This window comes from Phoca vitulina, unplaced genomic scaffold (genome assembly GCF_004348235.1).
Source record: "Phoca vitulina isolate PV1807 unplaced genomic scaffold, GSC_HSeal_1.0 scaffold22, whole genome shotgun sequence".
Taxonomy (NCBI): Eukaryota; Metazoa; Chordata; class Mammalia; order Carnivora; family Phocidae; genus Phoca; species Phoca vitulina.
Window position 1 is genome coordinate 22,231,371 of NW_022589725.1, and position 144,179 is coordinate 22,375,549.

The 144,179-nt window shown below is 41.0% G+C and overlaps 2 protein-coding genes and 1 pseudogene across 3 annotated transcripts in view; 2 read left to right on the plus strand and 1 right to left on the minus strand.

Annotated features, from left to right (window-relative positions):
• The first annotated feature begins 18,030 nt into the window (after positions 1-18,030).
• SNAP25 (synaptosome associated protein 25) lies at positions 18,031-100,647 on the plus strand. Of its 2 annotated transcripts, none has more exons than XM_032419818.1 (8): positions 18,031-18,189; positions 71,607-71,745; positions 73,725-73,766; positions 79,987-80,035; positions 86,848-86,965; positions 90,886-91,011; positions 93,806-93,950; positions 99,357-100,647. In XM_032419818.1, exons 2-8 carry the CDS (start codon positions 71,674-71,676, stop codon positions 99,423-99,425), a joined length of 621 nt encoding a protein of 206 aa, XP_032275709.1. In that variant the 5' UTR covers positions 18,031-18,189; positions 71,607-71,673; the 3' UTR covers positions 99,426-100,647. The 2 variants fall into 2 exon arrangements, with proteins under 2 accessions (XP_032275709.1, XP_032275708.1); XM_032419817.1 differs by lacking the exon at positions 86,848-86,965 and adding an exon at positions 87,140-87,257 and having other exon boundaries at positions 18,035-18,189.
• Positions 100,648-107,904: 7,257 nt separating this feature from the next.
• Positions 107,905-109,008, minus strand: LOC116641479 (annotated as a pseudogene).
• Positions 109,009-112,158: 3,150 nt separating this feature from the next.
• SLX4IP (SLX4 interacting protein) overlaps positions 112,159-144,179 on the plus strand; it is a 286,122-nt gene continuing 254,101 nt past the window's right edge. Inside the window, exon 1 of the mRNA XM_032419180.1 lies at positions 112,159-112,218. The gene's annotated coding sequence lies outside the window, so the exon portion shown is untranslated. The remainder of the gene's footprint in view (positions 112,219-144,179) is intronic.

Sequence of the window (144,179 nt, forward strand, 5' to 3'; positions counted from 1 at the left end):
GACTACACTTTACCACCCCCTAAAGCAAGAGAGGCCAGATGACTTGGTTTGCATGGTTAAATATGAGCAGGAGTGATGTATGTCTCTTCCAGTGTTAGCATTTAAGTTCCTCTGCTTGACTGATTCCTCCTTTCTCCCCAGGTTTATTTACAATCATAGAAGCCCACATTGGAGTTTCCATCAGTGGAAATCCATTAGTGATTATGATGAAGAAAGGCCCTGCTAATTTGTATTGGACAAGTAGCGAGTAAAAGAATAAACGTTTATTATGTTAAGCCATTATGAACTGCAGTATAGTCTAGCCTGTTGTGACCAATACATCACCTAAATCCAGGTCATATGGCTCAAAATGGAAACGATGAGTTCTGAGCCTTTTGTTTCTGTGAATAAAAATAGAAAAGCTATATGTGTGCAGATCAAGAGTTAGAGGCAAGGGATCAAATTTGACAAAGTCAATCCTAGCCCTCATTTCTTATAGGCATTAAACATAGGAAGAAAAAATAACTTGTTTGTGCGAGTGTAAATGGTATATAGACATTTATTGAAGCTTTGCTGTGAGGTGGGGCCTCTTTTCCTATCTGGTTGAAGAAAAAAGTGCTATATAGGCTGTGTATTTCTAAAATGCTTTTCCTGCAAAAGCTTTAAAATTTTCATTCCCCTCTTTCTAGATATGCTGCTAAGATCATTTTTTTCCCTTTAAGAAAAAATAAACCATTGAGATTAACATCCAGCTTGCTGAGTCACTTGTCTTCCACTTGAATTTTAACTCCAGAAATCTGAAGGCAGCAAGGAGAAAGAGAGAGAGAGAGACAGAAGACAGAGACAGAGACAGACAGAGATGAAGACACAGAGACAGAGAGATTTAGGGAGAGAAGAAGAAAGATTGATTCTAGAAAGAAAGAAGAAAAATCTATTAAGTCAAATGGGAAAAGCAAAAATGAAATTTGAAAGATTTAGCTATGACATCAGTTTTCTTACTCTGTAGTAGGAGCCCTTTATACAATATTTTAATAAAAACTGTGATGTGATTAAGGTTTGAATCAGGTTTTCACAATGGAAAGAGCAAGGTCATTAGAATGGGAAAGACTTAAGGGTTTTAAACCCAGCACCTCCACTACTAGCTGTCTGACTGACAAAATTCAGCTCACTTTTCTGAGTCATGATTTCCTCCTCTGTAAGAAGGGAATAATAAAACTTAGCACATAAGTTGGTAAGAAAGATAGAATGCTATAAAATAAAATAAAGGATTTTGGAAAGTGCCTGATGCCAAGCAGAGATCACTGTTTCTTTCTCTCTTCTGTCTCTCACATTATCTCTTCTTTATTCTACAAGGACTTTTCTTTCTCCATAAGGCTTTCTGAAGACCAGCTTTAGAAAGGCAAACTGTAGTTTTAATTCTGCCACTTACTGGAGTACTGTGTTAAGTTTTTCACACTCCTTATTTAATAGTCACATAATTCTATGTGAGTTTATTCCCATTTTACAAAGGAAGAGACTTAGAGTTAAAAATTTGCCCAACTTCACATAGATAGCTTTTTAGTAATCTAATGCCACAGTAATGCAGTCTTGCAAACCTCAGTGGCCCATAAACAGCCATTTGGTATGGCTTGTCAACCTGTGGGTCAACTGGGCAGTTCTGCTCATTTGCATTGGCCTCAGCAGGGCCCACTCATGCAATTGCTGTCATCTGGGGTTTAGCAAATCTCTCTAGTTTAGGGCTAAAGAATCATAAGTGAGCAGCAGAAAGTGGAGTAATCTCTGGCTTCTTTATTGAATGAAATGCTGACCATGAGCCAGCAAACTAACCTTCCCTGAACCCTAAACCAGGGATCTCCTCTGGTTCAACGCCTTAAATCTGTATAGGCCTGCAGTAGGGAAATGAGGAAGCCCATGATTCTGACAGAAAGGCTGCCTCCCTCCCCATGTTATCCTTGAGAGAGATGACTGACAGCAGGACAGAGCCTACTAAGAAGTTTTGAGTCCCTACCATTTCAAGGGAAGAGCAATCAAGCTAGAAAAGCTAGAAAAGATTGAAGTTGATACCTCAACACAGTGCCACACCAAAATGTGGTCCATGAACCGGCAGCATCAATATCACTTGGGAGTTTGTTAGAAATGTGAATTCTTGAACTCCACCCTGGACCTCCTGAATCAAAATCTAAGAAGCACTCCTTTTTAAAAAATATTTTATTTATTTATTTATTTTAGAGAGAGAGAGAGAGTGCATGTGAGTGGGGAGAGGAGCAGAGAGGCAGAGGGAGATAGAATCTCAAGCAAACTCTGCACTGAGCATGGAGCCTGACTCGGGGCTCGATCCCACAGCCCTGAGATCATCACCTGAGCCAAAACCAAGAGTCCCACACTTAACCAAGTAAGCCACCCAGGTGCCCCTGAGAAGCACTTCTTTAGCAAGAATAAAAATAGAGTCATACCACTGGAATAGCACCATAGATGGATTTGTGCTAGTAGGTGAGTTAACCCTTCAAATCCCAGCACCTTGCTGAGCCTCTGACCTCCTAGTCAAGCTCTTAACACCTTCAGTTGCTCAACTGGCCCTACTCTCTAGAATGAATGTCTATTATTTTTGCTTATTCCACATGCATTTCCCTTCCTGCTGACCTCATTCTGAGACAACTCTCTTCCCCAACTCCCAGTCCGTGTATTTTGGATGGGATTTATCATGGTTCTGGGAAGGGACATTTGACCCAGGCAACCTGATTAGAGCACAATCCTCTTCCAGCCACAGTGACTGGTTCTGGAGGAAGCACATAACCTGGGACTGGCCAATGAAAATAATAGTCAGGGATATTTGTTGGAACTATTGGGAAAGTGGCATGCTCTTTTCTGCTGTTCACCACAGCAGGTGAAGTCTATCTGAGAATGAAGTCAACACATAGATGATAAGAGATAAATTTGATGACATTATTTGAGCACCTGAATCCAGCTTAGTTTAAAGCCAGACCTGACCCCAGACTTTTTAATTGTGTGTCAATATGTTCCCCTTTTTGCCTAAGTTACTGTAATTTGGATTTCTATAACTTGCAAGCAACATAATCCTCATATACAAAGCCACCCTATGTTCCAAGCTTGTTGACCCCAAACAAGTCCTCAGCTCTCAGCTTCCACTCTCTCTTCTGTTCCTCATCAGCTGTGACATGGTCATTTTCCAACTTCCAAATTCCAAAATGTTTGTAATTGTACTTGTTGCCATGGTCACAAGCCTAATGGAGTTTCCTGAGATAATACTGGTCATGTCCCTAGAGATTTGGGCAGACATAATTTTTTTCCAAGTGTAACATAGACCTGAAGTGCTGGGTTCTATCTAGAACTTCACTATTCAAAGTATGGACCAACAGCATCAGTATCACTTAGGAGCTTGTTAGAAATGCAGGATTTCAGGCACCACCATAGACCTGCCAAATATAATTTGTATCTTAACAAATCCCTAGGGTGCCTGGGTGGCTCAGTAAGTTAAGCATCTGCCTTAGGCTAAGGTCATGATCCGAGGGTCCTGGGATCGAGTCCCGCATCAGGCTCCCTGCTCAGTGGGGAGTCTGCTTCTCCCTCTGCCCCTACCCCCCACTTGTACGCTCTCTCTCTTTTTCTCTCAAAATAAATAAATAAAATCTTTAAAAAAAATCCCTAGTAATTCATGTACATAAATGGTAAAAGTTGCTGCCTGGAAGTTAGAAGACTGGTCCTATAGTTCTTCCTCTGTCTCATTTTTTTCACCTGTGAAATGAACAGACCAGACTATTTCAGAGATTTACTGTAGACTGGACTTTCTAAGATACTCATGTTTTATAGTCCTTGGTTCAAATAAAGTGTGGCAGCCTAGCATACAGATTAATAGAAAAGGCAGGGGGCAGACAAATAAAAGAAAGCCTCTATCAGTCAGAAAGCAGTTGGTTGGACTCTGTGTGTAGAATGATATCCACCTCCAACTGGAAACAATTTTTATTTTAAAAATGAGAAAACAAGCCCAGAGATGTTAACAGGTTTTTAAAAAACCACACAGTGCAGGTATAGCAGAGCAGACATGAGAAGATACAGTAGAGATGAGAAGGTACAAAAGAACAGTGGGTAGTGTTTGGACACTGTTGCTCTGGAGCTGGGCTGCCCAGGCACTTATTACTGGGTGTCATTTGGAAGATCCTTAACTGTTGTGCGTCTCAGTTTGCTCATTTGTTCAATGGGCATTATAATAGTACATACTTCATGATGCTGTAGGGAATTAAATTTGTAAAGTGTTTAAATTATGTCAGCAACATATAACATTTTATATATGTCTGTTAAATAAAAAAAAATAAATTCTGATCCCTGTCTGGAGTGATTTCCATGGTACACTGAAACTCTCCTATACCAGAAATGTCCCTTCTTTCCCCACAAGATTTCTTTAACCACCAGGCAATATGTCTGAAATCCCACCTTAGTTCTTTTTAAAATTACTTGGATTTTTTTTATCATGGTGAACATGAATTAACTTAATGTGAATTTAATATTAATTAGTTACCTGACAATCCATTCTTAGTAGAAGCTACCAAGGCAGCAGGTTAATTCCACTGTCATGTTGAAAGGAGAAGGAGATTTTATTAAAGGATTGAGTGGATAGAATGAAACAAAAAGAAATAAACAAGGTAACTCCTATTCATTAGTTTATCTATGACTTGCCCACAGCAATAGTTTGAAATACTGGATACATTTGGAAAGCTTTAAAAACATTATGAATGCCGAGGGCTCACTTCAACCCAATGAAATCAGAATTTCTAGAAATGGTACCCAAGCATGTGTGTTTTTTAAAAGCTTCCTCTAGTGGGCTGAATGATGTCTCCTAATGATATCAGGTTTTAATTTCTGGAACCTGTAAATATGATTTCATTTAGAAAAAGGGTCTTGCAGGGGCGCCTGGGTGGCTCAGTCGTTAAGCATCTGCCTTCGGCTCAGGTCGTGATCCCAGGGTCCTGGGATCGAGCCCCGCATCGGGCTCCCTGCTCGGCGGGAAGCCTGCTTCTCCCTCTCCCACTCCCCCTGCTTGTGTTCCCCTCTCTCGCTGTGTCTCTCTCTGTCAAATAAATAAATAAAATCTTTATAAAAAAAAAAAAAAAAGGGTCTTGCAGATGTGATTAAGTTAAAGGCCTTGAGATGATATTATCCTAGATTATCTGGGGTGAGGCTTAAATGAAATCAGGGTTCATGTATCCTTATAAAAGGGAGGCAGAGAAAGATTTGGACATATGTGCACAGAAGAGAGGTGATGTGTACTTCAGAAGAATGTGTATTCTGCTGTTGTTGGGTTGAATGACAGGTGGGATAGAAATCTGTCAGGGTCTAGTGCGTTTTAGTGTTGTTCAAGTCTTTGAACCTTATTGATCTTCTATTAAGGTCTCCCGTCTATATTAAAAGTGGGGTGTTGAAGTCTCCAACTATTGTTGTTGAATTATCTATTTCTCCCCTCAATCTATTTGTGGTTCTGCTGTAATGTATATATTGTTACGTCTTCTTGACCAGTTGACACTTTTATTATTATAAAATGTTCTTCTTTGTCTCTAGTAACAACTTTTGTCTGAAAATCTATTTTATCTGTTATTAGTATGGTCCAGTTCTCTTATATTTGTTTGCATTGCTTATCTTTTTCTGTCTTTTTTATTTTCAACCTATTTGTATCTTTGACTATAAACTGGGTCTCTTGTAGGCAGCATATAAGTGGATATTTGACCAATTTGACCAATCCCTGCCTTCTGATTGGAGGGTTTTATCCATTTACATTTAATACAACTGATAAGGTAGGATTTATGTCTGCCCTTTTGTTATTTGTTTTCTATATGTCTTATGTCTTTTTCCTCTACTCCTCCAACTGCCTTCTTTTGTGTTAGATATTTTCTAGTGTACCATTTTAACTTCATTGTCATTTCTTTTCTTATACTATATTTTTCTAGTTATTTTCTTAGTGGTTGCCCTGTGGTTAAGTATTTCGTGTAAGGCAGTTATGCTAGCAACAAATTTTCTCAGTTGTTGTTGTTGTTATTGTTGTTGTTATCCAGGAATGTCTTAATTTCTTTTTGAGAGATAGTTTTGCTAATATCGAATTCTTGGTTGAAAGACTTTTTCTTTCATCACTTTGAATATATCATATCATTGCTTCTATGGTTTGTGATGAAAAATCAGCTGTTAATCTTATTCAGGATCCCTTGTATGTGATGAAGCACTTCTGTCTTACTGTTTTCAAGATTTTTTCTTTGTGCCTTTTGATAGTTTGGTCATGCTGTATGTAGGTGGGGATATCCTTGAGTTTTCCTACTTGGAGTTCATTAAGTTGCTTAAATATTTGATTAATGTATCCAAAATTTGGGAAGCTTTGACCATGATTCCTTCAAATAGTTTTTCTACCCCTTTCTCTCCTCACTTTCTTGTACTCCCTTTATGAATATTTGGTATGCTTGATGGTGTCCCACTTGTCTCTGAGGTTCTGTTAATTCTTTTTAAGATTTTTTTTTTGTTGTTTATCCATTTGAAAGAGAGAGAGAGACCACAAGTGGGGGTGTGGGGAGGGGCAGGGATAAACAGACTCCCCACTGAGCAGGGAGCCTGATGTGGGGCTCCATCCCAGGACCCTGGGATCATGACCTGAGCCGAAGGCAGACACTTAACTAACTGAGCCACCCAGGCACCCCTCTGTTAATTTTTTAAAGTCTTTTTTCTTTTTGTTTCTCAGACTGAATAATTTTAATTGACCTACCTTTAAATTTGCTAGTTCTTTCTTCAGCCAGCTCAAATCTACTCTTGTTCTTCTCTAGTGAATTTTTCATTTCAGTTATTGTATTTTTAAGCTCTGGAACTATTTGGTTCTTTTTAAAAATAATATCTATCTCTTTCTTGATATTCTATATTTGATTGAGTCATTTTTCTAATACTTTCCTTTAGTTCCTTAGATATAAGTTCTTTTAGTTCTTGACATATTGGTAATCACTAATTTAAATTTTTTGTCCAGTTAGTCCAATTTCTAGGTGTCCACATGGGAAGTTTCTATTGATAGTTTTTCTTCTGCTTATGGGCTATATTTCTTTGCATGTTTCAATATTTAGTTCAAATACATTTTAAAATACATTTAAAATAGTATAATGTGGAAACTCTGGAAATCAGATTCTGCCACCACCACTACCCCCAGCATTTATTACAGCCACTGTTTGTTTGTTAGTTTGGTGCTTTTTCTAAACTACTTGTGTAAAGTGTGTATTCTTTGTTGTGTGTGGTCTGAAGTCTTTGCTCAGCTAACTTAGTGATCAGATAATGAATGGACAGATTTCCTTAAATGCCTGGAACCAAAACTTCTCACAATCTTTGCAGAGAAGATCTGTCTCTGTGCTAGGGTAGTGTTTCAACACTCCAGCAGGCAGTTTGCAACACTGCCTTAGTCTTTACTTCGTACTTTTACAGAATCTCAAGGTCATTTAGAGAATAGGGCCTTCTCAGATCCTTTCTGGGCATGTGCATAGCCCTATTCATCTGTATGAATTTCTAGATTCCCAGGAATATATTGAAGTTTTTCAAAGCCCCTATGTACATCTCATTTCTTAGGATTTCCTTTTAAGTTTTTTTGTCAGCACCTTGTTTGCCCCAACTATCATTACTGCCTCAGGCAGCTGCTATGTTAAACATTTGCTGCTGATTGTTTTTGACAAGTGCCATGGGGAAAACACTGTTCACACTGAGTTCTGAGTCATATCAAAGACAAGCACTGAGAGTGGTAAATTCCAGGGAACTTTCACACAGGTAAAATAGTGACAATTCTCTTTGGATGGGGCTTCTGGGAAGCTCCAAACCAATTATACCTCCCTCCATTGTCTTCTAGGCTTCTAGGTTTTCAAGGTTACCACAGAACTGAGGAGAGGGAAGTGGGAATAGAGAAAGTTAAATGGTACAAAATTTGCTGTTCTTACCTAGATCTAGCCATTTTTCTCAAATAAATGTTCTCAAGTTGTTGCAAACCTTTTGTTAATTTCCAGAGTTCTAAAAAAAATTTTGTTTTGACAATTTTTGCCAGTGAGTTCATTGCTTTTATGGAGAAACAGATTATGGAGGTCCTTACTCCACCATCACAAAAGTGGCTCTCCCATAAACATAATTATATTATTGAGATGTTGACTCCAACAGGCCTCTTGCCCAGATGTTAACTCTCACATCTCACTTTTCAATTTTAATCCAGACTCTCTCTCTAGCATAACCCAGAAAAGCAAAAGGGTTAAAAATACATTTCAGTATTCTTTTTTGTTCTCCACTACAAAAGTGGATACCATTGTAACAGACTGAGCAAACAAGTTTTTAGAATTGCTAAGGTGTTATAAGATAGTCATTGTAGATAGAACATTGCAGCTCACCCAAACCAAGTGCCTCCTTAAAAGCATTGTGAAAGGGGCACCTGGGTGGCTCAGTTGGTTAAGCATCTTCCTTCAGCTCAGGTAATGATCCAGTTATCAGGCCCCACATCTGTCTGGTTTCCTGTTCAGTGGGGAGCCTGCTTCTCCCTCTCCTGCTGCCCCTGCCCCCACTTGTGCTCTCTCTCTCTCATTCAAATAAATAAAATCTTTAAAAAAAGCATCTTGAAATAATTTTATAATTTTGCTATCTATTCTTTTTAAGAAGAGTGATATAGTCACATTTAAAAAACAAAAAATTAAAAAATAAATAAAATCACACATCTTAGTTTTTATTCTTCCCCAAAGTAACCATCTTTAAATATTTCACTTTTAAGTTCTTCTTGGTGTTTATAACTTTAATTTTAAATTATATACTTCTATTTCTTGATTTATGAACTTTGAATAATATGTATTAACTCTCTTTTATTAAAGATTAGATCTAAAGATTAGATCTAATTGGCTTTCTCTCTTATTCAAACACCCAAACCTTGTTTCTTTTATTAAATTTTGGTTTTGTTAATTAATTTTATAATTTTATACATAACTTTATATATAATCATGTAATATGATTAAAGTTTATTTCTTCTATCAACTTTATACTAATTCTCTTAACTCCTTACCACAGAAAATGAGTAAATTGGGGCTTATATATTAAATGACACCTCTTTACCTTGTCCCCTCCTCAGCTCCCTCCTTTAACTACCACATTCTGACAGTTCTACCACCACTTTTATAGGTTAGGGCTCATAACATTTATATTCTGTTAGGAAAACATAATGAAGTCTTTTGTGCTTGTTTTACAGCTTGATTATAAACTTTAAAAATCAATAAATAGCATTTATAACATCATAACTATATGAATACTATTCACTGCAGAACCAAGTAGTGAGTCTTTAAATATTCCTTTGACACCAAATCTTCACACAAAGAAAATAATCAACAAAAGAGATAGATGGAAGCTCCTTCCTTAAGCTCCATCAAAAATTGCTCAAAATTATGTCATATTTGGACCAAAAATGTATGGGATAGCTTGTTTTTCCTGGCATTTATAAGGCACTTTCATTTTTATTGCTATTCAAAGAGATCGATGTCAGACTAATACACCTTTTAAATCACACTATTTGTTAAATGATCTAATTTTTACTGATTTATTTCTATACTTGCTTCCTAGCTTTGATCCTAGGAAACAAATCCTACATTAATTCTAACATTTACTAAATCCCTAGGCTTCCTGCGTTTTGTGGATTTTTTTGTGGATTGTTGTTTTCTGGGGTACAATTCTCAGAAAATGTTTTTATTTGTAGACAGAGTGCATAGGAAATAAACTTTCTGAATCTGTGTATGTCTGGAAATGTCTTTATTTTGCCCTTAATTCTTTATCAACATTTTGGCTTTATACAGATTTATAGATTGCAACTTATTTTTTTTCTAACACTTCAAGATTTATTCCATTGACCCCCTACTCTCTACATTTGCTGATGAGAAGTTGGATGTTGATGTGATTCATGTTTCTTTGTAAGCAACCATCTTTTTCTCCTCTATAGAAGTTCTTAAAATCTTCTCCAAGTAAAGTGGGAAATTATGCAAAAGAAGAAGCATACTCATTGTGTGGGATTAATTTATAACAGTGCTAACTTATTCATATTAATAACTGAGTGATTATTTAATAAAAAGTCATGGTATTGAGAGGATGGGGAGAAGGAAAAGGGGCAATGTAAGAGAGCTTGATTATCATTGGTCATAACAATAAGTCAAATGATAGTTTATTTTATGAATCAAGAATTAGCAATGTCTGCATACTATTTAGAAACAAAAAATACTTTACCCAAAGGAAAAGCTAATGTCACTGAAAATTGTTACATATATGTATACATATATAATACATATATATATAATATATACATATATATGACATATATAATGTCAAGGAGAGAAAAGCGCTATGAAGAAAAATAATTCAAGGTAAGAGAAATAATGATACTGAATTGGAGGTTAACAAGGTTAGCTAGTTTGGATTGTCAGAGAAGACTCCTTTGAAAAAGCAGCATTTGAGGAAGTTAGATATGAGAAAATCTAAGGAAGAGTGTTTCAGGTAAAAGTAATAGTAAATACAAAGGTCCTGAGGTCGAAGTGTGTTTGATTGTACAATGAACAAGGTTAGTGTGATTATAATAGAGTAAGTAGAGAGAGAGTGTTGGGAAATGAATTTGGAGAGGTGGCCAGGAGCCTGATCTTGTAGGTTAGGACTCCTAAATGTGATAGGAGCCATTAAACAATTTTCAGAAAGATTTATTTTTTAAAAATGCCATCGTGGTAGCTATGTGAAGAAATCAGGACTAGAGAGCAAATCAGGAGGCTACTGTAATAGCCCAAGTGAAAAATGATGGTGGCTTCAACTGTGGAAGTTGAGAAGTGGTTGGATTTAGAAAACGTATTGAAAATAGAGCAACATTTGCTCACAGGTGAGATGTGCATGAGAAACAGATCAGTGAAATAAGACAAGAGGAAGCAGGTGAATGTAGCTGCCATTTACAAATATAGGAAAACAATAGGGGGAGGGACCCATTTTGGAGTTAAAAACCACAAATTCCACTTGGTACCTGCTAGGTTTATATCCATATTTGCTTTATATTTAAGTGCAGGTATCGAGTAGTAAGTTGGATAGACAAACTGGAGTTTAAGAGATAAATCAGGGCTGAATATGTAAATACGAGAGCATTAACACATAGATGCTATTTGAGGTTCTAGAACTGGATAAAATCACCAAGAAATGAGTGCATAGAGAGGAGAGAAGGTGCATGACTGAGCCCAGAGTTGGGGAGATGAAGAAAAGCCAAAAAAGGAGAATGAAAGGAAGATGCTTTCTGAGTGCTAATTTAGCAAACAGGACACCTGCTGAGATTGTTAATTAAGAATGTAAGAGATGAAGGGACGCCTGGGTGGCTCAGTCCTTAAGTGTCTGCCTTCGGCTCACTTCATGATCCCAGGGTCCTGGGATGCTGCCCCACATCGGGCTCCCTGCTCAGCGGGAAGCCTGCTTCTCCCTCTCCAACCCCCCCTGCTTGTGTTCCCTCTCTCACTGTGTCTCTCTCTGTCAAATAAATGAATAAAATCTTTAAAAAAAAAAAAAGAATGTAAGAGATGAAGAAGAGTAGAGGAAATCAACAGATGCATATACACGTTCAGTGTGAAGATGCCTTGATCCTACAGATGAGAGTATTCAGTAAGAAGCTAGGAATATGACTCTGAAGCTCATGAGAGAAGTTGAGATTGATAAAATAAAATTAACAGTTATACATACATAAACAATGGTTAAAATCAGGGTTATGAATCACATTCTTTTAAGACAAGATGTCAAGGAAGGAATAGGACATTGGGTTCTCCTGATGTACCAAGGAAAGTACAGGAGTCTGGAAAGAATCAATCAGAATTCTCACATGTTAATTTAGAAATAAAATAATAATTGCTTTTATATATATCTCAGAGAATTGTAAGACTAAAATGAGATCATGTGTGTGATAGTGCTTTATAATTTGTACCCAGCTATACAAATGTGAGCTGCTAAATTTTCTACTCTTTGGTTTAGAGTACAGAAGTTTTCATGGTGGAGATTCAGGACACAGTCCATGACAAATGGAGCTCCCAGGGAGCTCAGGGAAATGTACAGCTTAACCTGCTGGGCATCACAATTTTGGTGCTTTGACTCATCTGCTATGGAAAATAAGGACAAGGGAGAGAACCAGAGGTGAAGCCACTTCATAAACAATTTCAGAAATGGATGAATGGTAAAGAGTGTCAGGTGAAGCCAGAGGTTAGCAAACATGGGAAGTCAATTGGATATGACCAGGAGATCATTGATGCTACCTGCTGAGATATTAGAATGAAGAAAATGCTCTGGTGCCTGCTAGGTGGTAGAATTTCACTGCCTTTCGTGCCAAGACTGACAGAATAGTTCCAGATATCCTTTGTCCATTCCCAGACAAATCCTGAAGTAGTCACCTCAACCCATCTCAACCTGATTTTCACTGCGAGAGTTCTTGGCTCCCGGAATAAGTTCCTATTTAAGATCTCTTATCATTCCCTCAAAACCAGTGATCAAACTTACTGTTTGATCTGACCTCCCTGGCTGACTCTTTCAAGTATATTTTGAGTACATCATCTTGACCCAATTCTTATTTATGCTCCTTATTTGGTATTGATCTCTGAATTTCTTCCTTGATTGTACTTGGCACTCTTTTCCTTTGACTATGTTGTTTCTGTTTACTCCAAGTAATCATCTTACCAGCCTAGATCCCTTTCTTGGAATTCACCGCAACCAAGCCTTGTGGTCAGTGATCCATAGACTCATCCCATCAGCAAATGGAACCCTGAGGCTGCTAATGAAAAATGTCATACACAAGCCACAATATGTTGAGGCAGAGAGGTTAGCTGTAAAGGGAGCACGTGATAGTTAATTTTATGGGTCAGTATGACTGGGCCACAAGGTGTCCAGATATTTGGTCAAATGTTATTCTGGATGTTTCTGTGAGAGTATCTTTGGATGAGATTAACATTTAAATCAGTAGACTGACTAAAGCAGATTACCCTCCCTAATGTGGTGGGCCTCATCCAATCAGCTAAAGGCCTAAATTAAATAAAAAGTCTGAATCTCCCCTGAGTAACAGAGTTCCTTCTGCCTGAATGCCTTTAAACTGGGACACGGGCTTTTTCTTGCCTTCAGAGTCAAACTGAAACAACAGCTCTTCCTGGGTCTCAAGCTTGCTGGCCTTTGGACTGGTACTACACCATTGGCTCTATAGGATCTCCAGCCTGTGACTCACCCTGCAAATCTTGAGGCTTATCAGCCTCCATAATCATATGAGCTTATAATAAGTCTTTTTGCACATATATACAGAGAGGAGCAGGGGAGAGAGAATATGTGTGTATGTATGCATGTGTGTATACATTCTATTGGTTCTGTTTCTCTTTCTCTGAAGAACCCTGACTAATACAGAGGGGATGAATCTGACGGGGCTGCAGGAGTTTGTACTAAAGCATGATGATTATGAACTTGGGCCATGAGATTCAAATTCCAGTACCATTCATTAACTGTGCCCTTAGTCAGGTTATTCAACCTCTCTAATCCTCGATTCTTTCCTCTGTTTTACCTAAACCCAAGTATGTTCCAGTGCCAAGCATGTGGAAGGTTTTAGATGTTGAGTAAATGAATGAATGAATACAGATGAAGAAACCAAGGCCCAGAGGACTTAAATTATACATGTCTAGTTAGTAGCTAATGAAAAAAAAATAACCTTCCACATTAAAGCAGCAGAGGTATGTGTCATTAGGTAGAGAAAGTTAAAAGTCTCATCAAATTGATCAATTTATTTTATTTAACCAATGCTTCATAGTGTCAGACATGATGATTCTAAGTGCTTCACAATTTCCTTGTGAGTTGGTTATAATTATTGTCCCCATTTTACCTATGAGATAACTGAGGTACACAGAGCTGATGGAACAAGAAGATTCTTAAAAGATTCACTGAAGGAATACTGTGATCCCTTTCAAATAGCCTTTTTAATATTTCATTATTTTGACTACTATGTTCTCCTTCCTTCTGTCCGTAACTGACACAAGGTTTTTCCTTCCTACTTGACCACAGGCATGTGTTGGCATTGGAGAGGGTTCTAGGATGCATTCATGTACAAAAGAGAGCCTATAATTTTGATGCATTAAGGAACAGGAGTCTGGAAGCACCTAGCCTCTGGCTAATGAGCACTCTCCTCCTTTCCTACAATGCTGTTCTTAGTAAAAACCAAAATATGATTTAAAACTCTGGATGTACAGTCTTATTTCTTCTCTACATGGCAAGCCAGAAAGAGAAACCAATATTCCTGTTCTTTTTGTACCTCTCACAAGATCTGTCCCTACCTAAGTGGCTTCAAGGAACAAGGAAAATCTGGGGAGTTTAGATTGGGAGCATTTAAGCTTTTACTAGGTACTATTCATTCACTATGTGTAAATGGGGTGGGGACTGGGGTAAGGGCAGGAAGAACATACAAAGAAAAAGCAGTAAACAAGCCATGTGGAAGGCAAACCAAGGAATCAGAACAGTGGATCTGTCAAATTGTATATTCCTGTGCCCAAGCCTTGTGCCCTTGTGGCGTTTTGAAATATTGTCACAGGGTGCCAGGCATGTCCCAAAGGTGGACCTTGGAGAGGGGGGTTTCTGAGCTGAGCAAGTAGCTAACTTACTTGCAAATTGACTTTGGAAAGATCATATGATAGGAAGTTTTATAAAAACTTTTATTATTGGGACACTTGGGTGGCACAGTTGGTTAAGCACCTGACTCTTGATTTCGGCTCAGGTCATGATCTCAGGGTGGTGAGATGGAGCTCCCGTGTGGGGCTCCTCATGTTGCTCAGAGTCTGCTTGGGTTTCTTTCTCCCTCTCCCTCTGCCCCTCCCCACCTCAAGTAAATAAAAATAAATCTTTAAAAAGAAACTTTTATTATTATACTTTTTGAAGTTGTCATTTTTTAGTCAATCATGCATCTTGCACCTTACCTGGCAAATATAAGCTAACTACCTGGATCTGGAGCTATTACAAACTAGAATACTTTGGGGCATGGTGTACCAGAAAAAGCTTTCAGAGACTGAATTAGCACGGTATAAATATCCATCCAGCAGAGCAGGTAATTTTCTCATTACTCATCAAATGAGTTCCTAAGCATTAGTTACTCTACATGTTGGTTCTTTGTGGAAAAAACTCACAGGCAGCTGAATCATTTCAAAGCAAATTTTCCATCTCCTTCCTTCTCTGTGTGGTGTAAGCCTTTATAGACCCTGAATAACTTGAATCTGCTGGTTCCCTACTGGCAAAGATGACTATGGATATATTTTATTTTAATCAAGCAATGAGTAAATCCTAGGGGGAAAAATCTCATTATCATATTAAAAATAAATTTAGGGCTATCTGGTCATCCTTAATAGACTTAATATTTATCCAGTGTTTATGCTTCCCAAATTAGACTCTGTTACCTTTCCCAGAGCAAGATGAAGAAACTCCTAACCAGTATCATTTTCAGCATAAGCACAAGAGAGTGGAAAATGCTGCCACCACCACTAGATAATCCTGTGGGCCTGTGGTATTTTCTGTGAAGCTTTGAATCAGTCTGACTCTCTCCTCATATGTGTAATATTTAAAGATGTCAATGTGGGGCATCAGCAGTTGAAAATTCAGAATACCAAGCCAGTCCTCCCCTGTGACTCTCACATAACATGTGCCTGGAGGATGAGCCTACATCGATGCCAAACTTCCTCTATTTATTTATTTATCTGGAAAATCCCCCGCTTCTTCCATTCTTTCACAAAACTTTCTGCATGAATGACTTTCAGTCTGAGGGCCATATATATATTTCGTTTTTCTCCACTGCAGGCTTTTCTCCAAGAAACCCTTCCACATGCTAAATAAGTGTCACATTTGGGAGAAAAAATAATCCTGACTCTAAAGGATTTTGTAGTGACTTTGCATTTGTCACTACTTCTCCCAGCCCATGCCGGCTTGCTTTATAATGAAAGTCAGAACCATAACTCGGAGTTTTATTGGCAATTAAGGATCTGAGGACCATGCAGATCTTCTTCTTCTTTATTGTATAAGAACCTTAAATGTTTTATGAATATTTAAGTAAACAGATTTCAGCAACATGCCTTGTTTTAGGAATCCTGCTTTAATAAAAATCCAAACACTATTTGTTAATTATTATTAAAAACATTAACATTTCAAAATACCCTTTGGGTCAGAGAATCTTTAAGAAAAAATGACTTCTGGGACGCCTGAGTGGCTCAGCCAGTTAAGCGTCTGCCTTCGGCTCAGGTCATGATCCCAGGGTCCTGGGATCGAGTCCCGCATGGGGCTCCTTGCTCAGCGGGGAGCCTGCTTCTCCCTCTGCCTGCAGCTCTCCCTGCTTGTGCTCTCTCTCTGACAAATATATAAAATTAAAAAAAAAAGAAACAATGACTTCTACTTATTTCAATTAAAAGCATCCTTTATTCAATTCTTACAGCTCTGCTAGCTCTAAACGCCCCCTTTACAACTCTGCTTTCCTCCTTTTTTTTCCTGGGATTCTCTCTCCAATAGCTTGCAGTTAAAAACTTGAGCTTGGCTCTCAGGCCAGAGCGCGGGGTGGGTGTGTGGGTGTGTGGATGTGGTGGCAGGGTTGGGGATTGTGCGTTGTTTTTCCGGATCCGAGACAAGGATTTTCCATCGCCTGAAAGAGGCCATCAAGTTTTAACATTGCAAGGCACGACTTCTAATCGCATCCTTCCCGGAAAAGTACAAACAGTTCCTCAGCCGAGGTCCCCCACCTCCCACGCGCTCTCCAGCTCGCCCTCCCCGCGGAGAGCCCCGCGAGAGCCTCCCCAACACCTGTGAATCATCTGAGAGGCTGCCACCGCGGAACCATTTGCATACCCCACCACCCGCCCTCCCTCAGTGCCTAATGCACAACAAAGGAGGACAATTAGGATTGTTTCTTTATGATTATTATTTTTAGTCTCTCATATGACCAGCACAAGTAGCCTTTCTCGACCACGCTGTTCTGAGCATCACCCCCAGCCCCACGCCCCCGGCCCAAAGCTAGCCTCGACTGGTACCTAGGTTTGCGCACTGAATGAACCACCAGAATTTTGTAGCGTCCCAGAGATCCTTAACTCCTCAGCCCTCCACACTCCCCTTGGAAGTATGGACGGTTCTATAACGTGTGTACGCGCTTCCGTGAACTATTCTTAAGAAACTCAACATAAAACCCCAGGCTCCGGTTGCATATTCAACCGAAAACAGCGTCATCTATTTTGCCCTCAGCAAACAACTCTCAACTCCAAGCCTTGAACTCCAGGAAACCCACGCTGGTCGGGGTAACTACCCTTCCCTCCCCCTTCGCCCAATTCATTTTATATCTCTCAGAGATAATTGCTCTGACGTACTTTAAAATAACGTGTATGAGTCTGTCTCCCCAACTGACCACATTAATGCAAAATCCAAGCGCTCGATGCTGCTTTGATAAAATGAAGAAATCACTCATAAAAATAGCAGCCCACGTAGCCTGGCCATATATGGAGCTGGTGAGGGTTGACAGGGATGCCCCTTCTGAGCCGCTCCTTCAGAAAAAACAAATTGCAGCTGAAATCTCCTCGACTCCCTCCCCCACTTCTACTCCTCTGCCTTCCCCTCCCCTTCTATGACTCAACCAAAGACAACTCAGCGGGGGGGAGGGGGATTATATATAATCGCATATATGTCGCATATATAACACAATATATACACACACAGATATATAGATATATATATATATACACATACACACACAAAGAATATCAGAAAACCAGTTGCGAGATAAATGTATTTGCCTGACACCGGGTGTTAAAATGGAGTCATAAGAATCGTCCCGTTCAGGTGTTTATAAAAGACTGAAATACAAAGGTTTGCAGTAAGGCGCACAGGGAGCTGAGTCAAGCGCTCCGCACAACTCGGCTCCTCCCCTCCCACCGCCAGCCTCCATCCTCCCTCCGCCCTCCCCTCAACACACTTCCTCCCCGCCCCTCCTAGAGACGGCTATTAAAAGCTGCTGACGTCAAAAGGGACGGCCATCTTTGATGAGGGCAGAGCTCACGTTGCATTGAAGACGAAACCTCGGGGAGGTCAGGCGCTGTCTCTCCTTCGCTCCCTATTTGGCGGCTCCTCCACACTTGCAACCTGCAAGGGGCCAGGCGAGCACCACCCTCCGAAGAAACCAAGGTAAGGAGTCTCCATCTCGGGTCGTGGTTCTGGTTTTGGATGGCTGCATACCCAGAGGGGACCACAGCCAGGGAGACCAAGTGAGCTTGGACAAATACAAGTATTTGTGCACCTAGGGTGCGGTATTCCGTGTGTGCGCCTTGGGATAGCTCCGGTCTGGAGCTTTATAAAGTATTTTCGAGGTGAGCTGCTTGGGGAAGGGAGGAATGGGGACACTGCAGATGGAGCGATGGGGAGGAAGCTCAAGGATACGTACCGAATAATAACTTACTCTTTTCGAAACAGTAGTGGGACTCTCTCTCTCTTCCATTTTGCGATGCAGTTTTCAGAGATGTTTAGGCTGCTGGGTTTTTGTTTTTGTTTTTGTTTTTTTTTCTGTAGACCAAAACAAACAAACCCTGTCGTTCTGACCCTGTTATTTTGACTATTGTCTTTAAGGCTCTATTATCCAGGGAAGAATTAGGGAGAAGGCAGGTTGTGGGCCCTGGGGAGGCGAAAGCAGAAGGGGGAGTTCCCGCCCCGGGCAAGCCGAGCTGCAGCAGCGACAGCAGCTTCCATGCCCCGCGGACTTGATTTATGCCGCCTGCTCCACGTCAACTGCAGGCTGGCGGGAGGCGGGCGGGTCGTGCTGTGTGGGAGGGCTCTGCGGAGGGCTGGCGGGGGTGGGCTCGCCTCGGGGACTGCGGCGGCCCGCAGTCAGCACCCTGGACAGCAATACCGAAGGACCTCACGGGCGCCTGCGACCTTTCAGCACCGCGGACAGCGGTCCGGCAGCGATGCCTGGCCAGACCTGGGTATTCAGGGCTGGAGGCCAAACTGCCTGTCTGAGACCCCGGTCTCACAGAGACTCATTAATAGAGAAGGAATAGTAGGTTAAGAATTTTAAAAAAGAAAAAAATAAATCCTGCCCACAGGACTCCTTTGCAGGCAATTACCTCTCCCATCCTCAGCTCCTGCATAGCTTCAAAAAAATAAGTCTACTTGTGGAAATTTTCATGTTACCCTCTTCCCCTTTTTTTAGGTAGAAAATAAACACTTTTTTTTTTAATTAAAAAATCTGCATTCATCCTCCAGTCGGATATCAAGGGTTTTGTTTTTAACACAGAGTATATTTGTCTGCAGACCTTTGGTGAGCATGAATAAGGTATATATGAAGATACCAACATGATCTGTTTACAGGAGTAATATATTTCCGTATATATTTCTATCTGACAAAAAAAAAAAAAATATGGGGGTAGTTGAACTAAGCAGAATCAACTTTAAGAATGAATCCCTCTTCCTCTTCCTTCTCCCCCATCCTTGTAATTAGGCATGAACATAAACACACACTCACAAAAATACATCTCTGAGAAATATTACAGGTCCTACAGGGTATAGATTTAATCTCTTTGGCTATGGTTTCAGAGTGAGTGGAAGTGTTTCCTATGGATATTGGTTATCTCAGGCTGATAGTTTCTGATTTGGACATCATTAAGACTGGTTTTCCTCAGGAAAATTACCTTCAGGGTAATGCAGGTGTTAGATTGAAACCGGACTCTGACCTAAAGATCTACTGCAATTTCTATTACGGCACTGCGGGATTTTGCTGAGACAGTGATAAGTACTTTAACCATTTTCTACTCTGAGGCTTGGAGCCTCTGAGTGAACAAAAATTACCACAGGGTTATTTTCTCCTGTTTGATATAACTAAAATTGGCATAAAATGACCAGGAGCAAAACTGTACTATTTGAATAGTTGTTAAATAAGAGTAACAGCATCGTATGTGGGAATCTATGCAATGCATTAAAAGAAACACTGTCATGATCCCTTGAAAAGCCTCACAATAAGATCTTGGATTGTTTATGTAAATCATAATTCCAATCATTTCTATACTAGAGCTGTTAAAATGCCTGGTCCATATAAAGGAGGTACTTTCATTCCCAGCTATTTATTTCCTAATGTTTTTCAATTTCATGAATAACCATGTGTTTCCATTTGAGTGTATATTGACCTGTTACCGTATATGGATGTAAAATTAATATTCAGGGGTACGTAGCTGCATGGAAAAATTTTATAAGTCTGCAATCCGCAAACGAAATAAACAACTGTGTTTTAGTGATGGGAGGAGGGGAGAAAAGATGGGTAGGAGTCATTAAAAATGCTTTGACTTCATGCTGCATGTCCAGACAGCTCTGCCTAGTTGCGTCAAATGAAAAAGCCTAACGCTGCCGGAATTACGTGCTTGGACATTAGTAATTACTGCTGGGTTTGTTTGCTAGTGGAAGACCGGGGTGGGGGGGGGGGGAGGAGAACGGGGGGTGGAGGTAGAAGACCGCAGTGAAACTGGCAAAGGGCAAAGATCTGGAAAGAAGTGACGATGTGCACAATTATGGAGCTAATTCTAGAACAGCTTACTGAGAAATTAAAGAAAAACATAATTGAAGCATGAATTTAACATATTATTGATAAGCTTCAGGAAAAAAAAAAGAAGAGATTTTCTCTTTTAAATTTTAAACATCCAGGGCAATACAGCAAGAAGAGGCCGGAGCAGATGGACGTCAGGATGTGCCAGGAAACATTCATGCAGACCCTCTGATGGTACCTGCTTGTTTGTTCATTGGCATTTTCTGCATTATCACCTTGGCATTCAGAATACGAAACAGTTTATAATCTTCTTAACCTCTCCATGGTAAAATCTCCCAAGAATTTACAATTTTATTCCTACTTTGTGAAACATGCACAACCACACATGTGCAAACACAATAAACTGTCCCTTAATTAGCTAGTCTAAAGACATTCCTAAACTCTAAGTGTTAACCCCAGAGTGATGTTTATCAACCAGAAGACTGATATTTCTGCCAGTGGCACCTCTTCCCATAGCAGACAGCCTTCAGCAGAACATGTAAGTTTTGATGATTAGTAGAAATGTGAGATAACTTGAGAAAGAGATTGAGAGGGGAGACATGAAGGATAAAAATAGATAAATCTGCTTTTTATATGATGTACTATGAATAAACTATTTTTCTCACATTATGGAAATGCTTTTCAATTCTATAAAGGTAAGAAAATTGGTGTTGTCAGCCTCAGCGTAGATACATTTCTGCAGTGTCATCCCTCGTCAGCAAGGACCAACATGATAGGAAGATACTGACCAATCAGTGAGCACCAGATACATAAATGAACCCCATGGAGGACATAAAGTCTTATGCTTATATGGTCTTTGACCTCAGTAAGTTTAGCATATAGTAATCTTAGTAAAAACAATAAACAACAAAAATTAATAAATAATACCAGAATGAAATACAATAAAACAGTGGAAGAAGAATCATGAAGGAAATATATAATAATTTGCCCAGTGAATGTGACCAGAAATAAGGAAGGTAAATTCTAAGGAGGACAATATTGCATTGGACTAGAATGATCTGAGCAAGGAGGCAGTACATCAGCTGGTTTTTGGAGGTTGGAGAAGTGGGGGAGATCTGCTGAGTAAAAGTTACAGCATAGGCAGAACTATAAGTAAGGCAAGCCCAAGTTATGGACAGCAAATATCCATCCATTTGGGTAGTGAGAGGCTTATGTTGGGGAATATACCGGAACAGAGACTTGAAGCCTTCTATGGAAGGCCTTGAATACTAAGTTGATGGTTTAGTGCTTTATTTTCTACAGTTGATTTCAGAGAAGAAGCTGATATAATAAAGTAACCAGGTCCTTTTTAACATCTGAGAACTGCTATTCCCAGAATGGATTACATTTGTTTTCCTCCAGAAATGGAGGGGAGTAAATTGGTATAAAGGATGATTAATTAGAAGAAAAAAAAAACAAAACCAGTCCTCATTTAGGCATCCTTTAAGATCCCTTCTCAGGATACACATGGACTTATTAGTCCTGCCCAGAAGTTAATTAAAAGTTTCAAATTTTCATTATTGACTAGAACAAATTATTCAAGATGAGCACTTACCAGAAAGATTGCAAAGCAGGTCAAGAGCCAGGAATGAGAGGTACCCAAAAGGTACACTTGCATGATAAACATGTAGAACACTCTCTTGCACCTTGGAGTATTCTGCATTGTCACATACACTGGCTAGCTGGATGAAAATAGAGGCCAGTTTTTCTGTGCCTGTTTAGGCAGCATGACACATAACAACCAGCCCCAAGTAGCTAAAACTGGAAGAAAAAAAAAAAAAACTATAGTAAAATTTTGGAAAACTGAGGTGAGGTGGACATAACATCATATTGCTTTCCCTACCAGCCTCGCTGACTCTGCTGAGCCCCCTCACTTCAGGACTAGCTCAAGGTCTGAACTATACCTATTTCATTTTTAATCTTGTGGTTATTACTCTCTCAGCAGAGCTTCAAAATTCCAAATGCTGTCAGAACTGCTGAACTGAAATAGTCAGTGGCTCCATGTGGAGGAATAAGTGGCAGTTGCAGGCATAGATCTTGTTGCTATTTCAATTCTCACGCAGAAGTGTCAAGGGACTATCCTCATCTGTTCTTCACCAAAACACTGGCAGGTGAGACATCCTTAGGATAACATGTTGATTTCCAAGATGATTCCCTGGGGGAAATTTGGAAATAGTGATGATTCAGAGGAGGTCAAACTGGTGGTTATTAATCTGAATGCAGACGGCCTAGTATCAAGGGGGAGGGAGGAGACACCACACAGCATTGACATGAAGCAGGACATGGTGAGTGGAGAAAGAGTTTTGAAAAACAATTAGTTGTAAAAGGGGAAAGAGATTACAGGGAAATTTTCAGAGAACTCTAGCTGCAGTGTCAGAATTACTATCACTGCTGTAATGATAATAGCTACTCATTTCTACATAATTTTCTTCACAAGGATTTCAAAGCATTTCACCCAATATAAAAGTACAACCAGTTTCTGATTTCTAAATGAATAATGCAAACCACAGTTATAGGATGAGTTCATGTATGATATTAGATAATGTTTAGTAAGCCATAGATCTCATGTAGAAGAACGGAGACACCCAGAGCCAGGATTAATCAGAATAGGCCTATGGGGGAGAAGAGTGAGCCACTAATTCTAAAAGCTTTTACCTGTACTAGTTCACTGAATCTTCATAACAACCCTATAATCAGGGCACTATTACTATTTCCGTTCTACAGATAAGCAAACTGAGGCAAAGAAAGGCTAAGAAACTTGCTTAAGATCACAGAGCAGAGCCAGGATTTAAATTCGATCACTCTGAGTCCAGAGACTAAGCTATTAACTATCTGTTAGGCGACCTCTTGCATCATCCACATTTTTCATATTGGCCAAATCAGGCACACAGAATGTACATGATTTCTTTTCCAATATCTTTTCCCCCTCAGTTGGGCTGCAGGGTGTGATGGCAAGGATGCCGATCAGGAGCAGGGAGACCTGGTTCTAGCCCTGAAGCATCTGCTTGTAATTTCCTGTTTGGGAATCACACTATCTTTACATAAGTCACTCAGTCACCATTGAACTCAGTTTGTTCATCTGTAGAATGACAGAACTGGACTAATATTTTCCAGTGTCCCTACCATTCAGAAGTTAATGAAATCGATGCTGAAAACTCTGGGTAATAGGTCTGGGTCCAGTGACCTGTTGATCTCAGCTGTCACTGCCTTAATATTGCTTTAGTACCTGACCTGACTCCCTCCCCCATTATAAGATTATAAGATTAATTTATATCCACAGCCTCCCCCGCTCTTCCATCTCTCTCTCCCTCTCTCTCTTTCTCTTTCCCCCTCTCCCAGTAATTTCTTTGACATCACCTTTCTGAAGTCTTTATGGTCAGACTTAAGAAACCCTGGCTTTTTCCTCAAAGCCCTAATCTGAGCCATCAGTGTTTTGGGGATCTTTCATCCTTCTCAATCAGATTTTATTGCTCTCTGGCACAGACTATTTCCTACAACCTGCCTAAACTTTTTATAATTCTTTTCCCAACCTAATTAACTGGTGGTGGTTGTTTTTTTTTTTTTTTATCCCTTTCTAGGCCCCCTTTTGATGATCTCCTGTGTCTGACTTAAAGCAATTTATTAGCTACTATTTCTTCATTTCTCCTCTTTCTTCCTCTGCCACTTGGAAAAAAGAAAACACTTTCATAGACTATGGGCCCTTAAGTACTTAAAACATAACAATTCCATGTGATCTGAATCACGTGATATTACTAGCTAGCTCAAAAACTAATCAAGTTTGATGGATGGGCTAGAGGTGGGGAGGGAAAATAGCATTTCAAAAAAGCTTTAAGGTCAAGGGACAAGGAGAAAGGGAAGCCTTAAAGCCTCTGAGATTTACAGTTCAGAGGCCAGCAGTGGGCAGTACAATGTTTATTAATTAAACTCAGAGTCCCATGTGAATTAAAGTCCCATGTTCCAGAAAAGCCACGTTCTCCTTGTTGCTACAATCCCGTTCCTACTGTAGCATTTGAGCAGTGTTTCACTGATTTTCTTACTGCTGACCCTCAGAGGTTAGCCTCAGCAGTGATTAACGGATGATAAGAACAAATCTGTATCCCCTAAAAGAGATGGGGGACAATCCTGTTGAAGGGTTCGTGTTTCCTTTTAAATGCTCAACAATCACTCTAGAGAAATTCAAAGTGAATGACAATGTCAGCACCGGACTGATGCTCCATGACAGCTGCAGTAGCTTTGTGGATTGCTTTCGGTGGTCACGGAAAAATATACGTGATCCTCTTAGCTAGTAAAGGAAGCTAAATTCTGTTTCATGTGAAGGGGGAATGAAAACAACTCACTAATCTTTTCTTCTGTTATGGGGTTTTTATTGTTGCTGTTGACCTGATTTGGTTCCTAGTACCCAGAGATGGCTAATTCTCTTGTGTCTTAAGTTGAGACTGTTTGCAATTTCTGCTGATTCACCTCATCCATCCTCCAAAATGGTCCATTTTATACTTGAAGAACAAGGTTCTACTCCTGCTAAAATGGTAGGTTCTACAAAATGCCCATCTGGTCTCATCACTTCCCCATCGCTTCCTATACCCAAATCCCACCAGTCACAGGTTTTGAACTTGGGAGATGACTGTTCATGCCTGCAGGCTTTAGCGAGTGGCTTCTATTCTTTACTGATGGCAGCACTTCAAGAAAATGAGAGCCTTGGAGGTGCCCCCCTAGGCCAGAATCGCCCTGCACTCTGGCCCTGCTCCTATTTCAGACAAATCCCTCCGTATAGCTCTGAGAATTCTGCAAGTTGGATAGAATCTTGTTGCTATGGGGAATCTCAGACCAAATTGCTGATTTCCTTTCTTCATCTTCATCTTTTGTACAGTTTCAAAAAAATAATAACTGACAAATTGCAAAGCCATGTATTTCTTGAATTTCTTTGCAGTTAGTCCAAGATTGGTCTGATAGCTCTAAGTAACTCACACTGTGACTTCTCCATTGATAAACAGAAAGTGGAGGGAAATGCATGCCTGTGAGTCTGCTAGGAAGACTATGCAATAGTCCTGTTGAGTGAATTTTTTATTTTAATGGGAAATCCTATTGTAAACCTCACTGTAACACTAGAAATAAGATAGCATTCCTGATTTAGGCTGGAGAAATTGCTGAACATACCCACTTTTTCCAATTCCAAGATGACTCTCCCTGTATTCCTCAAACTTAAATCAACTGTCATTATGGCACTCTTCATTAATTAATTAATTCAACAAATATTTATTGAGCATCTGTCATCTACCAAGAAAACACTGCACTGATTACTGAAGATAGAGCAGTAAATAAAGCATGCATGTTTCTGCCTTCAGTGCATTTTTCTGGGCATCCCCTTTTGAGGTATTATTATTTTAGAAGACATATTTCACATAGGATCCCTTTTTGAATCTAAGATACTAACCCAAATTAGAAAAGAACTTGGCTCTCAATTCAAAATGTACAATTGATTGAAGTTTTCTACTGAGTGGTCAGTATCCATAGAGAGTTTGCTGCATCATAGATGGAATATGTATTAAGAACACCCTCAGCCATCAAGGAATTCAGTAAATGTCTAAGATATGCTCTTATGTAAATTTGCCTCTATGGACATGGCAATCAACTAGGATATCACTAACATTTCCTTTAAGTACATGTATCCCAGTCTATTGGGTCCTCTCCCTATACAGATCGTTCCCAATCACTCATGGGGAAAACAGGTCAAGCTTTGAGGAACATGGTACCTCCTAGGCCAGAAAACCTAGCCCCGACTATAAAGGTCATGGAACAATGCAAAAATAGGGTGACTGAGCGAAAGCAGCATCTTTTTGATGACAGTACTTCCCAAGCCAATCCACTTCCTTCCTCTGAGAACTCCCTGTCATGAAACAAGGTTCAAAGATTCAGGATCAAGTAGAAGTATGTATTAGTCTCCCAACTCTTGCCTTTAGAAATTTACCTCTTCCTACCAATGAGCAATGCTCCCATCTCCCTTATATAATTTCTCACATTGCTTTGTAATTACATATGCATTTTTCTTCCTTAACAGACTATAAAAGTTTTTGAGAGCAAGGGCAATATGTTAACCATCTTTGAGTCCTTGGTATCAGTGCCTGTCACACACCAGGTATACAGGAAATGAATGAGTGAATGGGAATACCAACCACCCCTTTGCAGAAAAAAGAATTCTACTACTGTAAGTAATTCCTCCTTTTATTGACCAAATGTTATGATCAGAACAACTCAGGAATGCAGATTCACCCTAACTGTTGGAATGAAGTTTTGTGCCAAGGAAGCACTTATGTTCACCCAAACTAGCTGCCAAACTTTGGCAAATAATTTCTTTTTCTGATCTGCTCTTTTATCACCTATGAGTCAGGGGTTAAAATGCTAATGAAGACTCAGGTAATTCTCAAGGAAAGTGTTGCCAAAAGCAGGTTTATATTCAGAGATGAAAAGCCATTTCCTGTGAGTGATTTAAGTCAATTTACATACAGAGCCAAGCTATTTGACATATATAAAATACACAGCTAAAATTCTTTACTTTTCACTAAGATTAAAAAGATATTTTTGATGCTGCTGTCCACACATATCATAGTCACTGGGGGATAGATTGGTGGCTTCAGCTAACTCTCATTTTCTGGGTCACATATTTGCTGCTTCTCTGTTAGAATGGTGGCATGGTTGAGTTGGCTTCCCAGAAAATGTCCTCAAATACGTCAGCTTCTAACTTTTCCCTTCAAACATCCAGTGTTCTCTTGCCTAGGAGAGAAAAATAAACTGCGGCATGATGTAGTAAATCAGTCCCATTTATCTTTAAAAAAAAAAAAAAAAAGCTGTTACCGCAACAACTAAGCACTGAATTTTACATTTCTTTTTCCCCAGCCTTTCTCATGAAACAAGTCTAAAACCATGGGTCAATTACCCTGCACCCTACTTTCTCCATCTGAGAACAAGGATACCACCTGATGACCATAAGAAAAAAGTAACTTAACTTATGGAATAACTGTGGTATGGTGCACTAGACCCTTGGCATACATTATCTCATTGAATCTCTACGGCAACCTTAAAAGAGCTTAAAATTCTCATCTCTGACTGCAAAGTCTGTGTTTTTTCCCACCATCCTATGAGTTTTCCCATCAGTTGCATACAGTCCCTGGCGATCTTCTAACGGAAAGCATGCTCCTGACGTGTAGAACATGGGTCAGGAAAATCCAAAGAACTCAGTCCTCTGGGCTAAAAAGTCAGGTGAGATATGGTGGTATGAGGAACCAGGAGAAACAGAAGTATCCAGACAAGCTCATTGAACACTGGATTGCGAGAAATGGCTGCGTACTTGGCCCATTTCTGCCACTGCGATTATATGACCCTGACCAACTTATGTAACCTGAACCGAGCCTCAGTTTTCACGTCTATAAAAAGCAAGCAATAGCTGCCTTGCATACATCACGTGGTTGTCTTGAGACTTAAAGAAGCTAATGCTTGTGAAGTGCTATTCCCTCCACCACTCTGGGAGCGAGGCAGAAATTGTTGTTGCCATGTTCTGGTAGCTGTCATTTGCCATGCCAGATTTCCAGTGTTCTTTATTGCAGGTTATGTGAAGGCCATATGCTTCTTTTCCTCTTTATAATGTTGAGTTTGCCTAAAGACACAGGTCTTGGTATCACATTATTTTTTAGCTTGCGCAGCATGCATGATAAAATGGGAAAATGTGTCAACAGTCTTTGGTTTTTCTGTTTGGGGGAGGATTTTTAAAAATGCCTTTGAATAGCATCTCTGCTTACAGAGTGGCCTCGTGAGTCTCCGGATAGCATTTGGAGACCCAAGAGGCTCAGTTACAGTTTAAACACTGGTCCCCTCTTGCTTGGTGCCTGGGGACTTAGGGCCCTTAAGGAGTTAAAAAGAAATGGTATGCAAAATTTTCTGCTATTCTGTAGCTTGAGAAAAAGAAATTTGCTGTAAGCTATTTAGTGAATCATTATTGAAGCTACATCTGTTGGCTTCATTTTGTATTCAGCTTTGTGTTAGGTTTTTTTGTCGGGGAGGGTTGGATTCCTTACTAAATATTGTGTGTGTGCATGTATGTTTTGTATGTGCACACAATACGCAGGCAGAGAGGTGCAAACACAGAAGCTTTCTTGCAGCCAGCCTTGGGTACAAGATTCCTGCATGTCTCACCTCATCATTAAAACCTTTAGTTTTATTCATAAACCAATAAAACCTGCATAGGCAAGTTACATGAGCTGCAAAATGGATGTTCCTAAGTCACAATCTCATAATGATTTCTCTCCAAAGTTGGAACAGGCCCCCCAAAAAACCCTGCCTGTGCCCATGACCTCAGATTCTGCTTTTGGGAGAAGTCCTGTGAATCTAGGCCTGGAGGATAAGAGAGCTCTTTGGGGAAAATTTTTGAAACCCACATTGTCTTTTGAGCACCTACTATGTACTAGTTATTATATGATAGTCTATTATAGCTAGTATTTTTTTTTTTTAGATTTTATGTATTTATTTTAGAGAGAGAGAGAGCATGTGTGCAAGTGGGGGGAGGGGCAGAAGGAGAGAGAGAATCTCAAGCAGACTCCGTGTTGAGCATGGAGCCCCACAAGGGGCTCGATCCCAGGACCCTGAGATCATGACCTGTTCTAAAATCAAGAGTCTGACAATTAACCGACTGAGCCACCCAGGCGCTCCCTACTGTAGCTAGTATTATTCTTAATTTGTACAGCAACCTTCTAAGTGGTGGGTGTTATTTTCTATACTTAGAGAAGATACTATTTAATCAAGGTCCTTTCAAGGTGCTAAGTGCTGCCCCTCCCTTCTCCATGAACCAGTGGATACATAAACTGGGGTTAGTGATGAAAATATCAGGCCTGACTGGAGAAAAAATGTTTAGGGCCATTAGCCAGAATCAGATTAGTTCTGCTCCAAGTCTACATTGGGACCCACCAAGGGAGAAAGGACTGCAGAGATGTGTGTAATCAGACAGAACAGCTGGAAAACTAAGGTCCTACCTCCCTCCTCCACCCATCCCTCCCAAAGCACAGAATCTTTCTCAAGAGGTTTGCACCTTGGCGCAGGCAGATCTGAGAGAAAAAAAGAAGTTGGGAGAGAGGGGGTTGGGAGCGATGATGAGCTATGATTGCTCACTGCCTATTTCCTATCTCACAGAGTACTTAAGCTGGGGCAAATAAAGAAAGGGTTGGAGGGGATGGTAGAAGCTATCTTCCCAGTACTGCTCTTCCCGAAGAGTGGAGGTTCCCATTTTAAGGGACAAGGTAGGAATTGATGATTCTTTGAACATCAGAAAATAGTTCCTCCTTCTTCCACACAGCTAATAAGAGAGAAAACTTGAGTTTGAACTTAAGATCCTAAGTGCAATACTACTGACCCTCCACAATCAATGACACATTATTTTTAGGACATTCGTTCTTAGATGAGGGGCTTTGGACCAGCAGCATCAGCATCACCTGAGAGTTTGTTAGAAATGCTCTTCTCAGGCCCCACCCCACACCTACAGAATCTGATACTCCAGTGCAGTGGGGAGGGGCGGGGTCTGTGTTTTCATCACCTCCAGGTGATTCTGAGGCAGGCTCAAGTCTGAGAACCAATGTCCTAGAGATCTTAGTAGCTCCTTCATGTGTTCACATTCATCTTAAACTGGGTCTGATGAGGATGAGGTGTTTCCCCTGTTCTCTGCCTCACAAAAGTGGTGACCAGGAACTTAGAGAGAGAACTATCCTGGGCCACTGGATAGAAGTCTCTACTCACCTTCTCACTTAGTAATAAAGATGCAGTTACTCATAAGAATGAATTTGAAGGTTGAGGAAGATGAGTGTCCACAGCATGAGGACAGGGGTCTTAGGTGGGGAACATAGGGCTCCTTTTTATACTTTTCTCCCCCTGCAACAATGGCTCAATCTCTGGCTCCTAGAATCTTCCCCCCAAAACTTATCAAAATGTAAAATCTCACCAGATGGAAGGACAGACCCTTTCTTCTTTCTGCTGCGCCAGCCTGAAGGATACCAGAGAGGAAAATGTATCCACTGTGCAAACGATACAGCCATTCCCATTGCTCCTCTTTTGGGCCCCTCCATAAACTGTAATGGGTACAAGGAGGGGACTGGTCCCTTTTCACACATCCCTGCAATTTCTTATTTTCTGCTCTGGATCCCAGCACCAACTGCCCTTGGGGAAACAAAAGATCCTGGTGGCTCACATTGACCTTCTTTTCTGCCCTTCTCTCCTATAGAATCACACATTTGGGTTGCTGGGACAGACCTCACAAATGGTATTTTAAAAAAAAATGACAAATGGCCAGGCCCAGAGATAAATGACTTACCAAAGTCACAGGGTGAGCATTGCAGCTGGGCTCTTGGCTCACAGTTGATTGCTGCTTCCACTGCCTTGCCACTTCTGCCTCCACCTCTTTCACATTTTCTGTACAGTACAGGCCCACACTCCAGGCTGGAAATCTCTCAGTCTGTTGTTACCCTCAGGGGTCTTTGGCCTTGGATGGTGACCCAACATCTGTAAAACAAGGTAGGAACATTCTTATGATTCTCAGCTGCCAGGCAGAGCTCCCTGAAAAGGTTGACTATATGGCTTATGTCTTTTTGGTTTTGCACATGACAAAAACCCAAATATAAGTGGTTTAGGCAAAAATGGAGATTAATTCGCTCAGAGAATTTGAATAAATGTTGAACAGCCAAACCATGGGAAGGGCAGAGGAGATGTTCAAATACTATGGAGGCTCATGCTTTCCCTCCTGTCCCTGATTCCTTCTGCACACTGACTCCACTTTCTCTTGTGAAAAAGCCAGTTCCTCCTTCCACATACCAGAAACATGGCACCCAATTTGTCCTTCCTACACATCTGCCATGGAAAAGGCACAGCCATTTGTTGTCTGTACCCGGTGTTCAAAAATCTCAGGGAAAGGCTCTGATTGGCCCAGCTTGGGCCAGGTGCCCAGCTTACACCAATCAGCTGTGAATATGAAGTGTTATGCAAGAGTATGACTTACAGGCTGGAACCACATGATTCGATTGGGGAAAGAACCAGTTTCTTGGCAGACATAATAAGCCATATTATGTGTCCTATATACACAGACATAATTTTTATTAGTCACTTACCAAACAGGGTATATTAATTCACCCTGGAAGTTTAATGACACTTGTTTCTTTTTTCCAAATTGTTCCTCCACTCCCCCCCCCCCCCCCCGCTATGACCTAATTCCCCCACTATGACTTCATGGCAGCTCTGGCAAGAAAGATGGTAAAAGAAAAAAAAAAAAATTTTCAGATCTAAAAACTGAGGCCTAAAATTTGACTGCCCTGAAAAAGGCAGTCAAATTAATCAAAGGCAGAGCCAACTCAAGGATGAAGGTTGGCCAGATGTCCAGTTCTGCTCCTAATTCATGGATGGCAAACTGGTGGCCCCTAGGCTTAATATGATCCACATACTTACTTTATTTGGCCAGTGCTGGATTTGCAGATATCTTAAATATGAATGCCTTAAGGCAGCATATGTCCCCTCCAATTTGCCATAGAGCCTAACACTACATGTCTTTGTATACCTGGTTCAATCCACCTGGTTCTCTTCTCTTCCCGGCCCCTATAGACATTTGAGTTTCTTCTGCTGCCTACCAAAGTTAGGGCATTCGTGGTGGTTCTGTGAACTGCCAGAACCAAATAAAAGTAGAAGTTTCTTAGGTTATTTTGCCACAATTCTTCCCTCGAGATGTCTTCATAAGTTATGTCAATATTTTGAGAGACAAGATGGGGCAAATAAGTTGCACTAAATAGACCAACCAATTTTTACTTTTTAAAAACCTGAATAGAATTAGCTTTTTGTTTTTCCCACTGACCCTGCTGGCAGTCTGGTGACACCTATGAATCCCTTTGCAGAATGACATTTTTTTAATGTATAAAATAGAATACGTAAGATTTCATAGGAAGCAAATTCTATTGAAATACAGTTATCAAAATATTTCTGTAATTTGTGATATAGTAATACATGATCTTTTAAAAAGTACAGCAAGAAATAGCAATATTTGGTGGAGAGTCTAACAACAACCACAATTTCAAGTGGTGATGAGAATATAATTTTTTATATTTTATACATATATTTTTTATATTTATATATATTTTATATTTTATGAGATATATTTTGAGATATCTGTAACAACCGTGAGGTGATAATGGAAGACATCTGAGATTTCTACTGGTGTTGCATCAGGGTTTGGGGCCCCTTCCAGTGCTCCCAGTGTGGGGGTGGGAGTAAGCCAGTGGAGAGGAAGGAAGGGTAGATCGACATGTCATGTGGGCACAAGCGATACTTGGGGTTCCCCAAAGCAGTTATTTTTTTGTTGTATAACAAATTATCCCAAAACTTAAAACAGCAATTCCTTATTGTTTTTGGGCCTCTGGGTTAACTAGGCAGTTCTTCAATCAGCTGGTAGACTGACTGGGGTCTTGCTGGTCTGTAACATCGTCACTTCCATGAATGGTGGCTGGTACTGACTGTGGGCTAGGGTGATGGATGACTAGACCACATGTGTCTCATCATCCAAAAACAGCAAGAAAGGGTGAGCACCAATGTGGAAATGCTTTTCAAGTCTGTTTAGGCCACATTTGCTATTTTCCTATTGGCCAAAGTAGTCTCATGGCCAAGCACAGAGTCAGTACAGGAGGGGCCCACCCAAAATTATGGATACTGAGAAGGGAATTATTCCAACCACTTTTGCAAAATTATCTACCATAGCCCCCACCAAACTTGGGAGTATTAGTCAGAGAAAGCCCTTCCATCTGCCACAGGCTGGGCACCAGGCTCTGTCTGTCCATCCTGGGGCTACAGAACTCCCACTAAATTCCACAAACCGGGGAACTTAGACATGGCTTATTATTACCCTGCCAAACTTAGAGCCCTTGGGTTTAGTTTTAGATATCCTTGAGTCAAGAAGGCACTTGGAACATCTTGTTGCATCTCTGCAAGTTAACTAAACAACCACAGACTCAGATGTCTGGTAAATTCAGGAGGGGGTAGGCAAAAAGAAAATTTTCTCCTCTGAACATTAAGGATGAGTAAGCCTTTCTGGATTCAAATTGAAAAAAAAAAAAAATCACCTTCTTATTGTTTTGTGATGATGTTTCTTCATCTGAAATTTTGCCTGGGCTGGCCTTGGTGAGGACAGTTTATTTGAATTTTTTTTCTTTCCTTCCAGAAGCTCTCCCCCGTTTAAGCAAACTCTTCTTTCTGCTCTAATTGCAAGAGCTCCCCATAATGGTAGAAACAATTCTCAGCCAGTCTTCTGCCCAATGAGCACTTTGGAAATGGGAACCCAAGGGAGGAGGCAGTGGAAAAAACCCTGAAGGCTTTTCAACTGTGCTGCGGCGTCATGGAAAACCAGCCAGGCACCTGCGCTGGTGCCTCCCAGCAAGTCCCACCGGAGCCTTCGTCTTAGTTATTCTGTAGATGAGCAGGGGATATCTGACTCACCCAGCTGTCTAGTCCGGCACTTCAAAGAGCATTCTGAGTCCTGCTGTACATTTTCTCAGCTCACTTCAGATATCAGATGGCAGACTCCTGAGGATCAGACCCCGAGCAGAAGAACTGTTCACTCTTTCAGATCCTGCACCAGCGTCTTTACTGAGCTCTCCCACCACACACACAAAATTTAAAGGTTTCTAAATTCTTTCATCAGAGTGCTATCTTAGGTTGGGTCCTTCCAGAAGCAGACCCTGAGGAGGGGTGTGAGTACACATATTGTATTTGAGAGGTGATCCTAGGGAACACTGGTAGGTGAGCAGGGAAGCAAGAGAATGAGGAGGCAGCCAATGCAGGGGGCATTATGAGCAGGTTACCACCTGCTGGGGCTCAGTCCCAGAATGCTTCCTCTGATAGGCAAAGAATCTGGAGTATTTGTGAAGCAACTCCCATCCTTCATTGGCTAAGAGCTGTTCCCAGGGGTATAAACTTGCCTCTGGCCCTGTGGGAAGCCAAGCCTACTCCTGAAACTGGAGGAATCCCACGGCAGTGAGTCATAGCTTGAGTAGCCCTCAGAATGTACAGGAAAGGTGGGTGCCAAGGAAACACAGTGGAGCATTAAGAATAGCTGCTACAGTTGTGCAAACGGTCACCTCCAGACACCCCAAGCACCACAACACCTGTTTCGAGCTTTGGCGCATTGTTGGTTTAGTCCTGTGTTTATTCAACACGTATTCATCGGGCTCCTACTGGATACCATTTATGCAGCACCCATGTGCTAGGCAGTAAGCTAAGGTTTTGCGCACATCATCTCATTTGCTTCCCATGACAACCTGCAAGGAGGTATTACTAGTTTCATTTTACAGATGAAGAAAGTGAGGTTCAGGGAAGTTAATAAATTACCTCAAGTCCCTCAGCCTGAAAATGGCAGAGCTGAGATCCCCATCCTGGTTCACCTTCAGGTCTCAGCTCCATCCACTGTAACTACCACCCAATTAGGTCAGGACACTATTCTGCTCATTTGAGAGAAGGCTCAACCATGCCCAGCCCCTGTGCCACCATTTCCCAGAATCTTTCCCCTCTCCCTTCTTTGTCGGCCCTGTTCTTTTATCTCTTCTTCTCAGGCTGGCTCCAGGGAATTACCTCCTGCCCCTTTGGTGTTCCATACCCTCTCTCAGGGCAGTGGGCTGTCCTTCCCAACCTCCAGGCCCCCCTGACCCTGGGCACTGTAACCTCTTTCTCCAACCTCATTCCATCTTTGACTCTCCAGGTCCTTAAACACCCTCCGACTCACAGCCACCCGTGATCTCTGCTCCTTTAGCCGGCTCTGTCAGGCACTTTGGCAGGTCCTGCTGCTTCTGGTATCCTGCTAAATGAATCAGGGAACCATCTCTTTGTGACGTCTCGTGACTTTAGGGCCGATTTCACTTTTCACCCGTGGGTCCCAAGCAAACGGGCAGCAAATGGTTTGTTTTTGAGCATCGGACCAAAATGCAAATCCCAATTTACTGTTGTTAATATTTTAAAAATAAAATGGCATGAGGTGAGGACCAGGAGAGGGAATAATTATTCCAGCCTGCCAGCAGGGGAGTGGGAGGAAGGCGCAGCTCTTGCAGTCTCGGGGAGGACACCCCGCAGGAAACACAGAGCTTCAGCCTCCAGGTGGCAAAGGAACATAAAGGGAGGCAGGTGGGGTGCAAAACGATGCTGCATGGCACCATTTTAGAGATACTAGGTCTGACTTCGAGAAACACACACTATCATTTTGAAAGACGATATCCTAGCGCATCAGCGCCAATACTACCTCTGGTGTTCTGGAACCAGTACTGGTGAGCAGCCCATTCTCTCATCCTCTCCCAGAACAAACCAGAAGATAAAGTTGGAACTGCAAGAAGTAAAAGAATGGGGCTGAGATCTGTGATGGAAAAATGGCTTGTTGTAGATCAGTGAGTGAAAATTTTATACCATGGATCCAAATAGACCATTTTGATTTTTTCTTTTTTCTTTTTTAAAGATTTTATTTATTTATTTGAGAGAGAGAGAATGAGAGATAGAGAACATGAGAGGGAGGAGGGTCAGAGGGAGAAGCAGACTCCCTGCCGAGCAGGGACCCCGATGCGGGACTCGATCCCGGGACTCCAGGATCATGACCCGAGCCGAAGGCAGTCGCTTAACCAACTGAGCCACCCAGGCGCCCTTTTTTTTTCTTTTTTTAATTCAATTTTATTATGTTATGTTAATCATCATACATTACATCATTAGTTTTTGATGTAGTGTTCCATGATTCATTGTTTGCGTATAACACTCAGTGCTCCATTCAATACATGCCCTCTTTTATACCCATCACCGGGCTAACCCATCCCCTCCCCTCTAGAACCCTCAGTGTGTTTCTCAGAGTTCGTAGTGTCTCATGGTTCGTCTCCCCCTCCGATTTCCACCCCCTTCATTTTTCCCTTCCTACTATCTTCTTTTTTCCCTTTTTTTTTCTTTTTGAGAGCGAGCGTGAACAAGTGGGGGGGGTAGACAAAGAGAGAGGGAGAGAGAGAATCCCCAGCAGGCTCCAGGCTCAGAGCACAGGCTGATGTGGGGCTCGATCTCACCACCCTGAGATCATGACCTGAGCCACAATCAAGAGTCAGACACTTAACTGACTGAGCCACCAAGGCGCCCCCAAATAGACCATTTTTAAACGACGATTTTAAAATCCAAAGTGTTTTAGCAGAGAAGGAAGAGTAGGAGCCTTTGGCATTTAGGCTAGTTTTGAACCCCATCTTGGACCGCAGCTCTCTAGGCGCTTTGGAACCACACGACATGTTGTGCCAACTCTGCGTCCCCATGTGTGGGTTACATCATAGAATCAGGGAAGGCTGAGCTGGAAGAAATGTTGGGAAGCCTCCAACCCAAAACCCTCACTCACAAGTAAAGATACTGTTGTGACTTTGTTAAATTAACACCTGTTACCTGGAGCCCCCACCCTACACCACAGTACCCACGAGGCTTCCCTAAGTGGAGGAGCAGAGGGAGACAGAAGGGGGTAGAAGCCCTCTGATTTCAGGAGGCAGCACCAGGAATGCACAGAGGCCTTTCTGGGACCCAGATGCATTTCTTACTTTTGCTATGTAATAATATGACAGCAAACCCAGAGGCTTCAAGCAGTACACATTTATTATCTCACAGTTTCCACACGTCATGATTGTGGGCACAGCGTGGCGGGACTCCCTTCTCAGAGCCTCACAAGCTCCTGGAGCTGCATTCTCATCTGGAGCCTGAGGTCCACTTCCGAGCTCATTCAGGTTGTTGGCGAAATTCAATTCCTTGCCTGGTAGGACTGAGGGCCCGGTTTCCTGGCTGGCTGTCAGGCCAGAACCCTTCTCAGGTCCTCACCACGTGGCCCCCACAGGCCCTCTCACCACACTGCAGTTTACCTCTTCAAGGCCAGCAGCAGGATTTCGTCAGGAGGGACCAAGTCCTTCTTGGAAGGGCTTTCACCTGATCAGGCCAGGCCTAGGCCTAGATAATCTCCCTTTCGATGATCTCAAAGTCAACTGATTGGGGACCTTAATTACACATGCAGGATCCCTTTACCTTCTCCATATGACCTAACCTAATTACAGAGTGACAGCCTGTCATATTCACAGAAGCCACCCACACTCAGTGGGAGGAGATTCCACACAGAGCCTGTGTGCCAGGAGTGGGAATCGTGACAGCCATCTTAGAATTCTGCCTCCCCCACCAGGGAAAGCCCCGTTCTCCCTTCAGCCAGCCGCATCCTCCTACTCCAGAGAGCACCTGGAGGCACATCACACAGTCAGAGGCCTCCCAAATGACCGTTTCTCAGCGGCCGGGCTTCGTTCTGAACTGGGTAATTTTGATGTTTGCAGACCTGCCTGCTGGCCTGAGTTGGGGCCTGCGTGCATTTTCCTGACCTTGATTGCCTCAATCCACAATCATCGTTCCAGAAGAGGCAAGGCTCGCAGAGCCCTGGAAAAGCAGGCAGGGGGGCTCTAGAGGATTTGACTTTCAGTGTTTGCCGTCAGCATCCTGGAGAGTGATGCCAATGGCTCGGATCACTCTGTGGAGCCAGCCATCACAGCAGGCTTGCTGGGGGGGGCGGGTGCGGGAGGAGGGGGTCCCCTGGCATGAGCTATGGAAACGCCTCTGGGAAGCAGCTGCTGGGGGGTAATAGGGATGTCTGTAGCCTTGCTTAGCTTCCACAGAGCCAAACAAGAGGTCTGGGGCTGCCCACCCCATTCATGGGAGGTCAATGTGGCTGTGGGGTCCTTGGCATTCTGAACATTTCCAAAGCTGGGCTGCTTTGAGCCAGAAAGAGCAGTGGAGGCCTTGACCAGAAAGACGGGGACTGGGACAGACTTCAAGGGGCAGGCTAGCAGAGGGTGCAATCAGGGCAAGGGTGGCCTCTTTGTTCAGTGATCTACAGGCAGCCTGGCAATGCCTCCTGAGCCTCAGAGGGCATCCGGTGGGTTGAACCCTGTGGATCCTCATCAGCACCCGTCAATTCTCCCTTCTTCCTCCGTCATCCACCACATATTTACTGAACATCTATCACATGCTAAGCAGGAGGTTAAAATCTGGTGAGAGGGTAACAAGAGAGGCAGAGAAGGCCCTTCCGAGGAGATGGCAGTTAAGCTCCGGATGAGGAGGGACCCATCACGGTGGAAAGAGCATTTCAGAAGGTTGGTGCAAAGCCCTGAGACAGGAGCCAGGCTGGTATGTTTGCATGTCTGGGGATCTGGTGCCCCTGCCAGAAAGGAGTAACAAGGATCTGGGTAGGGCATTTCCAGCAGCCATGATAGCAGCCATGACTTTTCCCGGTGGAGGGCAGAGGGTGGGGACGGGGGGATGCCCAGGCTATGAAGAAAACATTAGACCCCAAATTTTCAAAATAAATGAAATGAGCTAACATGAGAGGCCTGTTATAGGAGGAAGCTCTCATTGCCCACTGGTTCTCTTCAAAAAACCTTTAAACAGTCAGCTCCCACTATGCACTTAAAATAGGAATTGATTTCCCGGTGTTCCATTCACCCAGCTTCTCAGTAATAAATTCAGTGCATGCTGGAAAGTGTCAGAACCAAGCTGCATACGGCATAAAACAAAGCAGAGAGATGAGCGTATTGCAAGGCTTTTGACCTGCAAGCCGGGAGACCCAAGGCTGTGGGAACAGTGAGTTCCAAGTTCCCCACAGACTAAGGGATTTTTATGGAATAAATACAGAAGTTATTTGGCTTTTTCAGCTGATTGGTTGCCTTGTGGTCTAGTTTACCTGAATCAGGGGAGCTGAGTCGGGGGAACAATGAGTCCAGAGATGGCATAAACAGACTTGGAGTTTGGGGGATTGGCTGGGTCCTTTGCTGATTTCTGAAAAGAACTGTAAATTTCTATAAGGTTAGGTTACATTTCCTTAATGCACCTGTGTTAACCATCTCCATTTTGTCCTTGACATAAGTAACTCCATTTTCGTTTGGTTCTACAAAGGTTACATCTGAATATCCATTTATCTAACATAAAAGAAGATTAGGAGTAGGCCCACCTACCCAGTACCTTAGAGTCTCCTGCCAGAGAGATCTAAATTAGTTTCTGAGAGTAAATATGAGAGTAGATGTGGCCTGTTCACAAGGAGTAGTTCTAGGAAGAACCACTGCACTATGATCCCAGGAAGGAGCCAGTAGCTCAGGAGTAGGACCACCTTAATACGGCTGCCCCTTGTGACTTTACTTAAAAACTGGCTTTACCGCTCAACTGTGTAGCTCTTAAGAATGTAGACCAGTGGTTTCCAAAACTTGTCTGCACATCAGAATTGTTTAGGATCTTATAAAAATTTCAAAGCCCAGGCCATATCCTAAACCAATCAAATCACAATTTCTGGGGGCAGTTTTAAATAAACTTTTTATTTTGGAATAATTTTAGATTTGCAGGAAAGTTATGAAGATTGCATACCTCTCCCCTGAAGAATGCATACTCTTCATCCAATTTCTCCCACTGTTAACACCTTACGCTATTATGGTACCTTTATCACAACTAGGAAATTGACATTAGTCCATGACTATTAATCAAACTCTAGATTTTAGGTGGATTCCACCAGCTTTTCTATTCTGGAGTCCAATCCAGGTACCACATTGCATTTAGCTGTTGTGTCTCCCCATCTCCTTTCTGTGATAGTTTCTCCATTTTTCTTTGTTCTTCATGACCTTGATAGTCTTGAGGAGCATTGGCCAGGTACCCACAGAATGTCATCCAATCTGGGTTTGTCTGTTCTTGTCATTATTAGACCGGGGTTGTGGGTTTTGGGAAAGAATATGGCAGAAGTGAAGTGCCCTACACATCACCTCACATCAGGGTGTCTCGCAAATCCATATGACATCACTGGTGATGTTAGACTTCACTACTTGCCCAGGATAGCGTTTGCCAAGTGACTCCACTGTGAAGTTACTATTTTTCCCTTCTTTTACTCTAATCTTTGGAAACCTGTCACTAAGTCTAGTCCAATATCAAGGGGTGTGTGTGTGTGTGTGTGTGTGTGTGTAGGTGGTAATCAAGCCCTACCTGCAGGCAAAAGTCTAAAGGGCACATTTTCATGGCCATGATACTGTCCTGATCTCTTGGCTTGGTTCCCAGTCATTACTGTGCAAACTTTCTCAAATGATCCAGGACTTGGCATACTCCTCCAATCCCCTACGAATGAACCAGTACCTCCTGGCTGTGTTACCTTGGGCAAGTGATTAGTCCCTGCTGAGCCTCAGTTTCCTCATCTGAAAAACAGGTGTCAACAGAGCATCTATTTCTAAGAGTTATTGCAAAAATGAATTAGATAATGCATACAGTTTTGACTGTAGTGCCGGACATAGAGTAAGCATTCCATAAATGTTAACTATCGACAGTAGTAATAATACTAGTAATGCCTTCCCTACTCCAGCCTTGTGTATCAAACATCTAGTGCACCTCAATGACATGAAACGGTAAGTTGAAACTTACGTTTGAGAGGGACATATTAAACAACACATTCCAGAATGTTTACCTCTTAAGTGAACACTTCTTTAGTATTTACCATATGCCAGGCACTGTTCTAATCATTTTCATAAATACTGCCTCACTTAGTCTTCATAAAAAGCTTATAAGGGAACAACTATTATTATCCCCATTTTACTGATAAGGAAACTGAGGTCCAGTGAGGTGAAGGAGCTTGGCTAACTGAGGCACACAGCCAGTGAGTAGCAGAGCCAGGATTCGAACTGAGGCAGTCTCACTCTCAAGTCCGTGTTGGTAACCACGACACTATGCCAGATGCTACAAATAAGTAGTGTTGAGTGTTGTGATACTGTTTAAAAGGGGAGCTTGGCTGGGTTAGGGAAGGGAGCCCAGTCAGGAAAATATCTGTGAAATCTTCAGTCAGGATATACCAGGCAAGTGTGGGGTGAGGTAGGGGAAGGAGAACGGAGGTGTTTCGAAAGATTAGGGAACATTCTGCTTCCCCCCCAAAGCCAGCTGACGTTAGGCATCCTTTCCCTGAGAAGTCTCTCTCTCACCTCTCTTGTTTTCTTATTCTTTAATGTGCACTTGGGGAAATTCAGCATGTCTTTGATTTTAGGGAGATCAGAGTGCGTAGGACACCTCTTTCAGTAACTGGAACTGCTGGTTGGCATAAAACAATCTGGACCATTCAAAACACATCCTCATGCCTTGTCTTCTACACTTAAGGAAATCAGTCCGCCCTCCTTCATTTTTATGTCAGGAGTTTAGTAATGCAAAGGAAATTCCTGATTGTGAGAACTTAGATTAGCTATCAAATGTGTTTTGGGAAAACAAGTATTCGTTTGAATCTGTAAGTCTAAAAAAATACTGTTTCTCTGGATTTCAAAGTATCACATTTAGGTCCTCACCCTGGGTATATCCCCAGGTCCATATTCTTGCACCTAAAATGGTGACAGGAATGCCATCTTATCTATCTTTTACACATACACACACACTAAAAATTCCACACATTAGTGTTTTGGTCTTTTTTTTTGAGAGAGAGAGAGAGAAAAAATGTGCACCTGTGAGCTCAGGGCGTGGAGGGGTGGTGGCAGGGGGAGCAGAGAGGCAGAGGGAGAGGGAGAGAGAGAATCTCAAGCAGACTCCCTGCTGAGCACAGAGCCCCACATGGGGCTTGATCTCAAGACCCTGAGATCATGACCTGAGCTGAAGCGTCAAGAGTCAGACAGACACTTAACCGATGGAGCCACCCAAGTGCCCCTCAATATGTGTTTTTAAATGGATTTATAATTAAACTCATGACAAGGTGCTGTGACTTGCTTATTTTTTCTGTATTTGAAACTTATCTATATTTGAAACCTCAGGAGCACATGTAAATCACAAGCTATGTCCCTTCCTTTGTCCCATCTTGTCCCCATATAAAATTGACTTTCTGCTTCCAAAATTGGCAAGGAATAAAAGTACGTCATTCACATCATGATTGAAATTTTAAACATACCTTTACTGACACCTGATATTTCAAAGTAGCATGTCCTTCAGCCCAGGTAAAGAGCGTTCTCAAGCATTGGTGTTATTTAGTGGAGCTCACTGGAATTCATTTTATGCTTGAATATGTTGATTCCACTTCTTTCCGAAGCCTAATGGGAAAACTCAGAATTCCGGTGGTTTTTCTGGGGACATACTGATTCTGAACTGATTCCAAGCCATTTTATTTGAAAGAACAGTCTCACACTGAATTTTCCTGGTTTGGAGCAAAGGAAAGAATGATGGGCGTGCATGTTGTGTGCACATCTGTATGGGTATGTGGGCTGGGAATAGAAGAAGTAGGAAAGAGATAAAAGGGGCTGACCTATTTATTGAGAGGGAGAGCAAATTGCACTTGCATGATTCTTCTTATCAATAAAGACTGAAAGATGCTGGGCCCAGGAAATGTTGATGTTTGGCCAAGACATCTTACAGAGAAGAAAGAATAGAGGCAAGCTACCTTGACTGTGATGGGTGTGTGTAGGAGGTACTTCGGTCGTCATCTACACACAGAACCCAAGTGAAAACTGCTTGCTTGTGGGGGTGAGTCACTTTCCAGACAAGTCTACTAAATTGCCACCTTTTAAACTGTAAAGAATTTCATGGTCCCTTTGAAATCCAGAAAGAATAGATGTGCTGAGTGGTCCTTTAAGTGGAAAGATAGAGATATAAGAGGAGAATGAATCAATACTCACCACTAATATTTATTCTCTAGGAGTGCTCACCAGCCCCCCAGGCACAGCATCCCTGTTAGGGCTTCTATGGTAAGTCAGACACAGTATTTATCGAACATCTGCCATGCCCCCATGCTGTGCTGGCATCTGGTCACGATCTGGTTAGTGGTGGGCACTCTGGCCTCCAATGAAGGGGGAAGCTACTTAATCTTTCTGTTCCTGTTTCTTTATGTGTAAAATAGGGGTGATGATAATAGGGCTGTTGTAAGGATTAGCACACAGGATTAGACACTGCCTGGCACACCGTGAGTCAACCGTGTGTCAACTATGTTGCTTCTAGGTACTCAAGATGGATTAATTCATCTAATTAAAATGTGTGTGACCCAAAAGCTAGAAAAGAATAGGCAATATCTCAACAGCTAAGGCAAGGACTTTCTTTCTCCCTAAAGTTGCAGAGAACACCCTAATTCTGCCCAGATTGCTGCACCTGATGATTCATTAATTGATGACCATCAGCAGTTCAGTAAAGATGTGCCACCAAAATCACTTGGGCAGATTGGTGGTGACATCTGGGTCCAGCCCTGCATTGACTTATTTTAGCTCTCTTGTGATGAAATGGGATGACAGTATTTTATTTTACCAACTACGTTCTTCCTGTCCTGGCCCACAACTTCAGTATTCCTTTTCAGACCAAGATAGACATTACCCTGAAAATAAATTTCGGCTTCAATAGAGGAAAAGGCTAAGAATAGAATTACCAGTTGTTCCTGATATGCCATATGAAAAATTTATATTAAGTCAGTCTTCTTTTTTTTCCTCTTGGCCTATTTTCTTTTATTAAAGGACATGAAGACAGCACCTTCCATTACTGACTTGCCTTTCCAAGCATGCTTTATTTCTGCTCTACTTGCCGCCTGCTACTTACTCATACTGATAGTTCAACTGTCTGGAAAACTCCTAACATAAAAGAGTGGAAAGAAGTTTGACTGCTGAGTATGGAAGGCAGAACAGGATGATGACACTATAGCAAACTCTTGAGGTATACCCAGTATATCAGTTAGCCTTCACTGGGTAACAAATAATCCCCAAATGTAGTAGCTTCAAACAGCATTCATTTATTTAGCTCATGATTCTACAAGTCAGCAATTTGGGCTGAGTTCAATTGGGCTGCTGTTTTTAGTCTTGCTTGAGCTCACTCTGTGGTCAGTGGGTGGGTCAGCTGGGAACTGGTTGGTCTAGAGTGGCCTTAGCTGAGATGACTTATCACATGATGGTCTATCTCATGATCCACTAGGCTAGCCTGGTTTGTTCACCTAATGGGTGCATGCATACAAGGAGGGTTGGAGGACACCTCAATCTAATCTATCTTGAGCCCATGCCTATGGGTAATGAGGCCTAAGAAGATGTTCTTCCTGATTGATTGCATGGGAATGATCAAACTCACACATGTAATTTCAGAAGCCAATAAAAAGTATGCTTGGCTGTACAGATAAGGGCATTCATACAGGGAAGACCCATGACAACCCATGAAATATTCCCTAGTCAAACCCAACACCTCATCTACTGCAGTTGTTAACATTTGCCCTCCTTCAACACAAATCATTTTTATGGTGTTTCTTCTGCTTATGAAAGCAATTCATGGCAATTGAAGAAAAAAATACGTAAAGAGAAGTATAAGAAAAAGAAAAAAATGTTCAACCATGATCCCATGGTTCAGAGGCAGTAATTTTAAATAATTATTATATTATATATGTGGTATAACACTGGCTTTGTTCTTTCCTATATTTAAGTATCTAGTGATACCATTTATTGAGCCCTATGTTTCAGGCTTTCTCCTGTTTTGTCTGTATTAACTTATTTAATTTTTACAATAGCAATCACTTCTGTGATGAGGAAAATAAGACTCAGAGAGGGTAAACATCTTGCCTGAGATCACACTGCAAGTAAGTAGTGGAGTCAGCATTTGAAACACTGCAACCTCACTCCTTAAACCATTCTTAACCATTAGAATCTATTGTCAGTCACGATATTCACTATTCCCCTAACTTCAGTGTGCATCAGAATCCCCTAGAGGGCTTGTTAAAACACATTGTTGAGCCCCACCCCCAGATATTATGACTCATGTGGTCTGGGGTGGGGCCTGAGATGCTGCATTTCTTTTTTTTTTTTTAAGATTTTATTTATTTATTTGTCAGATTAAGAGAGAGCACAGGCAGGGAGAGTGGCAGACAGAGGGAGAAGTAGACTCCTCACTGAGCAAGTAGCCTGATGCAGGACTCGATCCCAGGACCCCGGAATCATGACCTGAGCTGAAGGCAGGTGCTTAACCCACTGAGCCACCCAGGTGTCCAGATTCTGCATTTCTAGCAGACTCCCTGGTGATGCTGATGCTGCTGGTCCAGGAACCACACTGTGTAGTTCTGTTCACAGCAGCGTTTAAGTACGTACTGTTAATTCTGCTTCACAGCTGGAAAGATAGAAGTTCAGAGAGGTTCAGTAAATAGCTTATGGACACACAGCTGGTTAACTCTATGTTATTTCCTATGTCCAGTTTGCTCTCATGGAAAACAATGAATGGGGAATTTTCACTTCATCTTATGGCCCATGCTTTTCTTCTGTTGAGGCGATAGCACTCAAGGAGATGGTTTAGAACTTAGATGCAGCCTCTGTGACAACCAAGCATTACTGTGAGATGCAGAGATTGCAGTCATTCCTTCTTTATTCATTCATTTTCTTGGTGAGGGGCTCCAGCTGGGAAGCCCTGGGATGGGTAGTGCTATGAGCTCTGCCCCCAGCAGCCTCCATGTACTTATATTTAACAGACTGTCCTGATCAAAAAAGATCTGAAAGGGAAAAAAAAAATGCACAAAGATGCTGCCTTTTTAAGCTACAGAAAGGAACCTGCTCCAAAGGCTTCTGTGCTATTTTTAAATAGCAAAGAGCCTGGTAATATTTTGCCAGGTTTCTTACAAGGAAAAAAAAAAAAACTTTCCTTGTGATCACCAAGCCTTCATGATGTTCCAGCTAGATGGAGTATAGCTTTTGTAGCCATGTAGGATGAGCTCATGGCTTTCTGGGTGGCCGTCCCCACTACTCAAAGTGTGGTCCAGGGACCAGCAGGATCACTATGTGGCTTGCTAGAAATGCAAAAATCATAAGCCCCAGTCCAAATCTACTGGATTAGAATCTCTGAGGTTGGAGGAGCCCAAGAATCTGTGTTTTAACAAGCTCTCCTGGTGATTTTTATGCAGCTAAATTTTTAGAAGCTCCGCTCTATGGAGAACCCTGTAGAACTAATTATTTTGCTTCCCAAGGAGGACAGCTGACCTTCTGGAAACTTAATTCTGTACGTCACAAACTAGTGACCATCAGGATCACATGGAGAGATTGTTAAAACAAATTTTGGGACAGTATCCTCAGAGTCCAATTCAGCAGATCTAGAAACGGGGCTCATGAATTTGTATTTCTAGCAAGTTCCCCAGGGCTGCTAATGGATGCTACCAGTCCTGAACCATATGCCCACTAGACTCCTTCAGCCAACATTCTTCATAAAGAAAAAAAAGAACCTGACTTTAACTTTCAAGACCTTCTTAAGATCTCTGATTCTATATTTACATTTAAAAATGCTATTTTCTTGGGGCACTTGGGTGGCTCAGTAGGTTAAGCATCTGCCTTTGGCTCAGGTCATGATCCCAGGGTCCTGGGATTGAGCCCCACATCAGGCTTCCTGCTCAGAAAAGAGTCTGCTTCTCCCTCTCCCACTGCCTGCCACTCCCCCTGCTTGTGCTCTCTCTCTCTCCCTCTCTCTGTCAAATAAATAAATAAAATCTTTAAATAAATAAAATAAAATAAAACAAAAATGCTATTTTCTTAATTAGGGAACTCATTTTCTTTGGAAAACTGTTTACTTCTAAACTTTATTTTTCAACCAAAGCCCACAAACTATTTTTGAAATAGTGCCAAGTCTGGTGTCCAGGGCATTTCTAAAGGATCTGGTCAAGTCTAAATAAGTGGAAGAGGGTAAGATACAGCTTCATGACTTCATGTGTGGGAGACTTTGATAAACTTCCATCTGCTTAGACCCAGAGCTACTGATAAACATTGCATGGGGCTACATTTTCTGGGTGCATTAATCAGGCCCCACAAAAATAACATCCAAATGGCCAAGAGTGGTCTCTAAATTCTCTGGAAAAGAAAGCTTAATGTGTTTCTCTAACACTTGGATCTCCTTTAAGCCCTTAATGCTTCCCCTTCTACGATACTGAGGCTGGTGAATGAATGTGTGTGGGTGTGTGTGTGTGTATGATTTCTTAAGTTGCTTATTGGACTCTCTCATAAATATTAACATGTTCAAGATAGTTGAGAACATATTGCCTTAAATGGCCAAAGAAAGATTGGTGCCAGAAAGCTGCAGGAAATAATTAAGGAACATATCTGTGAGTGCCTACTCAAGTTTGAGATGCAACATCTTGTCAAATAAAAATGTTAAAAAGAAGTGTGAGCTATGATTGTTGTCCTCAAAAATCCTTACTCAATGATTCCTGTGTGCTAGCCACTGGCACTAAAAGGATACCCTTTGAGAACCTGTCCTAGGGTAGTGGGAGATGGAGATAACATGACCACTGCAGCACAAGGTAAACAATACCAGGACAGGACTCCTGAGAGCACAAGGCAGTCCAGAGGGGCCTTGGCTCGGGCCACCAGCCTTCTCCAGGAGATGCCCTTTGTGCTGAATTTTGAAGGCTGGTTGGAAGCTGCGCAGATAAAGAAGTCAGGGCAAGGTTGAGGGGTGATGTTATGGCAAACAAAATGACAGGGGTTTGGAGGATTACAGTCAAAGTTAAATAGGTAAGCATTTTCATCAGTTTTGCTCCTGAGGGAGCAAATGATTAATAAGCATGAGATCTGATTCCTTAGAAAATGTTAAACAAACCTGCTGCTACCTCCGAAAAGCAACACATAAATCTATTTGAAGGGGAGCAGTGTTTGCACTTGTGATTAAAGCAGACTAACCTTTCCTGGTGGCTTTCATCTTAACATTTTGTTATTCATGAAATCTTCTATTTTCTTCACATCCCCCTGAGGTTCTAGCTACGTGGATTGCAGGCCCCCAAAATCCTGTCTGCTGTGATACCCGTCTCCTAGAAAGCAAATTTATGGAAATTTTAGATATTTGTGTAGCTACAGAAAAAGAAATCTCAAATCTGGTGGAATGGAAAGAACAGGAACTCAGAGAGACTCAAGGCACGAATTCTGTGGACACTGTGTTTGCCAAGTCACTCCACCAGTATATACCAAATAAGAATGAGTGAGAATTGCAAACTTGCTTTCTAACATGGCAGCCATGATCTTCTAGAACCATCTAGAGCTCTACCATCATTAGGTGGATAAGACAATATGTGCCCTGATTTGCTGTCTGGAAGGGCCTATGGACACAGGAATACATCAACTCATTTTGAGATACACACACGCAAACTCAGTAGTGGCAAAATACAATTTCCTGAGTTAAAACAAGGCCCTCCTACCAACGTATACTGAGTATATGTCAAAGGTTCATTCACATGATTAATGTACCAGGAGGCTGTAAAGTCCATTCACAGAGCATTTGAGGAACAAAGATTTATATAGACAGTCAGGAAAGGCATGTTAAAATAAATTTCTCAGCTAAGTATGAGACTGATTAATGCCCTATAGGGCAATAAAACTGTAATACTTGGGATTATCTTTTCTACCAAAGAGAAATCATTTGCATCTCGACTGGACGAAAGTCATTTGCCCAGTCTTTTGTAAAGTAACATCCAACTTGATAGTCTGGTTTCCCATTAAGAGCAAATAGAAAAACTTTTGGGAGCAATGGATTTATTTATTCCCTTGATTATGGTGATGGTTTCAGGGCAATGTACATATGACAAAATGTATCACATTATAGGCTTTAAATATGTGCATTTATTGTACGTTAATTCTATCCCAATAAAGCAATTAAAAGTGAGAAAAAAATAGTAAGCAAAACAAAAGCTCATTCCCTTAGGAAAATAGATGATCCTTGGGTGAATCTGTTAGACAATGTCTCAGTATGGTATAAAAAGATGCTATCATCCTTTTGCTTTATTTCCAAGTTTTGGATAATTTCTTGACACTAATTAAAGCAATTGATTCTATAATAAAAGTGATTTAGGTTTTGGTTACTTGCTAATTGTATAACCTTGGGCGAAATATTTAAACCTGCATAAGGCTCAGATTTTTCCATCTGAAAAAAATGAAGATAATAATACATGCCCATGTCATAGACATATAACTAGGATTAAATAAAATGACACATGTGGAGTACTTAGCAAAGAACCTGGTATATATTACATTAAGGACTTCTAAGTTATTGTTTCCAAGGAAGGAGGTAGCTCAATGAAGAGTCTGAATGAGACAATATGGCAGATAGAAAGACTGTAGACCAAGAATGAGGCTCTATGGATGCTAAGAACTACATGACCTTGACCAGGTCCCTTCCCTTTCCCTTATCTCTCATTTCTCACCAATTACACTATAAGAAGAGTAAACGAGGGTCAAAGTGGGATCTAACTTTTGAAGTGGAATTCACTCACCAGGACTTGAACTGAATCCTGATGGAATTCTGGCTTCTTCACATCCAGAATCTATTCATAAGCACTTAGGTTAGGGCTGTATGTTCACCGTACCGTAACGCAGTGGTCAATGGCAAAGACTCTGGATTCAGGCTCTCTGGCTTCAAATCCCAACTCTGCCATCCACTAGCTGTGGAACCCTAGGCCATCTACTTAACCCCTCTGTGCCTTGGTTTCCTATCTCTAAAATGGAAACAGTAAAGGCACGCATCTCACACAGAGTTACTGGGACTTTCACACTGAGTTTTCACATCCAAGGATCTAAAGAGGGCTTGGCAGACACGAAGCACTCAGTGATCATTCTCTATTATTAGGGCCTTTGGATGAGTGGCTGAGTAGCTATGGGTCCTGGACACTAAGCAAGACCAAGGAGTGTTGTTGAACCTCTCAGAGTGGTGAGGGTTGAAATGTAATTTTTATATGCAGGGCAATTCCTCTTTGGAATGTCATTCAATAACAACTCCAAAGGTGTATTTGGGGTTGTCTGGCAGCAGCATACACAGTTTAATGACACAAAAGCCTTCTGTGATCTACATATCACTCACACCCTGGGACTAGAAAAAAGGTGTTGACATCCACAAAGGGGCTGGCCAGGCAGGTTTCAGGGTGACCTGGCCAGGCTTTCCACCCTGCTGACTGGCAAGGTTCCCTAAGCAGGATGTGCCCTCTTGTTCCCACAGAGCCCACAGATGGCTTACCACCTGCTTTTGGCAGGATAGTTTCTCTCTAGTTCTGTGGTACTGCTCAGCCCAGAGCTGCAAGATCTATCCCCAGAGGGTTCCGACAGTGGACATTGTAGCCCCCCCATAAGATCACCTTGGATCCTTCTTACTACCCCACTGCACAGCTTCTGCAGGCTTTGCTGCTAAAGGCAACCTATAACTTTCCCCATGCAAAGGATTGCCTGTGTATAACCCCATAGAGGATTGCCTCATCCTTACAGAATTCCAGAAATGCCTGGGAGTTTTCGTCCCCCTGCCCCATTCAGTGACTTTCACCAATAACTCCAAGAGCCCAGCACCTTGGCCTTGAGGTGGGACATACTCTAAGGTGCGTTTTACACATCAGATCTCCCCGTAGGATGACCTCGTCTTGCTTGGCTTCTGTCCCTTCCTAGGTTTACTTCCTCCACTCCCTCTCTGGTCTCCTAGGGCAGCAGCGGGGGGCTTCCCTAGTAAACTTCTTAGACACAAATTCTTGGCTCAGGGTTGACTCCTTGAAGAAGCCAGCCCAGGACCACCTTCTCCCCTTACTCTCACTGCCAGTAGAGAAGTGTCTTTGCAAGGACTTGTGGAAGTTTCTACAAAGCTAGGGCTTGCTTTGAGCCGTTGGCCCCATCCTGAGCTGCTTGCTCTGTAAACACTCTGAGGGCTGGAGGGGAAGCAGGAAAGGAAGGCATGGGGCTTGCAGTGGGTAGGGGAAAGCAGCCATTCAGAATCCTCCAAAGAAAACACTCATGTTCCCAAGGCAAGGAGTGGGCTAGTCAGGCCTGCCTTACTAGAAGATGTTCCCATGCTCTGGGCAGTCTCAGAACCTCAGGAACTTCTCCTGAAAAAGATCAGCCTGCTCTGTGCCTCACTGACCTCAGGAAAGTTCCCTCAGCTTTGTCCTTCAGCTCAGCCACAACAGGGGGTCTGAGGCTTCTGTTTTTTCACTTGAAGTAAAAAGGTTGCCGAGGCACCTCAGAACTCTGCAGCACAGCCCACCTGCTAGCCAAAGGTGCTTGAAGTGACATCGAGGGATCCCTTCCCAGGAAGGTGTCAGGGCAGCCCATAGCCGGGCCTTTGATAAGAGAAAGACCTGAAGGTTTGCTATTCGAGTTGGTCAGGTTATGGAGTCCCAGTGGGCCCTTGCATGAGTGTAATGACCATAGCCGCCAACCTGCCAGATTTCCAAAAGTCAAGATGGTCTGACATGGACTCTGGGGCTGGAAAGCACTTCAAAGTTTGATCACTTAAAAGGCCAGCAAGCGATGCCTGCTCCCCTGGCCACAGATGATACCCTTAATTCTTGTCCACCATCTGGTTGTGTATCCTTCCAAAGAGCAAATAATTTCTTTTTTTTTTTTAATATTTTATTTATTTATTTGACACCCACACACAGAGCACAAGCAGGGGGAGCAGAGGCAGAGGGAGAAGTGGACTCCTTGCTGAGCAGGGAGCCCGTTGCAGGGGCTCAATCCCAGGAACTGGATCATGACCTGAACCGAAGGCAGACACTAAACTGACTGAACCACCCAGGCGTCCCAAGAACAAATAATTTCTTGATGAAGACAGAGACTGGGTGGGTGAGGGTGAATGGGTCAGTGTAAGCTCTTCCCAGTTTCTGGAACAGCAACACACACACCCCTTCCTCTGCCTTCAGAGGCTTGTGGGTGGAAATTTACTGAAGTCAGCTGTTCCTTTTTGTAATACGCAATTACTAGTGGTCTGTATAATGCCTGGCAGTAGGAGAGGCACAATAAAGTTTTCTCAGGCACAACAAAGCTAAAAAAGAGCAATAGCTGATGAAGTACACTCATTAAAAAACTTAGGAGACAAGTCTACCTTTCCTACAATCTACCAGAGGACTTTTGTGGGTGAGGGAGGAGATTTGTGTCCTGAATTCATTGAGAATGTTTCTGCTTTCTTGAGCATTAATTCTGGCTTTCTTTTCCTTTGTGTAATCTATCTTCGATGACTTTGGGCTTCATTTATTGATTTTCAATGTGGCTACTAAGCATAGGACAATGAGACTATCATGATTATAGAAATAATATTTAAAAATAAATAAATACAAACAAAAATACATAAAAATGGATCCCATTCAATTCAGAATTGGTAATACGTCAATCTGGGACATCACATAGAAAAACCTCTCTTCAGAGATAATGCAAGGGTATAACCAATTTACAGAAGGAGAATATTTAAAGTAGAACAGATGGATTTAGGCAGGTCTCTTACTGGCAAAGCGACAAGCTGCTTGCAGACAGATTAAAGCCATCTTAGAGAGGATGAGCTTTCAAGTTGTTTTTCAACACCTAAAAGTTCTGTAAGGGAGTGAGAGTTTAAACCACAACTAGATCACTCTAAGAAATAATAATGGTTAAAATTGAGACAAGAATATATTCAAAATAGTTTGTTACTAGTGTCAGTCTTTTTCATGTGCATCTGTGAGTCTATCCACTATTACAAAGTACAGTTAACCAACCCACATATTTTTTAAAATTTTAATTTCAGTATAGTTAACATAGAGTGTTAGTTTCAGGTGTACAAGATAGTGATTCAACAATTCTGTACATTACTCAGTGCTCATCATGATAAGTGTACTCTTAATCCCCTTCACCTATTTCCCCCATTCTCCCATGCACCTCCCCTCTGGTAACCATCAGTTTGTTCTCTGTAGTTAAGAGTACTAACCTACATATGTTATGTTACATAAACTAATGGAGAAAGAATGAATTATTCCACAAATGACATTGAGAAAAGGAGCAATTTGGAGAAAATATCAAATTGGGGCTTTAACTCTTTCCATATACACACTAAAATAAATTTTAGCTGAATTAAATTAAACTTAAAATGTCCACTGAGAAATACTTTTAAAAATGAATTTTTAACTGTTCTTGGAATATGCAAATATTTTCTGAATAAATAATGAGGAAATCATCAGTTTAAAAGTATACATTAATAAGCCTTTGTAGAAAGCATTTTGGTGATATGTCTCAGATGTCTTTAAACATTTATTTTCTTTGACCTATAAATCCACTCCCAGAAGTCCATTGTAAGGAAATAATCCAAGATGTAGATAAAGTTTTTATATAAGTATGTTCATAGAAGTCTAATTTATAATGGCAAAAAAAGAAAAGAGAGAGACAGAAAAGAAAAAATTCCATTAAACGTCCAAGAATAAGAGCCAAATAAATTGTAATATGATGAAACACAATATAGCCTTTTAAGATGGCATTTGAAAAATAAATAAAAATAATAAAGTGGCATTTGAGCAATGTTTAATGATTCATGAAAATTTTCAAAATATAATTACTAATTTAAAAACAGTATAAATTATATGTTAGTATGATCCTATTTTAAAATAAATTTGTGTATACACATGTACACATACATATTGATTCTAAGTAGTACAGTGGGTCTTAGTCTTGGTGTATACTAGAATCACCAGAAGACCGTAAGAGACTCTTAATCTTAGGAAACAAACTGAGGGTTGCTGGAGGGGCGGGGGTGGGGGGAATGGGGTGATGGGCATTGGGGAGGGTATGTGTTGTAATGAGCACTGGGTATTATATAAGACTGATGAATCGCAGACCTGTACCCCTGAAACAAATAATACATTATATGTTAATTTAAAAAAATAAATAAAGTTAAGTAAACATTAAAAAAAGAAGAAGAAAGAGAACAATCACCAAAAGAACTTTAAAATATACTGCTGCCTGTGACCTATTCTCAGAGATTCTCATTGAATTGGTCTTGGGTGTTGGCTGGGCATCTGGAGTTTTTTAAGCTCCTCAAGAGATTTTAATGTGCCCCACCCCTCCCCCACCAGATTTGAGAAATTTGGGCATACGATGTTTAAGATTCTTCACTAAGTGCACTGGGAGAGAGCATGAATAACCACTCAGCCTTCCAAAGCAGAAAGTTCATCTGGTGGCTGCTACCAAATATAATGGCATCGTGCCTAAGGAAAAACTCACCCATTTCTATTATCAGGAAAAATTATCCTAAACTAAGAAATAAGGCCTAAGGGACCCACTCACAGATTATGTAACTCTCTTTGTTTAACTTACTATTAACTTTTGATCAGGCTCCATACTCTGTGAAGTTACATGTTCCTTAACTTGAAGATTTTTGTGTGATAAAAATTTAAATGATTCTGTCTGGTAGAAAAGATAAAAGTTAGTTTTATTGCCCTGGAAGATGTTAACTAACTTTGTATCTAATTTAACAATCTCATTCCAGCACTATTATGTATGAATTGTCCTTGAATCAAATTTATCATCATATTAGTTCCCTCATTAATGAGTTAAGTAAATCTTTGACACATACTCACTCTATATTTTTATGAGAACTGTGTTTTTAACTTGTTGAAATTATATCTTGAAACTAGCAATAATCAAACACACATTAAATGATAGAAGTGAACATGGGACACTCACTGAGTAGAGATTTATCCAGCATGATAATCCTATCATTTGACCACAGAAAGCTTCCTTCCCTCTGATATTCTCGGTTCATGAAAAAAAAAAAAAAAATCCCCAGACCCTCCTCTGCCCACAAGGTCTAGGCCAAAGTGCTTCTCAAATCCACTCCATATTAATGATAGTGAGTGCCAAATAGAGTAACTGAAGAAGCCAAATTTATATACTGGGGTAGTTACAGTAGCATTAGTTACTTATCTTAAGCAACTGGAGATTTGGGTAAATCTAATTTTATAAATCAGTCTTCTGTTCCCAGTGACTTACACAATCACTTCAGAGACACTTTATCATCAATTGGAGCTCTTCTGATATCAGCTGGGACTCCTGATGCTTTGGTTGGACTTTTTTTTACTTTTTGGTCCCATTCTTTCTGGCAAGTACTTAACAGTCTGTAACATGCTAGTACGCAAGCCAGGAGCTTTGCTATTTTAAAGAAACCCTGCTGTGAATTCATTTTTAGAGCAAATAATTTTCCATGAGTCTTTTAGCTTAACCACTTATTAGGTTGGTGCATGATGAGTTTTTTTGGAGTGGGAGTATATTTGTAGGTCCTGGTTGCTTCATGGGGAGACATAGCAGAACTGTTATCTAAGGCAAAAAAACTAATAATAATTATCTCCATCAAAGGTAAAAGTGATAAAGTCCAGGGCAAATGCCTATATTCTTGGATATGATATTGTCAGATTAATCTGGGAAATAATCATTAGGTTGGCATTTTTTGGTCCTCTCCTCTCCATGAAGCCACTTTGCAAGTGAGTCAGCTCCACCCTAGAATTTGTCCACTTAGAGATTGTCTTTGTTGTTTACAACCACAGTGGATCCTTCAATACCTTGAAGCAGATGGTGTCCTTTCCTGCATGGCAAACCTTTCCCAAAAGGATCAAGAGGGTAGAATTAGGTCCATCTAAGTTCTCACATCCGTGACTGCCTATGGAAGAAGTAGTTACTGAGAGTCATGTTAAAGGATTTTGCTCTGACTAATCAGCAAATCCCAATTCCCCTGGCTACAAAGAACCCACTCCTTTTTTTTTTTTTTTTAATATTTTATTTATTTACTTGACAGAGAGAGAGAGAGAGAGAGCGCACACAAACAGGGGGAGTGGCAGGCAGAGGCAGAGGGAGAAGCAGGCTCCCCGCAGAGCAGGGGGAGCCCAACGCGGGACTCGATCCCAGGACCCCAGGATCATGACTTGAGCCGAAGGCAGTCGCTTAACCAACTAAGCCACCCAGGTGCCCCAAAGAACCCACTCTTATGTGGGGATCCATGCTTGTGGCATCAATACCATAACTACGCCTTAACTTCTTTCATAGAGCCAGTGACCTCAGGTTTGCAAGGGAATCCAGTGTCCCTTCTCTTAACTGAATCTTCACCACCATTGGCCACTAAGCTTTCCTCGCATATTTCCAAGAAGCAGGAATTCACTTCATTGAAGGCTTCCAACCTAGACTTTGGACAGATCTCTTCAGTATTCTTTATTGAAACAAACTCTATTCTCCTGTAACTTTTTCCCAGTGCTGATGTTTTTTGTTCCTTAGAGTCTGCAGCAAATTGATCTCTGCCAATTTGGCATTTGTCAGTAGTTACTTAATAGATATCTGCAGCCTTTAGTAGGTAGAGTAGGTGACATTTGTAGGTCTCCTCTCCCATGACTTTGAGACTAGGTATTATGTTCAAGGAAAACAAGCCTCGGGATGAATTCTTCCCTCCATGCGCATATTATTAGAAGGAAGACACAATGCTAGTTGGACAACCTGTTCTACCAACACAATGCCCCAGCTTTCTTTTGGGCACTCCAGTAAGCACCTTGCATAAAAGGCTTATCCAGGGGGATGCAAGGATATTCTAGCAACAGGATTCAAGTGACCTTACAGTCAGATCAGGTAAGAGCAATGGTTCTTAAAGTGTGTTCCCTGTACTTTCACAGTGGTACCACCTGAGAATTTCTTAGAAGGGCAAATTATCAGACACCATTATGGAATCATTTACTACATCAGCAATCTCAGCTTTAACAAGCTTTCCGGGTGGGAGAGCCAGTGAGCAAGAGAATGCTTAATCAAAAGAGAATAAAGGACCAAATTTAAACTTTAAGCCAATAGCATAGATCCAGACCAACTACACACACACACACACACACACACACACACACACACACATACACACACTACTATGTTCCACTACTATGCCCTGGCCACCACACCCTAGATTTTGCTCAAACTCAGAGCCCCTGTTTGCCAAGATTCTTTTGCCTATCTTTGTTCTCTCTATGTGGGTCAGACATGTGCAAATGTAGGCAAGAATATTGGTGGATGGCCCTTCCCCACATTTGTAAAGCAATGAACTCCCAAGTATCTCTCTCTCTCTCTCTCTCTTTCACACACACACACACACACACACACGATGGTTTCCAAAAGGTCTGATAAAGTTTGTTTTTCAAAATTTGAATAGTTGTGTATCTATTTTCAATGTTTGTTTGGAAAACATAACACAATTAGAACTTCTGGTTGTATAGGTATTATTACTTAGAATAAGGTTAAGTTTGAAACATGAGTCCATTAAAACCAATTTTTAAAAAGGATTAAGTTAATAATCTGGTGTGCATTTATACTTTAATTGTGAAGAAAACACAGGAGGCCTAGGGTTTTGAGCAAATTATTCACATGGGTTAACAGGTCTAGGATGTGGAGGACCTGGCTTTGGGTATCTTCACCATGAGTACCTTTCCTAGGAAAACAGATCATGGTAATCAACATCATTCTTCTGTCAAGCTGTTTATGTCTCCAGAAGGAAAATGCCAACATTCAGTTAGTTTAGCAACACAAATACTACTGATTCTTTGAGAAACCCCATATAGCTCATATGTCTCCTTTTAATTCAGTAGAGAAAACATTCTGTACCAAGATCAGTACCACTAGAAGAGATCTAAGCTAGAAGAAACTACAGTTTTGGTTTTGTTGTAGAAAGATGATATGATGGCAGATAAAAAGAGCAATTGCCTCAACTTAACAGGAGGAAAAGAGCACAGGCCACATGGGCAATAGTTGTAGTATTTTTATACGTTCTGAAGACCTTCAATGAGCCCAGACAAGACTAGTCCCTTCCTTCCAAGTTTTTTTTTCTTAAGATTTTATTTATTTATTTGTCAGACAGAGAGAGAGAGAGCACACAAGCAGGGGGAGAGGTGGGCAGAAGGAGAAGCAGGCTCCTTGCTAAGCAAGGAGCCCAATGCAGGACTCTATCCCAGGATGCTGGGATCATGATCTGAGCTGAAGGCAGACACTTAACCGACTGAGCCACCCAGGCATCCCCCTTCCAAGTTTTCTGAAGTTTGAGGTTTCAGTAGTACCCTAAGATGAGCCCTAGATTGGGAGTTAAAAGATTTGGGTTCCAGATGATGATGATGTGACCGCCAACAAACTACTCTACCTCTCCAAGCTTTCCTTCCTCCTGTGACGATGATGCTCCAGTAACCCTCAAGTTCTAGCCACTCTGTGATGTTTTGGTTGTGGAGCCTTCACATCCAAGTAAGTCTAGCTGGGACTTACCATATTTTGGCATGGCTGTGAATACAGGCAGTTTCTGTTCTCCCGCTGCCCCTGCCCCTTTCCTGATGCAATGATGTGTTCATTCCTTTCAGTACCTGGTCTACAATCATCCATACTTCATGAAATATAACTCCCAAGCCGATGGAAGTTGTCTTAGGCTGGGTTCCTCAGAAGCAGACCCTTAGACAAGGATGTGTGTGCAATGATTAATTAAGGAAGTGCCACCAGGAAAAACAAGAAAAGAGAGGAGGAAGCAGGACAGCAAGATGGAGAGGAAGCAGGGAGTGGAGCAAGTGCAGGAGAGCTTTTAGATGTGGCAGGACCGCAAGAGACCTTTGGATGGTCCATTTTACCTCATATCTTACCTTAAGGCAAGAACAGCTGAGCTTCTGTTCTGCTGTGCCCGTGGGTCACCAGCTATGGGCTTGCCCTGGCGAGACCCAGGCACTTACAGCTCTCAGTGGATCAGGTGAAGGATCCTTAGGGGGGGGTCTTACAAAAAGGGTCCCAGGAGGGAGTCAGGAGTGAAATATGCCGAAACTAGGGGATGCCCATATGGAACAAGTGAGGGAGATCCCAGGGGACTGAAAAGAGCACCAACATCCATTACTGAAGGCAGGACTGTCTGAACAGGAACATTCAGCAGCTAACAGCTGTTGATTTGGTCCTGCAGGCACAGAGATGGTTTGTGATTAGAATGAAGGTCTTTGTACTTGGTCTTGGATTTTATCTGTTTAGTCCTGCATAGATATCACTGTCCTCCCAGGAACCAGCCAGGTTCCTTGGAATACAAACATCTTCATCAGTTTCCTCCTAGGCAAGATGAAGGAAGAGACCTGGAAGCAAAAGGCTTCTAGCTGGGGCTCCTGGAGCCAACCCTTAGAGGTGGCCATTCCACTCCAGCTGCATGCTGAATGTGGCTAGTGCTCAGTAAACATTGGTTAAATGGCTGAACCGATTTCTATGGTTTGCTTTGACTATGATCAGGGTAAATGAGATGAAGTCCCATTCTGCCCTTCCCTCTCTCCCGGTCAGTGAGTCGTCTGTGCTTGGCTCTCAAGTAAACAATCAGGAACTGTGGCATAATACAAACCTCAATGCTAAATACCCATTTGGTTGCATTTGCAAAACAAAGGAAACATTGGCACTTTTGAAAAAGAGAGATTTAGGCATAATCAGTGTTGGTTGTGGCTGGCAGCCCTTTTGCAATTAAGAGATGCCAAAAGCTGGCTGCATGGGAGCCGGCTGCTTTAGGGTCCCAGACCAGGACCCTAAAAAACAAAAACCAAACTGAAGCCACCTATCCGCCATGCTGTCATTATGCCCAGCATAGCCCACGGAAGGGGCTCATCAGGGAAGTCAGACTTTTCTTTTAAAAAGAAACCAGATCAGGACTGTATTTGTTTATCTGTCTAGATGTACAGACACGGAATCCCATGTAGGAATGGGGTGGAGTGCAATGGTTTGGAAAATAAGGAAGCCAAGCTTGAAAGGCACTGGGCTGTAACGGTGGTCAGTGGCTTCCCCCAGAGAGACTGGGGAAACAGTGACATATCTGTGAACTGGGTGAAAGATCTTTTCACATGAGATGGTTCTTAAGGCAAATTTTCCTGTAAAGAATGCATTCATGGTGTTTAACCTAGCCCATTCTGTGCCATCAAATATTGAGAAGAACTTGGTGGGGAGAAAAGGAGGCTGCCTTTTCTCAGATCACAATAGCCACATATTTGCATTTCTAGATGGTTTTATCATAGGATCATCAGAGTTTCCCATTGGATACTTGCAAAGCCCTTCAGTGCTATGGGAAGCTATACATGAATCCTCCCATTCTAGGGGCGTAAGAAGGACCTGTTCTGGTAGAAAATGCAAATTCTAGCCCCACCTTCATCAGTCTCCTTCCGTAGGTGGTATGATTGGCAGTCTGCATTTTTACAAGCAACCAAAAAGGTTTAGATGCAAGGAAACCTTAGACCATGCTACGAAGAAGTGCTGTCGTGAGCACTGTGACTTATCAGTGAGCCAGATCATGGGCATAAAATGGAATGAAGGTGGTAAATCCATTTATTCATGAATCACTTCTTCTTCATATTTGAAAGATATATTTTGGGGGCACCTGGTGGCTCAGTCGGTTAAGTGTTTGCCTTCGGCTCAGGTCATGATCCCTGGGTCCTGGGTTTGAGCCCCGCATCGGGCTCCCTGCTCAGCGGAGAGTCTGCTTCTCCCTCTCCCTCTGCTGCTCCCTCTGCTTATGCACGCTCGCTCTCTCCCTCACCCTCTCTGTCAAATAAATAAATAAAATCTTTAAAAAAAAGAAAGATATATTTTTTTAATTCAGCTAAGCAATTTGTTAAAACCAGTAGTGCCCACTATGAAGAGAGAAGGAAGTTGAATTTCCTGCACAAGAATATCCAATGTAGAAGAACAGGGAGCCAAGTCCAGTCCACACTTTGAAGAACTTATACAACCACAAACATAGCAGATTTAAGAACTGGCCATTTTTAACAACAGAAATACAAACAGAACCTTGCTACCTTGCTAAAAATTATGATTTGCTCTGATCCTTAGTTTGGCATTAAGACACGTAATTTAATTATTATCATTTCCAGAGGAAGCGTTTATCAGGACTATCCAGCTCTAATCATCTTAAACGAGTCTTAGCCTTCCCGGACTCTGTTATTTGGAGAAGGAAAGTCTCCGTGTGCTTTTTCTGATAAGCATCTTCCCTTTGTTCTCTGAATGAAAGACTGTCTCATGGAAATTAGCCAGTGTGTCCATCCTTCCAGTACAGGACACTGTCGTGGGACATGGAACCCATGGCCCATGGAGCTTTCCATCTGCTGGGAAGCAAATGCTGCTAAAAGTCTGCAGGTCGTGTAGAATGGGGCAAAGTGGAATCATGGCATTTGGTGCAGTAGCGGAAGCGCAGACAGGCCCAGAGTCTGGCTCGCCCAGTGGGGACTCTCAGCCTCTCCCACTGACCTTCTGATCTTGGCTGGTTATTGAGTCAACTTGTACTTCATCTTTTCTTGCTTCATATGGAGATAACATGGTTTGGGGCAGCACTTCTCAAACTTCTGATGCTTGATGACCTTGTTCAGTAGGTGATCTCATTCAGGAGGTCTGGGGTGGAGGCTAGGATTCTGCATTTCTTTTTTTTTTAAATTTTATTTATTTATTTGAGAGAGAGAGCGCAAGTGGGGAGTAGGGCAGGGGCAGAGGGAGAAGGAGAAGCAGACTCCCCACTGAGCAGGGAGCCTGATGCGGGGCTCAATCCCAGGACCCCAGGATCATGACCTGAGCTGAAGGCAGACACTTAACCAACTGAGTCACCTATGATTCTGCATTTCTAACAAGCTCCCAGATGAAGCACATGCTGCTGGTCTGGGGACTGCAGTTGGAGTAGCAAAGGTTTGGGGGTTCCTATATAACCCCCCTAGCTTTATATAAAGTTCCTAGCACATAGCAAGTTCTCAGTAAGTGATGATGATTATTACAAGAGTTATAATGACATAGAATGTTGGAATAAATGCAGCTGATTTTTCTTATTTGAGAAAGGCTGCTTCGAACCTGGGTCAAATTCTGATTATTCAGAGCAAATAATGCTCCTGATGCACTTGAGGTATCTTGGGGACTTGTCTCAGCAGCAGTAACTGCACTTCACTATTCCCTTAGAATGGGCACTTTGGGTCTTATGGTTGCATTATCTTCAAGGAGAAATTCCATCCAGTAACAGTAATGGCAGTAGGCCCATCCTTGATCACATCCTCATATCATTGTAGTTGAGGAAAGAGATCCTGCTTCCGAACATATCCAAGTACCAGCTCCTTCTCGAGAGTGAGGACAAAAACCCAGTGTGACTGCTCCACTGTTTGATTCTGAGTCATGAGCCGAATGAGAGCTCCCACATCTTAGATGGGTGATACTCGTTTGTTATTGCTGTTGTTTGGGTTTGTTTTAGAAGATGAAAGGAATAAGGCTCAGACGTTTATTCCTGACCCTTGAGTTTGACCAAAGTTGTGCAGCATAAATAGCATAGTGGAGGGGAATATGAGACGCAGGTTTCCCATCATGGAATGAATAAGTCATGGGGATGAAAGGTACAGCATAGGGAGTATAGTCAATGGTATTATTATAATGCCGTGTGGTGACAGATGGTAGCTACACTTGCGGTGAGCATGGTATAACTTACAGACTTGCCAAATTACTATGTTGTACACCTGAAACTAATGTAACATTATGTGTCAACTATACTTCAGTCAATCAATCAATCAATCACATAGTGAAATGGGGTATATGGGTGCAATTCTATTACTTAATATCCATAAAAGCTACAATTTATTATGAGGAAGTAGCGATCATGGGGCTATTATTGTGACAATGCAGCTGCAAAACATAAAAAGCAAGAAATGGGCTGAAATGTAAGAAGAAATTGATAAAGCTACAGTACTGCCAGGGACTTGAATACATGGAAATCAATAGGTCAAGTTGACTGAAGATTTCAGGGCATTTGAATAACAGATCTGCCTTTTCAGCTTGATTTGATGTAGATAGGTAGCAAGAGAGAGTCAGAGATAGAATAGACTTTCTTTTTATTTATTTTATTTATTTTTTTAAAGATTTTATCCATTTATTTTTACAGAGAGAGAAAGCGAGCAAGCACAAGCAGGGGGAGCAGCAGAGGTTAGAGGGAGAGGGAGAAGCAGACTCCCCACTGAGCAGGGAGTCTGACATGGGACTCTATCCCAGGAACCGTGATCAGACACTTAACAGACTGAGCCACCCAGGCTCCCCTAGACTTTCTTTTTAGACACAAATCAAACATTACCAGAAATTGACCACGCATTGGGGTACAAAGGAAATCTCACCTAATTTCAAAAACCAAATCATATGGGCCACCCTCACTGACCATGATGAAAATAAAATTAGAAATGACAAGCAAAAAACCTCTATTATTTAAAGTTTTTTTCTATCATTTAAATTTTAAAACCACACTTTCAAATAACTCTTGAGTTATTTGAAATTAAACTCAAAACAGAAGAATGAGAATAAAGGAAATTAAAACTGAAATTTAATGCTATTTAGAAATAAATAACAAAGGCTATACTATATTCCCAAATTTTTAGGATAGAGCCACAATAACACATAGAGGACAATTTTACAGCAATAAGTATGCTGTACCAAAAACAAGAAAAATGTGAAATAAATGAATCTCTTGTCAATTCAAGAAGTTATAAAGAGAACACAGTCACATCCTAGGAGGAAAAGAGAATTAAAATAAGCAAAAAACAGGGAGGGGGGAAAGAACTGGAGGTTAAAAGCATTGGTAGAGATAAATGATATCCAAAGCTGGGGCATCCTGAGATGCACCTGTCAAACCACTCTATGTTATTTTCCAATATGTAAATGAAACTAAAAATAAAATAGTTTTCAGTTTTTGATTAAAAAACAAAAATAGCCACACAATGTGCTTTGAGAATAAATATGCTTTGAAATTATGCTTTTAAAAATGACCCAGGTTCCTGATCTGAAATTTAGCTGTGTGGTTAATAGAGAGTTACCTCTAAATGTGTTTTCTAATCTGCAAAGTGGGGATAGTAATAGTATGCACACCATATGGCATTGAAGGTTCATGTAAGTTATTATATGAAAAGCACTTAAAACAGGGCCCAGCAAAGAGTAAGCCCTCAGTACGTGTTAGTGCGATTTTATTAATAATTAAGGAGAGTTGTCCAACTTGGTTTATAAAGTCCCTTTGTTCTTCTTTGGGCTTGGTTGAATACAGTGAGTCTTCGATAAACTTTTGTTGAATTTTAAAGTATATTTTCACCAGAAAGCAGGCAGGTTCTGCAGGAGGAGAGAGTGATTACCCCGAAGAGGCTTTGTTCAAATGATCAGCAGTGTGAGAAGACACCAAGTTGTAGATTTCAGCTCTGTGATGATTCAGCCAATAGATGTTGATGTATGTGGGTTTGTTGATTTGTTTTATTAATTAAAAGATAAAGCATGAAGAGAAATAGATGTTAGCTCAGGGCACACTCTCCTTACATCTTTTCCAAGATGTTCCTGCCCTATGGTGCTTAGGCTAATGACGAGTGTCCCCAGAATAATAGCTATCCATGTCTCTGTTGACCTTGTCTGTTAAAAACATACATCCCTTATTTCCATGCTCACCTCTCCTTCTGGATCCTAACCCCATATTTGAGTCCAGACTCTGCATGGAGAGAATAGTCTTAGCCTAATGAATGAAAATAAGTAAGCCCCTAGACAAGGAAGTAAGGGTTATCTCTGTATTGTACTTGCCCCATGTCTGATGTGAGTCTCAAATAGACTTGTGTGCCACATTAGAAAATGAAGAGCTTTGCAAATTATACTTGACATCAAGGAATAGCGGCACCCTGCCTACTTTGTACCATGTACAGTGACAGCAACAGCTTCTCAGATGTTTCTGTCTCTAATGCAGTCCAGTGCTGCTGCTGGGGCTGGGAACCTTGGCCTGTAGCTGGTCATGGAAATTAGGAATCTCTGTGAGGGCTGTGCAGGCATCCCACGACCTTGTGATGAATTACACGGATTAAATCCGATTTGTAGTCCTAAAACTCTATAGAAATCATCAATCAAAAGCAAATTCATATTACATGTCAAATTAAAAAATGGTCCAGGGGCACCTGGTGGCACAGTTGGTTAAGTGTCCGACTCTTGGTTTTGGCTCAGGTCATGATCTCAGGATCATGGGATCGAACCCGGCATTGGGCTCCATGACTGCGTGGGACCTAGCAGTCTGTTTTAACCAGGTTTCTAAATTCCATGCTTGGTGCAGAGTCTGCTTAGAACTCTCTGTCCCTCTCCCTCTGCCCCTGCACACTCTCTTTGTCTCTCTGTCTCTCAAATAAATAAATAAATCTTTAAAAAATAAAGAAAGAAATAAAAAATTAAAAAAATGGTCCAGGAAACACAAACCTATTACAGGAGAAGGGGCTTCTTCAGACAGATATAGACAATGTGTCTTTCTACGGGAAATGTACAATGCTTTGTGGGTATGAAAAACTGAAAAGGAATGCTTTAAAGGTTTTTGTTTAACTTGATTTAACCCAGGGATCAGCACATGTTTTTTGTATAGGACCAGAGAGTAAATATTTTCAGCATTGAGAGTCAAGTGGTCTCTTGCAACCACCCACCTCTGCCTTTGTAGCCTGAAAGGATCATTGACAACAGGGAAGCCAATGGTCATGGGGTATGTCTATAAAACTGTGTTTATAGACCCTGGAACTTGAATTTCATACTCTTTTTACATGTATAAGTTATGCTTCTTCTTTGAGTCTTTTTTAACCATTTAAAATATAAAATCATCCTTTGCATACCGCCAGTGCAAAAATAGGCAGTGAACTGGATTTGGCCATAATTCCCTGAAGCCCCTGGTTGAGCCTACAGTCTCCCCGCAGTCTGGGTAACTGCAGAACCTCCCCACTCCCTGCCCACCTGGTGGCACTTACTAACACTCCAGGAGACACGGTTCCAGATATCAGAGCTATGCAGAAGTGCTGTCTGTGGGCCAATGGCAGCAGCATCGCCTGGGGCTTGTTGGAAATGCAGAGTCTGGGACCCCATCTCGGACCAGCTGACTCAGAATCTCTGAGCGTGGGACCTAGCAGTCTGTTTTAACCAGGTTTCTAGTGATTCTGATGCCCGCTGAAGTTTTAGAAGCACTGCCCTAGACCACACCTGGAAAACTGCTGGCTTGGGAACATTAAATGCCACCTGTTGGGTGGGGTGGAGTGGGGGGAAGATCAGTGCATTCATTCACTCAACAAATCAATTAACATCAATTGAACACCTACTAGGGGCCAGATCCTTTACTAAACACTGGTGGTTTGAGATAAGTAATAGGATACTATTGGACCCTTAATAGAATGGGAGATTATTTTACAGCAGAGCCCCAGGGAATAGTTTGGAGTGGCTCTGCTCCTAATTTCTTCACTTAACTGAGCAGGCTTTGCTGGCTGGGACCATACCACTAGCTCGAGCGACACATAGGATGGAGGTTCAATGTGCTAATATGAGTGAATGTGCTATGCCCCCTGGATAATTTATAAATGCCATTTCACTATGACCATCCTTTTAGCTGGTCAAATTGCTGTTCATCAACATCAGTATGCCTCTTCAGGTGCTATCTCTTAGAAGGTTAGTATGCTTGGGTTTGGGGTTTGTGGGGAGAATTTATCAAACACTAGCATTACCTATCCCAACAGAGGATCCAGAGGCATGCCCCATGCCTACTTTCCCTCTAATCTTTTTAGGAGAGTGGACACTGCTCTTTCAGCTTGGAAATGCTGTGCATTTGAGATCTGTTAGATGCATCGGCCCTCCTCCCAAATCAGACATCCCCCACATTTTAGAGCACACTAAGGTGTGGGAGCTCCTGGGGAGACCATGGAAGTGATGAAAACAAAGATATCCACCACATGGCTTCTCTGCCCTCACACCAACTGCCCATCAGCCAGATCCTCGTCAGCTGCCGTCAGCTTGAAGCCAGGGGGCCCTACAGCTGTTTTTCATAGCTGAAAATAGCAACTTTGGGAGGAGATTGCCAAGGAAACTGATGAGACGTGTGTGTGTGTGTGTGTGTGTGTGTGTGTGTGTGAGAGAGAGAGAGAGAAACAGAGACAGAGACAGAGAGACAGAGAGACAAAGAGAGAGCAAGAGAGAGAGCACCATCAGCAAATAGACCTGGAAGAGAGAACTAGCAATAATACTCTAGGTTGGAAAACAGAGGACCTGCCTTCTAATAAACTAACCTATTAGGAGGAAAGGTCAGTTGCTTACTTAGAGTGAAGGAAGATGTTCCCCCAAGGAACCCAGCAGCAAAATACAAAGATAAATAACAGGGAGAGAAGATGCTCTTATTTGTCTCCACGTGGCAATCCTGTGAGAGGTGCTACTTCGAGATTGCAGGCTGGGGCACTCTGCTGGTTTCCCTGGTTTCAGGCTTCTGCGGGTGCTCAGCACCACAGCAACGTGCCTCCTGCCCAGCTGTTAGAAAGGAAAGCTAATTAACAAATACTGGATTTGTTCCACTCTTAGCAAAAGGTACAGGCTTATCCTGAATGAGCAAGTCTTTCCGAATATGAAGCCCCCACATCGTTACAAACAAGGTTGATCAGAACTTTCTATAATATATTCCCCTCAGAAAGCCTATGAGACTGGTATTATGTGCCTTGTTGAAAAAAACTGAAGCTCAGAGACAGTGATAAACTTGCCCAGAGTCAGCCAGCAACTGAGTGCCCGAGTCAACCATCTATGCAAGCTCTTGTCCACTCCACTAAGCTAGGGCTCATGATCTACTCCACATTTCCATGGATGCACCATTTTATTCTGGAGGGTAGATCCCAGCAACCCAGAAGAACACAGGAATTTTGTTTCTGCCTATTTCAAGATTCAGAAGTGGCTTAGTATAAATTCCTTCCAGTTTCTGTTTGCTAGATCCCTAATTTCCAAAGTGGAAACATGTATTTAAGTGAAACACAAAGCATATAAAGCTCTATATCATGAGTACATATTATGGTGGCCAGAATTGGTGTTCAAAAATTAGTAGGCTCAGGGTGCCTGGGTGGCTCAGTTGGTTAAGCATCCAACTCTTGATTTTGGCTTACATCACGATCTCAGGGTTGTGGGATTGAGCCCTGTGTCGGGCTCCGCACTCAGTAGGAAGTCTGCTTGAGATTCTCTCTCTCCCTCTCCCCCGATTCATGCTCTCTCCCTCTCTCTCTCTCTCTCTTTCTCAAATAAATAAATCTTTTTAAAAAATCAGCAGGCTCATGGTATGATGCTCTGTCAACATTTTAAATGGCTGCACATAGAACTAGCCTAACATAAGCTTACTACCTTTTTTAAAAATACTGGTACGTAGAATGTAGTTCTGAAGCTTTTTTCCTTCTTTTTTACTGTGATTCCCCATTTGTCACTTTGCCCAAGAACCACTGGGTATAAAAGAACTGTGAAATCTATTATCTCCAAAGAAGATTCACTTTAGGACTCCTCCTATTGAGGAACCCTGAATAGTTCTGAGTTACTTCACAAGAGTAATACATGTAGAAGAGTCTAATAATACGTGCTAAATTAAAATCCCAGAGGAGTTCAACCTTAGCTGTTGGGAAAGCAGTATAGCAGCGGGCCTGGGAGATGAGGTCATTGAGGGCCTGCCTCTGCGAACCTGATTTTTTTTGAGGGAGAGTTTTCATTTTATTTTTGCAAAAAAAAAAAATGTTTCTCATACAAGTAATAATAACAATAATTATTAGAATAATAATTAAACATGGGGACACCTGGGTGGCTCAGTCAGTTAAGCGTCTACCCTCAGTTCAGGTCATGATCCCAGGGTCCTGGGATCGAGCCCCATGTAGGGGTCCCTGCTTAGTGGGGAGTCTGCTTCTCCCTCTCCCTCTGCTCCTCTCCCCTGCTCATGCTGTCTTTCGTGCTCTCTCTCTCAAATAAAGAAAGTCTTAAGAAAAAAAAAGAATAATAATTAAACATGGTATTACTCCAAAGCCCTAAATCTAAGTTCCTTTCCCATCTTCAATTTTCAATAGAACAAACACTGATATGTTTTTTGGTTGGGAAATCATGTTCCTATGCAATATTTTTATTCCATTTTAAGTTTCTTTAGGCCTGCTTCTGTTATTGTAACACCCACTGCTATAACAAAACAAAATGTTCACATTTTCAGTAGTGTAGTATAGTTGAACTGTGCTGTCATTTCATATGAAGGTTCAGGTCTTTGTGGTTAACTGTCAACTTGCCTCCATGTAGGGATGCCTGGGGCCCAAGTTCTTGCTGTCTCATAGCCTGGCCATCCTCTAGGGCCCTGTTTTTTTTGGCAGAGAGGGAAAGAGAGGACATAGAAGGAATGCCTTAGCCTGGCAGGGATGCACATCATTTCCACTGTAACCCATGAGCCATCTCTAGCCACATGCACCACCTCCTTGCAGTGGGAACTGGAAATTAATTCCCAGCCGGGCAGCCATTTCCCTAAGACCCTGCTATACCATGGAAGAGGGAGGAAAAATTCCAGTGCACACTTGACCATCTCAGCCACAAAGCAAGAGCCCATGCCTTCTACAGTTGTGCTACTCACAGAGAAGGTTTTAGCATATCAAATATTTATCATCTCAAACCCTTCCTTGGGCTCTTTATCCCATTACCTCTGATAGCCTTTCCTGGGGACGTGACTTCCTCAGGGAGGCCTGCTGTGCCCCATGGGCAGCTATGGTATGACCCCAAATAATTCATTTCACACTGAATAATTTAATTTCCTTATTTTACTTCCATCTTCCTAATTAGGCTGTTGCGCTGCGACAGCAATGAATTTACCTGTCTCATTCATCACTATAGCCTTAGTGACTAACACTGTCCTGGCATCTTACAAATACTCAATAAATATTTGAGGAGAGAAGAGAAGACAGGAGAAAGAAAGAAAGGAAAAAGGAAGAGGGGGGCAGGGCTGGTTGGCTCTGGAGGGAGCTCAGTCTGGCTACTTGTAATTTGCATCATATGGGATTTCAAGAGTGTTACCAAGAAAGGGCCAATAACATTTCAGGGACAAGGATCCATCCCTTTTTGGAAAAATAACTGTGCATACTCACATAAGCCTTCTTGGCAACCTCTGATAACAACTGAAGGAGACTAAAGATTTTCTGCCTTTAGCTCCTTGCTGGGGAGGAAAAATTTACCTCTATCCTTCAAGATTCTTTTAGTTGGTCTAAGAATTAAACTGACATAAGACAGATTAACAGGAGAAAATCAAATTTAATTATATATGTATGGGGAATCCACATAGATATGAGCTCCAAAGGCAGTCAGGCAAAATGAGGTATATATGTCATCCTGAACTAAGGAGAAGAAGGTAGGAGTCTGGAACTTCAAAGGAAAGGAAAAAATTCACAGGAAGATAAAAAAAGAGTAAATGTTTGGTAAACAAATGTTTGCTGGGCCGTACAGAAACAGTGGGACATAGGAAGTAATTGTAATAATCAAACCTTGCTAAATCCTTCTGTGTTTACCACCCCTACTTCTTGTTATACTGTAGTTATCTATGGTGATTTCTCCTTTCCTGCAGGAGGTCCTCTATCTAAACTCTTGTAGGCAGTTAGAGGGAAGGTCAAATTTTCTTCCTGAGTCTCTTGGGCCTTGATTCTTTTCAGCTCGAAATAATCTGCATGCCAAAGTGGCACATCTTGAGGTGGCCTGCCCTTAGCTCCTACATTCCAAATGCTTCTAAATGCAGTGGAATACTACTCAACATCAAAAATGAACAAACTATTAATACATGCTACAACATAATAAATCTCAAAATCATTATACCAAGTAAAAAAGAGACAAAAGATAGTACATACTGTATCATCCATGTATATAAAATTCTAGGAAATGCAAACTAATTTATAGTAACAGAAAGCAGATAAGCAGTTGTCTCAGCACAGGGGTAAGATGAGATGGGATGAGTGGGTGTGTAGGATTACAAAGAGCATGGAAAAAACTTTGGGGGTGATGGATATGTTTTCCTAATTGTGGTCATGGTTTCCTGTGTGTGTACCTATGTCAAAACTTTTCAAACTATACACTTCAAATATTTATTATATGTCAATCATACCTCAATAAAGCTCTTAAAAATAAAATAAAAATGGAAAATAAATGTGAGGTTAAAAGTATACTAACCCAGAACCACATCCCTCCACACCATCATTCCAAACTCTTGGTGGTTTGTGTCTTAAAAATGCTTCATAGATAGACAGGTATGTGTCTCCATTATAAAGCTGGCAAGTATGCATTCATAATGCACCTTTTGGAGAAACAGCAAAATTCTATTGAACCCTGTCTGAGTATGGCTTCTGTCTTCAGAAGATGACTGAGTCATGGAGACAGAGTGTGGGCTATTTAGATCTCCTATTTGCACATACTACATGCACTTACATAAACTCTCACATGTTCAAATCTGCTTTTTCCAGGTTCTGTGTCCAAAGCCTTCACTGACCTCCAGCCCAAGCACCCAGCCACCCCACCCCCACCACTACCATGGCTGAAGACGCGGACATGCGCAATGAGCTGGAGGAGATGCAGCGAAGGGCTGACCAGCTGGCTGATGAGGTGAGGGATGGGACATGAAAAAGGAGCAAAATTTGGGTAGCTGAGTAGTTTGTCTTATTCAGGTTCAGGTGGAAAAGGTCTTCTAACATCTCAATTTTAAAAACGGAGGAGTATGACTTTGATTTTCTATACACCTGACACCTCTACAGACAAGAATGGGTTGATAAACCTACATACAACTAATGTCTTAGCCTAAACTCCCAATTCGTAGAAATCTAGGGAAGTCAAGATCCTCTAAGAAAAGCAATGTCTTTGGGTGTCTGGAGCTGGCCTAATTCTGAGAGCTGATTGTTACATTTTCCAGAATCTTGCAAGCTGGTATTAAAATTGAATTATATAAAATAAATAAATAAATAAATAAAATAAAATAAAATAAGATAAAATAAAATTGAATTATATAAATTGATAATTAAGTAGATTATATTAAAAATCAAAGGCAATAAATACTCAAAATTCATCACTTCTTAATTTTTTTCCTATATTTTCATATTACCTATGCTCTCAAAGTTCTTGACTTGTGTTATATCTATAGTGTAGGAATACCATGTAACAGCATGTTACTGTACATTTTCCCAAGCTCACCTTCAGTGATGCTATGCCGTAGTTAAAAATCAGACAGGTTAAGGGTATTTATATCACAGGAATCTGCAAACACTACAAATCAGGGTTTGACTTACTGTTTTGTTGACTGTCTAGACTTAAGAAAGTAGAGAAAATGTTAATAACATAGATTAAACTTAAAAATGGGCATGTCTCTAGTCATTACTCTTTAATTAACACAAAAAAAATGGAGAAAATCTTCTTGTAGTTGAAAATTTTTATTCTTTTCAGCAAAGAAGTCACTTGCATCATTGACAAACTAGCGAAGTCCCAACATTTCTCCATTGTTTCACTTTCCTCTTACTCATTAATGCAAATGAAAATATCAACCAACATTCATGTCAGAACTACACTTGTCCTTTGCATGCTTAGCAGTGGACACAAGAGTTCAGCAAAACTTAACAAAAGCTTTCTGTGAGACTCAGTTGGCTACATAGAGTTTATAATAAAGGGCATTGTGTATTTTATTATCTGTAAATTCTATGCTCTCCATCCCTTATATCAGGAAACTAATAAACTTAAATACACCTATACATATATGTATATTCATATCTGTTTCATATTCGTATTCATCTATTTTAGCATTTACCAACATACCACTGCTTACAGCCATTGTATTTCAACAAGCAGCCTCCTGACAGCTCTCCTAGGAAAGTTAACGTTCTTCCCGCTCCTTCAGGATCTTGTCCAAAATAAGTTTGTCACTTAAAAGCAAAGCCTTGAGAAATCACACTGGTTGCTGGAGTCTAGTAGTTAGTTTCAAAGGAACTGAGAAAAAAGTGACAATGATGTGCCCGAGGGACCAGTGCTGACTTCAGACTTTCCATCTCACTTTGTCTTATCTAAGGATGAAGATAATTATTATAGCTGTCTCCTACAGGCTAGTTATTTCAAACATGCTTGATTTTTTTTCACCCTAAGGCGACAGCTTAATTTGTATTGATAAGAACTTCCAATTGTGTTTCTCGGAGCTTTATAAGAAATTTGATGTTAGATTCATCTCAATTCATGAGAAATTATGTTTGTGCTTAAAATTCAATATTCCTGGTCCAGGGAGGCCAAATTAATCCTCTGAGTATTTGAGATAATTTTTCATGCATCCTGCACATGCAAAATTATCTTTTCCAGATTACTTTGTCTTTGATATCAAGATCAGCTTCATATGGTTTTGATTTTAGAAGATCAACATTAATGTAATTGCTTTAGGGAATCTTACTATGTAGAAAGACTGATAGGAAAGAGATTGAAAATGTGTTCAGTTACAAACTTAAAAGAATGTGTGATAGTAACCCTTTGTGTTTCTCAAGTGAAGAGAGTAGTTCGGATTTTCCAAGACCTCTGGATCCTGCATTCATAATTTTTTTTTTTTTTAATCCCAGTCACTGGAAAGCACCCGTCGTATGCTGCAACTGGTTGAAGAGGTAAGGAGTGGCCATATTTCAAGATAAACTAATCCCTTTTGCCGGCATATTCTTTTCCTAGACCCTACTGCCTTTTCTTATGCCACAATCCTATTGGTTCCATTGATTCCATTGTAGCCTATCTGGAATTCACATTACTGAGGGAGATGTCAGGTAGCCAGCAAAGGATCCCCTCTCCCTCCCAGCCCTAGCTACCTTTATAGTCTGGGAAGTAGAGAAGGATGGTATTTCTAAGTAAATGTTCCTAAGAAATCACAGAAGACTGAATCACTTTAAGCAAATCTAAAGGCATTACCTACATAAAAACTTCACTTGTAATGATTTTGATGCCTCTAAGTCACGTCTAATCTTGACATTCTGTTTTGACTTAGCCACACATACGACTTTTAAAAATACATACCCCATAGATACAACATTTTCAGAAATTGTAATATTGAGAGTCAGGCACTAAAATTCATGAAGTAATAGGAAAATTCTTTGATAAAAGGCATTTCAAGGCCGTAACGCAAATACAGAAGCTCTTTTATATTCCTGACTCTGGATTGAACATCCATTTGCGAGGCATGGTTAATGAATCCCAAACTATTTTTATATGGGCAAAATAGGGCAGATAGCAATAATGGAATCAAAAGGGCATTTACAATAAACCTTGCTCATTCCAATTGGGGAGAGCAGCAGTCAACCAGGAAGAATAAGTGGATTAATTGAACTTGCCCACTGGGAGAGATGAAGTGGAAAAAGAATGGGATGGGCTGTATTTATCTTTACTGAATAAAACAAGCCTAATAGTTTTTATTCAGTGAAATGCTGTTTTAGCTATGCTTTGAAACTGCTTATCAATTCATGTGTGGTTATCATTTTTAAGGATCTTGCGTGTTCTTGAGCAGAATGATTAAATGAGCCTACTTGCCTTGCGCTACTATAAATTGCTTATGCAATGACATGAAAGGAAAGAAAGATCAATGTTATAAGGCTAAAAGGAAGTTCGGCTGCCTCACGCTAGAGAAGCCAACATCTTCCTTTATTTCTGCAGCTTCCCCTTCTTACCCAGAAATGAAATACTGGCTAAATGTGAATTGCCACAAGAGGAGTGGGGAGAAGGGGACACCGTGAGCTCCCAGGCCACCGGGAAAGGGTGGGAGGTACATTTAATGAAATCTGTTATCACGAAAAATGAGCATTTGAGCCTGCAATGTAGCACAAATTGGCCCCCACAGGAAGGCAGGCCAACAAAGGAGACCTTGGAAGCACAGAAAGCAGTTTTCCCTCTCTAAATGAAGAGAAATGTTGTCTTTGCTCTATCCTGGGAACACCACTCATGCAGAAATACTTGAGGACCAAGAAGGAGGCAGGTATTCTAAATCTAAGTGTGCTGGCAAGGCTTTCAGAGTTGACTTATTTTCCCTCAACCCATCATGAGAACAAGCAAAAGGAACAAATCTTTTTAACATTCCCACATGAGTTCTCACGTTGACCTGAAGGGAACCCACATGTCAGCTGACATAATTATGTTATACATCTTTATGACCTTCAGCCATAGCCTCCAGGCTCATTTTTCATTTTCATTTATGTTTGTGCACATGTGAAGTAAATTTCTAAAATACCAGAACTGTCACCAATCGCTCCACCTGTGCAATGTTGAAACCCTGCTTAGGAGGTGGAAGTGGTAGAGCAAATGCATCAGGATGCATCACTTTGAACTGGCCCCTCATCCATCGGAGTCTTTGGGCCAATGAATACTTCGTTTTTGCCTCTTCTTAAATTGCAGGCAGTGTCGACCAGTCTTGAGTAAGGAGTGTCTGCTCTAATTTATTCTCCGGCGGGGAGAAAGTCTCAAAAGCTCTATTGATTAAAGTAGGATACTTGAATCATACATTTTTGTTTCTCCTAAAGGATTTCTTGATCAAGCATGAGGTTGCATCTTAGAACAAGGGATGAAACAGATGGAAGCTAGTTCCTACCTCTCATAAATGAGAGGAGGCTATTAGACTTTCTATCCTTAGGAACTTATGAGCAAGGTATGATTAGCGTAGATTGATTGCTCTTACTTCCTCCCGGGTTATTTTATATTGATGGTCAAATACCCCTTATGTCTAGGGCATTGGCTATTCAGAGGGTAGTCTGCTTTTCAATCAAAAAAGAAATTCTCTTTAAAGAGAATCAGCATTAAATATTCATCAAGGGCAGAAATCACTTGGCAAATATGAGCACTGAAATACCAGGATCTTACCCAGGATCCCGAAGTGCATCAGTGCTATATAATTTGAATTGAGCTGAATTCTTATTGAAATTCAGTCTCAAAGACGGGAAAGGTTACTAAACTTGTGAAATCTCCCTGAGGCAGACAACCCCACTCTCAGTTCAACATAGGACTTTGTGCCAGCCCTCACAGACATTAGGGTGTAACAGAGTGGCAGGTATAGAAACTTGCTTTTTAATAGAAACCATTATTGGCATCTCAAGGACAATGTAAAGTTATACAGAAGTCAGTTGGGAAAGTTCAGAAAAGCTGGATACCATACACAGGCAAAAAGATGAGAAATCATATAGCACTTGGTTCCCAGGCTAGAGTTGCAAACTGGCTCTTTTGATGGCTGCATGTCAAGAAACATGTATGGAAGGCCTACCTTTGGGAGTGGGAGGGAAGATATAAATTGGTATCATGCAGCAAAACAGGTATGAAAATAGCTCTCCAAAGTCAAGGCCTTACCTGCCTTTGGAGCATGTAATTAATTCTGGTAACAGAATCATGACTGTCTCTTCAAGAAGGGAATATTTGGTTCCAGGCAAAAAAGTTGATTCTGTTGACACTGCATGCCAGAAATGAAGTCTACACATGAATGCCTTGGGCTATGAAAGGTCACCCCAGGAAAGGCCCACTGCTTAAGGGCAGGCCAGTTCAGAAGCACCACCTAGAGCTTTCATGGAGTGGTAGTTACTGAGGCTCTTTAACACTGCATGGATGTTTTAAGCATCTTTTCTTTTCATCCCAACTTATCTTTCAAGACACCCTGGCAATGAGAAGAAAATAAGCATTCTAAAGCCATGTCTTTGTTATGCCAGACTTTCTACTGGATAACTGAAGCAGGGTAGTTCTTTTCATATAGGTAGATGTGGGGTCTTTTGGAATTCTCGCAGTTAAGAAAGTGCCTGGAGAGTCCTGGTTTTAGCTCAGATGTGTTGGACTTTGGGGAAACATCTCAGAATGACAAAAGAAAGACTTAAAAATGTTCTAGAAATGATCTTGGTTCATCTGCAAGAAAGGAAAAATAAAAAGAGAAATAAGAAAAAAGAAAGACATGAAAAAAAAATCCCTCATATATCCAACTCTCTGGTTTTTAGGTAGACCATTTTCCCAGCAATCTCAAACAGAAACCAACAATTGAGCTAAGACAAAAATGGAACCACCTCCTCTCACTCCTAGCTAGTAAAACATAATACTTGTTAAGAAGAAAAGAAAGTAATATTCTGCTTTCCCTGAAATATTGTCTTCATCCCTGCCCTTCTCCTCCCTTGCATTTCTAGTTTCCCCAAAGAACAATCCAGTTATTTTGATAAAAACTGTCAGCAAAACTGTGGAGTCAAATGTAAGTTCTAACATTTATTGAGAATCTACTATGTGCTGGGTACTATACCCAGAGCTATCATCATCAAACGTATGTAATCTAACTTAACCCTTGTAGGTAGCCACCTTTTACTATTATTCTGATCTCCGTCTTACCAAGGAGGAAATCGAAGTATGCAGTGATTAAGTAACTTGCTTGAAATACCCAGCTACAAATGGCAGAGATGAAACTAAATTAAAACCCAGGTCTACCTGATCCCAGAGTGTGAATTCCTACGCACAGCACTTCCCTTCCATCAGCAACTCCTACCATATTTCCTTTTTCCTTTGAGAAAAGGATCTGAGAAAACAAACACAGTAGCCCATTCTAAACTGATTGATATTCTATACAAAGTAAATCCTTTATCTTAATTGCTTTTTGGAACCATAGCCTCCCATAGAGTTGAACTGTTAGAAGTCTTTACATTCCGTAGCTCATTTTATCCTTATACATACTCTGGAAAGTGAAGGAGCTGTTTCTGTTCCTGTCTGGGCACAGAAATGGTTAAAACACAGGCCAGTGTAGACAAATGTCCATGTACAACACACTGAAGTAAAAGATTTTGAAATGTGTCCTGGGATCTGGAATCTTGCTGCTCCATCGGTATCCTTGCACCAGCAGTATCATTAGATGGTAGAGCTTATTCAGAATGCAAAATCTCAGGCTCTATCTCAATCCTACTGAATCAGGATCCATGTTTTAACAAGATGTTTCATATGCAGGGCCTTCATATGCACATTAAAGTTTGGGAGGTAGTGGTCTGGAAGCTTCTGATGGTAGTTGGTAATGATGATAGTTTTCATTTGCCAAATATCCTGCTATAGATGCATTTTCTGAAGGTATTTATTTTATAAACACTTATGTCATGCTAACTCTAGGCCAGGCACCATTCTACCATGTGCCACATACTAATTCATTTAATTCCCATGACAACTCAATGAGGTATTAACTATTATCATCGCTGTCTTACAAATGAGGGAACTGAGGCACAGAGTAATTAAGACATTTACCTGAGGCTCCACAGCTAGGAAATGAAATCACCAGGATCCCAGGGCAGAGTCTGGCTCCAGAATTTGTGCTGTTGATGACTCCGGAAGTCAACCCAAGCTCTCCAAACTACTTCCTAACCTCACAACTAAATCCTATCAAAATGTGTTCAGAAGCAGCTTGGTTTTTCCTGTCTGGAACATTCTCTGAAATGGTGAGTTTATAAAACTCACAGAAAACATTTTCAGTGTTCTATTTTTTAGAAGCCCTATTGAGTTGTTAAAATACTGTTTAAAAACAAAACAAAAGAAAACAAAACCTTCTGTTGACCTCCACTAATATCCCTCTCTTTCTTTCTTAGTTTAAAATAAGTCAGTGGAGGGGCACCTGGGTGGCTCAGTCATGAAGCATGTGCCTTCAACTCAGGTCATGATCCTAGGGTCCTGGGATCGAGCCCCACATCGGGCTCCTTGCTCCAAGGGAAGCCTGCTTCTCCCTCTCCCAACCCCCTGCCTGTGTCCCCTCTCTCGCTGTGTCTCTCTCTGTCAAATAAATAAATAAAATCTTAAAAAATAAATAAAATAAAATAAGTCAGTGGAAAATAAATGGGGCCATGAGAGATGTCTTCCTTTCGAGTTTATTCTAGGGGCCACCATGAGCATCCCCTGAAAAACCAATTAATCCAAAAGGTTACAAATGCCATTTTATACTTATTAACAATCACCCTATAAAATGAAAAGTCTTTCCTTAACAGTTTGAATTCCCAGCAATGATGATTTTTAAGGTTGAGGTGTACGAATATCTGTGTTCCTTTTCCCCTACCCACCAAGTCCCACTCCCCTGCACCAAATAGTTCAGGTGGTGTTTGGTTTGTTTAGATCATGTGGAGTGAGATGAGGAGTGCCTTTTCCAGATTTCTGCACAAAAGAAATGCAGTAAAGCTTGTGGATGAATTATTTTCTCACATTCTATTATTGTGCAGAATTTTAGATTTCAGAATAAAGAGCCTTTATTTCTCATCTGTCCATTGGTTTTCTAAATCTCACAGAACTTTTCCCCGTAGAGAGAAAATGGGAGGGTGAGTTCTGTTTGGGGCTGTATTTCTCAACCTTTGTGAAGCAGTCATCTATTTTGATAAACCTAAAAATCTCACCCCCAAAGTTTCTTACTTTCCAGTGGGGCATCCCTTCCCAATTCACTGAGGGAAACTTCCTGATGTATCATGCCAGAGAAGATTTAGTCTAGAAGATTTTGAAAGATTTGCTTTCTATGGTTGGTGTTACAGAGCCTATAAGGCATTTTTGTTTTGCAAATATAAAACCACAGTATAGTATTAAGTTGTGTATTCCAATTTCATGCCAAGCCCCATCCCCAGCCCTACCCCCATGAAGACTGAGCTACATCTACCTCATCTACCCTAAGATTCACTGATAGAGCAAGTCCACAGGTGACCCCTTCTTCTGAGTCCCTCCCCAGCCCTTAGTGCTCTTGCCCTATTTCCTCCCTCTTTTTCCTTTGGTCCTTCTTCATTTTCCATTTCTAGGGCTAATTGTCCCCTTACTGATTTCTCTTTCTCTCTTTTCTCTCTCTAACTCTTTTTCAACTTTGCTACCATTATTGGAATGTAGAGTAAAGATGCTGGTATCAGGACTTTGGTTATGTTGGATGAACAAGGAGGTAAGTTGAGATTTCTTCAGTAAGCACAATTCCTCATCTGAATAAAGTGCATTTTTTAAAAAAAAATTATTTGTGTATACACAGGTGGTCCTTTCAACATATTTATATGCATATATGAGGGTTCTAGAGTTTTCATTATCTTGCCTTTTCCCCTTTCTCTGTTGAAAAGATTGGTAAATGTATGGGAATGTTGAGGCCTTCATGACTGATTGAATGTCACTAATCTCCCTGTTATATATGTTGGAATAACAGAATTTTGAAGGCAAAAGTCATTATTTTTTGGATTTTCTTTTAATGGTAGTATTTTGAACAGTTTGAGAATTCTCTGAACCTCCTTATCCCCAATTTTTCCCATAAACTTAGTTTTCTTGTAATAATCCCTAGATAGAATGAGAGAATAGTACATCACGTCCATTTCTTGTGACCATCCTAATTCAGTATCTGGCAGTTTTGATTTCCAAGTTATCATGAGGATTCCTTTAGTAACTAGGTCCTCTTAGTTATATCTTTAACAGGATATAAGCCGAGGGAGATTATAAATGAACCATTTAAAATATTTAAATTGTTTTTTAATTGTTATGGAAATGCTGAAGCAGTGAAAATCAGAATCAGTGAAAATCATCTCTGTACTCTAAAGTGGAATCTAGAAGGGTAATTTTTTTTGTCTCAATACATCTAGTCATATGGCAATGCTTATTTAATTCTAGCCACGGGGTAACTGGGTGACAGACATTAAGGAGGGCATGTGATGTAATGAACACTGGGTATTATATAAGGCTAATGAATCACAGACCTGTACCTCTGAAACCAATAATGCATTATATGTTAATTAATTGAATTTTTTAAAAAATAAAGAGAAAAATAATAATAATAAAATAATAATAATAATTCTAGCCACAAGTTAGCTACCTGATTCTACTCTGAATTCTTATCATAACAAGCAAATTGTTGAGAATTTTTTCTCTTTATTTATATATATATTTATTTATATATATTTATTTTATTTATATTTATTATGTATCTATGTATATTTTTGAAAACATTAGAAAATTCTTAGGAATCATGAGAAATTTTTTAATGTCAAAGATAAAAATGTAAAATGTATTCACAAACAAACTTCAAAAAAAAATAAACCTCAGATGGGGTTGGGGGGTTGGGAATTGCCCTACAGATAACAGGCATAAGGCATTTTCCTAAAATACAGAGAGACCTTGCATATGATCAAAGAAAAGGGCAAAAACCTACAAGCAAATTGGTGTAAGATATAAATCTATAAATAGACATATGAAACCATGCTTCAACCAACAACAATAATGAGATGCCACTCTTTAGCAGACTGGTACAAATTTTTAAAATTGATAATCACTAATGCTGTGAGTATTTTGGGAAAATGGAGATCTTCAGTGTACAGATAGGCACTATAGACTGATATAAGTTTGAAGAGTAATTTGATAATATTTTCAAGATAATATTTTCAAAGTATGAAGTATACTCATCCTTGACCAAGACATTCTACTCCTAGAATTATATGCTGCAGATGTACATTTCTCTATGTCTTACCTTTAAGAGTGTAAAACTGGAAACAGCCTAAATGTCAGTGGGGAGACCGACCAAATGAATTATGGACTGGCCATAAAAGAAATATTCTTCAACCATTACACTAAATGAGACAAATCTTTACCAACTTCTGATGAGTTAGGGCAGGGGCAAGGAGGGACTAGAAAAGGATATCATTTGGGCTCCTCTGGGAAGCAAATGCTAAGAGTCAGAAGTGTACAAGATCTATTATGGACACCTGTGATGGGTCAAGGGAAGAGGAGCAGGTGTAGGCAGAGAAAACTGTCGACTGAGGCAGGTCTGACACTTGTTAAGAGGAGAGGAGCAAGGAGGAAGAGTCTCACACTCCAGTGCTGCTCCGAGAAAGTGTCAGCCAGGCTGATGGGGAGCCCAGGAGCTAAGAAAACCCAATGGAGCAGCCCCACCATAGGCAAGGATGCCTCAGCTCTAGTGATTCCATTGTGCTCAGCCATAGCCATGAGCTAGAAGCATCCCAGCGACAGCATGGTCTCCATGGAAATGCTTTGGCAGATCCCATAGGTGTAGCAACTGGACATGTGAGCTAACTACAAATTCCCTCTTGAAGGGAGATCTGAGGGGCACATCCTCATGGCTGTCATATAAAGACTTTTGTTTCTATATTATTTATTTGTATTGAGCTTTGTCAATAAATATATACCAACCAATTAAAAAATCAAGAGAAAAAAGTTTTTTTAAAAAACAATTGAACATCAACCCTTACACTTCCCCACAATTTTTAAGATACTAATTGTCAAAAATTTAGACACAAATAACTGAATCTAGTGATGTAGTTGTGTTTTGAAGGAATTATAATAGCTGTGGCAGTCTTCAGAACTCCCCAGATAAATTTGCTATAGTTGTAAGCGTTGCTGGCTTGATCTGTGTAATAATGTCCCAGATTTTGAAACTCTGAACATGGCAAATCATCTTTTTAAAATTAACCCACAGGTGCCCATATAGAAGAGTGGTACCTCGTTTCCAGAGTTAAATTGATACACACTTAAATAATTAGGAGTTCCACCTTTGAATACTCTCTTAGTAATTTGCATGCAAAGGGGGTAGAAAAGGGAGAATGATAATTGGAGGAAAGTTTTGAGAAAGATTCAAGGTAATGCTTTCTTCCCAATACTATAAAGCATTGACATAAAGACTTGGAAAGTAATCTCTACAAATCTGGAATCAAAAAAAGAGAAGGTGAATAATATGCTTACTTGAGTTGCAAATTTCATTGCACTTTGATGAAGAAAATCTCGAGACAAAATTTGCCAGAATCTCCATACAAAAATATATTCTTCTTAAGCACAAATGGTTCTCAGGAACATCTATATGTTATTCTCTGAGAAAGGAAGCAGAAGAGCAGATTTTTTCCCCCACAAGATAGTTGATGTTCTCCGCTAAAACATTTCATTTGTGGCCACACCACAATAAATGCTGAATCCCTCGGTTAAACATATTTCCTAGACTAGCCTTGGTTTTACCAGATGCGTGATGATCACAATGATACTGAGAAAAAACACACAACTGTAAAACCCCCCAAAGTGTGTGGCTTCTGCCTGGTCTTAAGTGGTACATGTTCCATTTATACTATAAGGTGATTAGGACCTTTTAAAATGACAGATAAGCATAAGTCAACAACTATCTTCATTGCCGTGGTTAATGCATTTTCATCCTGCATATGCTGTGTTTAGTTGTTTAGATCAGTAACTGCTTTAAAATTTCTCTCCAGTTATGCTCTCCTAATTTTGTCTATGCCTCAACACCAAAAATGTTGATTGCTTCTATCCTGCAGCTGCACAGGAGTTTCAAGAAACAGACATCCTTCTAAAGAGCCATTCCAGGTTGTCCAGCTAAATGGTTGCACTCGAAAATTCTTTACGGGATTCTTGTTTTATACCCAGGTATCAGGAGACACCAAGGAGCATTGACCATGACAGATGGCCCTGGAAATGTACTGAGTCCTGGGACTTTTATTCCTCTAGAAAACTTATCTCGAAGCGAAATCCCCAATAAACCACCTTATCACTAATGGGGGATGATTTAACCTTTCACCTCCATATCTCTTGTTCCTTTTGTTGGTCTTTGCTGGGTTATGTGTTTGTTTCAATGCTGAAGATGCAGCCCTTGAGAAAATCCCATGGGATCAACTCCAAACTAAACAGTGAAATCTTTGACCTCTGCCTGACAGAGGAAGGGCAAAATAAGGCCTCTTCCGGAGTGCCTGCTGACTTTCTTCAAATGTTCATGGCACTACAAGGTAGCATTTGAGAAAACATTCCTCTTGCTAAAGTCTGCACACCAATATCCGTTATGGATGACTAAAGCTGCACTGTCCAGTGTGATAGCCACTAGCCACAAGTGGCTATGTAAATTTAGGTAATGAACTTCCATATGTTCATCAATGCTAAGGATAATGAAAATCACATAAGCAGCATCTGGTAACTGACTATACTCATGAAGGCTTATACACTGGGTCAATAACTTTGACATCTTGCTATTCTTCTACTATCCGTTTTTTAACCAGGTTGGGGATTCTAAGGGCCTCATGTCACCTTGCTTAAGTAAGATTAGTAGAAAAAAAAATGTCTAACTTAGATCCCTGAGTATCCTGCCATTGGTGGATCTATCATAAATAACCAGTCATCCAAACATGGCAAAAGAAAGTATAATCCCTTGCCCCAACATTTAGTGTCATCTACTGGAATACCTCTCCTAACTCAAAATGTTATTGTCCTCCCAAGTCTCCAAGAATAGACAGAAAACAGCCAGAAAGCAAGCCTAGTAAGGAGTGGTAAGGAGTGGTCAACTATGGACAGTACATTGCATCAGCTGGTGAGATGCTGCTGGCCACCCCAGGATGGAATAAAGATATTGGTTATTTTCGAGCATTTCCTGAGAGATGTCCTCACAGAAATTGATACTTCATAAGTATCAATGAAGTTTCAATATGCCAAACACCCACAAACCTAACACAGTACCCTCCAAAGATGAATAGTTAGAATACCGATGACAAAATGGTTCCACAATATTTTTTAAATTAAGGGTTTGGCCTATAATTGTGTGAAATGATAAATTCAACCAATTTTGGAAGCTATAAAATCATTTTCTGAATCAACTTTTCTGAAAGAGCTTCAGCATCCCTCCCTTAGCTATGACCTTTGCCTAATAGTCTGGCAACCCGTGATAGAACCCAGCTCGAAGAAATACCGACTGGGACCAGCTTGTTTGTTTTTATATTTTAATTTGAATTCACTGGTTCAGAAACACAACACTTGGGGACCAATTCACATTTTTATTTTATTACATTTTATTTTTATTACCTCCTAATCCCTGGGGCCACCGTGGGTGGGGCTCCTGAAATGTCAGAGAAACTCTTCAAGAAGGACAAATGCCTGAATATGTATCCCCATGCCATAATCTGTGTGTATTTCAGCTTTCATTAGTGGAGTGCGACATATCTTCCCTGAGTCCAGATGCTCCTTCAATCCCACCTCCACCCAGCACTCCAGGAAGCTATTAGCAATTATTCCATTGGGATTTCTGTCTGTACTTAACATGGCTCTTCCTTTTGACAGTGTTGAGCTCCTTCTCTCTCTATCAATCCCCCTATTCAATAGTTAATTTTATCTGCAAGCTAATTTATTACATTCTTTAAAGGGAACTGGAAAGAAGTCTTTATAAAGGTACAAAAATCTTCTGGAATATAAAGACTTGCCATCATGTTTTTTTTTTTTTTAGTCCTTTTAAAGATTTTCTTAAAGACATTACTAGACCTATGCTTACCCAGCAGAAGTTCACCAGCACAACACTTTTTCTCCCCAGCTATCCAATGCTGGAGAGATACTTAAATTTTGCCTTCATCGATCATTTGAAGAGCAGGCACAGGTAGCAGATTCTCAATAAGCTGGGTTCTATTCTTTAGCCCCATTAAAGAGAACACAGTGGGCTCTTGTTTTCCAGATGGACAATCTCTTATTGGGTCAGTAAGGAACCTATCTTAGTTTTTTGGACTGATACTTTCCACTGGAAAATTTAACGTGAAATTCTTTCTAAGTGATTATGTCTGCCCTTAGACTGGAAATGGATTTATCAGTTTTATTCTAATCAAGACTTTATTCCCAGAGGCACAGGCAGGTGTGCACAGAAATGCAGATGAAAAGAGAGATGCAAGTGTAATTAGGTTTTGTAACTCGACAGCCAGGGCATCGCATTGCTGCTTTCCTTTAAGGGTCTTAAAAGCTGTTTTAAGAAACCCCTTCACTGAACTTGTAATTTACTCAATGTGGTGCCATAACTTTTGAAAAATTAATTGAGTTAGTGAATGTAACCCAGGCAACCTAGAAGCACGAGCTGGTTTTATGGCTATCGATCTACATCTCAGATGCACTCAGATTGGCTTTGCTGGCAGAGTTGACTCGGTAACTGTTCTATGGTCCAGCCCATCACCCCACCTTCAGAGACCCATGTGTTTGTTTTCCCTGCTGTCTGCCATTGGGATCCAGCATGCCCCCCATTGTAGAGACTGGGAAATCAGGGGGCAGAGAAGTGAAACGCCTTCCAGAACTTTCATAGCAAGTAAGTCATAGGATGAAGAGAGGAATTTAAATGTCCCAGTGCTTGGAACATGACTGCTGATGTTGCTTTCTTTTTTAAACAGCGCCTATGAATTAAGTATTCAAAACCAAGAACTGCCCCTGGGCTAGGGAACAGCCCACTGCTAGGGGAAAAAATAAAAAGATCTGGTACCCATTGCTAATTATCCCTTTAATTATTGATATTTTCCCCAGAGAAGATTGATTCTATCTGCTACCCTTACCTGGTCGAGGATGCTTAAAACCCAAAGATAGAGATATTTAAAGTTGAAGCAGGTACCTTCTCTAGTAGCATGAAATCTGAATTCCTAAAACATTAACACCCTGTTTTTCTTTCTCTTGGGTTTCGCTGGTGTCTGAGTAAGTGAATAGGCTGTGCTGTTTTCCTGGACACTAGGAATCCAACAGGCCCACATACCCCATCCCATTGTGTCTGAATTACAAACTATTTTGAGCATCATTTTTGTTCATTTCCTTCCACCTGTGCCTGTGTAGGGTGGCAGCAGTCTCCAGCAATGCATCCTCTGGGACCATGCATTGTAATATCTTTCTCTTTCAAATTCTGTTCCACATAGTCATTTCTCATGTTCTGCTGGAAACCCCAAAAAAATTCATTCCACACTGTCATCCCTTTGTCCTAACCAGAACAACTCGATCGTGTCGAAGAAGGCATGAACCATATCAACCAAGACATGAAGGAGGCCGAGAAAAATTTAAAAGATTTAGGGAAATGCTGTGGCCTTTTCATATGTCCTTGTAACAAGTAGGTACTGGGTACCAGCTCTAATCTGTGGCGTCCAGTTTTCTTTCTTTTCTTCTTTCTTTTGATTTTTTTCTTTTTTAATGTCAAAGTGAATGTCTGAAGTTTTGTCTTTTTTTTCTTTGTCCTTTTCCATCCGCTTCATTCTGTGGGGATAAAATACTTGTGTTTAATCAGAACAACTGGAACGCATTGAGGAAGGGATGGACCAAATCAATAAGGACATGAAAGAAGCAGAAAAGAATTTGACGGACCTAGGAAAATTCTGCGGGCTTTGTGTGTGTCCCTGTAACAAGTAGGTGCTGCCTGCCTGCCTGAAGCTTTGGTTTCCCAAGGCCCATCTCCAAGCCTTGACAAGCTCATTCCTGCCAAACACAAAGGCAGGATGAGCATGTGGCATGCAGAACAGATCAATACCGTCTCCAATGCATTCATCTCATAGCATAGATGATATAGTGGGAGTTACTGTTGATGCATTAAAAATCAGGCATACTACAGTGAAAGCTTCACTGTCAGCAATTTTTATTGATGAACATTTCAACATTTTCCAGAAAGTGTACCTTGAGACAGAGACAAGCCTCAAGAAAGAGGCACCCAGGCAATTTTATTTTCCTGCAACCCCAAAAGCCAAAATTGCAGAGCTAGAAAAGATTGGAGGGTAAGTTTGGAAGTTGAGAAACACATATGTTCAAGGTTTGATTTTCCAGAAGCAAAAGAGACAGGTAATTTGGCCTAAGCAAGCATCTGTAACACAGAGAATATGACAGAGATTGCCCCACCAGTTGCCAAATCCGCCCCGTGATTAGACTATAGATGCCCCAGCTGCACCCACCGCAGAGGCCATGAGCCCTTCAGCAAGAGGTGCTCAAGCCTTACTCAAATTGGACCCATCCCTGTGAAATTCTTCCTCTTGGAAGATCTATCCGTACACTGACTAAAATGTTGAAATGTGTAGATTTTGCATGCACGACATCACAAAACTTTCAACTGTTTTCAAGGTTCTGCAACGCTTTTTTTTTGGAATGTAGCAGAAATGTGACATGTGGTTATAAAGGTTTGCAACAGAAGGAACCTGAAAATGAGGGTTCTGGAAGATAGTCTTATTTGACTAGCAGTGGAAAAAAAATGCATGAGTGGATTGTCCAACATGCATTTGGAAAATTAAACCCATTACCCGATCTCCCTCACCCCTCCCACTTCCCTTTGAACAGAAGCCTTTTTCCTAAAAGCTTTCCTGATCCTAGCTTTTAGAACAGCAATTTATGTCATTTCTAGCTGATTATATGACCATTCACATCCTTTAAACTTTGAGGCTGATTTAAAATATCCCACTTCCTGTTTAGGAGGGGGAGGGGCTCGATTTACAGATAAATTTAAAACTGTTTTAAAAGAATGATCTACAGTAAAGCCTGATTAACTGGAATCTAGCTAACTGGAACTCTCAAATGTATTTACACTTTCGCTTCCTTCCACTTTTAGTAAAAAGAGACAGTTGAACAAAGGGATGGGGGATCACATCAGGGACTTAAAATGGTTTTTCTTGAAGGGCAGTCTAGGCAGTTCACATTCTGTCACTCAGTCTACATTTTCCTATGTAACTTCCACACCTAAGGGGACGAAACAATAAGAGTTGATCTTCAGAGGAAAGGCCATCAGGCACATCAAGTGAAACCATAACCAAGGAAAAATTTGGTCATGTTCACTACCCTAAGACTCTAAGGCAGGAAAGTGCCTTGAGAATCTAACAGATATTCAACAATCTCCCCTGAAACAAAGTTTTCCTCCATGGCCCACTGTTAATTAACAAAGTCACGTCATTCACCAAAATGACTCATGGCTACGCATTCCAGTTACTCAAGACTTAACTGTATATCCTTTTCTTTGGCCACTTGCCCCCCAGGTGAGATTTCCACCCGTTTTGTGATGAATTCCAACAGATACAATTTCCCCATTCATCAACTGCGTGGAGAAGGCGTGGAGGCAGGCCCCGCCCCGGGATGGATTCTAATGTTCAGATGAAATGATGGCCCCTACGAATTCCACATAGTAGTCGGCACAAGAGACCCTAACTGAGCTTCAAAGCTTGAGTGAAGTGTTCCCTATTGTGTGTAAATAATGCTTTAAAAACCATGTGTCACAACGCAGTGGCTGGTGGTGCCCTGGACTCTCTGAGGGCTTCGCCCTGTCTCGGCATGTTTCAAAGGATTATGGTAGATGTACGGCAGTTCTGTGAGTCTATGTGCAGCATTGTGGGTGCAGTGATTCGCCTTCTTTCAGAAACGCAAACTTTCCCACCCCCTTGACTTTGCCAAAGATGGTATACCAGATATTTTACATAGCAGAAAACCTCACAAGGTCCATATAACTTCTTGTAATGTGAGGAGGGAGGGAACGGGGAGTCGGAAAGAAAACAAAGCCAGACTCTAAGCTCTATTAAATTAGTTTTTGGATCCTGTCCCACGGAGTGGGCCCATGGCTGTTTAGCGCAGTAAATTCTGAGAGCTCCGAGGTCTGTGGCGTTATACACTAGATTGTGGGAATTGCTGAAATTCCATTTGTACAATTTTCCAGCTTATTCCAGGGTTGCTTGGTCCCCTCTGCAAATATTAGTATTAGAGCCAGTTTTAATAGATGGCTGAGATCCTCCAATATAAGAAAAAAAGGGGGGGGGGTGTAAATTCTGTTGTCTTATAAGAGAAAATATGAAAATGGGACCACAGGAAGTTCTCTTGTTTTTGGACTAAAAGCATGTGGTTTCTACTATGCAAAGAACCTAAAAACATCTTTGATTGCCTTAAATTACAACACACCCACCAAAATATGCTGCACATGTTTCTATTGGGCACAACAGGTATGCCTGGATTTTAAGTTTCTCTCCAAGGCAGATCAGTGAAATATGGCCCATGGAGACCACACCAGTTCCAGACCACTCTCCCCTGCCACATCCCAGGATAGCTTGAAGTAGGAGTTTGTAATCACTCCCACCCTGCCCCCCAGCCTGACAAAGAAGCTATTGAACCTGCGTTTCAAATCCTCATGAAGGCTATTACTGTCCTGCTAGTGCCTTTTTCGAGAATGGTCAACTTCTGGAGTAGTTTGGCTTAAATGAGAATGCTTCACTTTCTACTCATGCCTGTAGCTGGTGCATGAAGAAGACATAGAGGGATTTCCTTTTCTGGTGCTAGATGGCTTGTTCTCTCTTCTATTTTCCTGCATTCATTTCACTATGCCTCTTTTACTTTTTGTCTCTGTGGACAAAGGTTTGTACATCGACTAGATGTATGGTGACTGTTTGGAAGTACCGATATATTATCTAATTCAAATCACTCTCGAGGCAACTCAAAGACCACCACCCTTGGCCAACCACCAGTGCTTTATGTCCTTCATGCAGAGTTGGAAGGGTTAGTCCCACACATGTGTTGGGGGAAAAATTAAAACAGGGAATCTTTGCATGATGGTGTGTAAAAACTCGGTTGAGTATGTTTTTCTTGGTGACAGTGTGTTGCTGTGGTGTGATGTACACACTCTACTTGGCAGTCTTGTTATGTGTCTGTCTGCCAGTATGTTTTTCTGTGTGTTTTGTGTCTCAAAATATAACCATGTCACTGAAATAGAACTGAATGTCCTCCAGCTACCTTAATCCTTGTCTTAAATCCAACTAAACTGCAAAGACAAACAAGAACAACCTTTGGGCAAAGGTTGCAGTCTTGACAATTGCAATTGGCTCGATTGGAAATGCAATGCTGAGTAGCTGAGGCATGGTGGTGGCCAACTGTTTGGGTCCAAATCATGATATATCGGTATTCTCTAATGCCTCGAATTAAAACCCATTTGCTTGGTTCGGTTCGCTTGAAGAGGTGACCATTGTTGTGAGCTTGATGCTCCACTCCCTTGCCTTGTCACTCACCCTCTTTTTTGCATAGGCTTAAATCAAGCGATGCTTACAAAAAAGCCTGGGGCAATAATCAGGACGGAGTGGTGGCCAGCCAGCCTGCTCGTGTGGTGGACGAACGGGAGCAGATGGCCATCAGTGGTGGCTTCATTCGGAGGTGAGCTGCGTGCAGCTAGCCCTGTAGCAGTCGTCCATTGTTAAGTAACAAATCACCCCAAGCTGAGTGGGTCTTAAAGCAACAACCATTTTACTGGTTACTTATGAATGTGTATGTTGCTGGGCAGTTCTGCCAAGAGCCCCTCCTGGGCTCCCTCATTCCGTGCAGATGGGTGCACGATGGCCCAAGATGGTCTCAGTCACTCGGCTCGTGGTTGACTAGGGCAGGGCGTCTCCACTCTCCCCCGTGCGGTCCCTCCAGCGAAGAGCCCTGGCTTCTTACATGGTGGTGGCAGCATTCCAAGGGGGCAGGCTCCAATGCACAAGCACTTATCAAGCCTTGTCGGGTTTGCCAGAGTTTCATCAGACAAAGCGAGTCACGTGACCACATCCAGCCTCAATGCGGCAGTAAACAGGTGTCTCATTCCATAAATGGAATTGAACAGAACTTATTAAAGAGATTGTTTACAGAGATGTGGGCCGGGTTAATAACAAGCGATGGTAAAGCATTGGTGGACTAGCAATAGCAGGAAAAGTCCTGAAGGGATGGGAGCTGTTAATCAGAACCTGACAGTAGTTACCACTGTGGGGGAGGGGCTATAGAGAAATGCTGCTGTTGCAAAACTAGCAGGAAATGAGAAAGGGAAATAAATGCCCCCATTCCTCTTTCCTCTTGCCCTCCAATATCTCACGGGCCATCTGCCAAAGCCTACTGGAAGCCGGAGGGTTAAGAGAATCTGGGTGATGCCTTTGTAGAGAGGTCAGCGTCTCTGGGCAGAGAGCAAAACAGGTCGGAGAATGGACCTGGGGGGACAAATAGAGAATAACAAGCATACCTGACTTCTGATTTCCTGTGAGACCTGGAAGTAAAAGCCACCTTAAAGACCTCTTTAAAAATCTCAAATTACACAGATCTGCCTATCCAGAAATCAGCTCTCAGGAGACCAGAAAACAGAGTAAATAATGACAAATATTCCTGTTGTTAAAAAGAGAAGAAAAGAAAAAAAAAAAAAACCCTATCCCTTTTTACAGGCTACTGCTAGGACTCAGCAGTGACTAGGGTACCTAATGACTAGTGTAGAGATAGTTGTACAGCTATATATTACTGGGCCATTGTAGCTGATGTTACCAACCAATAACCCACATTCAAATGACAGTGACCTGTATAAGGTCTAGATAGCTACATAAAGCCTCACAGATGACAGTTCTATTCTTGTTTCTATCTGCTCCCAGGGAAACTAGACCAGGGGTTCTCAATCCTGGCTGCACATTAGAATGACCTGAGGCTGTTTTTTAAAAACATCAGTACTGAGGGGTGCCTGGGTGGCTCAGTCAATTAAATGTCTGCCTTTGGCTCAGGTCGTAATCCTGGGATCCGGGGGTCCTGGGGTGGGGCCCCGCATTGGGCTCCCTGCTCAGGCGGGAGTCTGTGTCTCCCTCTCTCTCTGTTCTTCCTCCCGCTCACATGCTCCCTCTCTCTCAAGTAAATACATACATACATACATACAGAAAATCTTTAAAAAAAAGTGAGACCCAGCCATCTGTGGGTCTTAAAGCTTTTCAGGTGATTCTAATATACAATCAGCATTGAGAATCCTGGAACCAGAGTATGCCTTAGCTGTTGATAATCATTTAAATAAGTTTCTTTTTTATGTAAGAAAGCTAGGAAGTTCCCCCTTTAATTTCTACTGGCCTAGGCTGCTTTAAAAACCTTTGTGGGCTAGTCTACACTGGGGTGACCATGGGGAATGGGTTTTAACCCCTCTGAACATTTTTAGCTCATCACCATCTGCAGTGGGAAAATATTAATTAACCAGAACATCCTAGAATGAGTACTTACCATTTGCAATAAAGAGTTACTACCTTCTTAACTTTCAAGCTGAACTGTGAAAAAAATGGCCAGGTGGTAAGGCACTTCGAGAGCCAACTCCTTCCTTCCCAAACTGGAACAATAATCTTTTATCACAATTTTTCCCCTGAAATCACCCATTCACAATGCCATCAACCCCAACCCCCCCTGCAATGAAATCTGAGCAAATAGAAATCATCTTGAATAAGTAGCTCCCTTTGGCGTTCTTAGGAGCCAGTAGGATTAAGGGGCAGACTGTATTATCCTTACTCTTCCCAGGGATTTTGGCCCCAAATGGGGAAGAAGATGGAGCAGAGAAATTCTCTGACTTAACACAATAAGCCTTTTCTTTCATTCTCAATTTAACTCTTGGAGACTTTGGTTGACATTTCAGAAGAAAAATATAGTTTCTAACTAGTTCTATCTTCATTCTCTGACTCAATCCTCTCAACTAAAATGATTTTATTCTTAAAAAATGAAAATTAGGATAAACATATGAACATAGGGAGGAAATGATGTGCTGGTGGAAATGAAAGAAGTAAATAAATTAATCTATTTAATATGCCTTCTCTAAAAAAGAAACTCAAATGTTCAAAAATGAAATTTAAAAATTATTTTCTAGGGACACCTGGTTGGCTCAGTCAATTAAGGGTTTGACTCGATTTCAGCTTGGGTCTTGATCTCAGGGTCATGAGTTCAAGCCCGGCGTTGAGATCCATGCTGGGTGTGGAGCCTACTTAAAATAAATAAATGAATGAATGAATGAATAAATAAATAAAAATTATTTTCTAATGTATAAAAGCTAAAATGTACTCATTGAACAAAGACTAAAGATGCATGGGATTGATACCTAAGGGGTCTCCAGACTTTCCCTTAGCTTTGGGTCCTTGGTATTTGAGTTTTTTTCACACTTTCTATCTTCTAAAAATTACATTTTGACTCCCAGGGTAACAAACGATGCCCGAGAAAATGAAATGGATGAAAACCTGGAGCAGGTGAGCGGTATCATTGGAAACCTCCGTCACATGGCCCTGGATATGGGCAATGAGATCGATACACAGAACCGCCAGATCGACAGGATCATGGAGAAGGTGAGCTTATGGCAGTCAGCAAGCTTCCATTGTTCATTACTTCTTCTGAGATACCACTGAGGAAGGATGAATGGCAAAATAAGCCCCTCAAACTGTGGCATGGGATTCAGGCATACTGATAGATGGAAATTTCCCCCTTATTTTTCCAATACAAAAATTCACCAACGTGTAAGTAAATAAGAGAGTAGAATTTAATCTAGCAGATATTCCTCAGAGGCACCTCTGTTTCAGGATCCAAAGGCCATAAAGATGAGAAAGACATCATCCCCACTGCTAAGAAACTCACAGCCTATGGGAGGCAGTGAGCCTCCAGCTGAATTTACTACCACACAAAATATAATTTGCCAAGAGAGCCACACATAAAATGCTAAGAAGTAGGGTTAGATGAGGAAAGATTTCAAGAGTTAAGTGACAGGAAAATCTCCAAAAAAGCCAAATCGAGTCTTGAAGGTTGGTTAGGAGCTTGTCAAGAGATGGTGTAGGAATAGAATCAGGAAATAAAGGAAAGAATACTTATTTTAGTTTAACGAGAAGACGAATATGAGCTTTGATTTTATAAATGCCAAAGCTTTAATGATAGTTCAAAAAAGCCCAGATTCCATTTCCAGTTCAACAGTTCACATGTCCAGATCTCAAAATAGAAAGCATAATCTGATGAAGTTGAGTTCACACAAGGACACCAGATGTGGCTCTAAGAGAAAACCCTCTGGTGTCAACAAGAGTCATAAGGAAAAGTGAAGAGAACAGAATGGGAAGGGATGGGTTTAGGGCCTTGAGATTGGAAGGGAACAGAAAGAAACACTGGATAAGCCTTATAAAAAGATTTGGGGCACCAAAACCTGATATTCCACACTACAAATCTGACATACTTTCTACGATCTTGTATTCTTCCCCCTCCCCAATCAGTAGAGTCCTGAATATTGCTTATCATCTCTTAAGATATCAAAATGCCAACAGGAAGAAATAGATACATTATAGGTTTAATGGTAATTGTGCATCTATAATCAATTCTAGTTGGCAATCTTACATTGTATGAGTTTATTCCTGAGCTATATTCAGCTCAAGCTGTATATATACAGCTCATATTGCTGTATGAGCTATATTCAAAGAGAGATACTGAAGTTTTGAGCCTGAAACCCTGAGTTTCTTTTTAACAATTCATTCCACTTTAGTGAGCAGAGAAGGATGCTTTGAATCCTAAGGCTAAACACTGAGTTTCTTGGAACCCAAGCATCCTCCACCTACCTGAAAAAGAAAAGAGTAGACATAAAGGGAGCGCTTTGCCCTATTGTGCTCTATGTGCTCCCTATTAAAAATATCTGATCGCATAATATTTTGCCTGATCAATATTGAGTTACACAAATGTCAGTGTTGGTTGGCAAAAGGCTTGTGCTTTGCTTACTTTTACAAGTCATGACATACTTATCATTGTTAAGAGCCTTTATATGCTAAAGCTTTTAAAGCTGCACAAATCAATAGATTTTAGAACAATATTGAGAGTTTCAAAAAGCACTGGAGCCAACACAAGCTGACCTAGCCCATTATGGCCAGAAAAAAACAATTGCCAAACCACCTTCCAACGGGAAAATGATTTGAAAAAACAAGAAGTACTCATTTTCTGTCAATGGACCCAATTTACTCACAGATGTAGGGAGATAATGTACCTCTAACTCAATTAGAGTTCCAGAAGTAGTACTTTTACTAAGAGAGAGGGGTCAAATCTTTATTGATAGAGTAGGACTTTCAGCACCAAAAAGTGTTCCTGGAAAGGCAAGTGGCATCTTAATTCTGCCACTTTGCATTTCTAGTTCTCTTCTCTAGGGAAAACCTTTCATTTTGGGCCCAATTTACTAAAGGGCAAAGATGTATGCAGCCATGATGTGTAATTGGAGTCAGGCAAGTGGATGGGAAATAGCCATTATGGTTTGTATCATTCTTTAAGTGCTGATTTGTTTAAGAAGTGAGAGAGGGGTCTAGTTGCCTTTGAATAACTAGCCTTTATCTTAGCTCCAAAATCAGAATCTGAACATGATTAGAGAGAGTCCATTTCAACGCAGCATCGCCACAAATGATACATGTTATATGAGCTGCACAATTTTTAATAGATTTCCACCTGTCTCATGTAAGTTCTCACTTCTGATCATAGGAAACAGTGTTCAAAGGTCTCTTGCATATCTAAGAGTAAATTAAACTCACAGTCTAAGAATAAAAAGAATCTTGGGGCACATGGGTGGCTCAGTCTGTTGAGCATCCAACTCTTGGTTTCAGCTCAGGTCATGATCTCAGGGTTGTGGGATTGAGCCCGCATCAGGCTCCATGCTCAGCACAGAGTCTAGTTGGGATTCTCTCTCTCTCTCTCTCTGCCACTTCTCCTCCTCACACTCTCTCTCTCAAATAAATAAATGAAACCTTAAAAAATAAAACGAATAAAGGGAATCTTCTGATGTTTCTCCCATATTCTCCCATGGCCCCCAACAACAACCTTCACCCTACCCCATCAATCATGATCTTCTCTCATCACTTGGATTGATAGTAAAGTTTTGGAAGTCCAAAACAATGTAATTTTTAATACATCCCCATGGACTGTCAAGAAATTACTTTGTCTATTTAAAAACTTTGCTTTCTGCTTTAAGGTATATATATATATATATATATATATATACAGTCTTCTAAGGTTGAAATGGTACAATTCTTTCAGAAAACTAAAATGGGGCAAGTTGTATTAGCTTCTTTATGTTGTTCAGGAAGTAGTAATGTTCAAACTTCAATTTAAAGTTGTCAGTGGTAGATGCCACACATCTACATATTTGCTGTCCTTGGTTCCTCATGGTTGTCATGTTGAAATACAGTGAGGCTGAAGCTTTAACATTCCTTTGAATTCTCCTATCAATGAGGAAACACAGCATTTGAAAACTAAGACCTTGAGTTCCAGTGGCATTTCCTGCTCACCAGCTTCATGACTTGATTTCTTCATCTGAAAGATAATAAGGGAACAGTTCAAACCTTGGATGAGAACATGGCTACTGTGTAGGGTAATAAGCATCCACTTCTGGAATTCTGAGCAGGGGCCTAAAAGCTACCTGCCATGGTCTGAAGTTGAGATTTCCAGAGTGTGCAGAAGGGTGGGCTAATGATCTCCTTCTAACTCTCTTAGTGGCTCTGTGGGGATCATCCTTGCTTTCTCACAGGGGCAAATCATGTGACATATCTTGGGTATGCCAGTGAGCTTAAGATTCTCTAAATAGAAATATGAAAACTGGGGTGGGCTATATTCCATAAATACAGTCCTAAAGCATATAAAAAGAATGAACACAGAGTCCTTCTCCAAATACCAGGGAGACATCTAAAAGGAGATTACCCCAGGATTTGTTCCTAAAAGATGCTATTTCTGTTATATAATAAAGATATAGTACCTATTGCATAAGGTATATGGGCTTGAATTTTGATATGCTTCAGAGAAAATTTAGGTAGAAATCACAGAACTTCAGTGAACATAGGTCTGTTTTGGATCCTTTGATGATGTCCAGAGAATAACCTCATGCTCTACTTCAAAATATCCGCTTCCACCACCAGGTGAATGCTCACCAGTGTATTCTTAATGCAAGAGTTTCTAGAATGCTTGCTTCCAGACATGCCATCCATTTTTAAATTAATGATTTTCTCCCATTTGCGTTTTCCTTAGTATTCAGTCTGGAAAAATAGCGTAATTCAGTCTGCAGAAACATTTCACATTGGTCTGAGCCTAGAATTTTCCTTTGCACCAAAGTATCATTATTTCTGATAGAGTTTATAGCTAAAGAGAGGAGATTTAAGAGCCAAGTAAAATTGGAGAGAATACCTATTTTCCAAATCAGGAACCTAAGGTCCAAAATATGAATCTATAGATCAAAACAAGGAAAATTAATGCTCTATCTTGTTTTGAAAGTCAACTTTTGATTATCCAAACAGATGGTAGGAAACCATTGCCAGATAATTCAGAATAATGAATAATCTAGCAATATTTCTACTTTAACTTGGCAAATTTCTAGTTGAATATAGATAATTCTAAGTGTGCTGGGAATTCACAATTAAACTAAATAAAAAAGATCCAGTTTGGTGGAGATTGGAAAGCACCAAGCACCATAGAAGATGCAAAATCGGTAATCATTGAACAAATACAGGTTGATAAAAAAGCAGTTCAGTTTCCCTACACTGCCTCTCAGCTTTGTGTTCCTCTTTCCAGGCTAGAGAGGGCAGACACCATCACCAATCATGATAAGACAAAACAACAGCCTAAACTGAATCTTCATCTTTGCCTCTGCTTGCTCACTCAGACCTTTCTCAGTGGTGTTGGGAATAGTTCATTTTCTGGGTTTTAAAAGTCTATCCTGGTAGCAACTCTGGGTTTCATGCTGCATATACAGCAAAAGGTAACTGAAGCAGTGAGACAGTCAAGGCACAAAATTATGGAAAAAGTGCTCTTGTTAAAACAAGCCAATGATAAGGGACACCTGGCTAGCTCAGTCAATAGAGCATGTGGCGCTTGATCTTGGGGTCATGAGTTCAAACCCCCAGTTGGGTGTGGAGCCTACTTAAAAAATAAATAAATAAATAAATAAACAAGCCATTGTCAAACTCCATGGGAATGAGTCTTCAAAAATGGAACTTAAAATTATTAAACATCCCAAAATCAAGTCAGATTTTCACCCAATAACAATAATTGCAAGATAAAATATATTGAGCACTTAATCTTTGCAAAAAATTATTCCAAGCACGTTATATGTACAAACTCATTTCATTTTCACAGCAGACCTAGTACTATAATGATTAACATGATGATTACTAGTGTGGATTCTGACTCCAGGCTGCCTGATTTCCTCATTTGGAAAAATGAATTAATAATAATATACTCCTCATAGTTGATATCAATCTTGATGTCAAGGTTGAATGAACTGGATATAATAGACATTCATGCTTGTTAGCAGGATTCTTTTTTGTCCAGCTTCGAGACAAGAAAGCCAAGGCCCCAAGATGTTATGTAATTGGCCCGAAGTGACCCTGGTTAGCCATGATTTGAACCCAACTGTATAAGTGGTGGTAATTAAACTCAATCCACAGATGTGAATGCCTTTCATAACGTCACTGCGTGTCATTCCAGGATAGAAAGATAAATGATGTAACCCTGTCCTCAAAAGGATGCGCTCTGGTAGGGTGAAACAGTCATGAGTACTAAGATGGAGCTTCTATGATCATGTCCAAGTAGAACCACAAGCAATGGTTCTGGGATCACAAAAGAAGAGAGGGTCAGTTCTGACAGGAGAAGTTGCAAGATGCCTTCACTCAAGAGGGGGGCATTTGAACAGACCCAGAAGGAAGAACAGAATGTCCAAAAGTAACCTGAGTTTTGTTTTCTTCCCCCTTTTCTAGGCTGATTCCAACAAAACCAGAATTGATGAGGCCAACCAACGTGCAACAAAGATGCTGGGGAGTGGTTAAATGTGCCCACCTGTGTTCTCTTCCAAATGCTGTTGGGCAAGATAGCACCTTTGTGCTTTTCTCATTGTATTACCTAGTAGGTCTGCACACATACACACATCAGTCCACCCCCATTGTGAATGTTGTCTTGTATCGTTCATCAGCTTCCCCAAACTATTATGTGTCTTTTGTTCTTTCTGAGTCTCTTTCTTTCCAAAGGTTGTATATAGTAGTCATTTGGTGGCTCTAACTCCCTACATAAGATGTCTTGGGTTTCATTTTTCCTTTTCTCTCCTCCGTGGTGTTTGCTGAATGACAACAATTTAGGAATGCTCAACGTGCTGTTGATTCTTTCAATACACAGTATTGTTCTTGTAAAACTGTGACATTCCACAGAGCTACTGCCACTGTCCTTTCTTTAAGTGTCAGGCTCTGAAACTCTCAAAATTTGCTGTCCTTGGTTCCTCATGGTTGTCATCTGTCTTTATGATTTCATGATTAGACAATGTGGAATTACATTACAGGCATTGCACTAAAAGTGATGTGATTTATGCATTTATGCATGAGAACTAAATAGATTTTTAGATTCCTACTTAAACAAAATCTTTCCATGACAGTAGCATACTGATGAGAAAACACACACACACAACAGAAACAACGAAACAACAACAAAGCATGCTCAGTATTGAGACACTGTCAAGATTAAGTTCTACCAGCAAAACTGAAGTAGTGTCACTTTCTTTCTGTCAGTATATAGACTTATTAATCATGATCATCCTTTTTTAAAAAAAAGAATTTTAAAAAAAGATGGATTTGACACACCATTTAATCATTTCCAGCAAAATAGACGTTTGGCTGAACTATGTCAAATGAATGTAATATAGGATTTGTTTGCTGCTTTTGAAGGCTATGTTTTGGAGAAAGCAATCTTGCTGTGAAACAGTGTGGAGATGTAAATTTTATAAGGCTGACTCTTATTAATCACCATTTCCCCCTGTGGTTTGTTATCAGTACAATTCTCTGTTGCTTAATCTAGAGCTATGCACACCAAATTGCTGAGATATTTAGTAGCTGATAAAGAAATCTTTAAAAAAATAATATAAATGAATGAAATATAGATAAACTGTGAGATAAATATCATTACAGCATGTAATATTAAATTCCTCCTGTCTCCTCTGTCGGTTTGTGAAGTGATTGACATTTTGTAGCTAGTTTAAAATTATTAAAAATTATAGACCCCAGATGTCTGCTTTAATTTCTTTATGGACTCCGTCTGACTTGGCACTCACGTGAGAAGAGGAAGCCTGGCCACTCCATCCCATTGCTCCTCAGAAGCCAGTTCTGTGTGCTGAGAACACTGTGTGGAAAAAACAAAGATGTCCCTTTTAGACACAATTCCAATGGCAGGTGACACTTGGCTTGATTTTTATCATCTGTTTCAGAAATATTTGTGTGTGGATTCAGTGTTGGCTATGGGAGAAAATACAATTTTCCAGAAGATAAAAGAAAACATCTATGGAAAAAAATCTGTGGTACTCAGACTTGACCCTACCTAGATTTAGGTATATCAGGTATCAATCCACTCTTCCTTCCTCTCCCCAAAATCAAGTCCCACCACCAAAAGTGAACCCTCCACGACCACACCACTGCTGCCCTCACTTTTTTTAACAGCTTTCTTGACGTACCATACAATTCACCCATTTAAAGTATATAATTGAATGGTTTTTAGTATACTCACAGATTTGTGCAATCAAATTTTAGAATATTTCTAATGCCCCCAAAAAGAAAGCCCATACCAAATAGCAGTCACTCCCATCCCACTTCCACCAGCCATAGGCAACCATTAATTTATGTCTGTCTATAGATTTGCCTATTTGAACATTTCATATAAATGGAATTATACAGGACGTGATGGCTTTGTGTCTGGCTTCTTTTACTTAGCATAATGTTTTCAAGGTCCATCCATGTTGTAGCATGTAACAGAGCTTGATTCCCTTTTATGGCCAACTAATGTCCATGGTGTGGATACCACATTTTGTTTATCCATTCATCCATTGATGGACACTTGGATGGTTTTCACTCTTTGGCTATTATGAGTTATGATGCTGTGAACATTCATGGCAAGTTTTTGTGTAGACCTGTTTTCAACTCTTTTGACATCACCATTTTTGCCATCACTGCCTCTGTCACTACAAGCCAACATTTCCCCCGCCATCATCTCCACCAGCACCTGTACCAGCCTTACCTCCACCACTGCTACTACTGCCTTGATTACCACCACCTTCCCCTCTCCTCTTCCTCTGCCACCTCTCCCTCCTCTTACCTAATATCTTCAGTATCTCCATCTTTATCACTGCCATCTTCCCAGTCACTAGCATCACCTCCATCCCCTGCCACCACCACCAATGCCCTCAACTTCACCTCCTCCACCATCTTCACCATCACCACCATCACCTCGCTCACCACCACATTCACTAACACCACCATCACCACCATCACCTCCCTAACCTCCATCTCCTCCTCTGCCTCCCTCTTCTGTCCCATAATAGCGATACAGATGAATTTGTCCTGGTTGCCGTGGCTGGCCACCAGATAATTTCATCCCCAAAAGCAGTTATGGAGGTTTGCTAGAGAAGTTAAGGAGTGGAAACAGGGATGACAAACTCGTCATTCTCAATAACTGTTTGCAGTTCTTCACCCTCTTCCCAAGCCTCAGGATAGGTTCTAGATATACCCACATGCTCAGGGAAGTTATTCTGAGGAACAACTATAACAATACATCTCTTCTTGAAAGTTAAGAGTAGTAGAGAGGATGCTAGAAGATGGAGAAAGTGGATAAGTATGCTACATATGTCAAAGTTGCTAAGGGGTCAATGTATGGGTCATATCAGAAAATTCTCTCCCAAATTCCATCTCCTCTCAGTGAGGTGTGTTTCCACATTGTATGAGTAATTAAAACCCCATACTGGATACATGAAAATCGAGATATAAGCATTTTGCTTTAAGGCCCACCACATAATTCATTCTGAAACCCATTTCCTTGGATAATTGAGTTTGTCCAGCCTCAACTCTTCTGCAGTCAATTCCTTTTGGCTAAAAGAGGACATATTCCCTGGGAATGAATCAGCTCTGGGTAGGAACCAACTCAGGAAGTGCATTAGAAATATAACGATTGGGGAAAGGCTAAATCTTCTGCCTGCCTCATCCATGGCCCTTCTACAAACAACCAGAAGGTGAAAGGTGGTCCCAGGTCCTAGGAGCAGAGTCCTTTCCTCTTGCCTGCCTCTCCATTTCTAGTTTCAGTTTTCCTTCTTTCACATCCTCCCCCAGCATCTCCTTTGACCAACTTTTCCAATCTTTGTGTCACTGATTGGCCAGACAATTGATGACTGCACTTGAAATTAAGAGAAAAGGAAGAAGACTCATACTTGGTGATCATCTACTACATGCCAGGTACTGTGTTAGGTGCCTTATTTATGTTGACTCAATTAAACCCTCCTAAAAATGCTACAAAGTGGGGATTATTAGCCCATTGTGCAGAAGAAGAAATTAATAGTTTATTTGAACAAGACCTCTCAGCTAATAAGTAATGTAGGTGTGATTCAAACCAGATGTGTACTTCCAAAGCTATAGGGAAGCCTGGAAGATAAATCCAGGATTGCGCCTCTCTCAGTTCAAGCAGCCAGGAAACTCCAGGAGATATTTGGCTTCACAAAGAGCAGCAAAGACAAATGTACTGGATTTCTTAGCCAAAAGTCTTAGGGAACACCTTTGATTCATTCTTGCATTCATTCATGAAATATTTATTGAGCTTCTATGCCAGGCCCTGCTCTGAGTATTGGGAGTACATGGGGCAGGGGGAGGGGAAAAGGCAGCAGAGGGAACAGGGAAAATTCTCAAGCATTCATTGAATTTATATTCAAGCTGGGGGAGATAGATAAACCAACAAGTCAAAAATGAAGTATATCAGATAGTACGTGTCACACAGAAATGTAAGCAATGAAGGGGAAAAAGAGTGCAGAAGGTGGACAGGGTATTATTTAACATAGAATGACTGGGGAAGACCTCACAGATAAGTGAAATTTAAGTAGAGAATTCTTCAAGGTTCGGAGTAACCAAAGTGATATGTCCAGAGTGAACTCATTTAAGAAGCAGGGGTTGGGAGTGAGAAAACAAACATACAAACTATATCTTGTCATTTAGTAATCCTGGAGTTCCTCCTTGGCAACTCAGTCAACACCAGTTTTAACTATATCCCACACTGTCCAGAAGAAACTTGCAAACTCCTTGGCTCAGAGAAGAAGGATGCAAGTCCACAAGATGAAACAAACTGTGCAAGGAATGATCAAGTTAAATTGTCTTAGGAGAGGAGAAAGTGTTGACTTCAAGGTCCAAGATTTAGGAATTCTTGCTCTGGGTGCTCTTCATACAATCATTGACATACTAGTTTACCTTCAGGCAAGTTAGTCATATATCTCAAGTTCTCCATCTAGGATTTGGAAACTCAAATCTATCTCCTAGAATGTAGGAGACTTTGGGGAACAAGGAAACTAAAGAAAAGTAAACCATTAACAAGTCAGTTAACCCCAATGCCCACAGCTATTTCCAGGATGAGTTGCCAAAGCTCCAGGTATCTAACTATTCCAGAGTCCCAATCTCAGGTGATGTTTCCCACCCACCATCTCACCATCCTTAGCTCCTCCAGCCTCTTGCCATAATACAGCTTCAAGACCATTCTGTTCAGGGGGCTTCCTGCCTTAATTTCATGATACTGTCTCCACAAGCAACTCAGAAAAATGTGGCCCATCATCCTTCTCCTAGACACTGCTAGTGCAGTGCCCATATCCTCTTGAGCATTTACCTCTACTCACAAAATGCTGTTTGCAGTGAAGAACACTGCAAATTCTCTGTCTTGGGACAGAGAACACCAGAACTGCTAAAGTTTTAATGCCCTGGGGAGCAGTCCTTAACCAAGGGTGGATGGGGATTGATGAGTAGATAGATACCCAGTTTCCTTGGCCCCAGGTTGGGGTAGCCCTGAGCTGTGTGTTCCACACTGTCTTCCAGAGTTCCCCCAGCAGAATCAATCTCCAGTTCCTCACACGGTACCTTGCCTGGTACTTATCGCTATTTATTGGCTGTCTTTTCTTCTCTCTTTCCCACCTCATTATTTGTGTTTCCTGGAATCTCTTCTCAAATAAACTACTTCCCCTGAAATCCATCTCTCAGGGTCTGCTTCTGGGGAAGCCCTACCTCAGACAATACATTCTCATGAGATCCATGCCAGCTTCTGAGCATCTCCCCCAAGACACTGCTGTAGAGAAATGTGCTCTAAATTTTTCACCACTGAAGTTTAACCAGTCTTTCTAATGTCTATCCAAAGGTCATTAAAGTCAAGAGCATTAATACTGCTTTTGCCATTTCTCATGTTCAAAATAGAAATTATTCCCAAATGAGTTGTACTCTCTACAGTTCTACTCCTAATATTACCCATTGTTTTCACAGCTGCCAATACTATTAATGATAATAAGGCAAACTAGACAAAGGATCCAAAGAATATGGTGGAGGCTGGAACCCTCTGTAAGTTTTCTACTGCTTTGTAACCAACTGCCCCCAAAACATGGTGACTTAAAATAATAAATATTTATTTAGCTTGCAGTGCTGCAGTTTGGCATTTTGAGCTAGGTCTGGCTAGGAGTTCTGGTCTTGGCTGGCTTCCTCACATGACTATGGTCAACTACAGGTCAGCTGGGCAGCCTAGCTTCTGGGAGTTGGCAGATGGTGTGGTATCGCATTCTCCAGGAGGTCAGCCAGGACTTTTTCTCATGGCAAAGTCAGAAAGAGTGGAAGCGTGCAAAACCTCTTCTAGGCTCACTGCTTCTACCATATTCTATCAGCCAAAGCTGGTGACAGGACAAGTTCAAATTCAAGATATAGGGAAATATACTCCACTTTTTATTGGGAAAAGTTTCAAAGCCATATTGCAAAGAGAAGGGTTAATAATATGGCTATCTTTACAATCATGCTACCACAACCTCAAAGAGGCCTGTGGAGTTCTACTTCTCTCCTCTGTGTCTTTAGAATCTCATGGAAATGGGGTGCCTGAGTGGGGCTGTCAGTTAAGCATCTGACTCTTGGTTTCCTCTCAAGTTGTGATCTCAGGGTCATGAGATCAAGCCCCACATCAGCCTCTGCTCTCAGTGCAGAGTCTGCTTGAGATTCTCTCTCCCTCTCCCTCTGCCCCTCCTGCTTGTGTGCTCTCTTTTTCTGTCTCTCTCTAAAATAAATAAATAAATAAATCTTTAAAAAAGAAAAAGAATCTCATGGAAACGAAAGGTTAGGGTGAGCCCTCCATGTGTCTTAGAGTGGACTCATGCTAATAGTCTTCCCTTTTAGTAATATTCAAAAGAAAAAGTGTAGGGCTCAGCAGGGCCAGCAGCCCAAGGAAGGATTTGAGAACCGTAAGCAGAATGATTGTAGGATTGAGGACTGCTGACAAGATGTGGCAGCCTGAAGATGATAAGACTGACCTTAATCCTGAAATAGAGAAACTAATCCCTCCTATTCAAAGCAATAGGGTTTCAGCACCATCATTAACCCCTAAACAACAGAATTTGAAAAAAACAATTTTAAAATGTTCAAAATAGAACCGGATCCTCAACCAGCACTTGACAAATACCCTCATTCTAGAAGCTTCTGTGGTTTTTCCTTGCCATCTTTCATTTGTTGCTATTTTGTGGGAATTTTGTGGGGTATTTCTTGGGGGAGAGGGCTTTCTTTTATTTTCCTTTCCTCCCAATCTTTTCTGTGCAAAAATATACCATTCTCTTTGCTAAGAGGATAAAAAAGACTGATTACTCAGGGATGAAAAAGAACTTATGTGTGTCAGAGACAGCTTAAGTATACACAAGATGTATCCTGGGTGTCTGGGGGAGTGGGGATGTGGGAGGTGACTGCTGTCTTCCCAGGCACTGTCTTACTTCTTTAAAGGAACTGTGACAACCGCCAGTTTAGGAAAGATGAGGCAAGTGCTAATGGTGTGTGTTTTTAAACTTTCAGAGGCTGTGCAGATAGAAAGCCCTAGAGACCTAAACCCATATTCTCATTTGTTATTAAAGGCAAAACTCCAATCTAGGCCAAGTAGATTCTCTAAGGGGCTAGAGCTTTTATACCACTCCACTGAAATCCACTTTGTTTTCCACACCTATTGATTCGACCATGACAATGGCCCATTTCAATTTCTGCCCACTGAACTTTGATGTATGCACCTAAAATGCAAATAACGTATTCAGCTCCAAGAATAATGAGCAGTTCTTCAGTCAAGATATCCCTACTAACTGCCTCAACTTAACTTTATTCCAGAACAATCACTTCAAATGACGAAAAATCACCCGAGTGCCTTGGAAGTGCTTTTCCCCACCCCCAGGGGATTGAGTTAGGGGGTGTTATCAGCTGCTTCCTCAGAAAACAAAGCCTGAGACAGAGGCAGGAATCTAAGTAGTTAATCTGGGAGTGTGACTCCAGGGAGCAGGAATGAGTGGTGGGAGAGGGAAATGCTGAAGGAGGGAGAGCTAATTCAAGAATGCACAATAGAGTTAGCCGACGCTATAGGCACCTGGGTGTTTAATTCCCATGAGGCAGCTGAGAAATCTCGAAAAATGCACATCAGGACCATCTTTCTGGAGCAAGAAAGGGAGATTTACCCAGCTGTTTCCATCTCCCTTTGGTCAAGCACAGTCATGGGACAGCACCTTAACTCCCCTGTACTTCTGGGTTGTGCACGGGTAGGTCAAGGGGTTCTTCTCAAGGAGAAAGAAGAAGTTCTAGGGCAGAAGTGAGAGGTGGGGCTGAGGTAGGCACCATCAGTTCATACTTGTATGAGGCTGGTTGAAGTCTGCATAAAACTGGTTGCCACTACTGTGGCTGGAATAAGAGACAGGGACAAGAGAATCTGAAGGTATGTTTAAGAAATGTCTGACATTCACTGCATAGAGTTGTACAGGTTGCATACTGCTCAACCCTAGGGAACGTCATTCACATCATAACAACAGCTCCACATTTCCCTGCTCAATATATAAGATTTCAACTGAGATTTTGTTTGAAGGAGCTTCCAGTGATAAAAAAGAAAATGCAAAACAAACAAACAAAAAAATAAAACCTTTAAAGCCACTGTTCAAGAATAACTTGGAGGACAAATAGAAAAGGCAAACTGTAGAATAGATGGCAAAAATAAAGTTCTAAATATTGGTGGTGGAGCCAAGGTTTTTTGTTTTTGTTTTTGTTTTTGTTTTTTTTTTTTGGATGGCCTACCAGGTCCTTTATGCAGTTGAATTTACAAGGTGACACCAAGTTAAGACAAAATTCCAGCTTGGATGCCTTCATCTCCCTCTCCTGAATCCTGATCCACTGGCTGCCAAAGCTCAAAGGGGTTTGGGGTAGGGTGCTTGGTCATGGGAAAAGCTGTTATGGTTGGCCAAGCACATGGGTAGAGGGGAAGGTTTCATTTCTTCACAATCTGAATGACATTCTCGTCCTCCAATATATGATCTTTACCCACTTTTTGAGGATTATGTTTCACAGACAGACCCCAGACCAGAGCGTATTTAAATTCTTTGATAAGATTTTTGTGAATCTTCATGCAGAAATCCTCCACTGTAGTCCTAGAGTAAGGCAACACCACTGGGGATGTATAATCTGGCAACTGGCCTTTGGGTTTGGTATAAATCCTCACTAGTTTCAGATAGTCCCGATCTTTTCCAAGAGGTCATCAAAATTCCATCAGTGATGGGCAGAGATGGGTATACAGTGAGGCACATTATATATGATATCCAATTCTTCAATGGAGATCTGATCAATCTTATTCAACACATAGATACAAGGGATGTAAACTCTGTTTCCTTCTACCACGTTGATGAGGTCATCCACTGTGGCATCACTACGCAGTGTCATATCAGCTTTGTGAACTTTGTATTCAGCCAGAATGCTCTTCACAGTTTCAGCATCCAGCTCACTCTAAGGGCAAGTGGCCATGAGATTAATGCCTCCTTTATCCTTCTTCTTAAAGCCAATGTTGGGGGTTGGCTGTTCAAGCAAATGCCAAAGACTTCCAGCTCATTTTCAATTATCTTTTTGTGTCCCAAGGGTTTCAGGACATCCAGAACAATCAGGATCAAGTTACATGTTCGGGCCACTGCAATGACTTGAAGGCCTCTACCTTTCCCATCCTTGGCACCCTCAATGATACCTGGAAGATCCAGGAGCTGGATCTTGGCACCTTTGTATCTGATGACACCAGGCACAGTGGTCAGAGTAGTGACCTCATAGGCTCCTACCTCAGAATATACCCCTGCCATGTTACTAAGCAGTGTTGACTTCCCCACTGATGGAAAACCCACAAACGCAATTTGAGCATCACCTGTCTTGGCCACATCAAAACCTTCTCTTGGCCCACCACCACTTCCACCTTTTGGGGTAATGAGCTCTCTATGAAGCTTAGCAAGGCAAGCCTTAAGCAGCCCTAGGTGGTGTGCTGTGGCCTTGTTCTTTTGGAGATCAAAGCCATCTTGGCTTCGATCTCCACGATCTTGGCTAAGGTGCTGCTCATGGTGGCGAGTCACGGGGGGTTGGGGGGAGAGTGTAGTGATCTCCGCACAGACTACTTCCCCTCACACAACCACTGGGGGACCTCGAGCCAAGGTTTCAGATGATAGCAGAAGAGTAATAAGGAAGACTTTTTTTTGTTTTTTGTTGTTGTTGTTGTCGTTTTGAATTCTCAAGACCCAGAGGCAGAGGGCCAGAAAGTTCAGCATGAGGAGGAAGAGAAGGAAAAAGGGACACCAAAGAAGATAAGGTTGAGCAATTCAGGCAGTGATAACAGAAGAAAATGGGGGTGGGAGTGATGTAACTAGTTAAAAGGGAACAAGAAAGAAATATAAAAGGGAACTTTTAAATAGAAATAGTGACTGAAAGACTGGAGGACATAGGGCGAGCCACTTGCAGGCTACTTCTCTTTCATCTTCTCAAAATAACCCCACCTGTGTTCCTTGACCCTCCTCTCTTCTCATGGCTGGTGTCAAGGTGACCTTGATTACAAGTTTCTCTAGCTTGAAGCTACTCTCTTTCAAGTTGTTATTATCTTCAGTCTCAACTCATCCAATATTTCTCCAAACTCATTCTCTGACCAAAATATTTCACACTTCTCTTCTCTCATGTTCTTACATCTCTCCCCATGCCCTTCAAACTCATCTAAACTTCTAGTTCCTTCTTTTAAGCTATCTATCAATAACTCCAGCTTCCAATGTTGGCAAGAGCCCCGGGGCATGACGCTTTCCACTTCATGTCAGCAACTTCAATTTTCTGCCCTTCAAACTTGGACTACAAACCCCAAACTCTGGGCCAATGTAGCCCTCTGCCTGATTACGCCCGTGCCTGGGATTTTGAGAACACAGGTTAAAAATCACACAATTACCTGGCTGACGCCAATAAAAATGTATGGTCCCACTGGAACTCTCATGCCCAGCAAGTGGCAGTGTAAATTGGTACTACCACTCAAGAAAACCATTTGGCAGTATCTACAAAAGTACACACACTAAGATTTAGCAATCCCATTCCTAAGTATCTACTTAACAGAAATGTGTACTTTTGTTCACCGAAAGACACATACATACAAGGAGGTTCATAGTAGAAATAGTCATAATAGCCACAAATTGGAATTTACCTAAATGCCCATTAACAATAAAATTGAAAAATCTATTATGGTTGTTTACACATGTAGTACATACAGCAACAAGAATGAGCAAACTACAACTACATGCTTTTGCATGTAGCGACATGCATAAACCATACCAATTCAACGTAGAATGAAAGAAGCCAAATATGAAGAATATATTTGATTCCATGCATATAAAATTTAAGGACAGGATAAATTAATCCATTGTGTTTGAAGTTAGCATAGTGGGTACCCTTGGGGTAAAGGGTTAGTGAGTTAACCAGGACACAAAGTCCTCTTTCTTGACATGGGTACTGATTACATGAGTGTGTTCAGTTTGCAAAAATTCACTGAACTATGTAATATGATATGTGTGCACTTTAGGCGATATACATTATACCTCAACAAGAAGTTTTGAAATGGTTGTAAAAACAACAAGCTACAGTCCCCAACTTCATCTGGCTCTCCCTTCGGCTGCTGGGGTTTTTCAGATATAAAGGAACCCCTCCTGAACTACCCCTTTACCTCCTCTCTCTTAGCATGACTTTACCTTATATTTTAAGAGAAAAGTGCAGTTGTCAGTAGAAGCATAGTTCACACAATTCCATCCCAATGTGAAAAACACTTCCTGGAGTAGTGCAGCTTGGCAGTCTGTAATTATCAGGCACAAATTATTTGCATTTCCTGTCCCTCCAGTTTCAAGATTGTCCCTCTCCTCTGTTGTACTGTTTTCCCACATCAGTCAGGCTCCTAGAGGGACTATTAATAATAGGGACTATTTATGAAGGTGTGGGCAGGTTTAAGGAAACCAGGAGGGAGAGTGCAGCCCCCTGGGACTAGCATCAGTGAGGGGCTCTTCCCATCTGTACTTCCAAGGACGTGAGGGAAGGGACCAGTTCCCTGAACCTGGAAAGAGTGGCTGGATTACATGGAGAAGACTGCCTGGCTGAAGATGGTGCTAACTTATGGCACCGTGGTAGAAGTAAGCTGGAGATAAAACACCACAGTTTCCCTCCTCTCCCACCTTCTGATCCCTGGCCTTTCTGATGCTTCCCACAAGCTGAACCCCACCAGGAGCCAGAGGAAGGGAGGAGGAGAAGTTCACACAAGTTGCCCTGTCAGGCAGCTCTTTCTGCCTATGGGTCCTGTCCCTGTGCTTTAATAAAACCACTTTTTGCACCAAAATAACCCACAAAACACAAGTTGGCCTGCCAGATGCAGACAGGGCAGAGAAGGGAAGGGCATTGGCTTGGAAGGGTGAATGATGGGATTGGCACACTTCCTCGCCACAGGCATCTCCCTCTGGTCACTCTGACTATGGAGGGGCACCTGGGTGGCTCAATCAGTTAAGGGTCTGCCTTGGGCTCAGGTCATGATCTCAGAGTCCTGGGATCAAGCCCCGTGTCTGCTCAGCGGGAAGTCGGCTTCTCCCTCTCCCTCTGTCCCTCCACTCCACATGTGCACACTCTCTCTCACCCTCTGTCTCAAATAAATAAATCTTAAAAAAAAAAAAAAGTCAAGGAGAATACAGGACTCCTCTCTTCCTCTTGTTTATGAGCCCCATGGAAACTCCACTTCTGCTTTTTCTTTTTAAAGATTTATTTATTTATTTTAGAGATAGAGTGAGCATGAGAGAGAGGTGGAGGAGGGTCAGAGGGAGAGGGAGACAAGCAAACTCCCCACAGAGTGGGGCTCAACCTCATGACACTGGGATCATGACCTGAGCCAAAATCAAGAGTTGGACCCTTAACAAACTGAGCCATCCAGGTGCCCCTAGCTCACTGCTTTTGTTCTCTCATAATGTTGCTACCATATTTTCTCCATTCCCTCTATCCATCTCCACCTTTCAGCTTCTGCTCTCATTGCTTACTTCATGCTGGAGATATTTTTTAGTCAATTTTTTCAATATATTTTAGTTTCCCAAAAAAGGAAATCCAATTATCTCCTCCCCTATGTTCATAACAGCAACATCACAGGTTGCTGACCAGAGTGTGTTTGGATTGGCTGAGCTCAATTACCCTTGGTTCAATTAGCTATTGTTGGAGAGTAAGGTCCTGTGATGCAAAACATGGCCACCTAAGCAGCTAAGGAGAGGGAGTGCAGTGGGTGAGTACCTCTTGATACCTATATATTTATCTTAAATTTTTATTGTAAACAATTTTCTTTTTAATTTAGATTCTCCCCCAAACAAAGCCTGAGCTATGGACTTAGATTCAAGTAGTTTATTTGAGAGATGATCCCAGGGAGCCCAAGTGAGGGATCTGTGGAAGAAAGACCAATATGAGCATGTGTTGTCAATAGCACCCCTCCTGGTAATGGAGCTTAATTCCATTTGACCTGTGAGAAGTTTACAGAATCCCTCTCAGAATTGTCCGCTCTAAAGATGAGAGGCAGGCATTCCCCCCCAGCCCACCAACTTTATTGAGTTATATATAATTAACATATAACATTGTGTTAAAAGTGTACAAGGGGATGATTTGCTACATATTTACACTACAAAATGGTTACCACAATAAGATTAAATAACATTGTCCCCTCAGGTAATTACAGTTTTTATGTGTGTGGTAATGTTACCAGAGTACCAGCTCAGAACTCAGGTTCAGCTGCTCACTGCTTAAAAATCAGTACTCAGGAGAATAGTGAGGGTGGGAAAGGAGAGTTTGCTTTATTCAGGAAGGCAGCCACCTGGGAAGATGGTGGACTAACGTCTCAAAGACCAAAGGTTTTAAAGGGGAAGGCACAGGAAAAGAGAGGGGAGCTACGCGCAGGAGAAGCAGGTGCCCAGGCAGTTAGTCGTATGTTGATCGGACCCTGAACAGATTTGCGGGCATCTGGGGTAGCCGTTTTCGAATGTGGTCAGGACTTATCTTCTGGGAGAGTTTGGTTCTTCACTCCTCTAGGCCAGCTTCAAGGAAAGAAGGTCAGTTCTGCTATAGATCAAGGTAATTCGGTCTTAGGGACTCGAAGCAAGGAGTCCATAGCTTAAAGCAAGTTAACCGTTAAGACCAGTTGGAGTGCTATTACAATAAGAACGTTTAAGATTTGCTTCTTTAGCAACTTTCAAATGTAAAATACAGAATCGTTAACTATAGGCACCATGCTGAATGTTAGATCCCCAAAACTTACTCATTTTATAACTGGAAATTTGTACCCTTGAACAAATCTCCCCATTTCCCCCACCCCCTGACAACCATCATTCTACTCCCTGTTACTCTGTATTTTTTTTTTCAGATTCTACATATAAATGAGATCATACAGTACTTATTTTCTTCTGTCTGATTTATTTCATTTAACATAATGTTCTCAAGCGCCTTGCCTGTTGTCACAAATGGCAGAATTTCCTTCTTTTTTTTTTTTTTTTTAAAGATTTTATTTATTTATTTGAGAGAGAGAATGAGAGACAGAGAGCATGAGAGGGGGGAGGGTCAGAGGGAGAAGCAGACTCCCTGCTGAGCAGGGAGCCCGATGCGGGACTCGATCCCGGGACTCCAGGATCATGACCTGAGCCGAAGGCAGTCGCTTAACCAACTGAGCCACCCAGGCGCCCCAGAATTTCCTTCTTTTTTTATGGCTGAATAATATTTCATTGCGTATAGATACCACATTCTCTTTATCCATTCATCTGTCAGTGGACATTGCATCCCCATGGGGGGATGATTATTAATTCTCTCACAGAGGTGTTAATTCCCCAGTACTCCCAAGCTTACGTGTACGGGGCTGAGCAAGTTCTCACTAGGGCCCATGGTATTGGAAAAGCCCTGGACAGAAAGGAAAATTCAAAGTACATACCAGAGGCAAGATGCTGTCTGCTTGAAGTGAGTCAAAGCCTACACAGAACTCTCTCCCTGTCCATGGCTGAAGTTAGAGCTGCAGCCAAGAGACCACAGATGGTTCTTCTACTGAGCAGTAGTTAATATCCATTGTTGTCTGCATGTCCTTGTCTACTCTTGGCAGTATATCTCTCATCCCTCTTGACCTTTGATTCAATCCTTGCTTAAGTCACCATGAAACTCATCAAAGTTTCTGGGTACAAAACAAACAAACAAACAAAATACTTTTGAATCCTCCATGCTCCTCCCTCCCTGTGATATGTTGTACTGTTAACCTCCAACTTCAAAACCCTTTGTTTTATGTGAAACCACTTTCCTCTGTGTCTTCTCTCACTCTCTGGCTTCTCTTTCTCAGCCTCCTTTGGTTTCTCTTCCTCTGTCCATCATTTAGGTGTCAGTGTTTCCCTAAGGTACTAAATTTGGTTTGTTTCTCATTCTACATAAACCCAACCTTGCCTGTAATAGCTTCAGTTACTGCTTCCGTGTGGATGATGCTCCAGAGTATATGCCTGATGCAGGCTCCTCTTCTGAGGCCCAGAACTGCTTTTCCCCTGCCTACTAAACACCTCCTTTCAGCTCACCCACAGGCATTTCAAACTCATCATGACCCACATTGAAATGCTTACCACCGCCCCCTTCCAAACTTTTCCGCCTTGGAGCTGAAGCCAAGTACCACCCCCTCATTATATCGGTTGCCAAGCCTTGTCTGAACCACCTCCTAATATTTCCCTCCTCTGCCCCCTTCTTTCCCATGGCCATATCTGGAGGAGCACAGATTCATGACCAGCCACCCCAATTCCTGCCTGGGTCCACACAACTCCCAGGGTGGGCTTAATAAGCCATCAATCTGATTATGTTATGCCTCTTTAGTCCTTCAGTGTTACTTTTAGGACGAAGAGCAAACTCTTTAGCAGGACATATGAAGTGATTCATAATCCAGTGGCTGCCAGCAGTTAGGACCCATCCATTACAACTGCTTTCTAGCTTACTAAGACCTTGCAGTTACCTGAAAAGGATGTGCTTTCCACCCCCAGCCTCAGTCTTCCAACCCACTCTGGTGCTCATCCTTAGGACTTCATTCAGGTGTACCAGAAGTCTTCAGCTTCCCTGATCACCCTGAGGTAGATTTAGGCCCTCCCCTCTCACTCTTGTCGAACACCCTATTCAGTCTTCAACTATGATATGTATCATATAGCACTGCAAAATCTGCCTTTCTATTCACCTTTTCCACTACACTGTAAACTTGTATCAGTTACTACTGCTGTATAACAAACAGTCACACAAGTTCAGAGGCTTACAACAATGAATATTAATGTCTCACATTTCTGCATGGTTCAACATATCTGAGCCGGGTGGTTCTCCTGGTCTCTACTGGGCTCACTCATCTATGGTCAGGTGGGGTTCTGTATCGGTGCTGGGTTTGGCTTTTTCTAGGATAGCTCTCTTCCATCTATCTCTCAGCCTTGAAAGCAGGGATTTTGTCTCATTTATCATGGTACCTGGTGTTGAATTGTTGAATCAAAGAGCGCAATGAGATAGCTACTTAATATTGTATATGTTAAACAGAAAGTATGAGATCGAAGCCAATGGTATCCTCTACTCTTCCCAAATCCTCCCACCTATCCAGACCTAAGATAAGATAGTACAGTGGCCTCGCACCTATCCAGACCTAAGATAAGATAGTACAGTGGCCTCGCACCTATCCTCATAAGTATTATTTTTTCACTATTATATACTATTCATTTTTCACTATTCTAATGATTATAATGTAAGACTTCTATGTTTCTTGCAATCTCCCAGCAAAACATTCAAATACCAGGTGGTAACAATGATTTGTTTGCATTCTCTGGAGCTATTCGAAGGAAAGGTACTCTGGTGGTTTAAAATGTATCTGCAGATTCTTTGACACTTTCTCCAACAGGTGAAGCCTAATTCTCTTCCTCTTAGGCGTGGGCATAGTGGCTCACTTCTAAGGAATAGAATAAGGTAGAAAGAACAGTGTGTAACTTCTGAGTAGGTAATCAAAGGCCTGGTGGCTTCTTCCTTTCTTTCTCTTGGATCACTTGCTCCAGGAGAAACCAGCTACTGTGTCATAAAGGCATTCAAGCAACCCTGTAGAGAGGTCCATGTGATAAGGAACTGAGGTCTCTAGCCAACTGGCGTATGATAAGCCTTTCTGGAAGCAGCTACTCCAGGCCCTTCTGAAGATTGTAGGAGCCTCAACCAACATTTTGACTGCAACTTCATGAGACATCCTGAGCCAGAATATGCTGTTGCTTTATCCTAACTCTCAGAAACTTCGTGAGTTAACACATGCTTGTTGTGTTAAGCCTCTAAGTTTTGGGATATTTTGTTAGGCAGCAATAAATAAATAATTCAGCCACTTTGTGAATAAATTATTAAAACCTCCCCCAGAGCAGGTTCCATAGTTACAACATTACAGTGGCTTCTAAACAGCATAAAGGAGAGAAAATAAAACCATACCCCCGACCTGGGAGTCCCCCTACCTAATGTTTAAAAAAAAAAAAAAGGACAAAATCATTATCTACCTTCCTGGGAAGCTAATAGAAAGAAAACTGTCAGGTTTTAGGAGAGACTGTTAAATTTGACTGTAAATGTTGTCCAGGAAGTCTGAGTTGGAAAGCAAATTTGTAGACAAAGAATTCGAAAGACTCTAACATCATCCCCTTGACTGATGCCCAATCCCTTATTTTCCAATTATGTGTTTAGCCGCCACCTCCTCAGAGCAACTAGATTACTAGAACACTAACATGACCCCGAGCTTATTGAACTTGTCAGTTGCTTTACACCCCCCAGTTTGACCCTGAGAAATAAAACACTACAGGCCAGCTCCCATTCTAGCCTGAAGGCGATAATGAGGGAAATCATGCGACTCCTCAAAATAATGACAAAAGGGAGCAGTGTTTGAGGTTGTGAGTCACGGCTGATTGGGAGCCAGGAGAGTGAGAGCAGAGAGAGAAGAACATAAGAAGAGCCAAGCAGAAAATAACCACAAACTCTGCAGACACAAAGGGAGGGAGCACCTCCGAAGGGAGCACCCAGGCCTGAGGTCTCAGAAAGCTCTGGGGTGGCAGTGGCAAGTTCACAGGGGAGAAGCCTGTCTGTGGCGTCTCAACCAGGGGAGCTACCACCTATCCACATCCAGAGTTTTGGCCAGTGATGTGAGACCTTGAAGACCCCTGAGTCTCCCTCTTCAGCCACCGAACAGCACCATCCACCGCTTTTCATGTCAAGAGACAAATACCAAGAAGCCACTTTGCACTCAGCACCGTGCCGGGTCTAGGGACTATAAAAATGAATAAGGCCCAAGGGATTTAGAATTTCACAGGGAGATTGACCTAGAAAGGTCATATAAAAGAATGAGGCAAAAGCAATGAGAGAGGATTGTTCAAGGAACTGTGGGAGACAGAGGAGGGGTGTCTACTCAGACCAGAGCCTGCGGGTGGTGGGAGGAAAGATCTAGGAGACTGCCCGGAGAGGCAGCATGTGAGCTGCAGAAACAGGCATCATCGTGATGAAGTATGTGTTGTGGGAGAGAGTAGGGCACCCAGGTAACCCCAGAAACAGGTAATATCATAATTGTACTTATTTCCTAGGGCCGCTACCACAAATTACCACAACTGGGTGGCTTAAAACAACAGAGTTTTATTCTCTCACTGCTCTGGGGGTTAGAAGTCTGAAATCAAGGTACCAACAGAGCCATTCTCCCTATGGAGGTTCTAGGGGAGAATCTGTTCTTGCCTCTTCTGGCTTCTGGGGGCTGCTGGCATGCTTTGGTGTGGCCACATCACTCCAGTCTCTGCCTTTGTCTTCATATCACCTTCTCCCCTGTCAAATTTTCCTCTGCCTCTGTCTTATAAAGACACTTGTGATTACATTTAAGGCCCATTTAGATAGTCTAGAGTAATCTCTCCTTCTCAAGATTCTTAACAATCATATCTGCACTTTTTTCCATATAAAGTAAGATTTTTTTCAAAGATTTTATTTATTTATTTGAGAGAGATAGAGGGAGAGCATGAGAAAGAGAGAGAGCACGAGTGGGGAGGAGAGGGAGAAGCAGACTCCCCGCCGAGCAGGGAGCCCGACACGGGGCTCCATCCCAGGACCCTGGGACCATGACCTGAGCCAAAGGCAGACGCTTAACCAAATGAGCCACCTGGATGCCCCTCCATATAAAGTAAGATTAATAGTCTCCAGGGATTAGGAACTAATACCTTTGGGATCCTACAACTCAGTGTACTACAACAACCTAAGACCTGGACGTGTAGACATCATGGGAAGAAGATATTTCAGCGTTCCTCAGGTTTAACGAGAGGTGAGAGATGAGGTAGGCAGTTATGAGAGCATGAAAGATCTTACAGACCAGAACAGGGAGTTTGGACTTTACTCTGAGGGCAATAGGGCACCCGTTAAAGATTTTTTGTGAGAGGGCAGTAACAGACGGGCTTTCCTGGAGGCTCCCCGGGCTGCCATATGAAGCAGGGAAGAAGAAGGCTAGATTAAAGGCAAGCCATTACCTTATATGCCGGGTGAGTTCCTTGTGTGCAGCCCAGAGAGAGTGCCTGAGCCCTCCACAGCCACGAGGTCAGGTTTCAGTATCAAATGACATCACCGTGGGCTTTGAGACAGAGAAGTTCAGGCCCTGCCTGTTAAGTCCCTGACCTTACAGGTACCTAGTGCCTAGAATATGTGGGCAACACATGCTTGCTAAATAAAATCAGAAAAGTGCATTTTTACAAAGATTATGGGCATCAGTGTGGAAATGGGGGAAAGGCAGGAGTTCCATGAACCACAGTAGAAGGACCCCTCGGCCTGCAAGGGCCTCCTGAATGTGCCCATGCTGATCGGAGGCACCTCAACTGGGAGGTGATGCCACAGCAGCCCAGGGCAACCCACTGGCAGTGACTAATATTGGGGTACAAAGGCCAGCCCCCTAAGGTGAGACAGTTCTTGGTGCCTTGGAATTGGGTGCCATGTGGAGTCAGGTGAGGTTGCAGATGAGACCACATCCTTGTTCCACCCTGCCCTGCCCTGCTTCACCCAGTCACAGGGTCATCCCCAAAGTGCTCCCTAAATAAATCATATGCACAAGAACCCTCATCTCAGGCTCTGCTCTAGGGAGCCAAACCTAACACAGCCTCCCTTTCTGGTGCTGCAGCTCTTATGACCATCTTAGCTAAGCAAGGGGGCAGCAAGCATAGGTTCAAACCAGTCGTCAATGAGTTCTGGGAGGAAGCTAATTCGGCACACAACTAAAATGAGGGAAGAAGTCTTCATCAACAGAATGGCTATTTAATAAGTACATGCCCAAAATCCAATGGTCTGCGTGGGGGGTTTTGTACACCCAGAACTGGTTTCTAATTAAAGACTATTTCTTTGTCACTTATCTCACTCCTCACGGCACTGAAAATTTATGTTTTTGTGACACATATTTTGTTTTCACCAACTGAATTCTTAAGTCTTCATGGATGAGGCCCCACATTACAGGGTTTTTTTTGCCATAATGCCTGTTACCATAGCTGGCCTTCAGTAGGGGCTTGATAAAAACTTAAAGTTCACATTCTCCTGAGTTTGCATGGGCTTTAATGTTTATGGAGCACTTCGCATATCTAAAGTGTGCTCCATGGACTGGTAGCATCAGCATCATCTAAGAATTCGTTAGAAATGCAGAATTTCAGTCCCCAGCCCAGATCTGCCGAGTGAGAATCTCTGGGGTAAGGCCCAGAAATCTATTTTAACAAGATCTCTGGGTGATTTTATGGGCACTAACATTTGGAAAACCACTAACATGTGTCATCTCATTCAACGTGTTGGAAGATGGATTCACTGGAGGGAGGATGGTTGACAGAAAGCCATAGACAAAGAAGTGCAACATCAACAGGAACTGAGCCCCCACAGACTTACCTCTATCCATGCATGTGCCTTGCAAGTGCTAGGTCAGGCCCATACTGCCCCATCGCACCACTGCGACTCAACCACCAAGTCCAACCCTGGCTAGCTCAGGCAAAGGATTCCTCTTCCTCAGCCTTTGTTTCCTCATCCCAAGAATGGGAACAGTCTTAGCACTAACTCATATTGACTAAATAAATTATGGTACATTCATACAAAGGAATGCTCTGAAAACTTAACGAGGTAGGCTTGTACCTGCTGTTATAAAAAGATGTCCAAGTTATATCTTTAACGCAGGATTCTAAAGAGTAAATTGCATATATGTGTGTGTCAGGTTAAAAATAAAGGACTCATTACATATATGTGTACATTATACATATACAATAAATTCAAATGTGTGTTCCACATATGCATTAGTATGTGAACTAAAGATAAAGGACCATTAACGTATATGCACAAATATTCATTACATATATATGTGTAATGTATGAGTTTCCCATAGGAAACAAATATGTGTATATATATTATATATATTATATATATATATATATATATATATATAATGTGTGTGTGTGTGTGTGTAAGAATCCTCCAGTTTTAATCTCTCATACACATATACAGAGCACTGACTATGGGTGAGGTGCTAGAAATATCAGTGAAAATAAGAAAATAAGATCTTGTCTATGAGAAACTTATATTCTAACTAGGAAGGCAGCCAACAAAAAACAAATAAATAAATAGGATAATTACAGATTGTGATTAATGTTATGGAAAAAACCATCTAGCTGCTCTGATTGCAACTTGGAAGAAGCCTATTAGATAGAGGACAGAGAGGAGCTCCAGGAGGAGGTCATATTGAAGCAGCAACTGACAGAAGATAAAGAGCTGATGATTCACATTGCTTGGGAAAGGGCATCCCAGGCAGAAGGAGCAACAGGGACAAAGGCTCTAAGACAGGAATGGGGCTCAGCTTATTTGAGGACTCAAAAGAGCAGACCAGTGCAATAGGAGACTGGGAAGACGTGTATAAGTTCCAGTGAGGAAGCACAGTATGCAAACCTTGAGAACTGTGTCGACATACTGGATTTTATTCTAAGAGCAAGGAGAACCCATCACAAGGTTTATCCAGGAGACTAACACCATCTGATTTATGTTTTTAAAAGGTCCCTTGGCTGCCAAGTGGGAACAGGCTTGCAGGGAAATGTGAGGGAACACCGGGCCCCATCTAAGAGGACATTACAGAATCCAAGTGAAATATGGTATAGGTGTATACCAACTACAGCAGTGACAGTGGAGATGGAGAGAGATGAGCAAACTTGAGGATTACCCTGGAGGTAAAACCAGAATTTAACAGTGGATTAAAAGGTGGAGGATCGGTACAGGAGTTAGTTGGCTCTTGGTCAATTCAGACTGTCTTTACCCGGGACAAATGGAACAGCTCAGCTTTGCTCCATGTGTCTCTCAATCTCTAGTAGGATAGCTGGGGCACCCACCCATGGAGACAGCAGAGACACAAACCACAATGGAAGGGAGGAAGCTTTTTCTCAGGCTTCTGCTTGAGTCTCATCTGCTAATGTGCCACTGGCTCATGCAAACCACATGGACGAAATCAGAATCAAAAGGTGGGGAAATAGGCTCAACCTCTTACTGGTGGATGCTCTAAGGCCACAGGGCAAAGGGCATGGATACAGGGGGTGCTGAAGAATGGGAAGACAGGGCTTTGTGAAGGACTGGTAGCTCTGTGTTGCCAGCCAGGGATGGGAGACAACAGAAGTTAACACAGTTGTGAAATGTTGAAAATGAGAAGTGCCTATCACCGTCTGTGAAATCAGTGAGCTCAGGAAGCAAAGAATTAAAGTGATAAATAAATGCGAGACTGCGAAATGCCCTAGCACCTCCGTGTTTGCCCAAATGAAAGATTCTCTGCTCTCTGGCCAGCTCTGTTTTATCACAGGGAAGCAGACATTGCAGGACAGCATGAGATAGACTGACAGACAAATTCATTCTCCCTTTAGTTTAATTGTAAGTTCTTCTCAGCCATTAGTGACGCAGGACCTTCCCTGAGTGGGTTTCTCCTGGTAACCCCTGAGCTGGTTACCCAGAAGACCATGGTAATTTCCCTAGAGAAGGCAGAAATTCTGCTGTCCCCAGGCAAACCATTCCAGCAGTCAGGTGGGGGTGATAATGGGAGTGGTGATGGTGACAGTGGTGGTGTATTTTCATTCTGTTTTTCTTTTTCTGTTTTTTGTTTTGTTTTGTTTCTTCACTCAGGACACAAATTGTGGGCCCTTGATGACATCGGTCATAATTTTTAACTGTTTTGGGACAAGAAGGGATAAGCATCTCCCTAATTTCTAGAAACATAAACAGCAAGGAAGCAGGATGTTTAAACAAATAAGAGCTTTTAACAGAAGGTCTGCAGATGTTGCCTGCTTCTCCTCATCACTGTAGATCCGTGGGGTGTCTCTGGGAAGGGGCAGGAAGCCTTAGGGCACCTTACTCAAGAACAGTAGATAAAAGTCATGGTCTGGCAATCCCATCTGCTTCCTTGAAGAAGGAAATATTATAAAATAGTCATGTCAGGGCTCCAGGCAAGGCAGTTTCCCAAGGGTCTCTGAGTTAACTCAAACAACATGTCCTCTTACATGTAAACTTGGAATTGTGATGGGGGTGGGGCAGACAGCCGAACACACGGACTCTGTTGGCCCGCGGTACACGTGAGAAGGTACCATCTGTGCTGCTGCTGAAAAATGATGATGCATAGATGTGACTTTTTTTAATGTTCCATCTGGGTATAATTGAATTGCCCCTTTAAAATAAAAAGTATCCATATTTGATATACATCCTTTCATGTAATAGTCTCCATCTATCTTTTGTTATTTCTGTAGGATTTATTTCACGAGAAGTAGGACATGAAATACAAAAAGCTAAGAACAAAGTCTTTGGGTGATGACTGTGGTGTGTTTTGTTTCTTTGGCTGACTTGTTCTTCATTTTCTTGTCATTTCAAAAACACTTTCCATATGCAAAATATCCTCTCACCCTCCTGAAAAAAATGCCCCGACGAGATAACTGGAGAGACAGGCAGAAGGTGAATATCAGTCTGTTATCTACACACAGAAGGAAAACAGGACATGAAGCTGCCAGAATACCCAGTTGCCCACGTTTCCAGATCAAGAAAAGCTGCAATTAATTCTCTTTCCCCAAAATCATGTTGGTTCTAAAGAACATTCTGAGAATAATAATAAGGGCAATTAGAAGCACAACTTGAATTCAGAGTGACTTGCTTCTGAAGCATTAAAAGCGTAAGAAGGAAACAAAAGTATATGGAGGGGACTCTAACATGCCTCGCTCCAGGTACAATTATAGATTTGAAATCTGTTGTTACCTTACCATGGCAACCTTCATACTTAATTTCCCAAATGTTGAACTTTTGTCATCCTACTCCTTTGGCGGAGCCCTTCAACTCCTGCTTTCCCTGAATTCATGTCGTGTTCTTGCCTTTAATATCTAACATTCTTCCAACACATGCTGTGAGCTCACTTCCCCAGACCGAGAACAACAACTAAGACCAGGAAGAATTTGGTTACGCTCTCAGTGAAAGCACTTAAATGTGTTCTTTCTGTATGATGGAAATCAACAACTGAACATAGCTTCAAAGGGTCCTTGCCAACTTTGGCCTCTTGTTCTATTCCATTCCATTTTAATAAATACTTATTAGGTATCTACTGTGTGTTGGGAGCATCAGGAAATACAAAGATTGGAATAAGCCATGTTGTCTTATCTCAAGAAGTTTACAGTGTAGAGAGAGAATGAGATCCAGATAACTAGAAAGCAGTTTTCAATGTGTGATCCCTAAACCAGCAGCATCAGCATCACCCAGGGCTTTGTTAGAAATGCAGATCTCAGGGAGGCCTGGGTGGCTCAGTAGGTTAAGTTTCTGCCTGCGGCTCAGGTCGTGATCCCGGGGTCCTGGGATGGAGTCCTGGGTTGGGCCCCCTGCTCAGTGGGGAGCCTGCAGCTCCCCCTCCTGTACTCTCTTGCTCTCTGTCAAATAAATAAATAAAAATCTTTTAGAAAGAGAGAGAGGAAGGAAGGAAGGAAGGAAGGAAGGAAGGAAGGAAGGAAGGAAGGAAGGAAGGAAGGAAGGAAGAAAGAAGAAAGAAAGATCTCAGACCCCTCCCCAGACCTTCTGAATCAGGATCTCTGAGAGTCAGCAATCTGTATTTTCATAGTTCTTCCAGATAATTAAGATGCTCCCTAAAATTTGAGCACCGCTGCTGTAAACAATTGAACATAACCATAAGAAAGTGCTTTGAGTAAAGGGAAAATCACATTTGTTTTGGAAGTTGGACTTCCTTCTAGGAGTGATATTATTTCCATGAAGCTTTCAAAGTTAGCTAAAATATTGAAATGTAGGGAGTGGAGTAATAAGAGGACACTCTGGGTGAGTGAAACGTGAGCCAAGCAACAGAATTAAGGAAACAGAAGGCAAATCAAAGAGTCTAGATGGATTGATGGGTATGGAAGGACATGGAGATGAGGATCAGAAGATATAGGTTGGGGTCTCAAACACCAAGTTGCAGAACATGTTGTCTAACTCTGTGGGCAGTGAAAAGCCACTAAGGTTTTTATTTTTTTTTTTAAGATTTTATTTATTTATGTGACAGAGAGACACAGCGAGAGAGGGAACACAAGCAGGGGGAGAGGAGGAGGGAGAAACAGGCTTCCCGCTGAGCAGGCAGCCCGATGCGGGGCTCGATCCCAGGACCCTGGGATCATGACATGAACCAAAGGTAGAGGCTTAATGACTTAGCCACCCAGGCGCCCCACCACTAAGGTTTTTAATCAGAGGAATAATGAAATTAGAGCAGTGCTTTTGGAAGACTTATCTCAGGGTTTCAGTAGGATAACTTGAAGTAGGAAGATATACAGGAAGTGGGGAACCAATTGAGTTGATGACTGCAATAGTTTGGGTAGGTAGTAATGAAAGTTTCAACTAGGGAGTTTACAGGGAAAATATGAGAGAATTAATTGGAGAAAGTTTGAAGGACTAGATCAATAGCATTCAGCAATTGATTCAATATTTGGAGCAAAAAAAAATTAGAATCAAGACCTTGATTAATAAGAGATTAGTCATGTCATAAACCAAAGAATAAGACAATCAGAGGGAGAGTTAGTTTTGGTAGGGATTTGTTTTGAGCATAGTTGACATTCTGTGATATGATGCACCATGAAGTTGGGAACACAAGCATAGAGTTTATAATAATATCTATAATATTTGACCACAGAGGCTATACCTTGCTAGGAACATGAGCTAGGCACATGACTTATAATCATGTAAAGCTTATACTACCTTTATGAGATGGCATTGTTATAGCCGTTTTTATTATTTAAATTAGATTCTGTTACATATAATAGAAAATCCAAAATAACAATGGCTTAAACCCACAGGGTTTATTCTAGCATGTAGAAGAAATCAGGAGGTAGGCAGGGCAGAATAGATTCAGTGGTTTCAGCAAAATCATCAGGGAGCCAAGTTCCTTCTAATGTCCTGTTTAGCATCCTCCCCTGGGGAATTCCATCTTCCAGGTACTTCATCAGTCAAGATTGCTGCTGAAGCTCCAGCCATCAAGGAGGTGATGGCTGAAAGTATGGGAATGGATGCTTGTTGAGAGAGTAAATATAAAGAATAGGAGGCTGGAAGAAAGAACCTTGGAGAAATATCACAAGGAAGGGCCAGGAGGAGGCATAGGGAAGAGGGAAGGACCATGTCAACAAAAGGCAAGGAAACACAGGCTTGGAATGGAAGGAGAGGTGGGTAGGCAGTGTCCGTCCAATGGTTCAGTCCATGAGGACTGAAACATGCTCTTGGGGTTGGAGAAGGTGAAGTCCTTGGTGACCTTTGAAAGAACAGCATCATGCAAGAGTTCTATGGCAGCAGCTAATCTTAGAGTTAAGGAAATAATAGATGGTGAAGTAATAGAGCAATAATTTCTCTCCCATGAAGTTTGGTGATATGGGGAGGGAAACAGTGGTAGTGACAGAAATCAAGCAGCGTTGAGGTAATGTTTCATAGATTCGAAGGCCAGAACACAATTTCCCTTTATGATGTCAGGTCTCCCGGAGACCAGATTTAAATCGCTCGAGTGTGTGAGCTGAGACAACAAAGTGCCTCTTCCATGATCACCAGCCCCAATCCAATTTCTCCCGGGAAAAATGAAGCAAGTGGTGGCTGATACTGTATCATAATAAAGGGCGGATACTACATTTGCTAAAGGCCGTCTGATAAGCTTAATTCATTCATTTTGGTTTTTCCCTCCAAAAGCTGGAGAGAAACTCCTCTAACTCTGCCTTGGATTCTTGAGGAAAAATCCAAGTGCAAAAGTGAGGATGTTTCATTATGCTGCACTCCCCCAGGGTCAGCAAAGGCTCTCTGGGTGCTTTGCAAGGCTGCAGGATCTAGAATAGCAGAGCTGCAGCTCCATTTCAGCAAAAATAAATAGCTGATTACAACCCATTGTTTTTGCAGCTGACAGAGGATTTGGTGTAGTGGCTATTTCCTTCTGCAACTGCAAATAAAGAGCGCAGTGTTTGTATCCTTTCTTTATGAAGCTGTTTTCTCCCCTCAAGGAGTGTGCAGCCCCAGAGGACTTTTTTCCCCCAACAAATGTCTGGTGCTTCTGCAGTGTTCATCATGCAGGACTTGCTTTGAAGATGGTTAAAAAGACAGATGGTTAGATCAGTTCTCTTGGTACCTTTCACTCCTTCCTCCCTACCTTTCCACCCCACCCTTCTCTCCCTCCCTGGAAAAGTCCTCCTGCTGCAAAATTGTGAAAGAATGGCAGAGACAGACCACAACATGCCTTTGCAACTCGAATTTTCTAACCTGGAACTCGTGAGCCATAAAACTCTAGAAGCTAAAAGCTGCCTGAGGCAAATCCAAATCTGGCTTTAAAATAGCAACACATCTTTTACCATTTTAGCTATTTTGAGGTAGATTTTCATGCACGGGCATGCTTGTTGAAATTAAATGTGTTTCCTTTGTATCTTTTTTTTTTCCCCTTCTGGAGAGATAGCAGGCTTGAGAGGCACTTGCTTTCTGCATCTTAAATTAAAGACTAAATTTGTGTGCCAGGAGTGGGTATTAAGTTACCTATCTGTGAGTTTTCTATCTAGATCGGATAAGCCTGGTACTTCTTTGGAACCTGGGTACATTTAGGAAATGAGAGTTGTCCTACTTGAGCCTGCCTTTTAATATTCCTGTGTTGTCACAGCTGTTAGTTTGGGTCCCCCAGAAGCAAACCCTAAGATGAGGTTTTGAGGGAAAGTAATTCCTTCGGTAAGTGATTACAGGAAACACTGGTAATGTAATGGAACCAAGTGAGTTTGTCCCTTGGTGAGTCATGGAAACTGCACCAGGTGAAGTTGCACAAAGAAAACTTGATTTGCAGCAAATAAGGAGATCTTGGAAAATGGCTTCCAAAGCCATGACTCCCCAAGAGAGGGTAAATGGGTTCCTTTTGTTTAGGGTTATGATGAATATTCAGAGAGGGAAGCTATGTCATCATCTGGAGAGGTGGGCATAACGTCGCACATTTGCCTTAGGGAAACCTCCTATACATAAATTGTATGTTATGTGAATGAGGCTTAGGCTCCTCTTTAGGTGGAGATTTTAGTATTATAATGAGGTAAAGGCAATTACCAGGTGTTCCAGGGGGTCACACCATGGTCCATTTGCGCAGGTGCGAGTCTTTTATCTCAAATGGTCTGGGTGGTCTGGGCCAGTGGGAGGTCTTGTCAGGGCTGTAGCCATCACCTGAGGGGTAGTTTCGGGTTTCATTTGCTTTAGTTAAAAGGTAATTCCCCAGAAAGAAGAGCTTAAGGAAAAATGTAAGGCAAAGTTTAGTGGGAGTACAAGCAGGTGGGCAGTAAAGGTCAGGTCTTAGGGTCTAGCTGGTGACAGTAAAATGATGGGGAAGTGAGAAGAGGAGAGAAAATAGCCCATAAAAGGTGTTTTAATGAGAAGTTGCCACCGTGGGTAACTGGTGCTTGATTCTGCTGAGGACTCTGGGAAACACTGCAGAACATGCACAGACATGCTTACCTGAGGGTTGGGAAAGCTTGAGTATTTATCAACCAACTCCCATCTGTCATTGCTTGACAATCCTGACGAGAGATGTCAGTTCTTTCCAACTTCCTCTATAGACTCAATGCAATCCCAATCAAAATCCCAGCAATTATTTTGTAGATATCAACAAACTGATTCTAATGTGTATATCGAAAAGCAAAAGACCTAGAATAACTAGCACAATATTAAAAAGAAGAACAGAGTTGGGGGACTTATATTACCCAATGTCAAGATTTATTATAAAGCTGCAATAATCAAGACAGCATAGAATCGGGGTGGGAGGGAAGAGCAGTGGAACAGAATAGAGAGCCTAGAAATAGACCCACTCAAATATAATCAATTTATCTTTGACAAAGACTCAAAGGCAATTCAGTGGAGAAAAGACAGTTTTTTCAATAAATGGTCCTGTACTCTGGGTACATAACTTACACTTTTCACAAAAATTAACCCAAAATGAATCATAGACCTAAATGTATATGTGCTGCTGAAGCGAGCACTCATAGACCTAAATGTAAAGTACAAAACTATAAAAGCTGTAGAAGAAAATATAGGAGAAAATCTATATAACCTTGGATTGAGAGATGAATTTTTAGATGCAATACCAAAAGTACAATCTATAAAAGGAAAAATTGATATATTGGGTTTTATTAAAATTTCAAACTTCTGCCCTGCAGAGGACAGTTAAGAAAATGAAAGAACAGGAGGAACTAATTGCAAAACACATATCTGATAAAGGACTTGTAGCCAGAATATAAAAAGAATTCTTTAAAATAATAAGAAAATTGAGCTGAAAAAACTATAAAGATTGTCAGATAAAAACAGCAGGTAGAATGTGATTTTGATTTGGTAAGCAATAATCACAATAAATAAATAAAGAAATAATTCCTCAATAGTCACATCTTTTATTCTCCCTTTCTTGGAAAGGGAGTTGTTAACTGTAAACATTTCCCTTCTCAGCTCTTAGTTTTTTTAATTGAATGAAAGGGATTATACAGTGGGAGAAGGAATTGCAGGAGAGTCCGACAGGCAGATAGAAAGAAGGGAGCATTCTTTAAAGCTCAGGAGGGGGACACAGTCGCTGGAGGCCCCAGGCCCCATGCCTCACAGTACCCTTGGGTGGTGGTGAGGCTTGAGAGGGAACCTCAGTCTGCTACTTAGCCTCTGCCTCCGATCCAGGGCAAGACTCTGCTCCTTTGGGCCCTGAAGCAATGGCATCCCTTCCTTACCTCCTGAACCGCTGGATAGTAGACAGTGATAAAGGCTGCCACATTGGGTTGAAGATCAAGGGCATTGCCCCACTTTCCTAGCAGTGCATAGGCCTCCCATTTTTCTCTTTGACCCCAAGAAAGATCAGAAGGCCCAGTACTTATAAGGATCCTCTGACAACCTAGTGGGGCAAAGGTCAGAGACAGATTTAATTTGATTTGAAGAAAATGTAGAAGTGTGACATTCTTTAGAAAATTGAGTTTATGTGTAGGAAGTCATACACGTTTTTGATACATACAAATGAGAAAACAACTGAAGAGTAAATGCCAAAATAATGATAGGTGGTGAATTCTGAGTAATGGGATTATAAGTGATTCTTATTTTCTTTTTATTTACCTGTGCTAATTTCCATGCAATGAGAAGGTATTACCTATGGAAAAATGGGGAAGGAGAGGTGAGATGGTATGTTGTATAGGGCCCGGGTTTTAGACTCACATCGACTTGGGTTTGAATTACTAGCACTTCTACTTATTCGTTGGGTGAATTTGAGAAAGTTATTTCCATTTCTAAGCCTTATGTCTTCATCTATAAATGCCAATGGTGTCATCTATGTAGAGTTATCATAGAGATTATAATTAATCTACATAAAGAGTGCAGAGTAGTTTGCCATATAATCGCATTGTACACTTTATTTTTTTTATTCTATTTATTTTTGGTACAAAGAAACAAAAAGGTGGTTTTATTAAAGCACAGGGACAGGACCCATAGGCAGAAAGAGCTGCTGATAATTATACACTTTAGACTAGTGAACTTCACGGTATGTAAATCTCAATAACGTGGAAAAAACACACAAAAAATACTTATGATGCTTTTGTATGAATATTTTAACTATGGAAATGTTAACCTAGATACCCTGATGAATATTTATAAGGTTGGCATATGTCCATCATTTATATCTTTAAACACAAAAATAAAAGCTTTACTTTTGGAGTGCCTGGGTGGCTCAGTTGGTTAGGCGTCTGCCATTGGCTCAGGTCATGATCTCAGGATCCTGGGATCAAGCCCTATGTTGGGCTCCTTGCTCAGCAGGAATTCTGCTGTTCCCTCTGCCCCTCACCCTGCTCTCATGCTCTTTCTCTCTTTCAAATAAATAAATAAAATCTTAAAAAAAGAAAGCTTTACTTTCTTCAAGCTTGTTCCATAATGCCAACTGAAACTCCAAGAAGAGCTGCATTCTTTTTTTTTTTTTTTTTGGTCAGAGAGAGAAAGAGAGTGAGAGAAGGGCAGGCAGAGGGAGATTCAGGCTCCCTGTTGAGCAAGGAGCCCGACGCAGGGCTCGATCCCAGGACCCTGAGATCATGACCTGAGCCGAAGGCAGATGCTTAACTGACTGAGCCACCCCGGCATCCCAAGAGCTGCATTCTAACAATTCTTTCTTCTCAGAGTGACTTAAGGAAATCAATAGTACAGGCTACCAATTACAGGTGCTGGCTGTGTTCCTTGATGGATTGTTCAGAGATCACTTAATCCTGAACACCTGACATTTTTCTGCTCCTAAAATGAAAAGAATGGCCCTTGCTATGAGATGAAATATATCCGCCCCCCGAAATTTATATGTTGAAATCTTAACCCCCAGTACCTCAGAATGTGACTGTATTTAGAGATACGGTCTTTAAAGAGGTAATTAAGTTAAAATGAGGTCATTAGAGTGGGCCCTAATCCAGTGTGACTGGTGTCCTTATTTAAAAAAAAAAAAGAGACTAGGACATAACATACACAAAGGGAAGACCATGGGAGTCACAGGGAGAAGATGGCCACCTGCAAGTCCAAGAGAGAATCTTTAGGAAAAACCAATCCTACTTATACCTTGATCTTGGACTCCAGCCTCCAGAATGCTGAGAAAATAAATTCCTGTTGTTTAAGCTATCAGATCTAGAGTGTTCTGTTATGGCAGCCTTAGCAAACTAATATAGTCTTTTTACCTGTCTGAATTTGAGGTGTTGGAAGGAAACTGAATGACATTTAAGAAAAGCTTTGAAATCCTTTTTTACAAAAGTCTGATAAAATTATTATCATTTACGGTGTACCTACACTTAAAATTATGATGTGGCGGCTACTTATATTCCAAGATATATAGCAAAGATGTTTTCCCTTTAGTTTAAAATAAACTGTGGCATGAAGGAATGTATCAAATTATGCTTTTGTGATCGCTCTCTCCACTCCCTTCAAAGGATAAAGGACATAGTTTTTGCTTGAGTTATCAGGACTTTATGCTGAGAGGTGGAAGGAGAGAAGACCTGAAGAGTTGAGATGATGAAATTATTTTTCATAAAAACCAAAAAAGAGAAGATACGGGAAGTAGGGAGAAAACCTAGCACAACTGGAGACTCTGGAAGAGTAAGTGAGAAAGAGAGTCAGGAGCTTTGGGTGGGAGAAGAGCTGCATAAGAAGTGTTCTTAGGAAGGTAGGCTGGTCAGAATGCAAATTCTGGTCATTCTTCAAAGAACAATTGTCATAAGACTTTCACATTATTCTCCAGGGCTTTTGATTCAAGGCCCCAAAATTCATGGTGCTTTTCCTGACATTCCAAAATGTTGAAAAGATTGTGAAATGAAAACAAGGTAGCTTAAAAGATAGCTCATCCATTTAGTATGTTTCTCTTAAAATTTTCCCCAACATGAAATGCAAAATAATGTGCTGTAAAGACCATGATTAAGCAAAGGGTATTTTACTTTTCTTTCCATTTGATTTCTCCAGCTTTCAAGTATTTGCTACTCAGCCCATCTGTTGTCCTATTTTGATTGTTTTTGGCAAACAGATGCAGGAGAACACTATTGCCTTTTCTGTTTTATATAACCCTAGCAATAAAAAACATAATGTTAGTCAGGTTTTCTTTTGTAGGGAAAAATTAAGAAATACTGGAATACATTTAAAAAAAAATTACTGGATGTTTTCAAAGGAGAACTAGACATTGTCTAATATCCCCCTCCAGGTTATCTGGTTCTATGGCATCTTTACAACTTTCATTATATTGATGTTTTTCACAAATCCGTAAGTTTTAGATAACTGAAAGAGATACAAATGATTCTTGTCCAAAAATATGCAAATGAATTTGGAGGAGGTTTAATTTCCCTCCCTCTCTGTGGAAGAAGCCATTATGGCACAAATTAAGCAAATTCAAATTCATTGCAACCTGATACGTGTTTTCTGAGTTAAGTAAAATCTTTGACATGTGCCCATTCTATATATGTATGAGAGATGTGAATTTATCTTTTCTAAAAAATTATCCTTTAATACTTTCATAAATTGACTGTCTTTCAGCCTCCAGGAGCCCAGCTGAATATTAGTCTTACCTGAGTTTCAACTGGACACAATATTGAATTACTCTTTTGGAGTGAGGAATAGCAGGGGATGGCTGGGGTACAGCATAGCTGAACTAACCTCTCTATGCCTCTGTCAAAAGTCTCAATTGCATACATCTCCAGTGAACCCAGGGGAACTGAGCCATGATCTGCATGACATTTTTATCTCTGACATTCAGTTTGACTTTCAAGTATCACAGAGTAGAAAAAAAAAAAAACATGAATCCAAAATGAAACAGAATATTTTTCAGCTTGTCACTACACCATCTAGTCTAATGTGAAAGAAAATCCATTTCATTTTGCCACTGCCTGCTGATTGGCATGAACTCAGCTGCCCTTCAAAGTTTCAGCCTCTTGAACACACATTCAGTCATTGCTGTGAGCCAAAGGGAGAACAGGAGTTAAAATTCTCAGATTCCCCTGAGGAATGTTTTTGGGTGGGTAGGGGAGAATGTATTTGGTGAGTGGTTTTAGCTTACACTGAAACGTTACTTTAATTTTGCTTCATTTTTATGTATGAAAGTAAAAGTAATATCAGAGAAGTGTGCTGACAACTTCCAGGGGTAAAATATCTGCCATCTTGAGATAAGTGTTGCAAGCGAAAATAGAAAATGATGAAAGATGTCTACCCTGTGCACATTATCCTATCAGAATTAGAAGCACATGCCATACTTTTGTGGCGGGGAGGGGGATCGTTTCCTTCTACTCTTCTAGGTTCTCCACTGGGGTCCCTGTAACAACAGAGAATAGCAAGAGAAACAGAAGTTTATTAAAATGTATATCTCCCATATACTTTGGAGAAACTCAGGGATGAGTAACTCAAAGAGCTGGCTAGACCTTGAGCCTAAATACTGTCTTCAGCTAAAATAAAGGAAGGGGGCACCTGGATGGCTCAGTCGTTAAGCATCTGCCTTTGGCTCAGGTCATGATCTCAGGGTCCTGGGATCAAGCCCCGCATCAGGCTCTCTGCTCAGTGGGAAGCCTGCTTCTCCCTCTCCCACTCCCCCTGCTTGTGTTCCCTCTCTCGCTGTGTCTCTCTCTGTCAAATAAATAAATAAAATCTTTTAAAAAAATAAAATAAAATAAAGGAAGAAGGTTGGGAAGGTGAGCAGAAAAAGTACAGTAAAAAAGGGTAAGGTTTGTTATGCAGATTTTAGTCTGTGCCTTCTCTACTGATAAGAGACTCTTGGGATTTAGAGTCATACTTCATTTTCTGGTACAAAAAGGGAGACATCTTTACAAATGAAGATTTCCTTTATAAATGCAATTTCTCTTACAAAAGAGTCACTTCTACTCTGTTTTCAGAACTTCTCCTGCATTTGCTGTTTCTTAAAATAATCAGCTCTAGATAACAACAACAACAACCAACTCTACATAGTTCTTATATACCAAAAAGGCATTTTTTAGGGGGTGACATATTCTGGTCTCCTACAGTCATACTTTGGGGTGGTACATTCTGGTCTCCTGCACTTTCTGTTGCAAAGCCTGAAGCCACATCCTGGCATTTAGGTTGAATGGTTGCTCTGTCCAGGGCAACCATGGCTTCTTAATCACATTCAGATAGTTTTTACTTGTCTTCCGCTCTTGGTTTGATTCTTTGGAGTCTCAAGTTGGTTTTTGAAGTCAAAAGGAACACTTTTTCCTTTCCCTCCCTGTTTATAAAGTTAAAGGACAAGAACACGAGGTATATTCTAGGTAAATATCTTAACAGAATGACATCCAAAGTATCATTTTCAAAATGTTTAGCATCATGCAATTCTCATATAAAATCATAATGAGCAGAAACCAAAGTTTTATTAAACTCATCAATGAAGGAAGTTAGTTCAAGAAATAATACATGTAATTAATGATTATATTGTGAGTGAAAGAAAAGAAGAATGCAACAATAAGTCACAAGGTTAGATGCAAAACTGGTTATTGTCCTATTGTTCTATCAGTAATACAACCATAGCCTTTGGGGTTAACTTTTCGACATAAGAAAAATCATTGTGTTCCTATCAGACAAAAATAATTTTTACTGCTCCCAGACACAAATTATTTGCATAATATTGGGCAAAAATAATTTAGATCTTATCAGTTTATAATAAAGGAACATCCAGCTTTACAGAGTTGAAAATTGTGTGAGCCCTAATCAATAGTGATGGTAAATCAAACAAATTTGTATATCATGTGACTCTAGAGCAGGATTCAACAAATTATAGCTGGGAATGGTATTGGAATAAGGATTTTAAGGTATGTATCTAGACTAATCAAGTTCATGTGGCCTCTTTAGAGGTCTTCCTACATCACTAGACCACAACCATTGTGAATTACAGACATTTGGGAGATTTTATAGACTCCCTGGTCCCCATCTGCAAAACAGGTGAGGGAAAATGCCATCTTAACTCTATTAGCTTACCACATGTTTTTGTAAATAAAGTTTTAAAGGAACACTGCCATAGCCATTTACTTATGTATTGTAGGTGGTTTCTTTTGCTGCAGAGTTGAATAGTTGCAAAAGACACTAGATGGTCAGACGATCTAAAATATTTACCATCGAGCCCTTTACAGAAAACAAAACAAAACAACTTGCCTAACCTTTGATCTAGGAACACTAGGAACTGGGCATTGTCTAACAACAGAAACAAGAGTGGCACCATCTTTTATCCCCCTTTTAAGTTTTGGATGATATTTTTCTTTGCAACAGTATTAATAAGAAAGCATGAGAGTGAAATCAGAAGAACTTCTTTGGGGCAAAGGCACATCAGAAGTATGTGCCTTCTGATCACGTACATATGACTGAAAATTGCATGCTTTGCAGCTACGCTGCACAATGAATTCTGCTTGACAGCATTATAGATTCTCAGAAACTCCTTCAGAATCAATTACACACATTGAAAGCAGAGAAATACCAAGTTCTTTATTTCTAAGAAGAAAACCATGACTCATTTAAGTCCTCAGCATTTCGATTTACTCACTTCTCTTTGATTAAAAAAATCAGCCTAGATCTTGCTATTAAGTTCATTCATATCCTGGTTTTCCTTCAGGAATTTGTTATATGTGGCCCACATCAGGGGACTGCACTTGCAAAAAAAATAGCTTCTGACTTTACCTTGGTAACCTTATTTACAAAAATAAATAAACTCACATAATTGATTATTGTTTGGAAATGGTATTGGAACAAGGATTTTAAGGTATGTATCTAGACTAATCAAGTTCATGTGGCCTCTTTAGAGGTCTTCCTACATCACTAGACCACAACCATTGTGAATTACAGACATTTGGGAGATTTTATAGACTCCCTGGTCCCCATCTGCAAAACAGGTGAGGGAAAATGTCATCTTAACTCTAACTCAAAAAAAGTAAATATTGACAAGGTTTTACATAGATTGCATTTAGGGCTGAGTTTCAACTAGTACCCTTAGGTAATCCCCTGGTTATCTCAGTCATCCCAGCCTTTCTGCCTTGAAAATCTAGAATCAGCCAGCTACTGAAGTGTTAACTCTGGCAAAGAGTTGAGAGCCAACATTCAGTCAAGAGTTCAGGACCTTTGGCTGGTGTCCTCACCATGTTGTATGCTAAACATTTTACATTTCACCCGCCATGTAATGTTTTCCGTCTTACCAAATTGTTTACAATCCCTTTCCAGTTGTTACCAGTACCCACCAGCCACCACACAAAATCAGTGCAAATCTCTTTAAAAACAGCAGGGGCAAACTACAAGGAAAAACAGGAGGAACAAACCTAGAATGGGACATCAATGTTACCTGAATGAGGAAAATTTGTGCAAACCATTCTAACAATGGGCTCTAGGCATAATCAAGACAAGATTGAGTATGGAAGAACTGTACAGCCTAGCCTAGTGGAAAGAATGGGGGCATTCATACACCCATTGGCAGGGGGATCTTGTAGGGGAAAGAACAAAGAAGATAGAAAAACAACACAAGGCAGCTTTAGAAAAAAACTCTGATTTCATACTTCTGCTCAGTCTAACTTTTGTGCCCAGAAAAACTCATCCATTTTGGTTTTAGCTCTCCCCGATTATTAAAAGTGCTTGCACACTGAAGATCAGATGCTGCTGATCTGCACACCTCCACTCCTCTTTATAGTTCAGTGTACACTGGCCCAACTTTCAGCAGCCAGCCTCTATGTGTTTTCCCCTAAGGGCTTTACACCCTCTGCAAGTTGGTGTAAAATGTCCCAGTTCCTTTGATCCTCAGGTAGGATAAGCCTGACATGTTCTACACTAACTTTCGGAGTTTCCCAGCAAAATTGGGCTCCAGTCATCCATAACAGTACCTGGCTCAATAAGGCACATTATCACTGGCTCCTTACCCTTTCCCTGTCTCACTTAGTGAATCCCCACCGTATGTTTCCTGCACCTCCCAAATTACACTCAAATCATTGTCTCGGGATCTGTTTCCTAGGAGTATCCCCCCAAAACACAATAGGTGTTCAAGAAACATTCATTAACTCATCCAAACTTTTAAGTATTTCTACTTTTTAAATTTATTGAGGCTTTTTGGTGCCCTAATTTTTTCAGTGTGGCCAGTTTTCATGAGTATTTCATGGGCAGTTGGAAAGAATGCATATACTCTATTTTCAGGGTGCAGTTGGATATATATTGATCAGTTCTACTTTTATATTATTTAGACCTTTCATATGCTTTCTGACCTTTCATCCACTCAAACTATCCCAGACTAAAAAAGTTGATTTGAAGTCCTCTATTACCAGAGTGCTTCTCTTTGTCTTTTTATCTTCTGTAATTTCTGCTTTCTGATTGTTATTGCTATGTAATTTGATACATAGATATTCATAAAGGATATATTTTTGCATGCATTGCACCCTTAAAAAACACAAAGTGCCCACTGGTCTTTGGGCTGAATTATATCTTTTTGGATATTATGTTCATAATTCCTGGTTGTTTAAAAATGTACCTTTTCCACAGTGCCTGGCTGGCTCAGTTGGAGGAGCATGCAACTCTTATTAATCTCGGGATTGTAAATTCGAGCCCCGCATTGCAAGTAAAGATCACTTAAAAAGAAAAATCTAAAGAATTTTTTTCAAAATGTACTTTTTCCTAGTAGACTTTGTCCATCTTTCTATTTTTTACTATTCTCAATCACTTTGGTATGATTCTTAGATATGGCATAGTTTCATTTTCTTTATAATCCAGTCTAATCTAAAATCCTTCTTTTAATATGTAGCTTAAACCCATTTGTATTTACTAAAATGACATATATGTTTGGTCTTGGTTCTGTCATATTGTTGCACATTTTCTGTCTATATATTTTAAGGCCTTTTTCTATGTGGTCTGTTTCCTTTGGTTTGCTTTTTATATTTTGCTCTGAGTTTTAGGAAGCTTTTTAGTTCTGTCCTGGTGATTAACCTTATTAATGCGTTTAGTCAGTGCATTATAGTCCTCCGCTATGAGAAATAATAAAAATAATGTTTCCTTTTTCTTCCCCATTCCTTTTTTCTCTACCACCCAACTTAAATCATTATTACCTTTCTTAATGTTATCTTTATACTATTCAGAATTATGTACATGTTTATTACTTGATTAGTCAGGGTTTTTTTTAAAGATTTTATTTATTTGACAGAGAGACACAGTGAGAGAGGGAACACCAGCAGGGGGAGTGGGAGAAGGAGAAGCAGGCTTCCCACGGAGCAGGGAGCCTGATGCGGGGCTTGATCCCAGGACCCTGAGATCCTGACCTGAGCCGAAGGCAGACGCCTAACGACTGAGCCACCCAGGCGCCCCGGATTAGTTAGCTTTTAATGATGTCATTTAAATCAGAGTTGTTGTAGAGATAATCAACATATCTTTTCTAACTCCTATCTCCTTCACTCCAGTGTGTAAGCTGTAACATTTCTATATTGTCCATGGTCACTTCAAGGCCAGCCTGTCACCTTCAGCAAGTGCGTTCTTACAGTGCTTTCTGAGATCTGTTTTTCTCCTGGGTTCTTTCACAAATCTCTTGCTTTTTTCCTTCCCTTTCTTTTTGTAGCTTCTGCCCTGCTCCACTGCTTTATTTATTATATAGTCTATGGATCATATTTGCCTCCTTCTTTCATATAGATGGAATCTGTGGGAAGGTGCTTTGTCATTCTCCTTGAAGAGTTGGAATAGTTTTCAGGAATTGAGGAAGAGAGGCTGATTCATACAGGTTTGTTTATACTGGAGGTCCCTGGGTCTAGGTTTTGTTGTTTTGTTTTCTGATCCTGTAACCCTTACCCATGCACATTTATTATGTTTCGCAGAAACACAAAAGGAGTGCTGCTAACCATAGGAATTGTAGGTGTTCTAACCAAACGATGAAGGAATCACTGGCAGGGTTACATTTTCATCACCTCTCCAGATATAGAGGTAGATGGCTCTCCACTTTGGCTAGACAATTATCAGGGCCAACTTCTAACCATGCCTCATTTAGTAATAACCATTTTCATTCCAGCTCAGTCTTACAAAACTGATTTCACAGAATTACAGATCATTAGCAGTAAGAATGATGCTGAGGTTTATATTCTCAAAGAAATTTCAGCCATCAGTATGGTTTTCTTGGGAGAGAAATGTCTTGTGCTTATTCTTGATTACTCAAGACTTTAAAAATTTAGACATAATCATTACTCTCAAGGTAAAGATGACATTCGGTGAACATTTCCATTTGAAGTATTTTGGGAAAGTAGTGGGGCACCTGGGTGGCTCTCAGGGTCCTGGGATCAAGCCCTGCATTGGGCTCCCCACTCAGCAGGGAGTCTGCTTCTCCCTCTGTCCCTCCCCCCACTCATGCTCTCTCTCTCTCTCTCAAATAAATAAAATCTTTGAAAAAAGATTAGAAAATAGTATTTGTCTATAAAGTTAGGGAACTAAGGAGAAGATAATCTATCTTAGGTTAGGTTACTTTTACTCACTGCTTAATTCTCCCCCTTTCTGAACTATCTGCCCAAACCCTTTGAAATTTTAACAGAGGTCTGATCGCAGCTGACTACTAAGGAGATTCAGGTCACCGTCTACTACAGGACAGAGAGTCTGACTTTCAGCCTAACCTTTGTGATCAACTTTGCCAAATGCTGTGGAATACTCCAGAAAGAAAGGCTTTATATGCTTTGATATTCCACAAGGCATCACAAGAACTTGAGGGGTAAAGGAGAACAATCTGATGCAGTAGAACAAAAATAAGCTTTTGGAGCCAGCAGCTCCTGTGTTTTCGTTCCAGCTCCACATTTCCTGGGCCTTAAATGCCCACCTATAAGATGAAGAAAATTATACCTACCTCATACAATCGGTGTGCAGACTGAATAAGATCATTTATATAAAGTACACAGGGTGTAGTGGGTCATTAATAAAAGTCAGCAGCCCTCCTTTGAGCTTCTCTCCCCACCCCCCAGTCTTCCTTCCATTGCCTTGGGCTTCAAGTAGGGAAGTTTTTTGTTTGGGGCGGATACTTCTTGGTCTAATAGAGTATCTGTAGTCCCCTAGTAATCTGGAATGCAATGTCCCATTTTTGCTGCTGGATATCATTTAGCTCACTAGTGACCTGCTCCAATTATGGCATTTCTCATATTGTTTTATAGTTGCTTTGTGCATATATCTCTCCCCTCTCCATTTCAAAATAGTCAAAAGCAACAGCCCTACATTTTCTTCTTCAAATCTACGATGCCTATTGTATTAGTAATCTATCACTGCATAACAAATTATCCTGAAATTTAGCAGCTTACAATGACAAACATTTATTTTCTCAAATTGCTTCAGAAGATTGCAGTCAAGCTGTTTACTGGGGCAACAGTCATCATTTTTCATATTGTTGTCTTTGTTCAATATAATGTTTAACAAATTCTCTTTCTCTCTCTCACTTTTTTTTTTTTTTTTTTGAGTTTAGGTTCTATATGATATAGAATTACTTTTGAAAAACCCTTCGTATTACCCCTAAAGCCTGTATTGCTTACAAAAAAAATTAAAGTTCTGGTTAATGGCCAGTAACACTAGCTGGCTTGGAATCAGAGGACATACTGTATGAAAAGTTATATACCTTTAAACAATTATATTCAACTCAGTTTTATAGAAACACACGCACATGGCATTCTGGGACTTAAGAAGCTGAAGGAACAAAGATATACAAAATCTTTTCAGTTGGCACCTGCCATTCCACTAATTGAGGTTGAGCCTCCTGGTCAGTCTGAGATGGGAATCTTTGTTCCCTCAGCTAGCTTCCTAAGTCCCTGAATGCCTTGTGTGTGTGTTGCTAAATTGAATTTATATAAGTTAAATACATTTATGTTCAATACTGACATATTGAAATGTAAAGAGGTTTTCCAATTCATCTGTAAGCACCAAATTATTAGTTTTATAGGATTTGATTGCTCACCTTATGCTTTGTCCTTCCAGCATTTCAGAACTTTGCTCTACTTGTTGATTGATGCTAACCCAGCAAGACTCAGAATTGGTTAGTATTAAAGCACATGGAAACCAAAATGCATTTTGCAGAATATGATGAAATAGTAGTACGTTTTATTCCAATCATATAAATAATACTTGAGGACAAAATTCTATGTTGGTTATCTTAAGTTTATATTGATTGAGATAATTAAATTTATACAATATAAAAGCCAACAGAATATCACAATCACAAGATCCCAATCCAAACATAGACACACAGAGACAAACTTTTGAACCAAGCCTATTCTTTTTTTGTTGTTGTTGTTGTTCTTCTTTTTTTTTTTTTCAAGAGAGGCAAATTGCCACATGCAGTGCCTCATTTGGATGTGTCTGGAGTCTTAGAAGCTTGACTACCTTACATTCTCCTACAAATGGACCTTGAGAGTTTGTTTGGAGGTTCTAGCGGGGGGAGCGCAACTACTCCTATACCCTTGACCAAAGAAATGTCCTTTCCTATCCTCCTCTATTGGGGAAGGTCGTCCTCTTCCACCAAGCGCACAGCTTTAGAAGGGATGCACGTGGAGCAGTGAGGGAAGAAGGGGACACCCGCCTAGACAGCTAGGTCAGCCAAATCAACTCTGGGGATCAGTGGGGTGACAGATGTCATAACCAGATCACCCTCATATCCCTAAACCTATTCTTTAACATTGGTTTGTTCAATGTATTTTTGTCTTGGTGGCTAGTCCTCCCTGGAAGATAATCAATGTCACCTGTCAAAAGTTTAAGAAACACATTTTTTAAAGTATTGTAGACAATCAAATTTGATAAAAATTTCCCTGATTTATTTTTTTTCTGAACTGTAATACTGTTCCATTTTAGCAGAACCCCTTGTGGTTGCTCACAGAAGGTCAGTGTTGCATTGCCACTGAGTAGACAATCAATCCATCCCATTAACTGAATAGAAATCTGAAGGTCATAAAAGTCTTGAATGTGTTCCTTCTATTAATGTGTGTTAAAACTTAATATTTCCTACCTGGAAATTGAGAGCTTGCATTCTCCAGGGAGAGTAAGTTCTTCCCACGTCGTTATACAATCTTCATTCTCTGAGTGATGTCTTTGCCACTAGCTGTGTTTAATAATTCATTCTGATACAGGTACAGGCACAAACACATCTTGGTTAAGGGCAAAGGAATGTTGAACAAACTGGCTTCTCTGATCAGAATATTGCTAGAATGAATGCAAGCAGCATGAGCGCAGGGGTCTCTGTTTTGCTTACTGATGTTTTCCTGGAGAAATGCCTTGCATATAGTAATGTTCAGTTAGTATTTTAATGTTCAGTTAGTATTGTAATGTTCATAGTAATGCTCAGTTTATGTTCCTTGGCTTTTATCATGTTTTATTTGAATACCTCTGTATTATAGTGGCCTAGGGCTGCCATAACAAATAACTACAAACTAGGTGGTTTAAAATAGCAGAATATATTCTCTCACAGTTCTGGAGTCCAGAACTCTGAAATCAAGGTGTTGGCAGGGCTACAGTTGCTCCAAAGGCTCTAGGAGAGAATCCCTCCTTGCCTCTTTCAGTTTCTGATGGCTCCAGGTCTTCCTTGGTTTGTGGCAATATCACTCCAATCTCTGCTTCCATATTCACATGGCCTTCCCCCTGTGTCTGTTTCTTCTTCTCTTCTTCTAAGGACATTTATTCCTGGACTTAAGGCCTTACCCTGTCAATCCAGAATGAGCTCATCTCAAGATCCTTCACTTAATTACATCCACAAAGACTTTTTTTCCAAATAAGTTAACATTCATGGGTATTGGGGTTAGAATGAGGACACATGTTCTTAGCAGCCACAATTCAACCCACTATAACCTCTGATTCTGTTTTCAGATTCTATTCATTCAACACACACTTACTAAGTCTTTATTATGTGCCCGACACTAAACAGTGAGGAAGCAAACAGTATGCTATGTCCACTGAGTTTCTGAGGCAGATAATAACTTATCAAAGGTTTTTATTCTATATCCCTCACATTCAAAATAAAATTGAAATTTTATTTAAAATAGAAAAAACCTTAAACTCATATAAACAGATATCTACTCTGAAATCTCTCCATGTTAGTATTTCCATAAATCCTAATGAACACTCTTCATTGATGTTAATTTTTCATTTACCATACTATTCATCATTTCAGATGTTATTAGTTCAAAGTCATCCCTTTCAAAAAATTCCATGATTTGAAACACTTTTAATTAGTTTCAACATGTTTTGTTTCACCACAAATCAGAGTTGTGCAGGGGCATTAAATTCAGGGAGAGCCCATTTCTCTGTGTCATTTTGTCATTAAAATATCATCAACATACATTTGGCTGAAGTTAACTGGATTTTGTCTTCACCTGGTTCCCCAGAAAGCAAGCCTGCAAAAATGTAGGTAGTTTATTTGGGAAATAATGCCAGGGAGTGGGAGTGTAGGACAAGGGGAGGGAATCAGGGCAAGAGAGAGAAACAGTATGGGAGTATGTTGCCGAATGAGCCTCTACTTTGTGGCAACTGATGTTTGAACCCAAAACACTTTTTGAAAAGTTTTATAATACATGTCTCAGAGACAAAAGAGGGAAGTGTTTACCCATTGACTTCCATTCCCCATTGGTCAACGGTCCACACTGCCACTCATCTGGGTGTACATGTGTAGAGGCTGAGTGAAACCAAGGGTGTTTGCACAAAAGGGACATGGCTAGTCTGAATGAGATGTATCCCCATGTCCTGAACCAGTCACCATGGTAAGTAGGTGCAGTAAGAGGACTTGTAGATGAGCAAAAGAGGTGCCCAGTATACTTTCACTCCCCTACTGCCAAGTGTGTTATCTTTGGCTTATGAGACTTGGCAGACTTGGGGGCAGTATAGCATAATAAGTCACATCATTGGATTTTGACATCAAAATACCATGCTTCTATGTCCACAATAGCCAAGCTATGGAAAGAGCCTAGATGTCCATCAACGGATGAATAGATAAAGAAGATGTGATATATATACACAATGGAATATTATGCAGCCATCAAAAAATGAAATCTTGCCATTTGCAATGATGTGGATGGAACTAGAGGGTATTAATACTAAGCGAAATAAGTCAATCAGAGAAAGATAAGTATCATATGATCTCACTGATATGAGGATTTTGAGAAACAAGACAGAGGATCATAGGGGAAGGGAAGGAAAAATGAAACAAGATGAAATCAGAGAGGGAGAAAAACCATAAGAGACTCTTAATCTCAGGAA

Bases quoted from the DNA above. Each gene is read 5' to 3' on its own strand.
- SNAP25 (XM_032419818.1), top strand. From the start codon at position 71,674: ATGGCTGAAGACGCGGACATGCGCAATGAGCTGGAGGAGATGCAGCGA. The intron at 71,746-73,724 runs GTGAGGGATGGG...TTTTAATCCCAG, and splicing joins CTGACCAGCTGGCTGATGAG to TCACTGGAAAGCACCCGTCG. The intron at 80,036-86,847 runs GTAAGTTGAGAT...TGTCCTAACCAG, and splicing joins TATGTTGGATGAACAAGGAG to AACAACTCGATCGTGTCGAA.